This window comes from Nycticebus coucang, chromosome 12, assembly GCF_027406575.1.
Source record: "Nycticebus coucang isolate mNycCou1 chromosome 12, mNycCou1.pri, whole genome shotgun sequence".
Classification (NCBI taxonomy): Eukaryota; Metazoa; Chordata; class Mammalia; order Primates; family Lorisidae; genus Nycticebus; species Nycticebus coucang.
The window spans coordinates 12,259,802-12,376,876 of NC_069791.1; the positions used below are offsets into that span (position 1 = coordinate 12,259,802).

At 49.5% G+C, this 117,075-nt stretch overlaps 7 protein-coding genes and 4 long non-coding RNA genes across 18 annotated transcripts; 4 read left to right on the forward strand and 7 right to left on the reverse strand.

Annotated features, from left to right (window-relative positions):
- Positions 1 to 887: 887 nt before the first annotated feature.
- Positions 888 to 15,940, reverse strand: LOC128561549 (uncharacterized). The gene is made up of 3 exons (XR_008373286.1): positions 15,478 to 15,940; positions 2,234 to 2,288; positions 888 to 942 (listed from the first exon to the last, which is right to left on the reverse strand). It is a non-coding gene; the product is annotated as an uncharacterized LOC128561549 (long non-coding RNA).
- Positions 15,941 to 16,363: 423 nt separating this feature from the next.
- On the forward strand, positions 16,364 to 19,010 carry LOC128561546 (uncharacterized). The gene is made up of 3 exons (XR_008373282.1): positions 16,364 to 16,473; positions 16,507 to 17,459; positions 18,226 to 19,010. It is a non-coding gene; the product is annotated as an uncharacterized LOC128561546 (long non-coding RNA).
- Positions 19,011 to 40,424: 21,414 nt separating this feature from the next.
- On the reverse strand, positions 40,425 to 104,473 carry HOXC4 (homeobox C4). Of its 4 annotated transcripts, none has more exons than XM_053555903.1 (4): positions 104,391 to 104,473; positions 43,140 to 43,256; positions 42,066 to 42,510; positions 40,425 to 41,580 (listed from the first exon to the last, which is right to left on the reverse strand). In XM_053555903.1, the coding sequence occupies exons 3-4, from the start codon at positions 42,502 to 42,504 to the stop codon at positions 41,225 to 41,227; spliced, it is 795 nt and encodes a 264-aa protein (XP_053411878.1). In that variant the 5' UTR covers positions 42,505 to 42,510; positions 43,140 to 43,256; positions 104,391 to 104,473; the 3' UTR covers positions 40,425 to 41,224. The 4 variants fall into 4 exon arrangements, with proteins under 4 accessions (XP_053411878.1, XP_053411877.1, XP_053411876.1 ...); XM_053555902.1 differs by lacking the exon at positions 104,391 to 104,473 and adding an exon at positions 100,212 to 100,302; XM_053555901.1 differs by lacking the exon at positions 104,391 to 104,473 and adding an exon at positions 78,132 to 78,260.
- HOXC5 (homeobox C5) lies at positions 60,456 to 62,793 on the reverse strand. Its single transcript, XM_053555911.1, has 2 exons — positions 62,267 to 62,793; positions 60,456 to 61,554 (listed from the first exon to the last, which is right to left on the reverse strand). Exons 1-2 carry the CDS (start codon positions 62,718 to 62,720, stop codon positions 61,340 to 61,342), a joined length of 669 nt encoding a protein of 222 aa, XP_053411886.1. The 5' UTR covers positions 62,721 to 62,793; the 3' UTR covers positions 60,456 to 61,339.
- HOXC6 (homeobox C6) lies at positions 64,982 to 78,652 on the reverse strand. 4 transcript variants are annotated; one of them, XM_053555910.1, is made up of 4 exons: positions 78,604 to 78,652; positions 78,132 to 78,260; positions 66,838 to 67,183; positions 65,027 to 66,129 (listed from the first exon to the last, which is right to left on the reverse strand). In XM_053555910.1, the coding sequence occupies exons 3-4, from the start codon at positions 66,989 to 66,991 to the stop codon at positions 65,822 to 65,824; spliced, it is 462 nt and encodes a 153-aa protein (XP_053411885.1). In that variant the 5' UTR covers positions 66,992 to 67,183; positions 78,132 to 78,260; positions 78,604 to 78,652; the 3' UTR covers positions 65,027 to 65,821. The 4 variants fall into 4 exon arrangements, with proteins under 4 accessions (XP_053411882.1, XP_053411885.1, XP_053411883.1 ...); XM_053555908.1 differs by lacking the exon at positions 78,604 to 78,652 and having other exon boundaries at positions 78,132 to 78,269; XM_053555909.1 differs by lacking the exons at positions 78,132 to 78,260; positions 78,604 to 78,652 and adding an exon at positions 76,079 to 76,305.
- On the reverse strand, positions 82,689 to 86,560 carry HOXC8 (homeobox C8). The gene is made up of 2 exons (XM_053555906.1): positions 85,724 to 86,560; positions 82,689 to 84,368 (listed from the first exon to the last, which is right to left on the reverse strand). The coding sequence occupies exons 1-2, from the start codon at positions 86,157 to 86,159 to the stop codon at positions 84,076 to 84,078; spliced, it is 729 nt and encodes a 242-aa protein (XP_053411881.1). The 5' UTR covers positions 86,160 to 86,560; the 3' UTR covers positions 82,689 to 84,075.
- On the reverse strand, positions 92,361 to 95,182 carry HOXC9 (homeobox C9). The gene is made up of 2 exons (XM_053555905.1): positions 94,570 to 95,182; positions 92,361 to 92,907 (listed from the first exon to the last, which is right to left on the reverse strand). The coding sequence occupies exons 1-2, from the start codon at positions 95,105 to 95,107 to the stop codon at positions 92,663 to 92,665; spliced, it is 783 nt and encodes a 260-aa protein (XP_053411880.1). The 5' UTR covers positions 95,108 to 95,182; the 3' UTR covers positions 92,361 to 92,662.
- Positions 95,279 to 96,266, forward strand: LOC128561547 (uncharacterized). Of its 2 annotated transcripts, none has more exons than XR_008373283.1 (2): positions 95,279 to 95,587; positions 96,027 to 96,266. It is a non-coding gene; the product is annotated as an uncharacterized LOC128561547 (long non-coding RNA). The 2 variants fall into 2 exon arrangements; XR_008373284.1 differs by lacking the exon at positions 95,279 to 95,587 and adding an exon at positions 95,615 to 95,719.
- LOC128561540 (uncharacterized) lies at positions 97,468 to 101,327 on the forward strand. Its single transcript, XM_053555899.1, has 3 exons — positions 97,468 to 97,568; positions 98,837 to 98,949; positions 99,317 to 101,327. Exon 3 carries the CDS (start codon positions 100,330 to 100,332, stop codon positions 101,293 to 101,295), a length of 966 nt encoding a protein of 321 aa, XP_053411874.1. The 5' UTR covers positions 97,468 to 97,568; positions 98,837 to 98,949; positions 99,317 to 100,329; the 3' UTR covers positions 101,296 to 101,327.
- A 449-nt stretch (positions 104,474 to 104,922) lies between the features above and the next one.
- On the reverse strand, positions 104,923 to 110,019 carry HOXC10 (homeobox C10). The gene is made up of 2 exons (XM_053555898.1): positions 109,166 to 110,019; positions 104,923 to 106,023 (listed from the first exon to the last, which is right to left on the reverse strand). The coding sequence occupies exons 1-2, from the start codon at positions 109,902 to 109,904 to the stop codon at positions 105,746 to 105,748; spliced, it is 1,017 nt and encodes a 338-aa protein (XP_053411873.1). The 5' UTR covers positions 109,905 to 110,019; the 3' UTR covers positions 104,923 to 105,745.
- Positions 109,578 to 111,327, forward strand: LOC128561548 (uncharacterized). The gene is made up of 3 exons (XR_008373285.1): positions 109,578 to 109,700; positions 110,081 to 110,200; positions 111,018 to 111,327. It is a non-coding gene; the product is annotated as an uncharacterized LOC128561548 (long non-coding RNA).
- Positions 111,328 to 117,075: the final 5,748 nt, after the last annotated feature.

The window sequence follows — 117,075 nt, forward strand, 5'->3', positions numbered from 1 at the left end:
CAGGTCCATTTATTGAGCTTTGAAAGAGAAGATGTCCACAGGCTGGGCTGCTCCCCATAGCCTGTTGCCATATCAGCATTATAAATAATCCTGGCACTAAGTGCCCTGTTACACTGAGGGAAGTAGTTCTTACAGCATGAAACTTGAGAATATGGGTGGGGAGGAGGGATGGCTGGGGACAGGGGAGAGAGATGGGGCATGATCTCCCGGGGCTCCTCCAGTACGCCCCTAGGCTGGTGATAGATGAATTTCTGGAGTCTTGGATGGCATCTCAAGTGAAATGTTTATAGGAAATGAGTGTGATTTAAACGTCTTGGCTGCTAAACACCAGCCAAATGGGGAGGAGAGGGCGAGGCGAGGTGTGGAGGAATCAGAGGCCCAGAGGCCCCCTTGTTAAGTAGCTGTCTGAAGCTCTGCTCAAACACACACACCAGCTTTGGTCTTAACATGTTTTTAAGAGCTGGTTATGATTTCCTTGAGGGCAGCTCAGATTAAGAACTCGAGTGCAGTCCTCAGCTGAGTGCCTTCAATAACTGTCCATCACATCCTCTTTAGAGACAGCAGCCTCCTCCCCTTGGCTCAGGGAGCCTGGGACTGGGGAGCGCTGCCTGTCAACCTGTTCATAGACAGCATGGGCCTGTCTGCCCTTTGCACAGGGCGCTGCCCTGGATGTTAGGGCAGATCCTAGGGACAGGGATTGAGCCCCATCCTCAGAGAGCACTCAGCCTTCAAGGAAAGGGAACACACAACCTAGAAAAGGGGAGAGATAGTGAAGACAGTGAAAGTATGGAAGCCAAGGAAGAGGAAACTGCCACCAAATCCAGAATCCAGGCCTCTCGCCACATTCACTACTGTCACTCCAGCCCAAGCCACTCACCTCTCACCTGCTTTAGCGCAACCTTTCAAGAAGTCTCCCTGCATCTTCCTTTGCACCCCTGCAATCTATTGTCAACACAAAAGACAGGAGGACAGTTTAAAACCTGAAGTCCAATCATGTCTTCCCTCCTCCCCACTTCGCTCAGAGTAAACAGTGAGGTCTTAAGTCAGCCTACAAGGCCCTGTGTCATCTGGCCCCTCATTACCTCTCTGATTCCCCCCTCCCACTCTTCTTACTTACTCCCCGATAGCCACATTGGCTTCCAGATCTCACAGTCTTGCCAGACATGCTCCTGCCACAGGACCATTGTACCAGCTATTCTCTCTAAGAATACTGTGGCCAAGATATCTATAAGGCTTACCTCTGTCAGCTCTTAGTCTTTGTTGAAATACCATACTGTCAGTGAGACCTCCTTGAATCTCAGACTTCCCCTCCATCCTGATTCCTCTTTCCTTGATCTTTCTTTTCTGTAACAATTATCACTTTCTAATATACAATATTATTTACTTATTATGTAAATATGTTGTTGATCTGTTTTTACCTGTTAGAATGTGAACTCCAAATAGGCAGAGGTCTTTCTTTGTTTTGAGCGCCGTGTATTCCAAGAACTTGTGATAGAGCTCAGTAATGATTGCTTAGGCTGGGTGCAGTGGCTCATGCCTGTAATCCTAGTGCTCGGAGGCCAAGGTGGGGGATTGCTTGAGTTCAGGAGTTTAAGACTAGCCTGAACTAAAAATAGAAAATGAGTTGGGCATTGTGGCAGGCACCTGTAGTCCCAGCTTCTTGGACTGCCGAGGCAAGAGGATCACTTGAACCCAAGTGTTAAAGGTTGCTGTGAGCTAGGCTGACGCTATAGCACTCCACCCCAAGTGACAAGAAAAAAAGGAAGGCTTCCCAATGATGCAACAGGTGGTAGAGAAAAGGCATGGAGGCTTGTTCTCTGGAAAACGTGAGCAGGACTTAACTGGGTGTACACCTCAACTAGGCTAACATGGAGGGCCCAGTGGGTCTGCAAGGCTCAGAGGGCAGCAATGTGTGGGACTAGAGCCCCGGGAGGTGGGGCATTCCTGCCTCTGACTCCAGCCTCTCACCTAGTGTTTCTGCACCGTATCAGGGTGGGAAGGGGAAATTGAGGATCATTAGTTCTCAAAGGCCCCTCTAGTCCAAGGGCCAGAACATCTTTACTACCTCGTCTGAAAATATCAGTGCTCAACTGAGCTTTGTGGTGACTTTGGGGTACAAGTCAGGAGGAGCAGAAAATATCTTTGGAAGGTTACAGAAGACAGTAGTTACTGTAGTTATAATACCATGAGGACCCGTGTGGCCTGGGAGTCCTGAGGATGGGGGCAGACTTACTTGTCATTGAATAACTTTTGATGATTTTGAGTTTTGAGCCATGTACATGTATTTCCTATTAAAAAATAAAATAAAATAATTAAACTCACACAAAAGTAACAACAACAAAGATAGATCTAAGAAAGTAAGAACTTGATGCCTCCAATTGTTGCCCTGAGGATAATGACCTGGCCATTCTTACCCAAATATACCTTCTTCCTCATTTGTCATCTCCAGCTCTAAGAGCACAGAGAGGGCCATGGCCTGCCTAATGTCACACAGCATTTAAGACTAGCAAAGTTCTGGGGGTTAGGTATTCAGACTCTCAGTGATGGTTTTCTGTTCTGTTCATCAGAGGCCTGGTCCCCCGTTGGCCTCTCCATGTTATGAGCAGAACTGTGTATATGCTGCAAGTCAACCATCAATGAATTATTTTAAATCCTGCACCATCTTCAATAATATCTTTCTCAGGGAGCATCTCTTTACAGAGCTCTCCTCTGTCCACTGGTGTGATGTCTGATAGTTTATTCCCTCCCTTTCTGCCTCCTTCTTCTCTACCATCCTGTGCTACCGAAGTGGCACTCAGTTGAAACTTGGCTTTGCCCGTGATGAGACATGTGACCTTCAGCAAGTCTTTTAACCTTTCTGCACCTCTGTTTCTTCATCTATAATTGAGGATCCTGACCTTCCTCTTGTGGCTCTTCATTCATCCATTAGTATAACCAGCGTGCATCCTGTTCCTGGCACTGAACTGGGCACTGAGGATCACGTGACACAACGTATGTGAAGTTAGTCCAGAGACACTAGAGTTGTTGCCAGGGCCTCCTTCCCTGGGTGCCTTTCTAGGCTGGGTGCTCCAACTCCTTTATCTGGCATGCCCTGGAGGAAATGTCTCACAGTCTATGTCCGACCTGTCAACTTCTAACATTGCTCCTGAGGTGAAGCTGACACTGCTCTGGAGGAATTGGCAGGGGCTGCAGCCTATTTCCCAGGCTTTTTCATGGGTTAGATCCAGAGGCATCCCTGTGCCTGCAACAAGGAGGAAAGTGAAATTTGATTGTGGGTTTCAAGTTGGGGCTTCAGGAGTATTTGTCTCTCTTGCCCTCTGGGGGCCCAGACCTGGGAGTTGGGGCTAGAACAAGAGGATAGGAAATGAAATCTGTTCATGTCTAAGGTCCGCTTATCTCTCTCCTTTCCTGAGTTTCATGCCTCTTTGAAGATTGGTACAAAAGCTAAGATTCTTCCACATTTGCCTCCCATCATATGCAAACTGGGCTGTTGTAGAAAGAGGGCGCCTTCTTGAAATCAAACACCTCAGTGTAAACAGGAGCTTGTTTCAAATGGAGGAAAAAGACATTTCCAGAGTTTGTTTGTTTGTTTGTTTTTGCAGTTTTTGGCCGGGGCTGGGTTTGAACCCACCACCTCTGGCATATTGAGCCACAGGCGCTGCCCAGCTGAATGCTGTCCCCACTTCCTGCCTAATCACTGAGGGTTGGGTGTCCATCACCCGTAGGAGAGGTGGCTGTAGAAAAACATGCTGCTTCAGCACTGTCATGACATATGGCAGCAAGAGAAGATCAAACCTGATGTAAAGAGGCACTTCCTGGTCATCAGGAAATAGGTTTAAAGGGAGAGGACAGATGGAACTACTCAGACGTGGTCCTTCCTGAGAAATGAGGAAGGGTGAGGTGATCTGGGAGTTGCAGAGGATTCAGAGATTTCATGATGGAGCTGGCAGTGACTGGGGAGGTAGCCAGGGGGTTGTCAATTCACCCATGCCTAAAGCACAGACCCCAGGGACAGAGAGCAGATATAAGGAGCCCTAACGTGCCCAGCACAATGCCTCATCCATGGGCAGCTGGAGAATCTGAGGAAGCCAAGTCCTTGCCTAGAAGACGCACCAACGCTATTCTCAGGAGAGGGACAGCTGCTTTAAAGCTCCAGCAAAAAATGGTTCCAAACTGTGGTACCTGGAAATACTTCTTGATGTCCAACCTCAGTCCTCCTTACCATAGTTTGATCTCACTGCAACCTGTGGGATTTGTCCATCCCTAGGAAAAACTGAGCAGGAAATAAGGGGCTGGCTTTCAGGCTTTCCCTGTTGTCTGTGGGAGGGAGCACAAGCGGGCTGGCCAAACTCTGAAGTACCTGTCTCAGCTCCTAGGGAGCCCTGTGGGAAGCGGGGGAGGGAGGTTCTTCCACAGAAGTGCCTTGCTCAGTGAGGTCTAACAGATAGCAGAGGGCAAGGAGGGTTCGGTGGCCAGGAGAGGTAGGGTTCCGGGGACTGTGGCTGGGGGTGAGAGAGGAAAGAAAGCAGCCTCTGGAGGGCAGGAACTGATCCTGCATCATCTCAGCTGCCCCCAGCCCAGCACAGAGCAGATGCTGGAAACAGGTGAGTTGAAAGAATAAATAAGCTTCCGGCCAGGAGCTGGCCCACCTGCAGCTGGAATGATCTTTGGTGAGGGACTCCCCTCTCTGGACCTCTTTTCTTCTGTAAAATGAGGGGTTGCGGTGGATTATCTCTGAAGTTTCTTCCACCCCTGACAGCCTGTGGTTTCCTGTTTCCATGCTCTCCGTCTGTCCCTGTCGGATTCGCCTTCCCTCTACAATCCACATCTTCTCTTCTTCCCCTTTAAGTCCTCCTCTCCCACTTAACCCAATCTGTGAACTCCCTTTTCAGCCTCTCCCCTCCCCAGCGGATTTTCTCTTGCTTTCCCCTTACAGGCGTTTCTCTCCTGCTCTTGGTGACTCTTCTGGCCACTACCCTGGCGCCCTCTCTGCGCCTTCTGCCCTGTGCTCCCTGCCCCCATTCCAGTGCCCCTTTATCAACCTTAGACGCGGGGTCGGGTGGGGGTGAGTAGGAGTTGGACCGAGAGGAGGCGGCGTCCTTTCCCTTGCGGCTACAGGGGCCCCACCGCGTTGTCCCCGCCCCACGCGGAGCACCGCCAGCCGCCTCTGCCTCAGCGACCGGTGCCTCGCTGAGCCCTCGCCCCACGCTAATGCGATCTGGAGAGACCTGGGCGGGCGGCGGGCAGTCTGGTCCGAGCGTCCTGGGCGGCGCTGATGGATGGTCCCCTGACAGTAATCGCAGAATGAGGACGCGCTGGCGACGCTCTTGCCTGAGGCCCTGCTGTTTGGCAAGCCGGGGAGTCCCTCCCTCTGCAGCCCCCGCCTCCCAGGCACTCTCAACGCTCTGTTCTCAGAGCCTGCAGGTTAGAGCTGAGGTGGGGCTTTCCCCGTCTCTCTCTCTCTCCAAAGACACTGGTTTCTGTTTTGAAATCTTCCTTAGATCCACCATAGCGTATGTAAGTCTAAACAAGCTACTCATCTCCTCGTGCCTCAGTTTGTCGTTCTATATAATGGGAAACAATAGTCTTTTTAAACCTGCATGGGGAGTGTTGAGAGCACAGGACAAAATATTGACCACTCTCACTTGAGTAGAAATGGATTTTTACTTTGAGTTTACTGTGCTCAGAATAATCTGGGGTAACTGTATGAAGCTGAATAAGTTGAGTGACTGTTCACACACATAACACGTGTTTCTACTCATACACATGTGATAATGTTTTTAGGATAATAAATGCACTTGAAAATAAGGTTTGGCAATGTATCAGTACCGCTTAGATAGCTCTAAAGAGGAAAACATCAGCTCATGTATTTCTCCAGGGAAGCGACTGCCACCAGCAGGGCTCTTTCATCCAGTCTGGGATCCCCTGACATCCAGGGCCAGGCTGAGAGAGTCAGGGAAGATCTCCCATGGAGATATGTTTGTGGATAATTTCCCAGTGCCTTACGCATTTTCAGGTGACACAGACTTCTAAGGCTCCTTCATTCCTCCTCCAGGGGCTCCTCCTTGGCCATGGCCCTGTGGAGGGGCTGGGGACGAGGATCCAGAACTAATTATAATTCTCAGAGCACACCCAGACGCCTCCTCACTCCCTTTTAACCTTTCTCTCTCATCAGAAGCCAAATTGAGTTAGTCTTGAGTTTTGATTTAATTCCCGAAATGGAGTCATAATCTGCTTAGTGTCCTTTTCCCAAAGTCCTGGGTACTGAAGTGTGTATGTTGGAGGGGGAGTTATTGAGAGAGCAGCTCAGTGACCTCTGGAGAACCCTCAGACACGCTCATCTCTCAAATAACACCGAAAGAGCAGGAGACACAGAGGGCCTTGAGTTGTTGAGTGGTATAGTGATGAGGACAACTCACATTTATTGGTCAGTTACAGCACATGCCAGGATTGAGCTAGGGGATTGTACCTGTATTTCTCACTTAGTTCCCATAGCTAGCTACCTTTCAGGCAGATACCATTCATATTCCCAGTTTATAGATGAAGAAACTGAGGCTCAGAGTAGCATATACTGCATCTTATAGCTATTATGGATAGTCCTGAGGTCTGATAGTTCTCAACTCTTTGCTTTGCTAGTGCCAAAATAATACCATCAGAAGAAACTATATATATATATATTTCTTTTTTTTTTTTGAGACAGAGTCTCACTATGTCACCCTTGGTAGAGTACCGTGATGTCACAGCTTACAGCAACCTCAAACTCTTGGGCTTAAGCGATTCTGTTGCTTCAGCCTCCCAAATAGCTGGGACTACAGGCGCCTGCCATAACGCCCAGCTATTTTTTTGTTGTTGCAGTTGTCATTGTTTAGCAGGCCCTGGCCAGGATCGAACCTGCCAGCCTCAATGTATTTGGCCAGCACCCTAACCATTGAACTACAGGTGCCAAACCTTTTTTTTTTTTTTTGAGACACAGTCTCACTCTATCGCTCTCAGTAGAGTCCCGTGGCATCATAGCTCATAGCAACCTCAAACTCTTGTGATAAGTGATTCTCTTGCCTCAGCCTCCCAAGTAACTGGAACTACAGGCACCCTCCACAATGCCCTGATATTTTTAGAGATGGGGTCTCCCTCTTGCTCAGGCTGGTCTTGAATCCATGAACTCAGACAATCCACCTGCCTTTTCTTCCCAGAGTGCTAGGATTATAGGCACCAGCCACAGCGCCAAGCCAAGAAACCATACTTTGAGTACCCATACAACCGTTCTGGATTTCACTTTCAATACAGTATTCAGGCCGGCACCTGTGGCTCAAAGGAGTAGGGCGCCGGCCCCATATGCTGGAGGTGGCGGGTTCAAACCCAGCTCCAGCCAGAAACTGCAAAAAATATATATATATATATTCAATACAGTATTCAATAAGTTATATGAGATGTTCAACTCTTTATTATAAAATAAGCTTTGTGTTAGATGATTCTGCCCAACAGTGGGCTAATGTAAGTGTTCTAAGCACATTATAGCTTAGGCTAGATTAAGCTATAATGTTTGCTAGGTTAGGAGTATCAAATGCATTTCGACTTATAATACAATGTTTTAAACTTATAATGGGTTTATTGGGGCATAACCTCAATGTTAGTTGAGAAGCATCTATAATTAAATGGTAGACCCCAAATTTGAAACTACATAATCAGACTGCATAACCTGTGCTCTTAACCACTTGGCCGTGTGACTCTGGGCAAGATAGTTAATTTCTACCCTCATGAATAATAAAAAGGGAAAATACAAGTAAGATACTCCCTTCATAGAATTGCTATGTTGATTAAATGAGATAAAGCATTCACCCTACTCACAGTAAGCATTCAATTGTTTAGGTGCCCTAAACACTGGGGTGAGCTGGGCAAGGGAAGGAGTACATTGGAATGTAATAAAGTCACTACTAATTATAAATTATTACTGTTGATAATAGTTATCATGTATTAAGAGCACAGGCCATCCTACAAGGTACAAATTGCCACTCCTATTTTACAGATGAAGAAACTGAGTTTTAGATAAGTAAAATTTCTTAAAGCCATCTAGTTAATAAGTGGCAGAACTGAGCTGTATTCAAACATTGGGCCCTTGGACTCCAAAGCCTGCTGCTCCCAGTGCCCCCAGGGTCACTGAAGACTGGCCTCTCCTGGGGGAGTTTAGGACTGAGGCCAAAAAACCCAAGTCACACCCTTTACCACCTGTGACCTGATTTTCTCCAGGTGAGCAATGTTTTCTTCAAAGAACAGGAGCAGAGTAAATAAAAAACTAAGACAATTTCTCCCTCCCCAAAGCCAGTGAAGAACCTTACCCATCCCCCACCCTCCTCACTCCCCTCTTTCCTCTGTGCTCAAGTTTGTGGCCATTAAATAGAGGAGGAGAAAGTTTGAACAAGGCATGAAATATTTATCAGTTAATTACAATATGCAGATTCTGTTCCCAGGGGTGATTTATCTTTTTGGAAATATAGGAAAAGATCCTAGAAACTTGTATCCTAATTGCTTGGCCTATTATTATAGCAACCAGGTATAAACTCCATTTACTATGTAACTACAAATTTTCCCACTGGTTGGGTAGCTGCCTCTGCCTCCATCACTGGTGGTCTGGAGACCATATTCCTTTCTGATGAGAGAGGGACCTCTAAGAGGTCAGTTTGTCCATTCCCCTGTCTCCCCTCAAGGTAGCCCCTTTCTAGTCCTAATAGTTACAAGAAACAAAAAGATGAGAGTCTCTAAAATCCTGGGATCTCAAGAGAAGCTAATTCTAAGTGACACCCTCCCCTCACTGGAGCAGTGCCACTGGTGAGGCGTGTCCCATGCTAAGAAAAGGCTCTCGGCTCAGCATCTTTCCTCTTCCTGCTCTGGTGGAAGGAGCAGCCCTCCTCTTACTTTCTCAGGCCCACATCTCCACCTCTGGTTACACATTAGCATTACCTGGGGCGTTTTTTTTAAGAATCCAGATGCCCAGGTCCTACTCCAGGAAAACCAAATTAGAATATGAGGTGTCAGCAGTACCCACCGTGCTAGCAATTAAGAACGGGGATGTGGTGGACAAGTTTGTGGGCATCAAGGATGAGGACCAGCTGGAAGCCTTCCTGAAGAAGCTGATTGGCTGACAAGCAGGGAAGAGTCCTGACCGCCTGAGACCCCCATGGTCCCAGGGAGGGATCCCCATAGAACTCACAGTCCTCTGTGCTGGCCCTTTCTGCCACCTCCCTCTGTCTGGCCCCTGTGGCCCGTGCTTTGGAGACCAGCCTCCAAACCCAAGAGCCACTCGTGTTTTTGAGCCGGCTGACTGCCAGGGTGGCCGTCAGAGGAATGGTGCTGCTGCTGGCCTGGGGACAGCGCCTTCCCACCCACCTGCTCTTGTCTGCTTCCAGGGCTTGTTTCAGTTCTCCAGGATGCTTGGGGAGAGCCCAGGGCCAGCCCACAGCGTTCCTGGTCACGCAGCAACACCTTGGTCCCTCCTGATGTGAACATCTGCCTCCTAACGTCTTTCTTTCCTGCTGCAATTTTGTAAAAAGAAACCAGAACAAGTGAGAGTAATATATAATTCTCTCATTTTTTGTAGGTCTGTAATAAAGAACTTTATGTGATCCTTTCTACCTCCTGCTGTGAAGAACTGGCCTGGGCCCCCCAACCCCTCACTAAAATCCCGGTAGCTGCCCCCTACCCCCAAGAGCCACCTCCTCCTTTCCTCCCAGGCATGAGGGCAGAGGACAAGCATTGGGCTGGGAAAGCCCTGGAGATCCTTGATTATGGAAGGTTCAAGACACCACCTTCCCTCACATTAGCTGGCCCTTTGATCCTTGAAGCAGGAGGCTTAACTGTGAACAAATCAGATCAATAAAGTACAGGGGTTTCTACTGTTAAAAAAAAAAAAGAATCTCTAGAGCAGTGATTTTCAACTGGTGTGCCAAGAATATTTTTAAAGATCATTAATTAGGCCAGATGCAGTGGCTCACACCTGTAATCCTAGCACTCTGGGAAGCCAAGGCGGGTGGATTGCCTTGAGCTTACAGGTTTGAGACCAGCCTGAGCAAGAGTGAGACCCCCATCTCTAAAAATAGACAGGCGTTGTGGTGGGTGCCTGTAGTCCCAGCTGCTAGGGAAGCTGAGGCAAGAGAACTGCTTGAGCCCAAGAGGTTGAGGTTGCTGCGAGTTATGACGCCATGACACTCTACCAAGGGTGAAAAAGTGAGACTCGTCTCAAAAAAAAAAAATTAAATTATTTTTGAAAGAAGTTCAACCACAATAAGTATATTCTTAGTTTTACTCAATTTTTTGATCAACATAAGTGTGCTACGCAAGTTTTTTTTTTTTTTTTTTTTGTAGAGACAGAGTCTCACTTTATGGCCCTCGGTAGAGTGCTGTGGCCTCACACAGCTCACAGCAACCTCCAACTCCTGGGCTTAAGCGATTCTCTTGCCTCAGCCTCCCGAGTAGCTGGGACTACAGGCGCCCGCCACAACGCCCTGCTATTTTTTGGTTGCAGTTTGGCCGGGGCCGGGTTTGAACCCGCCACCCTCGGTATATGGGGCTGGCGCCTTACCGACTGAGCCACAGGCGCCACCCTGCTACGCAAGTTTTAAGTATAGGTTCAAGTGTGCTGTGAGATTTCAAAGGTTGAAAAACACTGCTCTAGAGGGAGGACCCAGACTTTAATATTTTTAAAAGCTTGCCAGGAGGTTCCAGTGTGGCCAAAATTGAGACCCTGTAGGGCTAATAGAAGAGTGTGGCCACCTGGTCAAAGGGTCCTGCTTATCTGTGAGACTATGTAATTTTTATTGTTCCCTCTCAGGTGCTGGAGGAGGCAATCCTTCACTTTCATTGGACTCCAGAGAACATTACTTTCAGGACAGGTGCAGTGGCTCAAGCCTGTAATCCCAGCACAGAGGCCAAGGCAGGTGGATGCTTTGAGCTCAGGAGATCAGCCTCAGCAAGAGCCAGACCCTGTCTTTACTAAAAATAGAAAAACTAGCTGGGCATCATGTTGGGCACCTGTAGTTCCAGCTACTCAGAAGGCCGATGCAAGAGGATCACTTGAACCTAGGAGTTTGAGGTTGATGTAAGCTAAGGTGATGCCATGGCACTCTACCCAGGGCAACAGAGATGATGTCTCAAAAACAAAAACACACAAACACAAAAAACAAACTCACTTTCTCTCTTCACAAGAAGCTTCTAATATCAATAACTAGTATTTACCAAGCCCCTGCTGAATGATTGGGTCTATCTGATTTAATCGGATCCACACAACTCTACAAGGTCAGTGGATATGTCTATTTTATGGATGGCCCAGAGAGGATAAGTAATTTGTTCAGGGCAGTAGCTAGCCTCAGCTCTGCAACTAGGATTCCTCCCACACTTGTTACCATTGGGCTACAATGCCTCTCAGGTTCTCAGGATCAGAAGGAAAGGGCTTCAGACTATTACCTGAAGGGCCTGGGGAACATCCTGTGAAGGGAAAGAGAAGAGAAGCAAGGAGAATATAGAATGGTAGATGAGGGCTACAAGTAGATGGGGTGTGGAGGAAGGAATGGGATGGGAGAGACTGAAGCAGGGGGTGAGTTGAGGTACCTAAAGGAAGGTGTGTGAATGGAATGGGACAGTGGCTGTGGGGAAAGCTGAGAGATGGGGCCCAGGAGTGGAACCTGGTAGTCAGAACATCTGGAACAGTGAGTAGTGCCCACTGTGGATGGGGTTGCTGGAGAGGGGAAGGGATCTTGTGTCAGAGGAGGGGTCTTTGTGAGGCATGCAGCAGTGAGAAATGCTCCACCATGAATACAAGGGCAAGAAGAAGAGAAAGGGCCAGCGGGGGCTGGGTGATGTTAGCTGCTGGGGTGATTAATAGGGGTGAACGGAGGGTGAAACGCAAACCCTTCGAAGGAAGATGGTAGAGAATGGTTGTCCAAGAACAACAGTGCACTGTTTCATCGAGGAAGCCAATGTACAGAGGAGGGGCTTGTGGGGAGGACGCCAGGCCCTGTTGCTCCTTCTCTTTTTTCCCAAGGTCTCTTTATTCATCATCAAACAGTAAATTAAATAGCCAGCTCCAGGGTACTCTCTAGATGGGCTTCTACCTGCTTCCTGGCTGAGGGAAGACCAAGAAATCCTGGGGTGGCTTGGGGAAAGAGCATGTGAGTTTGGGGAGGGAGGTTGAGATGACCACACAGACCACCCCACTGGTAAGATACAAAGTGGTGATGTGCAGGCCAGGCAACTGGCCTCACTCTGGACTAGACAGGTATTGAGAGATACACAGGGGTTGGGTCCCCAAATGTCCTTTGGTAGTATTCTTAAAGCAAAGGTTTTAGAGCAGCCTGGACCACAGGGAGGGAAGACGAACTCCTTTTCCATAAGAAAAGTTAGAGAGTTGGGGAGAATGAAGATAGAGGGCTTCCTACAGTTCTGGTTTCAGGGAGTTGACTTGGACTTGAAGAATGGAGATGAAACTTGCGGAAATAAGAGATTTACAACACCCCTACCTCATTTCCTTCTGTCTCTTTCTCCAGGTGCAGTGGCCCTGCCCTCAGCCTCCCTACCTGCATTTCTAGAGGGCAAGAAAAGAGGGAAAAGGAGATGAAAACAACTGTTTCAGTGCTGAGGGTAAGTTGCAGACAGGTGTTTAGAGGGAAATTATCTCATAGGAGAGGAGCAATTTTCTCCCTCTCTTGGTCTTTCATAGATGTGAAGCAACTGGCAGATCCCACTTTCCTACCCCCTAACATGTGAGGGCATGCTGTGTGTCTTGAGGCCTGTGCCTCCCAATGGGAGGCCATCTGGGGACAAGAGAGGGCAGAAAATGGGGCCAGGTGCATATTCAAGAGCCCTAGTATTTCTTTAGGGCAGGGAAGACAGAAGGCCCATTCCTGATCCCAGATTGCTTGGGAAGTGTTCCTGGGAATCCTGTCACCTCACCTTAATTCCTGTCTCCACACAGAGATTGGCTAAACCACTTCCTCTGCTAGAGTCTCACTCTCAAGCCTCATGCTCTCTCTCCATGAGCTCTCTCTCCAAAGCACTTTGAAATCTCAAGTTAGTGGGAAGTGGTTGTATTGCACAAATACTCTGAGATGCAACATGACTGGTAATGAGGCAATCATCCCACACATGGCCAAGTTCAAAGACTTCCTCTAAGAGGGGCCAGCCTCAGTTTGTTTTTTACCAAGGGCAGGGGCTGACAGAGGCTGCCTTCTACCTCACAGAGGAGGAGATAAATGGATCCACTGGAAAGCAATGGTCACAATCAACAGTCTTAATTATGAATTAATAATTCATAATTATTCCAGACTTGCAGATAAGCACAAACCTACTGAAATTATTTCCCAGGGAGCAACATAGTAAGAGATGGTTGGAAGGGACTTCAATACAGACATTACTCCAGAAGCCATGAAGTTCATTCTTATGTTTCCCAACCAGAACCTGGAAGAGATACATTAGACTCCTAGGCCGATTGCTCCTAATAGCTACCTCCTGCCACAAACATCTAAAACAGTGCCATATGCTCCTCTGTTTTTCTTGAGGCCTGAAGGCCATGTCTGCCAAAATGACCTCAGAACATGGACTCTGGATTCTCTATTCCCTACTGCCTATTCTGCGGGTTATATATGAAACCCTTGTAGGAGGGGATGGTGCTGGGTGTCTCAGGGGGAGGTGGTCATCTTCCTGGCTCTCCCCTCTCATGAGGATAGCCTAGGAGTCTTCATACTGTAATGAAATGCCTCTTCAGCTCTACTCAGAAGAGAAACAGGGAGCACTGGTTTTAGTGTGGATGCCTTGGTTCCTAGATCTGGATTTGAGGAGATGGCTCTGATCTTAAGAAGACATCTTATACATGGCATCCATAATGACATGGTTCTTAAATGCAGCTATGGAGCCATGCCCAACACCAGACCCAGCTCTCTGCTGCTCCCCTCCCTGATGCTCATAATCCCAAAATTCCACTCCAGGATATTTAAAAAATATCTTAAAGGAACTTCAAAGAGCCATGCAGACCCTCCTAGCTCCAAGTTATCTTCTCTCTCTCTCTCTTTCTCTCTCTGGTAATCTGAACATATGGAGAGATTCTTATTCTTCCAAATACTCAAGGCCTTAGACCACAAAGGGGCCTTATCTTCTGGCCATTAGGAGATCCTTGATCACAGTCTCTGCTGTGGCACTATCTTCTCCAAAATGTTAGAAGGACGAGGGACTAGCTCATGGACCAAGGGAATTTGGGATTAGAAACAGTTCAAATTCCAACTTTACAGCCTTCCTTCCCATCAGCCTTTTCACTTGCATCAGATAAAAATGTCAAGCTAAACCCACAGGACGAAGAAATTGGGAGACTAAGACCTAAAAATGCCCTTGTCCAATTCTGTGGGTATAAGAACACACTAGTAAAGTAGCCACCCCGGTAAGGTTGATGGTTGGCCAAGCAAACCTCTTGGTAGGCAACCACTGCCATGGGGCAACACTCCTCCCACCCTTCACCCAAGTTCTCTCCTTACTTGGCTCCCCTTGGGTCCCAAGAGGAGGGCCATTTAGGGGATGTAACACAAGTTATCCAGATAATTAACTGTGGAAGCACTTGAGGTGAGTTTTTTAAATGCTACCCTTTGGCCTCCAAATACTAGAGATCTTTAAATTCCTTCCCTAGCTTCCCCCTCTTTTTTACTCCCCTCTCTCAAACCATAGCTATAAAAAAAAATCCCCAATGTAGGGGGACAAACCTGCCTGACCTACCGTTTTGCCCCACCTGCAACCCCATCCCCTCCCCCCAAATTTTCTCTCTCTCTCCTGAGCCTCTGCTCTTCCCTCTTTAAAAAAAAAAAAAAAAAAAACGAAGAAGAAGGAATTTTCAATAGTCCCACTTGTCAAGCGAAGACCATCTTTTAACCTTCAACAGCAGCGAAAGCCGTGTGAACTCTCGGTGAACCAAGATTGAAGTCATAAATCACGCGTACAAAGGCGGCTGCGGAGGCTGGCGCGGGCTGCTGCACCTTTAACGCTTTCTGGGGCTGACAGGCGGCGGCCCAGCTAAAGTTCACAGCGCCCGGGGAGGGCACGCCCCCACCCTGCCCCTCCCCCAGCCCGGCCCTCGGCCCCCGGCCTGGCCCGCGGCTCACAGTCCTGGCTGCGCAGGGGAGGCCCCGGGCTGTTCCCGCAAAGGAAGGCGGGGGTATTTTCTCTCCCGCCAGCCCTCTCCATCCAGGCTGTTTATTCCCTTCCTTCTCCCACCCCCCTAGTCTGCTGGGTTTAAATAAGCAAGCAGTTCTACATGGGCACAATCATTTAGTTTGGTCTTTGCCGTTTTGCACAGGACCCCAAGAGACGGACCTTCCTCCCTCTAGAACTGGCATCTTTCATCTCTGCCTGTATAGACCCAATTATCCAGATCCTTGGGGCTGCAAGAGGGTCTGAGTCATTGGAACCAGGAGCACTTGGCTGAAAAGCAATATATTAGATTTTCTTTACCTTTCCTTTTTCTTTGCTTTCTCTTTCTCTTTTTTCTTTAAAAAAGAGGGCCGGAATTAGCCTTCTCAACTAGGGCGGAGTAGTTGGGGTGGGGAAAGGAACACTTTCTAACCATCACACAGTTTTCAGTCTCTGAGAGAGAGCTCCAGGCTTCCCAGGGCCGGGACTCCCTTCCAGTCCTCTGCCGCCGCCTCCTCTTCTTCCTCCTATCGCTTGCTTTTTTGTTTTTTTTTTTTTTTTTTGCCTCCCCCTACTGTCTTCTCTTCGGTTTAATTAAAGTTCAGCGACTCCACTTGCCTCTCCTCTCATTTCTCTCCGAAAGCGGAAACCGGACAGCATAGAGGCCATAGGCTGAGTCTCCCCAGCACAACTCCTGCATGCGGCTAGAGGGGCCTCCCTGCGCCCGCCTCCCTCTGTGGTCTGCAGCCTTCCGGACCTGGGTCTCCTGTCACCCCACCATCCCGCGGGTGTGCAGCGTTTGGCCTGGGGAGCCGAAAGGCTGGGGATGAATGAGAGTGTCCTCGTTTCCCCCCTCCCAGACCCTCGCTTGCTCCCTAAAGTTTGGACGGTGGGTACACCCTGACCCAGGCAACTTGCTCCCCTAAATCCGTGGCTGACTAATCTGATATGACAAAAGCCCATGATGAATTTGGTATATGTTAATTCACAATGCCCTTTCCTCCAGAATTTAACTATAAGTTAATACACACCGGAAACCACGCGCATACACGCTCGTTAATGGGCTTAGGTATTAGCGAGTCCTAACGATGCATACAAATGTGCTCTGCGCTCTGTAGGCCTCTCAAGATTTATGGGCCCGGAGCTCTCTGAAGCTGTAAACAAGGAGGAAAAAAAAGAGAGAAAGCGAGGGAGACTGGGGGAGAGACAGAGGCCTGACTTGCCCCTCCAGGTTGTGGGAGAGAAGGGATTCTTACACGTATTTTCCTTTCCTTGCAAGCTTGGTGGGTGTGGGTTTTGGCATCAGTCTGGGGGTGGGTTTTGTGCCTGAATGCTGGAGTGAGTGGGCAGTGTGTTGTTTGTGTGCCGGGGTAGGAGGACGCCTGCCTTCTTTGAATTGCTGTGCAGGGGCCTGAACATAGCAGGCATTTGTGGGCATATATGTGTGTGCACTGTGTTAGGGGTGTGTGTATGTGAGCACTTGCCTGAACATACATGTGACAGGCAGGGCTCCCTCTGGGCCAGGCTGCTGTGCCCTAAACCTGGTGAACAAATCTCTAACAACAATCATAATAACAACAAATAATAAATAATAATAAAAACAGTAGTTAACAGTCCCTCCCTAGTAGGATACCAATAAATGCAAGAGGAGATACTTTAAGGAGGGGACAGAGGAAGAAATCACTATCACAGCACTGGAGGGGAAGACAGGAAAGGAAGGAAGAAAGTTAGCTTCATATGCCTTTGAGAGGCTCAGGTTGGAAACCCTCTCCCCAAAGTCCTCAGGTCAGAGAAGAGAGAGCCAGGAGGCCACTCTTTTCCTGCTTGTTTTTCTCCAGCTTTTGCTTTGTTCCATCAGGGAAGGGACCCCACATAGGAGGTGGTCAGTGGCTTTGAGGACTGTCTGGGAGCCCCTGTTTTAAGGATAAGGCCAAGCATTCAGAGTCAGGCTGAGGGGCAGGATGAATGAGATGATGACCACAGCCCCATGCTCACCGGCCAGAGGGTTGGGGCGGCAGAGGTTCGGGAAGGTCCCAGCCTGAGCCCCGGCTGGGATGGAAGCAGAAAAACATTTGTGGCTACCCGGGAGTGGGGAGAGCCAGGCTGGGGCTCCAGTAGGCACAGAGAAAGTTGCCTTTCGAAGGTCTTAAAAAAGAAGAAGAAGAAAGAAAAGAAAGAAAGAAAGGATTGAGGCGCCTTGAATTTTTCTTCTCAAGCTTGGAGCCTAGCTGATTTCTGATTTTGGTAAAGGAAGCAAAGACCACAGTGCCCGGATCCTGCGACAGCCATCTCGATTTCTCCAGGTACAGTTTTCTAATCATTTTACCAATTTATTTATTTGGGGGAGGTGGGAGTCAGAGGTGTAGGGATACGCTGGACATTCGCTGGGGAGAAAGCTACTCCACAGTTTCGGGTCTAACGAAATCCCTCCTTTCAAAACAATTTTACACACACACCCCAAAAAATCAGAGGACTCTAAAAACACAAATTAGCCAACTTTTTTAGAAAAAGAAAATGACCATAACGAATGTGAGAACTTCTAAAAGATTTAAATCACAAATCTTTTCAGAGCTTTGGATTCTTTTTCAGTATCGGGTGACCCCATTTGGTCTGAAAAGGGACGGAGAAATACGCTATCCCCTCAAGTCACTTCTTTAAAGCTTAACACACACACTGGAAAGAGAGCCCTGGGCGTTCTCACATTTAAGAACAACACAGGGTGGAGGACACTGTGATAAAGCAATCGGACAAAATAGCCATAAAATACAACCCGTGAAGCGCTGAGCGCAGGGCTCGGGAGAGGGCCCAGGTCTGGCGTTCCCCGCGGCCGCAGCCGGCGAGGCAGCGGCCCGGGGCGGTGGGGCTCGGGCGGCCAGGTACGGCCTGGAGACTCTGCTCGGCCTGGGCCTCCGCAGCCCGCCGGCAGCTCGCTTTCTCCCCAGCTTCCTTTCGGGCTCTCCCGATCTCGATCCGGTGCGTGTTGGGGCTTCCCTGGTGAGAGGGTTCTGGGCCTGAGACGGAACACAAAGACTCAAGCCAGAATCTTGCTTTTTCATTTTTCTCCCTTAGGCCTCTCCACTTGCCAGAGCTCTCAGCAACCCGGAAACTGATGGAAGGGGCTTCTGGGCTGCGTTGGGAACGGACACTGCCCCCACCACCACTCCTACATGGTTTCTTTTCCAAAGTCCAGCGACCTCCAGCTCTCCTTGGGGAGGGGCAGAGGGGATAGCAGTACCCAGACACCTCAGCTTCTTGCTATATGTGACCTGACTGGGCTTGCTTCAGGAATATCTTACAAAGGAGAAGAAAGACCAGCTTGGAGCCGTGTTTACATCTAGTTCTACTGATCCATTCACATCTGGAGAGTTTATTTATAACTCTCTCTATAACTCTCTCTGTTTGGAGGCATTGGTGGCTCTATTGACAGACTGATGTCTAGAAAATATTGCTTTGTTTCTTACCATACCTAAATATGCTGTGGTTGTATTTGCAGATTTATGATTGAGGAAAATATAATTATTTCCATTGTATTTGTACATATACAATAGTTACAGGAGATTTATATATGGGAAAATAGATGACTCTGTTATAGCCATACAGCTTTATGGACATTTGATATTCTGACAGATTTATATCTCTGAATAGCTATATAGATAAATGTATATTGTTAGAATTATGTATCAGGAGATAGATACTTATTGATTGTGATATAGAGTAGTTAGAACATTCACTGAGAGCCATATATGGCTATGGAGATATTTCTATATTATTAGCACTATATATAAGCATATCTGTTTATAACTACATAGTTATAAAAATACACGTAAGTAATTATAGTCCTATATGTGCATGTTGCTATCTCTGTAGAGTTATAGACACTTTCGAATATAACTCTAAAGAGATATCTGTATGTATATAAGGTGTAATTATCTTGTGATGTGTGTGCATTGGGACTCAGGCCCATCTATCTCTGAACAGACATATTTATATGCAGTAGCTAGAAAAAACTTCTTCACGGAGATATCTGCAGAGACCAACCGAAAAGCTGTATCTGGCGATCTAGGAAATCGGCTAGCAGAGTTCTTTAATTCTGGAGGGATGAAGTTACAAAAATGTAACTAGAGCATAGGAAGCCTCCTCTGGAGGGGAGGCAAATGCAGGGTGATTGGTGCTCAAGGGGAACAGATAGACTTGTAAAGGGGTGAACACCTGGTGAGGGGCTAGCACAAATGGCTGTGAATGAGGGGCATACAGAACGGGGGACAGTGAACAGTCCTACCACTCCATCCTGGGACTCTCCACCCAGGGATCCGGCCTTTAGCTCAGCTTTTAGTGCACTGAAGGCTAGCAGCTGTCTCCCAGCTCCGAAATTTCTCGATCCTTTTTCTCTTGAACTCTCAGGTCTCAAAGAATGGGTTTCAGAGGTGAAGAGGTTTGGGGAGGGACAGAGCAGGGAGTCTAGGGTACACTTGTACTGTGACTGCCACTGCTTTCTGATAAGTGAGGTCATCCAGGAGAGTTAGGTAATCCTACCAAATAGGGTTTGCTTTCATCTGGGCCTCCTGCTTCAGGGGGAGGTATTGTTGGAATGTGAGCCCAGTGAACTGTAAGGTGAATTTATAAGTTTTGGGTCTGTCCTGATAGGGGTTTGGGGAGGCCATCTGCTCCTTCTCTGAAGCCTGGACTCAGTGGCTTAATTCTGTTCTGCTGGGCTGCTCATTCTTTGGTGCTCCCAAAATTGGGGTTCCCTCTCCTTGGGGTACAGAGACAGCCCTTTAGCTCCCTAACAGTGCTGCCCTGGACCTTTTCTTTCAGGAGCAGGGAACATGGACCTAACCATAAAACCTCATTTCTACTCACATCCACAGGGCTTTCCCGGTCAGCCCCCCTTTCGTGCATGGCTAAGGCTCCACAATACTTCTCCCACCACCAACCTTTCCAGGGAAAAATGACATCTTCCCCCCATCCCCTAGTTTATTATTATTATTTTTAACCAGAAAGTCACAGATATCTTTGCTAAATGGTTTGTGTGAAGGAGTTTTTCCAAACTCAGTCTCAGCAGCCAGCCTGGCCTCTTAAGATCTCTAGGATGCCAGGAAGGGAGTGGAGACTCTGGGCTAGGGTCAAATACCATGCCCACACTGCACACACCCATGCCCACAGCACTGGGAACTCTTCCAGGGCAGACTCTTGTCTGCTGCCTGGCCCAGAGCGGTTGCCCAATACATACTTGTTGAGTAAAGGGAATCACAGTCAGTCCAGAAACTCACCCTCACTCTATATACCTCTGTGGCCATCACAGCTTGCAGACACCTGGGGTACCAGGCTAGAGGCACCTAGCCAAGTGAAAGGGATAGTTTGGTGGCTTGCACCAGCTCAGACTCTGGCAGGGCCAGTGTGGGTACAGAGCAGCTTGAGTTGGCTTGGGGGTGGGGTCAAGGCTGATCCTTCCTCCCCAGTGCACCCCTGCCCCCACCCCCAGTCTCCTGGCTCCCATATATGTGTGAAAACTAAAAGGGCTTGGAGACCTAGGCTAGGAAGGAATTGCCTGTTGTCCTTCAGGGCCCTAAGAGGAACCAACCACTAGGTTCGTTAACAAATACACAAATAAAAATAAATCAGTACAAGACTGGCTGGAGACAACCTGGCTACAGGTCTCTCTCTGTACCTCAGTCCTGCTCCAGGGATACCAAACAGATCAGGCTTATTAGTTTTAAATTTTAATTTAGTAGTTAAAAAAATTAACTTTAAAAAACTCACAAATTTTACCATTCACTGATGCCCCTAATCAAATCCATCTCTCCCTCCCTTCCTTCCTTCCTTCCTATTGTTACCAATTACCCATCTTTGGTCTCTGTAAAAATAGTTTTTTCCCAGAGTTTGGGATCAGCCAGGCTGATCACTGTCAGATTTGTAGTTCTCCCATCTAGTGAGGATCCAGGTCTATAGGAAAGGGTCAGCCTTCCCCTCTCCCATCAAGGCTTAGAGGGAGGAGGATCCTCCTAAATTTGGTTCCTTTTTTACATAAGGATCCTTACTTCTCTGGCTGCTCTTTTTAGGGCAGAGACTGCCTGTGCAGGGTTTGGGGTTAACTTAAACCTGGAATCTCATTTTCTAGTCTCCTAGCCTTTGACAATTTCCTACCCAAATACCCAGCCTCCCCTCTCATCTCCACCAGTGCCTAAAACCTAAGTGGGTGATTGTTGCTTTTCCTAAAGAAACACTTGGAGGGAGAACTGAGGGTCCTGTATTTACATATGTTTGCCTAAGGAGAAGCCAGGGCAGGTGTCTGGGCTCAGGCCAGAAGGGGGGGTAGGTACAGTCACTGTAAACAGCAGCAGGGTTCAGATAACAATTGTCCTAGGCCCCAAGTCAGGAAACCAATAGACACTGGCCACTATTATTGAGCCCAGAGAGTTTTAGGTTCCTTTATCTGGGCTGAAATGACTCCTTGCTGTTTCTGGGTCCCAGACCCCTTTGAGTAGCTGAAAAAAGCAAGGGGTTCTCTCCCCAGCAAAATGCACAGGCACACACACATATACCACCACCACCCCCACAGTGTCCTCCATGGTTGTTGGAGTCCTAGCAGCTCATGATTTCTAGGCTAAGCACCCCTAATTTGTATATTTTCTCTTCCTTTCTGTGACAGATCCATCCCCACCAGTTGTCTGCCTTTGCATCTGCTCTCTTTGAGATCCCCCTGACTGGGAATCAGGAAGTTCTTCCCTAAGTATAACCCCTGACATTGTTGGCAAAGCCCCCTTCTTTCTTTTCTTTGCTGGAGCAGGAACTTGGCAGAGGCCTTGGGTGTTTATACTGAGCTCCTATTCAGCTCTCCTTCTGCAGAAACCAGGAGAGTGGCTGTTAACTGAAGCCTGGACTATACTGCCCAATTACTCAACTAATTCCTGCAGTGTGGGGTGCTGGGGGCATATTGGCAGCATTGGAAGTCTGGCTGTAAGGGGACCAATTCCCATCTCTAGTGGAAACTTGGATGCAAGGAACAAATTGCAATTGCTATAATAATAGTCATAATAATAACAATAATAATTTATTTAGCATATCATTAGATGTGTATTTACTGTCTTCCCTCTGCTTTTTTACTAGTGTCTCTTAAGGAATTCTCACAACACCCAGGGGAAACAATAATAACCTAATTACTACCCTTCAGCTCCTTCTCCTCCTCCCATCTACAAAGTCACCCTCTCAGAGATTGAACATTTACAGAACCCCTTCCTGTGTTTTATGCCGGCTTAGCACATCCTCTCCCATTCCCAATTCTCTTCTCCCATCCCCAGTTTTTCTTAACTTCCTATTAAGGAAGTTTCCCCATAATTCAGAAAAGGAAATGTTGGGGAGGGGAGTAGTTAAGGCCCGGAGAGTACACTTTAGTTGTGGTTGTTGTCGGGATTAATATAGTTACCCTGATACCATAGCAATATGGAGGCTAATGTAGGAGGCCCTTTAATAATCCCAGTCTTATCAAAATTCTTACTTCTTTGGCTGCTGTTTTTAGGGCAGTAACTGCTTGCACAGGGTTGGGGGCAGACTGGATTAGAGAGAGGACATGTGCTGCCATGGTGCCAAAACATCTGAATCAAGTGTAGGAGTATCGCTAGTCTTGCAAATGTGACATCTGCTTGGGTGGCCTTCAGGCTGTTCAGGTCAGACCTCAGAGATGCCAAGTCCCACGTATCTCCCTGGCCTTTTTCAGCAATGGAAAGAAAGGAAAAAAGGGAGGAAGGGAAGGAGAGAGGGAAGAAAGAAGGAAGGAATATATGTGTATGTGTGAATACACCCATGAATATATTTTTTCTTTTTCTTTTTTTTGGAGACAGAGTCTCACTTTGTCACCCTCGGTAGAGTGCCATGGCATCGCAGCTCACAACAACCTCAAACTCTTGGGCTCAAGCAATTCTCTTGCCTCAGCCTCCTGAGTAGCTAGGACTACAGGCGCCTGCCACAACGCGCGGCTATTTTTAGAGACAGGGTCTCACTCTTGCTCAGGCTGGTCTGGTACCCTTGATCTCAGGCAATCCACCCACCTTGGCCTCCCAGAGTGCTAGGATTACAGGCGTGAGCCACCTCGCCTGGTCTGACATATTTTTTTCTTAAGTGAATAACCATAACACTGGTTATACTTTTTAAAATATTCACTTCTTCTCTTTTCAAATTTGAATTTGTATCTCCCCAGAAATGATAATTAAAATACAAACTAGATTCTGGATGGACTATTGGACTAAAAGACCCTCTGGAGTCCCAGTAGTTTTTAAACACGCTCCTAAGTTACTCATTTCCTAGACCCCAACCCAGAGTGGAGAGCCGTGGCTGCTGTCATGATGGTCTTGGCCAAAGACAGAGCTGTTTGGCGTCAGTCACTGCCATCCTGGGTGTTGCCTTTCAGACTACTCAGACACTAGCATCAGCTCTCCACCTCTTTACCCAAGTGCAAAATTGCTCATGGGAGGAAAGAAGTCTGGACTGGAAGGTATAAGAGCCAGGGATAGTCAATATCAAAGTGAACCAGAAAAGTTAAAATTGAATCCACATCTTAGCTTCCTAAACCACAGGTGGCATAGCTGACATTGTTAGTGGGTCCCATGCCCGTTTGGTGTCTTTTTCTCTCTATATAGTCCTCATGACTCTCTGGTGCCCACAGGTTCCTCTGTACGCCTCTTGGTAGGAAGAGGCCTGTGCTCTGGTCCTTTAGTAACCACAGTCCTATCAAAACTTACTTTTTCTGAGTCCCAGCCCATTCTTCTCTCTGGGTAACAGCCAGATCGCTGGATTAGGAAACCTGCAACAATGTGTTGACATGCAAGTTCTCCCAGGCAACTTTGTGCTTTTTGGTGGATGTTTTCAGGAGTCATGGCCCAGATGAAGGGAAATAGCTATAATGATGGAATTTCATACTCTTATGGCAGGTGGCATGATGCAAATTGGGCAAGGGTGCTTTATGATTTTTCTTAAATCCTATCATGGAGATAGCCACCCATTCTGTCTGTGGGTAAGGCCAACTTTACCCCCAAGCTAAAGTTTCCAGGCTGCTTGGAGGAGTATAGAACTCTTTCTGCTTCTTTTTTTTTTTTTTTTTTTTTTGTTTTTTTTTGGCCGGGGCTGGGTTTAAACCCGCCACCTCCGGCATATGGGACCGGCGCCCTACCCCCTGAGCCACAGGCGCCGCCCTCTTTCTGCTTCTTTTATTGCCAGATCTTGAAAGGTAAAATTAAGTTGGAAAAAGATGAGATTCACACAGGTAAGAAGAAGATTATTCATGAACTTATCAGGGTCTGGGCTCCTCATCTGTTCTGACCATGGTGGTCATTCATTCCATGACTCAGTTCTAATTCATGAATAGTATCCTAAAGCCCCTTCAGTACTCATGACTATAATAGTTTTTATTTATAGAAGGTTACTGCATGCCAGATGTTTGTATTGAATTTGTTGAGGAAATGTAATCTCTCTTTTTTTTCTTTTTTCTTTTTCTTTCTTTTCTTTTTCACTCTGTCATCCAGGCTAAAGTGCAGTGCAGCCTCAAAGTCCCAGGTTCAAGCAATCTTCCCACCCTAGCCTCCTGAGTAGCTAGTACTACAGGTACATGCCACCATGCCCAATTAATAGTCTTTTTAGAGATGGAGTCTAGCTATGTTGCCTAGGCTGGTCTTGAATTCCTGGCCTCAAGTGATTGACCTGCCTAGGCCTCCCAGAGTTCTGAGATTATAGGCATGAGCTATGGCTGCCAGGATAGGAAATATAATCTCAGAAAAGTCAAGTTACCTGCCCAAAGTCATATAGCCAGGTTTGAACTCTGGCTGTGTGTTTTCTTATCCTCTAGGTTTTAACACTTTCAGATGATGCCTTATAGGACAAAAGAATTATAAAATCATAAAGATGAAGAGGATTTTTTCCCCCTCTAGTTTTATATCCTCTGGAGATACAGAGGGGGCTCCATGAGCCACTTCTGCAGTGGCTTCCAGAGTGGATGACCCAGGTGCATATACTTTATCAGAATTTTCATCTCCTTGAATTCACTTTTACTGGTGGCCCCTGTGATTTTTCAGCATGATGACTGTCCTCACCACTTAGAGTCCACTCCTTTCCCAAGATTAGAAATATACCCATAATTGCAGGCATCTGGTTTCTGGGGGAGCCCATGAGTTCCCACTTCCTTAGGCAGAGCCTAGCTTTCCTGCAGGGTCAGGTAATGCAAGACTGAGAAGTATCTAGAGATCAATCTTCAGAGCCCCTCATTTCCCTGAGCATCCCTCCTAAGCACTACTTTTCTGGTTCTATCCTTGTTTGATAAAATATCCCAGTGGTGCTTTTGTATTTTAAAGGATATGATCTGCAGAGGACTGTACTTAACACCATGAGCTCTAATGGTGGAACTTAAGGCATTTCAGTGTCAGGATAATTGGGGAGGGGGAAACAGAGCCTTCCCAGGAGGTTTAAACTGCATCACTGCATAAGGCTGATTCTGCATCTCATTATCCATCCATTAACATCAAATGAAAGCTACAAAATTGGATCCCTTTATTCTGATATTTGAAACTAAGCAGATAGTGGGCTGATTTCTCTGTTTTCAGCTGGCTACTGGCATCACGCAGACACCCTCTCCAACTTCCTGCCCATCTGCCTCTCATCCCTCAGGGGCAGGGTCCTTAAGGGAAACAGCTCCCCATGGTGTGTCTGCAGGGGCCCTGTGGAAAAGGTTGAGTTGTCAAATGAGGAGACACCACAGCTAACACCCCCATTCCCCCACCCCCCACCAACTCTGGAATGAAGATGGAGAGTTTTCTGTGCCTGGTTTGGTTCACAGAGACACATAGTCCATCATTTGATTTGCTACAAAGAGTATTTCTTCTCCCTGCCCCCCAGCATCCTCTAGTTTTTACTTAGAGTTTCAGAGCTAGGAGCATCTTAGTGATAACCTAATCAAACCACTTCATCGTGATGTGAGGGAAACTGAGGCTCAGACAGAGGCCAGAACCCAAGTGTTCTGTTCTCCAAGCCAGAACCCTTCCTAATGCCATGCTAAATATGACTTTCTTTGTGTTTCAGCTGGGTATTTTGGGCATCGCTCCCTTCAAACTCCAGAATCCAAGCTTGCTTTCCATGGCAGAGAACACAGGGATCAGCCATCATAATAAGATGGGCCCTCCTTACTAGTTGCGGCCACTTCTTGGCACATGCCTCATCGTACACTGTTTCCTATAATCCCAGGGGAGTTCATCTGTGATTTCTGTGAAATTAGAAGGCCTCTCCTTTTTCTCTATTTCCACACCACATTGCAAATCCACTCACCTCACTCAATCCATTTCCTAGAGTTGGCCAGGGCCTGGGCTGGAGATGGGCTAAAGATCTCAGGGCAGGAGACAGAGGGTTAGGGCCACTCTTTCACATCTAGCTTTTCCATTTCCAGCGATAGATGAGGAGAGAAAGAGACTGTCTTGAATAAAAAGTTTTCCTTAAGATTTGTCAAGTCTTCAAGTTTCAAGGACAAAACCTCTCTCATTGGACGGTGTTTATCTTACTATCCAACTCTGAGGACTGGAGGCAAAGGACAACAGTTGAATGCAGTATGAGGAATTCTGATTATACACAAGAACTTCTTGGCCATGAGAGCTGTCAGACACCTGTGTTCTCTGCACACATCAGGAAAATTCTTATCTCTCTGAGATGGTCAAGTTAACCTCACTGGGTTCATTCCATTCTAAAGATTCCAGTTGGAAACTTCTTTTGCTCCATGTTTGGTGATTAGACTAATCCTGGATTCTTTAGCCAGTGCTCACTCAGTTTCCCAATTGAGCCTTGGCTCCAGGAAACATTTTTCAATCTCATATTGGCTCTAAACAACATCTCCATCCCCACAAAACAAAACAAAATTCAACTGACTCCAAAATAAAATCTACCAAATTAATCTGATGTGGGCACAATGGTACAGGACTAAGGGCTCAGACCATGGCTGAGTTGTGTCTCTTCAAAAATTCATATGTTCAAGTCCTAACCTGGGTACCTCAGAATGTGACTGTGTTCGGAGGTAGGGCCTGTAAAGAGATAATTAAGGTAAAGATGATATGGGTAGTCCCTAATGCAATACAGCTGGTTTCCTTACAAGACGCGATTAGGACACAGGCAGGGAAGACCAAGCACAGACAGAGGGAGACAATGTCTACAAGCCAAGGGGAGAGCCTCAGACAGAACCGACACCTTGATCTTGGACTTCCAGCCTCCAGAACTGTGAGAAAATACATTTCTGTTGTTTAAGCCACCCGGGCTCTGGTATTTTGTTATGGCATCCCCCCAAAATTAATATAGTGTCTAAACATGTCTTAGCCATTAACTTGCTGGGTGACCTTGGACAAGTCATTTAAAACTGTCCAAGGCTCAGTTTCCACATGGACTCTAAGGTCCCTTCATTATTCCATACAAAGAGAAAGTACTAATTCACTATACAACTTTAACTTTTTGCCAGTGATATCAAAGTTCCAGATACACGTGCTTGTGCTATTATACACACAGCCCTGTGAATTGCTTTATCCTTCCAAGTGTAGTTATTTATCCCTTAACCTAAATGCCAGTGTAGATCCAGCTTTCAATGAAAACACATTTAGGTCCCATGACTGTCAGACCCTGTTGCTGCTGCTGCATCTCACAAAAATTGGTTGAAATGAGAACATTATAGTCAGTTGACTGGTTTTGCTGAACACAGTGCCAAATAGCCCCACTGTTTATCTCTATTTAATTGATGGATCTTGTTTTTAAATTGTCATATTCCATCCATCCTTTCTGACTCAGAATCACTTTGTGGCCATGCAAGTCCTAGTCAACAACCTGATCAAGCCAGTTCTGTCACCTCTCTTCTTTTAATTGATTGGTAAATATGCTCAGAAGAATCAACCCCAGACAACTGACACCGTCTCACTCAGGCCCAGAGAAAGCACCCTCGGGTCCTATATATAAGATTTCAATACACCCTTGTGGGTCAATCAATTCAATGAAAAATTAGTCCAACCTATAGCTATGGCACTGTGCAGACAAAGCAATGTTCTCGTCCATCTGCAGTGACTTGAAGTCTGTGGATGGCTAATGCCCTTCTCCCTTTATGCCAAGCTGACTTGTCAGAATGAAGCAATGTGTGTTCATGTAGATGCACGCACACGCACACGCACACAATGCACATGCACCAATTTTATTTCTGCCTTTTGGAGGATAAAGAAGACTGGAGGATAGAGAACCTGTGCTGACAGGGCCAGTGGGAAGACCTTGCGGTCACTAATCTCAGGTGCACATTTGCATGAATGTGACTCAGATTGTAGCTTTGGTCAACATTTAGCCTATGTGATGGTATGTGAGGGAAGGAGCCAGCCGGACTTAGAACGCAGCCGTATTAACTAGTCATGAATAAAAATGGCACAAGTGTATTTACATGCCTCTGGGCTTTTGTATTTGGTTCTAGGACTTACATGTTTGTACCCTTGCATATTATTCACATGTGTTTGAGTGTGTGAGTTTGTATCTCTGTTTTTCCACATATCTGAGTTTGCCAATACTCATATGTACATATATATTTGCATCTGACTATGAGAGTTTGCATGTGTTTGTTCATGACCAGTGTGTGGGCAGGTGGGTTTATTTGTGAATCTGGGCAATCTCCTTTTGGGTTTCTGTATGAGGATTCTATCACCTGTATCTTCATGTGTTTGGAAATCAGTAATTCCAAAGAGACTTCAGACATCTCTCAAATGCCCATCAAACCAAGAAAGAAATCTGATGTTGGAGAAAGGTTGGGCAGGCCCTCAGCTCAGATTCCATTTGATTCAGCTCCTATTTTCTTTTAATATGAGGTCTGCAGTATCTTTCAACAGCCCCTTCTGGCTGCCTCTACCACATCTAGACCTCCAGGGTCCCTTTTTAGCCCTTTTTTTAAATAGACCTAATCAGTAGAAAGGAAGAGCTGGGGATAGCCTGGGATTTAAAGATGGAAATAAAAAAGGAAACATCATTCTTTTTTCCCAGTCTCATTTTCTCTTATTGACATTCATCAGCCCTGAGTATGAGACACAGGGGAATCAGCTGCTCTATATTTCTTAGATCTTTTTTGCTCTTAAAAAATGAAAGAATCTTGCTAAACAATTTTAAATTGGTATTATAATCATATTGTGGTTATGTTGTAAAAATATCTTTAACTTTTAGAGATATTCAATGAATTGTTTACAGAAGAAATGATGTGATGTCTGAAATTTCCTTCACAATATAAGAGGTAGAGCTGGGTAGGAAAGAGATGAAACCACACTGTGGGGTTATCATTGTTGAAGTGAGGTGTTGGATATGTGAGTGTATTATTATATTATTCTCTCTATTTTGTATGAACTTTTTCATAAAAGTAAAGAATGACAAGACAAGGTGTGGTGTCTTGCCCCTGTAATCCCAGCTACTCTGAAGGCTGAGGCAGGAGGATCAATCCCTGTAGCCAGGAATCTGAGGCTAGCATGGGCAACATAGCAAGAACTTGTCTCTAAGAAAAAAAAAAAAAGACTGAAAGAAAGAAAAAGAAAAATGAAGAAGAAAAGAAAAAGATCACATTCACTTGTGCCATCTCCTACTATTTCCCCATCATACTCCGCATCCTGAGATGTAGCTGAAACTATCCTTATTTCCTCCCATTATGTGGATGAGGAAGTGGAGGATCTCTCTGGGTAAGTGATTTGCCTAAGGCAATTGGGAACAGACAGCTTGGCTAGAATACAGGCAGACTGACTTCCCACTGAGGGTTCTTCTCATTGAGTCCTGAATAAACATGAGCCTCACAGTGCCACAAAATATAGAATCTGTGAATAAATACCTATCAGATTAATGATAGAATTGAGATTCCAGTTGCTCATACATTTGCATGAGGCTTACTTCGACAGGTATGTGGATACCCAAGGGTTCCCCATTTGTATCTGCAGAGAGGCATAAAAGACCTTAGCTCATACAGCTGTGCTTTCCTTGGTTATACACTTATAGACCACTTACTTTTTTTTTTTTTTTGAGTCAGAGTCTCACTATGTCGCCCTGGGTAGAGTGTTGTGGCATCACAGCTCGCAGCAACCTCAAACTCTTGGGCTTAAGCGATTCTCTTGCCTCAGCCTCCCAAGTAGCCCTTTTTAATAGGCGCCCGCCATAACTCCTGGCTATTTTTCGGTTATAGTTGTCATTGTTGTTTGGCAGGCCCGGCTGGGTTCGAACCTGCCAGCTCTGGTGTATGTGGCTGGTGCCCTGCTGAGCTACAGGTGCCGAGCCTAGACCTACTTTGAAAAGGTATGTTAGACACGAGGCACAGGAAAAAGAAAAAGGGCGTCAGACTACTTCCCTCAGGTGTGCCTATTCTGTGCTCATGTGAGCTGCTGAGCTATCTACATGCCCTCGGTGAGAATGTGCCAACAGGGAACCTGGGAGGTAGAAGGCAGAAGGGCCTCTAACAATGATCTATCAAACCCAGAATTACAGACACATGAAGACTTTGGTGACGTCAGAGAAACATTGACAGGCTGATGCTTTGTACCAAGCAAAGCTGTAACTTTGCAGGCAGGAGTACAAGATGTTTTTTTCTCTCGTATAGATAAATACATTCAGTTATCTGAATTTATATGCAAACATCATGCATACTTTCAAAAATGGTTTGTGCCTGGCACACATCCCCCCTTCCACGTGCTTCTGACAGGGTCTAAGAGTCAGAGGACGTGAGTTCTAGTCTAGTATCCACCATCTACTGATTGCGTATCGTCAGCAAGTCACATCGCCCTTCTTTGGCTTAGTTTCCTCTTCTGAAAAACAAGATTTATATTAACAGCCAAGCCACCCACCTCAAACAATGCTGAACATGGGAAAGCTATTTTATCTATAAATTTTACTCTATACACTCACACTAAAAAATAATGATGAATGTACTTATGACACAATAGCATGTGTCTATCTATCTATCTATCTAACCTATCTATGTATGGGATAGAAAAATTGAGTAACTTGCCCAGGATAACACAATTCAAATACAGCATGGCATAGTGAAATGATAATGGGTTTTGAAGTCAGAAGTACCACTGAAGAATGAAAATGGTGTCCGATGTAATTATCATAATGTCTTCTGCTGATCATCGTAGGTGGTTGGATCAGTGGTTCTTCAAGTGTAGTCCAAGGTCTCAGAGACACTTTAAGGAGCTCTCCAGGTCCTCCTTGCCTTAGTTATCACATCTGCATGAGGCTGTCCTTTAATACGTCAGTCAAGACAATATATCAAAACAAACTGGATATAGAAACAGATATGAAAATCTGTCTTCTATTAAGCTATTAAAGAAATCTGCAAAACTGTAAAGCAATGACATTCTTCACACTAGATTGCTTTTGTTTTAGAAAATAAAGTTATTTTTCATAAAAAGTTATGTTAATATGTAATATTTATTATTATTCCTAAAGATTTAAAAATGGTTTGTTTTAATTTCTAGTAAGGTAAATATTGATAAAAATAACCCGTATAAACAAAAACTCTTGAAATTCTAGTAATTTTTCAATTGTAAAGGGATTCTGAAACCAGAAAGTTTGAGAACCCCTGGGTTAGAGTCTGGTGTTGTGAGGACGAGAACCTGCGAAGGTGAGACCAAGCCAGGTAGCAAACCCCAGGCTACTCTAGGTCCCACCTGTCCTCAGTCTGGTGCTGTCCCCACATTGTCACCAGTGCTCCTTGCCAAGCTCAGAGCATCCTAAGAGCCAGGGCCTATGTCCATCATGAACAAAGAATTCAGTGGTTCAGAGCATACACTCTGGAGTCAGGCAAATCCTACTGGAGTCTGGAATCTGCCAGTGGAATCCATCCTTAGCCTCTTGAGCCTCAGTCAGCTCTCCCTTGTGTCAAACCAGGATATAATAACTTCTTTACAGGGCTAGTAAAAAGCTTGAATGAGATATTAAATCTAGCCTGGTATATAGCAAGCACTTAAGAAAATGCCCATTATTGTTAATAATAATAGATTGTCCTCACTGAAAGTTTACTCTATGCCCAGCACTGATTTACATGCATTAATTATTGACTCCTCCAATACCACCATAAGGCAGTTAACAAGACTTGGAAATAGTTATTTTGCAGTTGCTGCTGCTATTATTGTGGCAGTTTCTTAGGCCCTGCCTGTGGACAGAATAGTATAAAGTGTTAAATAGATGTTCATGATTTTGCTTTAACTTTGAAACAGAAGATTGTTAAGTGAGGGACCTGATCTTCTGCAGAGATCTCCAACTCTAGCCTTGTTCCTCTTTAGCCACCCCAGGCCTAAGAAGCCAAGTCAAGGGATCAAGGGTGAGTCCTCGGATTACATGGTCTTCCACCAAGGAGCAAGCCTCTTAGAGGAGTTTGGAGGGAAGAAAGGATAGCAAAGACTCTGTCACCAGTGACATGAGTGCTAAGTCAAAGAAGCCACTTCATAGGTGTTCTGGTTGGGATGTTATTCTCTGTCACTTGTTGCCTCTAACGTAGACACACACATCGTCTTCACTAGTCATCTACCATGCTTACACAAACAGAAAAAATAAATGTGTTAAAGTCTTGAAATGCATGTGTCGTGTATGTTTTGAGGATATGCTTCTAGGTAAATGTTTGCAGAGTGAAAAGACTATGTGAAATTATAAAAGAGAGGGAAGAATTCACTCCACAGTCTTACCTCTTTTATCCTGACTAACCGGCAAAGATGCAACCACAAATACAGACTCCTACCTCTTATATTTTTCTTAGGTAAGGTTCCCTGAGACAACAAAACATCCTAGGCTGGTCCAGGTCTGCCCAACAGCCAGTTGGAGGAGAGGGTCTGGGAAGTGGTAGGTAGTTCAGTTGTCTCTCATCACCATGGAAACTCAAGTGATCAAGGGTGAGTCCTCAGACCACTTGGGAGCGTGATCTGGGGCTCCTGGCCAACTGGTGTTATTGCTATTCTAGGATACAGGAGAAGACAGCATCCCAGGCAGGGACTGGATCTCAGAGGCAGCTAAAGGGAAGAGAGTAAAGAGGGTGTGTTCTTTCTACCAGTTTTCAACTGTGGTCACTAGGACAAGGACCTTGGGATTATTCCAGTCTGGTGGCTTGAAGCTATAAATGAGGTTATTGCTAGAAACAAATCTACAAGAAGAGTTCTAAAGCTTTGGGCCTGAATTACCTGGATTCAGATCCAAATAGATTCATTGCAAGAGGAAAAGATAGGCTGTTATCCACCCTGATTAGGTTTATCACCTTCCTCACCTTTGGAGACCACATATTCCCTGAGTATGAGTGGAGGGAAGAATGATGTGAGGAAGTCATTTTGGGATGTTGGGATGTTGTTGTTGTTGTTGTTGTTGTTGTTTTTGGATGATGGAGAAAAGAGACTCTCCAACATACACAGTGTGGCCACTGCTTTGGTCTCCTTAGTTTAGGTTAAAGAATTCTGGGAGAGGTTGAAGGGGTCTTTCTTATTGCTCAGAAAATAACTTTGCAATCAAAAGAAGGGACAGGAGGGGGTGATAAAAGGAATGACCAGGTAAAGATGTTAGAAAAGGCCATCTCAGGCGGCACCTGTGGCTCAGTCCGTAAGGCGCCGGCCCCATATACCGAGGGTGGTGGGTTCAAACCCAGCCCCGGCCAAACTGCAACCAAAAAAATAGCCGGGCATTGTGGCGGGCGCCTGTAGTCCCAGCTACTTGGGAGGCTGAGGCAAGAGAATCGCCTAAGCCCAGGAGTTGGAGGTTGCTGTGAGCTGTGTGAGGCCACGGCACTCTACCGAGGGCCATAAAGTGAGACTTTGTCTCTACAAAAAAAAAAAGAAAAGGCCATCTCCTCTCTATGATCAGAATATGAAGATGTGTTCAAAATCTAGAGCCCAAAAAAGCCCAGAAGAGAACTGGAGCAGTTATCTAAATAATTCAGCAGCAAATCCTTCAACCTTGGATTCCTTGCTTTTACATGAATTTAATAGATAATTATCCCCATCAGAGAAAAAACTGGTCTCTGATGGCCAAGACTCAAATTGTACAATTCCAACTGGTAGAATGAAAAGAAAGTAACTGGAAGTCAGAAGAAGGGTCTCAAGGTTTGGCCTCAAAGGTATCTGGACGTTGGTATCAGAATAGGTCAGAGGCCAGAGGCCCTCCATTTGGAGGCTTTTTTTTTTTTTTTTTTTGACTGCTTAAGGTGGAGAGAGGGAGACAGAGAAGGGAAGGAGGATATGGGGGAGGGGCAGACAGGAACAGATGCTTTCAGATCTAAAGAAACAATTTGGGGGGGCCAAGATCAAACAGAGGAAGCAGAGGGGGAGGAGGGGGAAAATGAAAGAGAACAAAGGTATGGCGGAGATTGGAGACTCTTCAGTGGAGGAGAGATAAAGGGGAATCTGAGGGAGATGGCTGAGCCAACATCTGCCCCCTGGTTATAAAACCTTGTTCTATTTGCTGCTGGCCCAGGGGGCACTTTGGAGTGGTCATCTGCGCCCCTGTGGTGGCCAGGACTGAAGGCTCAGCCAGGAACTTTTGTACCTCTGCTGTCCCTCCCAGATTGCCACCTTTCACCTTTTGGTTCTTTCTCTCTGCTTTTACATTTGGAGGGAATTCTGAGGAGGGGCACTAGAGCTGGGGAACACCACAGAGGATGCCTGCAGGGCGAGAGAGGAAGAGGAGCAAGGATATGATGGAATGTGGAACACAGAAAGCAGAGAAATGTTAGGCATAGACTCCTCCCAAACAGCCAAGAAAAGACAGACAGAGCTGGAGGCAATCAAATTCCAAATTGGCCTAAAATTTTTGGAGCGACTGAGTCCCCTATGAGAGGTTTCCAGCTGAAAGACCCACATCTTCCTCTCACACCTTAGCCAGGTCTGGAAGGACAGGGATGAGGTGTGGGGCGGGGTGTGGAAAGAGTCTGCCAAAGGCCAAAGCAAGTGTACGTTAGGAATATTCCATATGTGCCTACGTCCCTCATTTTCTTCTCTCCCCAGACCCGCTGCCTTTTTGTTCTTCCAGATAGAACTCCAGCCCCACTCTGTAACCTTATTTTTCAAAATCTGTTCCAGCTGAGTGGAAAGATTCCACATGCACAAAGTTACAGACACAGTGCTCTCACCCAAAGAGGCAGAGTCACAGATAAGAGCCAGGCTATCATTGTGGTGAGGAGAGAACACACCAACGAGAAGGAATCAGTTTGGAGGACTTTTCCCAAGTGACGCCCCCTTCAATGGCACAACTCTGTCCCTGCTCATCTGATCTGAGAACATTGTCTGCCCTTTTATAAAAGCCCTAATACTAATCTGGCATCCAGAGACAAAGGCCAGGGGAAGGAAAAAAGGCAATCTTCCCACAATTGCAGGAGGAGGGGAGCATTTTCGGCCTGAAATTTCTCTGGTGGGGGGGACTGTTGGTTTGATGGCCTCAGCGCTGGGAGCCCCAGGTCAGGAGGCATTCTATTGATAACTAGATCTCCCCTCTCCATCCCCCAAAAATCCTGAGAGGGTCCCATTTCCCGCTCTCATAACTGTTGGAGAAAACTATTCTCTCCTTCATAAAGAAAATGACATTTTATTTGGTGGCGTCAGTGGTGGGGCGTTGTTGGAGGAGCAATTGAGAGTCCACTCAATTTTCCACAAAAAAAATGGAAGGTGAAATATGGTGAAGAAAGAGGAGGTCAAGATCTTACTAACAGGCAAGACCCCCGGGCCAAAAGGAGCTCACCAGGCAGGCAACCCTGTCAGCCCGCCACATAGCCAGCAGCCCGAGTTCCCATCTAGTCCTGCACACTATTGTCCGTGGTCCAAGCCTGGGGTTGTGACCCAGCTGAAGGCAACTCTGCGCCCAGAGCAATGCGGCATGGGAACCCCGAGGAGGAAGAGAGGGCTGCCGCCGGACCCTGGAGCCTCACCTTTGCCCAGGCTGGCCTCATTTTGTGATCATGGAGACCCTAACCCCTGTGAGAAGGGGAACCAAAACATCTCCCCACCCCATGAAGTGCCGTGTTCTGCCCCATTCTCTGGTTCCTGGCATTGTGGAGAGCCAGAGGCTCCGAGTGGAGCGGGAACTGAGGGTTTGTCTATTTGGCAAGGCCTCCTGCACACTCCAGTTTCAGACTTCCTCTGCCTGGAAATTCAAATTCTATGTACTTTCCTTCCCTAGCCTCTGATGCTGGGAAGAGAGGGAGTCAGACAGGAGGAGTGAGTAGAGGTGACATTTCTCTTGGTTTGACCCCCATCAGGGAAGGCAGGGCAGATTAGGGTATCTGGTAATTGTTGATGGGGATTGGAAATTTAAAACAATCCCTTCCCCATTATCAGGTTCTGTAGCCCAATTCACCCTCATACGTGCTCTGAGACCTTCCCGAGTCACTTTGTCTTCTCTTCTTCCTAATTTATCTGCTGGGCCTGGCAGGAATGGGCAGCAGGAAGATGGCCCTTTCCCCCGCTGGCATGGATGTGCTGCACCCGCCCTGTGTTGAAAGGAGCTAGAGAGCTGACACCAGAGAGAAGCCTTGAGGAGTGGAGGGAGAGCGAGGTCTGAGAAGGGGCTCCTGGCCTTGGTCGGCAGATGAGCAAATCTCAGGATTGGCTTTAGTTCCCGTTCCCCAAGTCCAAAAGGGATCAGAGCTCTTTGAGTTTCACAGGTTTTAACATATCGGAGGGATCCCTTCAGGTCTCAGGCTCAAAGAGCAAGAGCACCCTGCCATTTTTAATCCCCAAGAGGTAGCTAAAACTCGGTACTCAGAGCAGACACACTCACTGCAGGAGAAAAATAAAAATGGGGCTACTGATGCCGATGCAGAAAAAGCAAGCTGAGAGGGGTGACAAGTTCTAGCAAAAACATTGGTCAGAGGTAAAAACTTTTTTCCACCAAATTCCCCAAATGTTTTTTTTTGGGCCCCTGCCTATCCAGATAAATCAAGCTAACAGATTAGGAAGTTCATAAAATTGTATTCTTAGGTAATGACATCCAGAAAGGTAATAAATATTCTCTCTTCTCTGGTGGCCACTGGAGTTGGAGGAATCTTCCATCTCTTTTTCCCAGCCTGAGAGGGAGGGGTCTCTTGGAAGGGGTACATTTTAATTAGAATTAGCTCTCCAAAGGCAGGATGCCAGATAGAAGCTGTGGAAAACTGGAGAGAGGTAGCTTTGTGAGTGTGATATCATACTCCCCCAGGACTGGGCAAAAAAGCAGAGAAAAAGATGGTAGAACTGCCCCCCAGCACACTTCTCCCCATCACAGCATCTCCAGTTTAAGGACTCCTTTTGGAGTTAGTGTCCCCTAATCTTAGAAAAGCAGGGAAGGACTTCCTGGCTCCCAGCTCCCTGCAAACCTCTTTACTGTTTTGCCTTTCCTACCACTTCCCCCAATACACGCGCACACACACACACCCAGCAGTAAAAAGATGTCTCTGGATTTTAATCTGCCAAGTCCGTGCAGGAAGAAAACTGATGTACAGATTGCAAAGAAAACTTTGTGGGAAACTTCATACAAATAACAGCAAAAGGCTTTCAGAGAAATAAAATGCTCCAGTCCTTTCCCCCAGTCTCACTTTCTCAGGCTCTTTCTCTCTCCTTTTTGAGCCAAGTTTCTTTACTCCCCAGGTACTCTGACTCAAATCCAAGGAATTCTTTTCCCCAAGCAGAACCCCTCTGTTCACAATTGGATTTCCCGCCTTCTCTCCCCTAGACCAGGAGTCGAGGCAAAAATTGAGTGGCAAACCAACACAGAGTTTAAACTTTTGTGCTCCTCAACCCAGAGCACATCGAATGCTAACTACTTACATGTCAGGGGGATTTCTGGCTTGTAGGATCTCCGGATGCTTGGAGAGAAGGACCTTGGAAGATTGGTGTTGCCGTTTACTGGTCTTCTTTTTACTTAGCCATTGAAGAGAGAGTTACAATGCGCTAAAAGGCATTCATGCGCCTTGCCTCTCCCATTACTCTGGGCAAGAAATCCCCAGTCCTAAAAAAGCAGAGACATCCTATCTGGAGACCAGGGGCTGAGCAAGGGCTGGCTTGGGAGGGTCAGAAAGGGGGTGGGGGAGAGGTCAGAGGCGCTGCTGAACATAAAGGCAATGGGAGAGAAAATGCTGTGTCCTCCCCGTGAACCTGGGCTGCATCCACCCCTCAGCCTTTCCCCACTGCTCAACTCAACTTCAATAAAAGCAGGGCCCTCGGCTTCCCAGTGAGGCTGTGACAACATCAGACGGAGCATGGGGACCAAGACTACTGGAGCTTGGGGCCCTGATCACGTTGGCCCCCTACATTCCACCCCTGTGGAAGTGGTCTGATCCCATTCTGGATGGTTTGGGGAATGGGGTGAAAATGGAGCCCACTGGAGGGAAGATCAAAGCCAAAATCTTCAAAAACTCAAATGAAAGGGATTTTAGTTCTATTTCATTTGTCAAGAATTATGAATTTCTGAGGTTTCTTCTCCCTTTTCAGACCAAGGACAGAAAAAGACAATGACTATGTGTGTGAAAGAAGAGGAAGGAGAAACAGAAGCCCATAAAAAAGGGGAAATAAGTGTCCCAACCTGTTTATGCTGCATTTTCTGAGCTAAAGTGTGTCCTTTCAGCAAGTGCAGGGAGAAACGTAAGAAATAAAATGTAGTGATTTCCCCCTCCTCACTCTCATCTCCTCCACCTTAGGGAGGAGAGAGATAAACTCCCCAACAGCCAAATTAGCAAACTTAGGAAAGAACTATGGATCTTAATCCACCTCCTCCCTGCTTTCCATTTTAGCTTCCTTACAGGCTTGAAAAGACACCTATCACTCAGGACTTCTTCCCTTTTCCCAAGCACAGCTAGACACCCCTTTTCCTCCTCCAAAGGAGATTGCCTCAAGATGATAGGGGCTACAGTCAGATGTGGCCCCTAATTCACTTGATTACATAAAATAACTCCAGATAATTGTTGGCCTGCTTCCTCACACTGCAGCATGTTTGCTGTCTCCAGGGTACCATTGAGGGAAGAGAAAGTAGACCTAAAGGACTAAGAGAATGCCCCCAACACACAGACACGTGAGCGCATGCACCTACATGCACACAAATACACTCCACTTCAAGGACCAGCCAGCAAGTGGTTCAAGAGGAAATAAACGCAAAACACACCAAATAGATTTTTACAACTTGATTCTGTTGTTGTTGCCTTTCATTCCAGAATTTGGGGATAGAGGGAAAGGGTATTCCTGGCTCCTCTACATATCTCAGACCTTTTCTCCCTCTCTCTTCTTCCTATTGCTCTTTTTCCTAAAATATGGACAATTTAAGCTCACCAAACTGCCCTCCTCCTACCTTCTCCTGATAGACAAGTAAAAAACTGAGCAGGCCTTGCTTAGATCCTGGTCTTTAGAACCAGAATTATTTGGAAACCTTTGGCTTGAATTAATTCATCAGGTAATCCAGGTCAGTTTTTGTTTCTTTTCTTAGTTCTAAGGAAACAATTTAATTTAATTTATTTGCTTATTTTTTTATAGCCAGAGAGCCTTGTTCATCCTATCCCCATCCCTGCCATGACCTGGGAGGTTGTAGGAAGAGGTGGGTATTTCTTGCCTCTCTCCTGAGTCTCTTAACACCTCACAGGTCCATGATAAAAGTTAGGGAAAAAAGGTAAAAGTCTTTCATTATCTCTAGGCATCAGCCTTTGAGGCCTACCCATGCAAAGGGAACTCTCAGGCCTCTGGCCTCCACTTTACCTTTTTCTCCCCCAAGTCTAAACAAACAGAGAAACTATCCTGACAGGTCATTGATGCTTCAGAATCACCAGCTCAATATCTTCTTTTAAGGAGAATACCAATGTTGAGGAGATATCTTCCTCAATCTTTCATCCCAGCAGAGCCCTAAAAGATGAAAAGTTTCCTTCTTTCTGCTCTCAAAACTTGCCTTCTTGTCTACAAATTAGGCAGGCTTACTTAGCAGAGAGAAGGGAGAAGAGAGCAGAGAAAAACTGACCTTCAAAAGGCACTATGCTTAACTATAGAAAAGTGAGGACCCCCTAGTTCCATTCTAAGTGCCCTCCTGGGGAGTCTAGCCTCTTTATAGACTTTGAGGGAAGAGGACAGGAGAAATCAGCTATAATTGTCCACATCCCTTCTTCTGGAGATTTCTGACCCCAAACTCCTTGCTAGTTTCTTCTAAGGACTTGGAAAACCAGTTGAGAGCTAAGATTTGTGTGTTTGCTTAGAGTAAACTTAGGCGACTATAGAGAAGGTGGGATGTAACCAGGCCAGAGGAGGAGGGGGATAAAAAGAGACCATCAGACACTGACGTAAAACTAATTCACATCCACTGGTTTATTATTGATCACGGGGCATTTCACATCAACACTAAAATTCTTTATTGCAAGTTTTACAATAATCAAGTAAATTCGGTCCAAAAACACAATAACCACGATGGGGGTGGAGGGAGATTCTACCTATAGACTGCCTCTCTGAACTGAAAGTTCATTGAGATTTTCTTTTGGCTCCTCAAACTGAACAGCTCGGAGAGGCTCTCCAGATGCATTTAGCTTTGTCTGCTGTCCTTGCCCCCTCTCCTCCCACCCCCCCCAATAATACAAAAGAACTTCATAGCTTTGTTCTCCTTAAAATGACTTCCCCCTCACTAACCTCCCCTGGTGCATTTTCAATGCAAAAGGCCTAAGGAAAGAGAGGGGGGAGGAGGAGGAGAAGAGGATGAGAATTGGCTTAAAAAATCTCTTTCCTTTTTTCTTTTCCTCATTTCCCCTGAAATCCACTCAAACCAGACCACCGCACCTTGCAATATATAATTTTTGCAGCTTTTTTCTTAAAAAATAAATAACCCCCCCAAGTGGCCTTAAAAAAAAAAAACCCAGCAGGTACCCATGCTAAGACAACATCACATGCTTAAAAGGTTCCTTACAGTGGAAGGGAGAGAAGGGCAGGGGGCTTGTTTATCTGTTTTGTGTGTTTGGAACTGATGAGGGACAAGGTGGTAGGAAGAGAGAAAGAACCAAAATATATATATATATTAAATTCTATAAATAAGAGTCAATTTGTGTGTGAGGGAAGGTGGAGGCATGGGTGGGGGCAGGGGTGTGAGTTATGTTTTATAACCTGGTAATGTCCTCTGCCCGTGGCTGCTCCGGTGGCGTGGCGCTTTGGGAGTGGTCTTCAGAAGTGCCCGGGGTGGCTGCCGAGAGGGTGCTGGGCGCAGCGCCGGCCGGGGGCGCTGACCTGACTTTGGTGTTGGGGAGTCGGTGGTCCTTCTTCCATTTCATGCGACGGTTTTGGAACCAGATTTTGATCTGCCTCTCAGAGAGGCACAGCGAGTGGGCGATCTCGATTCTTCTCCTTCGGGTCAGGTAGCGGTTGTAATGAAACTCTTTCTCTAATTCCAGGACTTGCTGCCGGGTGTAGGCTGTCCTCGAGCGCTTAGGTTCCCCTCCGTTATAATTGGGGTTCACTGGGGGAGGGGGGAAGCAAATAGTGGGGTTCAGATGCAGCAGTCTCCCCGTCCCCCACCCTCACCCCATCCTCAGCTCTGAGGAAAAGGAGGAGGGAGTGATGGAAATAAAGTCATCAAGCTAAATTGGTTATAAAGAAGTTGAAGGAAGCTGGAGACTTTGTAGTGTAATAAGAGGGGAATCCTCATTGTAACGACACTGAATTATTTATGCGCCCTTAGAAAGCGAGCATAGTTTTCACACATACATAACAGATCGTAGCACATGGCTCGGACTGCCCAGAGTAGCTAAGCCATAAAATTTATGGGGGATGTAATTACCCATTCTCGCTCGTAAATCCAGTTCAATTGTGCTAACCCAGAGTCGCTCCTGGAGAGAGAGAGGGAAGGAGAGAAAGGAGGACGGGGGCCAGAGGGGGCCGAGGAGGGTGGGGAGCGCCGGGGAAGAAGGGAGGGAGGGGGGAGCAAAAAGCAAAGTTGCCTACCCGTGCTAACGTGAATTTTTTTCATCCATGGGTAGACTATGGGTTGCTTGCTGGCGGCGCTGGAGGGATGGTCGGGGGCTGGCTGGCTGCAGGCTGGCGGGGCTGGGGACGGGGAGGCGGAGGCGCCTGAGAGAGGCGCCGGCTCGCAGAGCGGCTGTGATTTCTCTGGGTGGTGGTGGCCCGCCTGGGCCGGACCGTGGCCTCGCGAATTGCCTGGCCCCTGGAGACTGGTGCAGCTATACTGGCGCTCAGGGTAGCTAGGGCGCGGAGGCAGTGGTGGGTACAGCTCCTGGTGGTGATGCTGGAATCCCGATTCCCTGGTCCGGCCGTAATATTCCGGACTGTGTTCAGGGATGTAGCTATTTTGCGAATATTCTTCGCATGGAGGAAATTTCGGATCGATGTAGTTAGAGTCCATCAAATACGAGCTCATGATCATTAATTTCTGGAGTGGAAAATAATTTTTCTCGCTTTGTCGTTTTTCTGCTCCATAAAGCCCTCCTACTAGCTAGCGACCCTGTAAAGTTACTTTCACCATGTGACTCCGCCGGCCAATCACACGGAGCAACCCAGTCCCCGGATAAGGAACCGAATCGCTTTATTCAAAATGTATCCAATTTTTTTGTGTGTGTGGTGGTGGTGCTGGGGGTGATGGTGTTGTGGTGTTAGCTGGCAGAGGCTGGGTTGCCCCCGTGCACATCTTGCCAGACTGACAACCCTCCCTGCAAAAGGGAGATGGGAAGCTCCCAGCTCCCCTCCAATGCTCAGGCTTTGGAGGTGCTGTCTTGAGGCTGTGATTCAGCCCCCGCCCAGGGTCACCCCTTGGGCCTCTACTAGGCCCCGTGAATCTCAGCTCCTGAGTTTTTCCAGAGGTCTCCATTCAGGTCGATTGTGTCTCAGTCTGTGTAGGTCACCAGGCAGCGCCCCTCTTTCGCAGGAAGAGGAAGTTGAATGAGGACTGGAGTGGAGGTTGGATGGGGAGGAGCCCAGGCTGAGCCCACGAGGCTGGAGAGCTTGGGGTGCCCCCCATCCAAGGATACCAGAGTCCAGCCCTCCTTCCCCATATACACTCACCCAACCCTCTGGCCGTGGGGCCGGCGAGGCAGGGTCCCAGCTGAACCAGGCAGGTAGAGGCAGCGGGATGCAAATGATTCTGACGTCATTTCTGGAGGTCTAGGGGTTGAGCCCCCGCTGAAGAGAGACAGGAAGTGGTTGGCAAAAGCAGAGTTTGGAAGCTTTGCCCTCCCCTACTACCCACTGATCTTCCCTGCCCCAGCCCCAGAGCAGAGGATCCCTTCTACTGCTGGCTCCTGTTTGCACTCCTCATTGTGCCTGGCCTGCTGTTTTCTGACAACTGTGTCCAAGACTCGCTCCTAAGGGATCTGGGCAAGAAGAGCTTTTTGCCAGGAGTCAGTGTTCTGTGATGGTACCCAGCCAAGGCCTTGAGAGTCCTTTCTCCACCCCTACAGAGAACAGACCTAAGCTAAGACCGAGGCCTATGTGGGTAGAGCCTGCTTGCTTGGAGCTAGGGACTGTATCCATGTAACACGTGTGTTTACATGTAAACACTTATTCCCAAGGGCCCCACTCCAGGCTGTCTTCCAGAAAGGGAGGGGTGAGCTCACCAAGCTGGGGAGGCAGAGCAGGCCTTGGGGGTCACCAGCCCATTCCCACCCCCTGGCATCTCTCTGCCACCCACCCACAAAAAATACTGATGGGGGTGGTGGCAGAGCCATCAAGAAGGGAGGGGGCAAGGAAGGGATGCTTTCCCACCCTCCACCCCCCACCCCCGCTGGAGGTGGCCCTGTCATGCCACCCCAATTAACTGATCGCTCATAACTCAGAACTGGGGGGGGTAGCAGAGGGGAGAGCCCAGGGAGGGAACCGGGTCCCCTTGTTCTACTTGATAACAATTATAGTTTAAAATCATAGCTTGCCAGGCTCAGCTATATTTTACTTGATAACAATAAAAGTGACACATAAAGTTAACTGTTTATGTTTTATTTATTAGACTAAATCTGCCAGCGGTGGTAGGAGCGCTTGCCTCGTCGCTACAGCTTTTATAGGGCTGTAAAACGTCATAAATCAGTCTCGAGGAATCGCCCGCACTCTTTGTGTCGGCGGCGGCGCGGGGCTGGCGGCCGCTGGCTGCCTGCTCCCTCCTTTCCACGAAAAGTCGTAATGTGATTTTTTTCCCTCTGATTTTATTATTATGATCGCCGCCGTGATTAGTCAATCTACCTTTAATTCGCCTCCCTACGCTGCCTCCTCCCAGCCTAGCCTGGTTGACACTTGAATAAGTACCTTTTAAAACGGCATAACAACTATTTGAGGGTTTAATTAGAACATCTGCAATTAAGAGAATGAGGAAGGGAAAAGGGGGAAAAATAAAGCCCTTGTGCGAGGAAGACTGAAGGCGAGAGATTCCCAATCCTTCTCTCCACCTTTGGGATGTGAGAGAGGGTCCCCACTTTCAAATTAGGGGTCGCCCTGAAGGGAAGGGATGATAGGGAAACTGGGCCACAGGCCTGCCCACAGAAGCGATTCTCTGCCTGAGCCCCGCCCCCTTCCTATTCTTTGGCCCCCACCCCCACCCCAGGCTTTCCTGGGCCAGTGCTTAGTCCTGCAGGAGCTGGTGCTTGGGGGGGCGGGGGTCCCCGATACCTCCTCTCCCAAGAGGACACTGCCCCTCCCCCACTGTCACCCGGCTGCTTGAAGGCATAGGGGTTCCTTGGAGGTTGACTATCTTTTATGGGAGATTCTCAAATTCCCAGAGTTGGTTGAGAATCCTTACCCACTGTCGGGACCCTCTATGTGTGAAACCAGCTGGTTTGATTGGAAGAGGAACTTGAGACCCTCAGTAAGGGGGCAAGCTGCTGCTTTTATGGTAGTGGTTTGGAGTTGTATGAGTGTTTTCTTTTTTATAATTACTAGTGGTGGGGGGTGGCTTAATTATAATTTGCTGGAAAAGGGCAAAGGGAAACCAATGCTGAATCTTGAAGTCTAAACGATAGCCCCAGACTGTCCCGTGGGATGGCTCTGGTAGGATAGTAGGAGGGTTGATGAACCTAAAGAAAGCCGTTGGCCCCATCCCCAGTTTCCCTGCTAGGCCTGCACCTGGATCTGGGCTGCCCCACCCCATCCTAGCTGTGAATAATCTCTAGCTCCACCTGGAAAGGTGAGTGTCAGCCCACTCCCCACCTCCCAGCCTTCACATTCACCTTCTACCAGCCCTGCTTATACCTCCATCCTGTTTTCTTCAGTCTTCTTCCCCCTGACTTGTTAGGGAGTCCTCCTTATCGCGCGCACACACACACACACCCAGGTTTCTGAGCTCCTGCAGGTGGGTTGAGGAGACACACTTTGAGCCAGTATGAGTGAGTAGACCACAGAGGGTTCAGATACCTCCAACTGAGTGTCAAATCTGTCTTTGGTTATTATGGTTAAATATATATGCATATGTATGATTAATATTTATTAATATATTAAATGCCTCCTTATGCAGCCATAAATATGTGATGTTCCCATTCCAGGTTTTATAGCTAATTGAACATGCGCATCCAGAAAGTGAAATCTCAGAGATTCCCCCAAATGCACCCACACTCATTAACACCATTTACCAAAAACAAAAACAACTCCCTTTGGGCTCCTATAGCTTAATAGCGAGGAAGTCGCCTATCACACGGTTAAAATACCATCCACACACACACAAACATTTTCTCCTGGATGTTATAACAAGCACAGAAATAAAATCCTTTCATCGAGGGGTTCTGCCCTTAGCAATGGTTTAATTGGGATGGGGAGAGGGGTGTTAGGCGGCTCTTGCTTGTGACAAATCCTTGCATCTCGTCCTGTCTTTTGTGCATTGCCCTCCTGCCTCCTGCCTTGCCAGCCCAAGGACCTCCATCTCTGTTCCATCCTCCACCTTTGCCCCAATTTTATTTTTCTTTTTTTCTGACTACCTTTTGCCAGCATCCAAATGATCTCTACACACCGTCCCCCACCCCATCTCCTTTCTAATCTCTATCTGGTTTCTCTTTTGGAAACATGTTTCAAAAGCGCTTCCCTTCTGACACCGCTGAAGAAAAATATGTGTCCATTGTGTGTGAGGCCTTATTGTGCCTGGATTACCATACTGACCGTTGGATAACCCATATTCCTCCCTCCCCAGTAACAAGCTGCTGGCTGAGAGAGTTCAGCGGCTCTGCAGATTCTGTGCTGCATTGAAATCTCACCTTTCCTTGAATTTTCTAAGGAGAAAAATAAATGGAGAACCAGTTCAGGATCCGGAGAGCAAAGGAAAGGAAAATGACTGTCATTCCCTTTCCTGCTCTTCCAAGTGCAGGGTTTTTCTGTGCATATGTTGCTGTTATTTTAGTATTAAAATTGCAACATGTCTCTTTTTCTCCAAATAAGTTGACTTTTAGATGGTTTCCAATCAGGCAGTTCACTTCGTTTTGATTTTCTCTTGGCAACTTGAAAATCCAAACTCAATCAAGACTCTTATCCCATTATTTTTCTTTTGTGTGTGTATATGTGTTTTTGTCTCTTTCTAATGCCAGCAGGCAGGGATAATGTATGCAAAAGAATATGCAAATGCTTAATTGATTTTTTTCTTAAATCTCTTGTCAGTAAAAGTAATGAATTAATCTAAAATGATTTTAATGACCCGATGTGTCACAAGAAAATACTCAACCCTTTTTTCCCTCCTGGAACTGCTTATAGTCTCAAGGAAAAAAAAAAGCAATCATAGAATGTTAATTTGCCCCCTTTAAAATATTAAAGATGAATTTCTCTTGTTTGTTCGGGGGGGGGCCATAAGCAAGGTACTCTCCTGGATTTCCCCCACCTTGCTTTGCCTTCTTTGGAATTCAATTTTCCTCAAATCTCGTTTAAAGTGGCTTTTTAAAAAGTGGCCGCATTTTAATATTGGTTAGACAGAGTGACCTGCATTTCACCTCGGGTGTTTGACTTGTTCCAATAGGTCACTGCCATGGGGTTATTGATGGGGAAACTCCATTGAAATTTGTCTCTTCGCAAATGGCCTTTAGATCTTCCAGCGAGTTCAATAACTAGTTATAATGTGGAAGGGGAAAAATGAAGGCCCTGGGCTAACGAATTTGATGTTTCATTTTTATGCTGGAGAAATTGTTAGTTAGAGGTTGGGTTCTCCACCCTCTTCCTTGCTCATCCTGGCTTCACTGACCCCAATTCCCATTCAAGGCTGCTGGATTATATCCCCTTTAAAACTTGGGTTAGGGTGTCCTTTTTCCCTTTGATGCAAGCTTTAATTCTTATTATGATTATTATTGTTGAAAATTCTGGTAAGTGGATTCAGGAAGCTTGAACTGCTGGAGGTTTGTAATCTGAACTTTCTCATTGGGGGGGTAAGTCTTTTACTTTTAAAGGAGACTAAAGGTGGATTATAAAGATCTAGAAATGAGGCTGGCTTCAGGTTAGTTTGTAGAGGGCTCCCTGGCCTGATACTCCGAGAATTAAGGAGTCCACTGGAAGCTAGAAACCCTTTTGGGAGTTGATAAGGGGATCTTGAGGTATCCTAATCTGGTCTTGGCCTCTGAGTTGCCAGAGACCTATGGGATTAGACACCCAAGGCCAAGGAAATGGCTAAGGATAGAAAGAGAATTCCATAGAGTAGGCAAGGGAAGCTTGGGTCCCTTCTAGGGTCAGAGTCAGAATTAATGGGGACTTAGTCGAGTAAGTGCTTGCAGAATTCTGCTCCTTCACAAGAAGGGTGCTCTGGGAAAGCTCAATGCCTAGAGACTGTGATTTTTAGTTAACTGGAGAGAGCAAAGGAAAATGATAGAGGGTGATAGAGATTTTATAAGGTTTTCTGGAGTTTTCAAGGAGTGGGAGAGGAAAGGGCAGAGGAAGAGAATGAAGGTCTTTATTTTATTCTCCCCAGTCAAGTTGGGGAAAACCTTAACTCTTCCAGTGAAGCCTCTCTGAGAAAGATCTTTGTGAGTGCTGACCCAGCCATACCAGATCATTGCCATCATTAACCTTACTAATAAGAACATCTTCCCCTCACAAAACATAGCTCCCTATGTGCCTTATTTTCTTTTCTCTAGGAACTGTTCCTTCTTTCATGCTCAAAGGGGTCCAGTTTGCTCAGCCCCAAGGTCCCCTTTGAAAAGACCACCCGATTCACACATCCCTTCCAAGCCTAGACCTATAGATCCGGAGTCATTCCAAAAACAAGCTCTGAATCCAGGGTTTGGGGAATCAAGGCCGCGGAAAACACGTAAGTGCCTGAAACTGAGGGTGCCACCTCCCGCCATCCCCTCAAACCTGGAGGCAGCATCTTGATGCCACCTTGGTTCTCAGAGAAACTTGCCTCGGCAAATTCGTGGCACCACTGGGTTCTGGGGAGCAGCCTTCCACTGCAACTGCGCCTCTCAGCCCCATTAAAATGAGGAAGCCAGAGAAGAGGCCATCAGCGGCTTCAGAATTCGGCTTGGAAGAGGGCAACCAGTCTGCGCTTCCCAGCCAAGCGGGGATCAACAGCGATCTGTTATTTAAACTTCCCCGCCGCCTTCCGCGGGCTCTAGTCGCGGTGGGCGAGCCACATCCCCAAGCCCTTGCCCGCCTCGGCCCGCACCTTGGCCACCTCCTCCGAATCCGGGACCTCGCCCCCTCCGTGTTTTAATTACGTGATTGATTTTCGCTTGGGCCGCCTCGGGACGCCTCTGCCTCCGACTGTTTAAATCTTTCGGCTCCCTTTTTGTATTTCTGAGTCCTCCCGACGGGCTGTAATTTAGAGACTGCCCCTCTGGCGGCTGGAGTGCACCGCGCGGCCTTGGTCCTGGTCCCCGCCTGCTGCCTCGCCCTACACTCCAACGAAATGGTCTTCCCACCAGGCTCGGAGGCGCGGCCAGGTCTGTAGCAGCCCCACGGCGCGGGACTCTCCTACTTGGTCCTGCCCATTCGCTTTTCTGAATTATTTTGTGCTCCATTATTCTCTGATAGAAAAACGTTCCCTGTTTGGGTTAGCCTGGCCTCGCTCAGCCGGCTCTCCGCGTTCCTCTGTTTTTCTCTGCATCCGAATGAGGTGTGCATCAGAAGGTCTGGATTGAGACGAGGAAGCAAGAAGCCTGGCTCCAGGCTTGCGGGGAGTTACAGCCCCTTCCCCCAAACACCTGGGCCCTGCGCTGGCTGGCGAGAGAGGGGGAAGCGCCAGGAGAAAGAAGCAAATTCGGCCACAACTCTACCCTACTAAGCATCACTGGGACCTCAGGGTTGGCGGTCCCGGCCACGGTCCCTACCCCGGGGTAGGCGGTTGAGTCTGATTTTCGCTCCACAGCCCCAGAGACATCCTCACCCTGGCAGCGCCAGAGGGCACAGGCAGTACCCTAAGGATGGCTGCCAGCACCAGGAACACGCTGGTCAGCCCTCTCCACCCGAGCGGTGGAAGGTGAGGGGAAGGAAGGGAACGAGGGGAGAAAGTTTATGAGAAGAGTAGGTTTAGAGTGCGGAGAACGGAGAAAGACAAGAAATAAGAAAAAGGAGCCCTTTCTCCCTTCTCCCACGGTAGCTGACCTCCTTCCCTTTACCTTTTTCCTCCCCAAACCGCTGGTTTTCTGCTTAATTTTCCTTTCTTTACAACAAATAAACACTGCTCTGCTTATTCTCCATGACCTGGTTATTCTTTAATCCTTTCTAAAGAGGCAGCAATGAGTTACCATTAGCAGTATTTTCTGATTATATATATATATATATATTTTTTTTTCTTTCAGGGAAAGGAAGGAATTGGGAAAGTCATTCTCACTGGGGAAGAAGTTCAGCGAAACTTGAGTTGGTCACAACCTTCTCGCTATCCCCCCGACCTACAGCACCCCAATTCTTGCTCCCCCCACTCCCTTCCCCCACAGCAATGTTGCTGGGTAAATAAGAGTCCGCCTGCTTGGCTATTAGGATTCTGGAGACGTTGGCATCTGTAGCAATCATTAGTCAAAGCCGTAGAAGCCAAAGGAGCCGTGGAGTTGGACAGGAAAAATCTTGGAAATGATATACAGGAGCCGCCAAGGCATCAATCCCAGCCGATAAGAGTGGGGCTGCTGGGAGCAAGGCAGCCACTTAATTGGGCCCTGGGCACCTAGAGCAACTGGAGAGGGGGAACCTAAGTGTTGTGCAGTGACCCTGGCATCATTTGGGCTCCCCACAAAAATAGCTGGGGACTTGAACCCCCTTTTCTCCACATTTCAAGGATCCAGTTGGGGATGCAGGGAGACCTACGAGCCTCTGTCAGCTTCTCACCCTGGGAGAGGAACTGGGCTGAAGGCCCCTCTCTTTTTTCTCTCTCCCTTCTCTTTAGTGGCTGCCTTGGGAGATACTACAGGTAGGGGAGCCTGGCCTGGGACCTCAATTCCTAAAGATAGCCTGGAGGGATACTTGTGATCCCCAGAGTGGGTTTTCAAGGGGCAGATAACTCAGTTGGCTAAAATTACTTGCTTTAATAACTGAAACATCGAAATGATATTTGTTCCCCACCCCCACTCCCTTGGTATCTATAGATCACAGAGACAGGCAGAGAGAGGGAGACAGAGAGATACAGCAAGTTTAAGTCCTTTTAGAGGGAGATCTATGCCCCTACACATAAATATATGCATTATGGAACATCTCTAAACATGTTTTCAAATATTTAAGCTTGTAGCAAAACTGTAGAGACTATAAGAATCTCCAGGTACGTAACTTCAATATGTAGCTATTTTATGGATTAGGATCCTTCAATAAATCTAAATAAAAATATCAAAATAGAGATTGAGCAACGCACACATAGTTCTTTCCAACCAAGAAAAAAAATCCCCAAATATTCACTTAGATATTTAAAGAGAGCCGTATAAATACATCCCAGCATACATATCCTACGACTATAGAAAGATTGGTAATGTGCACACAGGAATTCGACAGAAGACTGTTATGTTCACTATGAATCTATAAATCTAAAGATCTATAAATCTGCATTTAAATGTAGAGCAGAAAGTGGTGTAAAACATGCATCCTCATAGAGACATACAATGATCTATAAATACATTTTCACATATACAACTGTAAGAGTGTTCAACACTTTATAAAAAGTATTGCATAGAGTCCTGGGAATGGGAAGGATTCTCTAGTGCTTGTGAGTTTGGGGTGTTCTAGCCCAGACTTTTCTGGGAAATGGATGAGTGCGAACTAGACTATTTATAAGTACTAAGAGGTCCCAGGAAGTGATATAATCTGGCCTCATTTCCAACAGATAAGGGCATTTCACTAGCAGATGCCTAGGCCTGAAAGTGTTCTGTCCTGTCCTAGCCCGAACGAACTCAGGTTGAGGTAGAAGGCTCCTCATTTCTTTTTCCTTCAATGCTCAGGGGAGGGATCTATGGAGGGGGTGGGATCTTTAGGAGAGGAAGGACAATATCATTAGAAAATGGAGGCATTTATGTAAAATATTATTTTGTTTGGAGACAGTTAGGTAGACTGAGATGTGAGAAGGCTGCAGGGTTTCACTCACATACTCCCCTGCACCCACCTTAATTACTTAAAAATCACGGAGTGCAGAGTTTCCTCCATTCATAGCGTGCTAGATGGAGCCTCAGTATGCCCTACTCCCATCTCCTCTCTTTTCTGGCTTCCAAAAAATCTCTCTCCTACACACCTGAAGTCCTACCTTATCAAAAAGGGGTTTGGAGCTTAGGAAAGGGTGACAGAGACTCAGCCCCAGAAGAGAGGAGAGCCCTAGGAATCATGACATCCACAGCCAGGCTCAGAAACTGTTTGTCTTCAATGTTAGTTCCTTTGTGTCTGAGGGGTTGGGGGACCAGGGTTTGCATGGGCAAGAGGAAACAACAGATTGTTTAGGGAAAAAAACACTCAGGAGCAAAAACACTGACTACTCCCTTCCCCCTTTAAAACTGGAGGCAGAGAATTTAGGAGGATTTAGAAGACCTTCTATTTTTCTCCTTTACTGAGGAAGGGAGGAAAAGAGGGGGCCTTGGGTGGGCATGGGGAAGTGAAATCCAATCTAGCCAGCTAGCTTGGGGGGAGAGCAATTTACAAAGCAAAACCTCAGAGGCTACTTCCTGAGGAATCACCAGATCAAAACAGCCTCCTCTGGGCGTTTATGACCCATCTCTGCTCCCAACAGGAAAGCATCCTCAATAAAACCTCAGCCCAAGCTGCTATCCTCCACCCAGGGGAAGGGGAGAGACACAATGTAAAATGGGGGACTTGACCCTTACTCCTTTCACACACACACACACACACACACACACACACATTGGGTTTTCCAGACAACTTGTTTTCAAAACAAGTTGATATTTAATTTAAGGAAGTATTTACTAAACAAGATTTTTTTCCAGTATCTGAGCAAAGAAGCAGCCTTGTGGGGCTTGTGCTTTGAGCTTGGAACAGCAGGGAAGGGACACTGGATCAGATAAGGTTCTGGCCTCTTAGTTCCTCCCATCTTCCACCCCTCCACAGGACATTCATTAAAGGTCACCAAGAGCTGTTCTGCCACCATCCATGGAGGCTGACCTAGGGTTTGGGTTTTCCAGGGAGGCAGAAGGAAGGAAACTCAATGGTTGCACATGCTTGGAGGGGTGGATGTGGGATGGGGAGGGGAGGAAAAATGGTTTCCAAGTTTGGCTAATGTGAAGAATGGGTAGGAGGGAAAGAGTGGGAAGTTGGTTACAGGCTAGTTTATTATATCCACCCCAAGCTTCTGACCTCTGCCATGCTATTCTTGGGCACATAGTGTATTTCTGTGTGTTCAGATATTCTTGTGTTCAGGGCTAGGGGCTGGAGAAAATGAGAATCTTTAGAGGGCAGAAGAAAGCCTGTTCTACCTCTCTGAGACCTGCTGTGCAGTGCTGAAAAGAATCCCAGGTAACTCAGCTCACTCATTCCACTTAGCCCATATGAGGCTGCAGATCATGGGAGAACTTCTCTGTCCATGTTTGCAGGCATAGAGAAGCAGCCTCCTCCCTACAGCAGCTCCCAGCATGCCCCAGCCTTCTATTCAGTCTCTTGCCATAGCTTCTAAATGTGGTCATGGAAGGCTGAACAAGGTCCTGAAATCCAGCTTTCCCAAGTCCCACATTGCATGCACAGGCACACCTTGCTTCCTCCTAGATATCTCTGTTCTCAATTGCCCCTCAGTGAGCTTCAGGAATGGGAGAGAGAGATAAATCCAAGAGTTCTGCAGGGCTTAATGATAAAGAGATCTCTATCACCCCAATTCCTCAGTTCAGACCCTGCCTGGTGACTCCTTGGGCTCCTGGGACCCTATCAAACCAGCCAGAGGAGATATTATCTAAACAGACACACCACTATAGGGTTACAAGAACTCAATAAAAGGGGGCTGTGTGTGGGAAGGAATACAACTTTCTCGGCCCTCTAATGATCTACTGTTCTCCTCAAATGGACACCCTAACCTAAAAGCCCAGTCTTGTAAAATCTTCATTCCAGATTTTCCTTCTGCTTCACTTCAAAAAGATTCAAAGGCCCTCACCATATCAAGGAGGAGGCTCAGAGTGGTGGTATTTGTCTCTCCAGCAAAAAAACAGACAGAATTAAATCCCCAAACAAGGATGTTTCAGCATTTTCCTTCTCAAAAACTCAGCCCTAAGCAGATATAGACAGAGAAGGATAGTCAAAGAGACAGAGAAAGTTTACTTGGATATTAGAAGGGGTTGAGGCAGTCTGATAAAATCTCTTTTTCAAGTGCCTGCATGGACAGAGCCAATCTCCCCCCACCCCATCCCGTCTTTCTTTCCTTACCTTCATGGGATCTGATAACCCTAAGTCCACACTAATAGTTGGTTTTAGACAAGGCTACCACACCCATTTACTAGCCAGACAAGGCTACTTCCCATTCACTAGGGAAGAATGGGGGTGTGCTTTAACTCTAGCTCATAAAAGAGAGAAATAGAGCAGTGTGTTTGAAGGTAACTTGTGAAGTAGGGGCTCAGTGGTTTCGGAGAAGAGCTGCCCTATTTCTGGCTTTTCATCCTAATCCTTCCCACCTGGACTGTGACATTGTCCCCAACCAGTCCCACCCAGAAGACAAACAAGCAGGAGGGTATTGACAAATCCCAGCTCAAACTGGGCTACCCCTCCCACTCTTGCTCTGCTAATGCCCCTGAAGGAAGGCTTTGAGGTCCAGGTGGCACAGCCCATTAGAACTCCTGTCCCTTGGCTCAAACAAGGCAAGAGATCAAGAGAAGGGGAGGACAGGAGAACCTAACTAGAAAATTAATCCCAAAACAAAGCCCAGGAGTTACGGCTGGGGGAGACTGCCTGGTCTAGACTCACCAGTGGGGGCAGAGCCCGTGGCTCAAGGAGTAGGGCACCCCATATACTGGAGGTGGAGGGTTCAAACCCAGCCCCAGCCAAAAAAACTGCCAAAAAAAAAAAAATAGACTCACCAGTGGATAGGCTTAGGGCCTAGCCCAACTGTTCAGAAAACACAAGCATTTCTGTCATACATGCATACTCTGTGCCATTAGATGTCTTGTTCAGAAAGTGTCTCACTCATTGCTTGTTCTGACATAATTTATGTAAACACAAACACTGAAATCCATACCTTCAGTGGCTGTGTCCTTTGATAGTTACTGGCCATGGCATAGGATTATCACTTTTAGTCTATTATTACTATTATTATATCTTGTTAAAATAATAGAAGGGAAGGGGACTTAAATCTATCAACTATTTAATATGGAGGGTAAAGAAAGTCCTAATTCTCTGGGCTTACCCCTTTCTAGAACCCTTCACTTCACTGGCTCAAAATTATTTGACAAATTAGAAGTACTAAACACAACTTTCAAAAAAATCTTCACTTTTGCTCCTTTCCCCAATCATGCCTGAAGTAGTTTGATAAAGCTAATGGCTCCTGGAGCATTTCCAGAAGGATAAATCAAAAGGGCTCTTCTGTAATTTCCCCATCTGCCCCCAATAGGATCAGAAGAGAATGAAAACTTGTAAAAGGTAAGTACATAGGGGGTAATCACAGTGCGAATTTGAATTCAGGGCTAGAGTTCATATCCATATTTGCTCTATAACCTAATTTACAGTTCACATCTATAAAGCTCAGAGAATTTCACAGGGTTACGCTGGCAAACATGGAGATAATGCAGAGGATGCCTCCCACAACTTCAGTCCCCTGTGCAATTGAGATTGACTTCCAGATACAACTTTGATAGAAAGTGAGGATGCAAGCCAAAGACTTCTCAGAGCTAGTTCAGGGATACAGAAGATCAGAATATGCTCAGTACCACTCCTGCCCTCCAAATCTGAGAAGGGGCAGACCCAGGAGCTGGGGTTAGGGGTGGGAAGGGAGGGTGAGAAGAAGAGAAGTGGAAGGGAAGAGCTAGACAGAGATCCAAGTACTTTTTTGCTGATTGGTTGGTGGGGGACATGTGACCCTGCTTAGCACATTCCTGATTGGTTGTTTGACCTCTTCTGGGATTAAAGGCCTAGGAACAAGATGGAAAGCTTTCCTGGTTGGCTGGGGCACCTTGGCACCTGCCTGCCTGCCTATCCTCCCCCTCCAAGGAAGGCTGTGGGAAAACCAAGAATCTTAGGCCCCCGATTGACAAAACAGTAAAAAACTGAGCCAATTATGTGAGGAGAAGGAGGATCTATTATCACAGGAAGAGGAGGTGTTATTTAAAAGGAACTTTGGAGCCTAGAAAAAGGGGGCAAGGAAGTCAATGAAACCCCCAAGAGACATGTAAATCTGTAAAAACAGAAACACACTCACATGCTCCTCTACACAGAAAGAAGGGAATGGGACTGAGATTTGGCCTGGAGTCAGGGAGAATGATGGAGTCTTGCCTGGGTGTGGGACTTTGGCCCTGGCTAAATTCCTGGTTAAAGACCACTGGACTGGTTCCCTAAGGCTCTGGAAAAGCAGAAAGAAGGGGAAGAGTCAAGTAATAGAGGGAAACTCCCATCTTCCTGCTGCTTGGATTGGAGAATTTCCAGAAACCCTCAAAATCACAGCTTAATGGGAAGGGGAGAGTTAAGAAGGTTGGGTAATGAGGAAGCAGAACCTGAGAGTTAATTTTTGAACGGGCTATTGGAGAGAATTCTCAGGGATCTTAAGGCTTCCCAGGGAAATAAAGGTGTCAAGGAGGATGGTGGGAGAGGCTGAATCTTGGCATGAGACTGAGGCCCTGACAGATATCTTCAGGGGAGTCCTCTACCTGCCTGTCACAGCTCCTCACCAAGAGAAATGAGAGACCACTGGACTGAAAAAGGATGGGGCTCAGCTCTGACTTCCCACATCTTTGAGCATATGTCTGTCTCTGCTCTCCACCCTCAGAGTCTGCCTGAGTCTGCCTGGCTTTCCCTCCCCCGCTTGATTCTGATTTTTTCCTAAGTCTTTTGGGCAGCAAGGTTTATGTTAAACAGCCTTCCCTCCCCCTCCCCCAATGGCACCTCTCTACAAAGCCCATACCAGGATACCCTTGAGCCCCACTCCTCCCTTCACGAAGGTGCAGGCCTGGGTCTAGATTTCTCTGCTCCCTTTTCCTTCCCTGAAACCTGGACAAGTTGCCCCTACCATGGACCTGCCAGCCTTCGGTTTCCAAATGGAACCCCTCCCAATTCATGGCTGTCCAGTACAACAGCCTGAGTTCACATGTTGTCACTTGCCTGGCTTAGCTCCCGGTGGCGGTGATGCATGAGGAGGGGATACACACTCACAAGTGTGGAGGACAGTTGCCTCCCATGCCCAGCGCCTCTGCTACTCCTTCCTGGAGACTGAAGGGTTTCCCAGGCTGAGGACTGCCCCCAGGGCACAGTGCTCTTCTGGGGCCATGCTCTCTCCATCGCCTAGGAGTTACACTTTCCTGGGGTTGGGGGATTTGCCTCTGCTTTCCCACATATCCGATATACATTTGCACTCCACACATAGCAGGAATATCTAGGCCTCCCAGGGCCTTGTTTTACCTGAGGCGAGGGCTAGGGATGCCAGGATGACCTCAGCAGCTGGGGGTGGGGGTGGGGAGAGAAACGTGAAACTGAGCTGGCTCCAGAAAGACTATAACCCAGAGGGCCGAGTAGGCTGGGGTAGCTGCCTGCCCAGGCTTGGGGGTGGGGGCATGTGATACTTTTGGACTCCTGGGTTCAACTGACCACCTTTAAAATGCTTCTGCCAGTTCAGGCCTGTAGCACCCTGTGGGCTCTGAAGCCACAGAACCCTCCCTCCCTGCTTTTCTCCCCAGCTTCCCACTCTGCCTAGACTCTGGGCCACTGGCCAAGGAAAGGGCTGAAATCACCCCTCCCTGGAATGAGGGCCCCAGAGGCATCTTGCGCTTGTGTCTGGAGTTTACACACGCCTACGAAACACCAAACACCCGTGTCTCTGTTGACAGCTTTCTTCTAAGCTGAGAGAGGTCAGGAAGACCTGGCAAAACTCTAAAGAATCAAGGCCTCCCCATACCCCAGTTGACTTGCAGGCAGGGGGAACCAGTGTCCGGAAGGGAGAGCTGGCCCGGGGAGACAAGCTTTCCCATCTTCCTACTTCCCTGTAGCGGCTGCTTCTCTTCTCCCATCCCAGCATGGGGAGGCCTTTCCTCCTCCCCCTAATGCCTGGGAAGTGCCCTGTATCAAGTGGAGGAGGGATTAGGTAAATGGGAGAAAGATTCTGAAAAAGAGAAAGAGAGAGAATATTAACTTACAGCGTTCGCCTGGGATTCATTTTCGAAGATGTAACCTCTCTCACCATCGTCCCCAGCGCCGTAATCCCCTCTAACTGCCAGGCCCTCTGTCCCAGCATTAAACCTCACCAGCAGCTGCGTGGCTGGACAGTTAAGATTATATATGATGTAAATATATTGTGGGTTTGTCAGCTCTCCCTACACCATAAAACTTGGTTTAATGACATCACGTGGTCCCCCAAGAGCCACTCACGGGCTTGCCTCCCGGCCATTCACATAAATAACCTCCAAAAGTTTCAAACTCCTAAATTCGCATAGAAGCCATGTCTATTTCTCTGATGCTCAGTTACACTAAAAAAAGCCTCGTGCAGCTCCTATGCCCCACCCCCATACCCCCTTGCTGGGTGGGGAGGGAGAGAGGGTGGATCCTAATTTATTTATTTATTTATTTACTTACTTATTTCCATAAGGACCTGTGCCTTCGAGGTCGTGTTGATATTTTTTCCTCCTATTTTTTCCTTCTCTCTCCTATAATCGCTCAGAGTGGGCGGTGTCCCCCTCTTCCCACTCCCCCAGGAAGGTAAGTGACGCTTCTTCCCCTTCTTTTCCACTGCCAGGGTGGGTGGGTTCCAGGGCAAAGTGGAGAGGCAGGCTCCATGGTCTCTGCTTGTGACCCAGAAGCCCTCTCCACTAACTCCCCAAGAGCAATGTCAAACCCTGATACGTGGAGGTTGTTCTAGGAGTCTGGCTGGTGGGGCACTACCTCAGACCCCTGAAGCAGAGGCCTTTGCTCAGGGATAAAGCAAGGATCTGGGCCAGCCCCATTGCAGGAGAGTAGATCAGAGGACCCTGGCTTGTTTGCCGCTGCTGTCTGCCACCATAGGGACTGTGGCTGAGGCCTGGGGCCCCTGACCGACCTGCAGACTGTAACTGGAAGCGGGTGAGCAGGCAGGCACAGCTGCGTCTACTCAAGCCCTGGCCAAAAGGAGTCAGTTCTTCAACTCCTACAGGGAAGGAGAGGCCCCAAATCCTGCCTGGTGGAGGCAGTCAGTGCATGGCGGGGTGGTTGCAGCCTGCCTGGAAGCTCTGACCAACTTTGCCTTCATCCTCTGCAAAGCCAGGTTCGTTCTCCCCTGGGATGGTGTGTCAGTCCCCTGGGGAGGAAACACGGGGCCTTGGCAGCCTGGGAGTCTGGAATGGGTGAGTGCGGGCACCACAGACTCCTTCTTAGTTAACTGTTACCCATTGTAGACGCCAGTGCTTCTCCACGCTTCACTGCTCGCCCAATAGTTTTACTCAGCATGGAGAAAAAATTAAAATAACTCCCTGAAGAAAATTACACATTTTATTTCAGAGAGGGAGAGGGAGGAGGAGAGAGAGAGAGAAGGGGGGAAAGAGAAGGAGTGCTGGGCAAGGGCTGTATGCAAGTTGAGAAGACTAAGGCCACCCCAAACCTGGCCTGAGTGCAGTGGTGTAAAGGGGAAGGGTGGTAGTCATGGGCACAGTCCAATTAACATTTGTGGAGACCTCCTACATGCTAGGCATGAGGTGAGGAAGGCTCTTGGGTCTTTTAAAAAAATGACTGACAGGTAGCTTAGGCAGTGGGATGCATCGAAGTTAGTCTTTATAATAAATCCAAGGAGCATCAGCATTAATGATCATAAACATTCCCCTTGCCCCTCCTCAGAGACTCTCTGCTCCCCTTCCTTCTTGGCTGCTGGGGCAGCCCCTAACCTAGCTCCAGACCCACACCCCACCATTGTGGGAGGCCTGGGCTTGGTTCTAGGAAATCACCCTGTTGTGGGAGGCGGGAGAGGAAATGCAGTAAAGTTTTATGGACCCTTTCCACATTTGTTTCTCCTGTAAAGTACTTCCCCCACACATCCCAGAGGCCTGGAGTGGAGTGTGAGCCTCAGCCAGCCTCACACACCACCTGAATTATCTGCCTTTTCTCTCTCTCTTTAGCCCACCCTCCCCTCCACACAAAAATCCCAGAGACTGAGATAAATGATGGCAAACAGACTCCAGCACTGGTCCCTGCAGCCCCTTTCTCAGTTAATTGTCCTGAATAGCCCTAGGCCCTAGAAGGTGAGAGAAACAGTCTGAACATTTCCTGCCAGGCAGGTACAACCTGCAGATTGTCCTCCCTGCTCCCTCTTCCCCCATCATCTTAGAAAGCTGAAGTACACTTCCTCCAACTCTTCCAGTGTCCTTTTCCCAAGCAATACCAGCTCTCTCTGGGGATCCTTCTGGGACTAACTGGATCTCTAGAGTGAGGGCTTAGCCCTCCCTCCATGTGGAGGGAGACCCCTGAAGAACCACCTAGGCCCAGGAGAGACCTTTAAAGACCCAGAAGGGCCTGAGTTTGAGCACAACGGAGCCACTGGTCCCTGGACATTAGCTCTGGGCTGGAGTTGGGGAGAGGCTGTTGTCAGATTCACCCAGCCAAGGTAGGAATGGGGTGTAGAGGCCTGAATGCCTTCAGCAGCAACAGCACTGGGAAAGCCAGTACAGCAGTGTCCTCCTTTTCCCCCAGAGGCCCTTCTTGGAGTAAAGGATCAGGGAAGGAACTAAATTTCACTTCTCTCTCTACTTGCTTCCCCTAGAAGCTAACTTTTTTTTTTGCCTGAGGGGAGGCTTGAATATTGAGTCTCCCCTTATCCTCACAGGCCATTTAGATATTTTACCCAATACATGCCCCCAAACAGACAGGAGCCACTGTATCTTTAGTCCTGTTCTCTCTTTGTCTTTATTTGATATGACAAAATATAGTTTCAGGAAGGACCCAGAGTCAATAAATAGTTGGACAACAGCAACAGGGCAGGAGGGCACAGAAAGTCGTGGCAGGGACAAGGGACAGCAAGGAGCCTCTAGGACAACTTGCTGGGGTCCAGTGGCAGGAAACCCCAATACTTGAGCGAACTAGCAGACTGGGGCTGCGGGCCTGAGAGGGCATGCAGTGGGCAAGGGCTGGGGAGGTTCCCGGGTTTGGGGGGGCAGGAAGTTTGGAGAGTATAGAGAAACTGATGGGCCCTAGGCGGAGGAGATTCAGTCGTCTTCTTCTTTCATATGCAAATCGTTAATAAGTGAAGATCGAGATTAGTCGCTATAAGGAAGCACCCCGAAACAGGAGACGGACTCCACCAGCCGCAATCACTCTCTCCCCAGTCTGCCGCTGCTTGACCCGCCTAGCCAGAAACAAAGGAGAGGGCGAGGCTGGAGGGTCGGGGCCAGGGGTCTGTGGCGCCCTCCGGGGTTCAGCTTAACTGGGGCGGTCCAAGCTGAGGCTGGGAGCTGGAGAGGCGAACCAGGCCCAGGTTCGTTCAGCACCAGCCTGTATGCAGCAGCCCTAGGGGGAAGCCCTGTGCAGCTTGCCCTGGTCCCCGGGTTCTGAGCTGAGGGGAGACAGGGCAGAGCAGGCAGCCCCGCAGGAACCCTGGGTCGGTGGGGATTCGGAATGCCAAGGAGAAGGCTTTTGTCTGTGAGCCCGGGAGCGAGGGCTCCAGCACCTATCCTCCTCCCTAAAACACAGAGAGAGGAAACTCAAGAAGGAAAGGCGCTGGGACCAAAGCCCACTCGGGGTGCTGTCTGCCGGCCTCCCCGCGGCCTCTAAAGAGCCTCTTTGCTTTTCATTTTGGAATCCTTCTTCCACTTCATCCTGCGGTTCTGAAACCAGATCTTGATCTGTCTCTCATTGAGACACAAGTTGTTGGCGATCTCTATGCGCCTGCGGCGAGTGAGGTAGCGGTTAAAGTGAAATTCTTTCTCGAGTTCCAGAGTCTGGTAGCGCGTGTAACTGGTTCGGGACCGCTTGCCATCCGTTTCTGGAACATAAACCCCCCCCGCCCAAGCCAGGAAGGGGTGAATAGCGTGCAGTGCCCGGTGCCCGCCCCACCCCCCAGCCCCAGGCCCCCTCCCGCGGCCGGAGGGAGAGGAGGCAAGAGAAGCGAGACAGGCCGGGTGGGCCGCAGGCGGACCAGCCCAGCCCAGCCCAGCCCAGGGAGAGGCGTCTCCGCCCTGGCAGGAAACTTTCCACCGCAGGCTTCACTCAGCAACCGGAGGGGCTGAAGGGGGTGGGGGGAAGAGGGAGACCCAGGCTCGGACCGAACAATAAGCACCCTCGAGATCCGAGCACCGGGGACCCCTCTCCCACCCCTCCCGTGTCGCTGAAATCCTCCGGAGCGGCGAGCGACGGCCGAGCCGGCTCCGCAGGGGAGGGAGGGAGGGAGCCGCGGGGGGATCCCCGCTCTGGAGCCCCGCGCTCCTCACCCTACAGATCCCTCTATTTTTTTAACTCCCTCCCTCTCCCCCAAAAATTGAATATTGCCTTTTATACACGTTTTGTTCCTATGATCCAATTATGTCGTCGTAAATTTGGGCGCACACAGCCTCTAAGCCTTTTAGTGGACAGTTTTACGAGCCATTGATGCCTGGATCGTAAAATTTATGGCCGCAGGTTTTTTTTCTTTATTTGCCCCGCATGGCCTATAAAACCCAGGCGGACCCGAGCGCGCAAAATGAAGTCCTAAAGTTTACCGTGGCTCATGTGCAGTTTGGTCATCCACGGGTAAATCTGTGGCGGGGCCGGTGGCTGGCTCAGTCCGGCGGGCTGCCCTGTCTGCGCCTGCTCCTCTTTGATCTCCCCACTGCTCTTAGCTCGCTCCTCCAGCGCCGGGCGAGCCGCCTTCTGACTGTACATCCCGGGGTTCAGAGGAGCCGCTTCGTCTCTCCCCAGAGCGTGTCCCGGAGCAGCCGCGGCGCTGCAGGCAGGGCGGTCGGGGTGAGCCCGGGGGTTGGCAGCCATGTCTACCCCGTGGAGAGAGTTGGAAGGCGCAGGCGGTGGAAAAGTGATGCTTAAGTCCAATCCGCCGTAGCAGTACCTGGATGCCTGCACCTCTGAGGCCGATCCATAGTTCCCACAAGTTTGCATGTTATAGGCAGGGATATTGGGGCTCTGCTTATAGAATGAATTGGCTACGTAGGAGCTCATGGCGGGGAGGGCCCAAAAAAATTTCTGCACCCTTTTTGATTAAGGGTGATTTGTGACTCTTTGAAGTTGAGGGTTTTTTGTTCTCCAAAGTGCACAATTTATAGGTGGAGATATCTCTTTCTTTATCCTATGCGCTCTTCCCAAATAAGGGAGCCTTAAATAGAGTCACGTGACTCCAGCGGCCACTCATAAATTTGGCTTGATGACCTCCGGGAGGTTAGTGATGGAAGCCGGCGAAACGCATCTTGATATGTTGGCAAAGCCCAACTAAGGGGGAGAGAGAAAGAGAAGGAAGGGGGAGAAAAAAATGGTTCTTGGAATTGGGGGGTAGCCGGGACAACGAGACCACAGCGACACCTGGTGCCTACTTGGAGAAATTGCAACCTCGAGGTCCAACACGCCTTCAGGCGGCCGGATTTTCTTCCCTGTGGAGAAGCTGGTTGTTAACAGCAACAAACCCCTGAGCTAGCCTTTTAAATTCTATTTAAATTTGAGAAAAGATGAGGCTCCATTTAGGATGCACATTGTGTTGTTGTTGTTTTTGTAATGGATAATCCCATTCCCTCAATGTCAGTGGTCTTCTAATCTTCAAAAATGGCTGAGGAAAGGGATTTAGTTAAATTCTCCTGCCCAGGCTGGAGAACCAGAGAGGGTTATGTCAGGTGACCTAAACCAAAGATTGAGATCCCTTGCCTCAAAGGTTCCAAGACCCCGTGCTACTGCTGAGGGGGTGCCTGTTAGCATGGGAAAGTGGACTCAGCCTCTGGAGAAATGCCCAGGAGGAGAAGTCCCAGATGGGTGGAACTAGATAGGGGTTATGAGGCTGAGTGCTAGGCACTCTCTGGGCTGGGGCTGGAGGTAAGAAGCCAGGTGCAGTTGGGTAGATCTCACCATCCCAGCTACCCAGAGTGTCAACAGGCAATTTTCAAATGCATGCGTGTGTGTGTGTGTGTGTGTGTGTGTAAAGAAGCACACACAATGAGCTGGGGGATTGCTGCCCTGCATTCCTGCATTCTTGTGTGTAGTCCTCATGTGGTACCTATGCTAGATATTTTAGATAGAAAATACGTGTTAATTGACTGCATGGAGAAGGAAGATTCAAGCCTCCACAAATGTATGTGCAAGGCAGAGGAAAAGGCCTCTTTTTTGTCCATTGGGGAAAAGGTGTCTGGACCAGGCTGTCCAGGGACCTGAATCCAGGTCAACAGAAGAGTAATTTCTGAGCAATTTGGAGGCGTGGAGAGGACCTGGCTAGAGGGCAGGGAGGGCAGGCATTTGGGCAAGTTTCACGGGGTCTCCGCAGCCTTTATGCCCAGTCCCCTCCTCCTCTAGCCCCAGGTCTTATTCTTTACAGCCTGTTTCTACCCAGAAAATCTCCGCCCCTGCCAGAAGCCCCCCCCTTGCTGGAGGGGGGCTGGCGATGATCTGGAGGATCTGGAAAACTCTGGCAGATTTCCCCCCCACTCTGGGAGACCCTCACCACCACCTCTCCTCCTAGGCCCACTCAGGTTTCTCTGGCTGGGCTTGGGAAGAAATGGCCAGAGCTGATAAATGGTTAGGGTCTGGCTGCGCTCCTGGCCCGCAGGGTTTGAGGAAAGAAGAGTAAGGAACCAGATAAACTGGGGCTGCAATGAAGAAGGAATTTTGTCCCGGCTACGCCTGGAGTCCCAGAACAGGCTACAGCTCAGTTTCCAGGCTTTCTCTTTCGACATGTCCTTGAATCTTAGAATCGTACAATCCCTGCAGAAAGGCTCCAATCCCGTGTGGTCTTCTCTTTCCCCTGCGTTTTCAGCCTCCGCCGCCACGTTTCTCAGCAACCGGCCTGGCGCGGGCCTGGGGCTTGCTCACGCAGGGCCCCCGCCTCCAACTCCGGGGAGAGGGCGGAGGCGACTCTGGTGCCTGGATAGTGCTTCTTTTCTGCCCTTTTGGGGCTCTGGGTTCAGAAGCTGAGGGCCTCAAGGTACCACAGGCAGGAAGAAAGGCCTGCTCAGGGCTGGTACTCAATCCGACTATCCCCCCTCCCAATCCTATGCGGCGTCCTTTGCAGGGTGTGCTTTGCTCGGCTTAGGGAGCCCAGAGAGGCCTCCCAGCCCCCCAGCGCGATCGCAAGGAGAACCAGAAGGCCAGGGCTCCGCGCCTGGCTCCCGGGGAAGGCGAGTGCAGAGGGCTTGCAGGCGGCGGCTAGACGCGAGAGCGCTTGGAGCCTGCTCCAACTTTCACCCCAGGGCCAGCAAACGAGCGAATTAACAGAAATCTCAATATAAACTTTTAAAAATAATATCAGTTTTATTAAATATTCGAGGACGGATCCAGAGATCGGATTTATACAGGAGGGTAACACGAGGGGATTTATTTATTTATTTATTTATTTTCTCCTACTGGCTAAACAAACGTCATTCACTTTTTTTCTCTCTTTTTGTAATTTTCCCTCTTTTTTTTTTTCCTTTTTAAAATGGGATAGGAACACTGATGGGTGCTAAACATAAATATAAATACAGAAACCACGAATACAGCTAAAAATATTCACACAGAAACAGTCACAGTTTGTAAAATGCCATATTGACCCCCAGGATTCTTTAAATACAATTTGCCAGGGCTGGGCATTTGCTGGGGTAGAGGGGCCGGGAAGGGACTGTGGGGGAAGCCCTGGGGGTGAGTGGGGCCAAGGCTCACCCTCCTTGGGCCTTCTGCCCTCCCTGGCTGCCAGGCCGGTCCCTGAGGCCCCGGAGCAGAGGCCCCAGGGCCCTGGAGCCGGCTCTCTGCGCTGGGGCCGGGGCGGGGGCCTCCAGGGAGTTGGGGGAGCCACGTCCTCATTTGGAGGGAAATTTGTGGAGTTTGAGTTCTGGGATTGAGCCCCCAAGGCCTGGGCGGGGGAAGGGGCCTGCAGACTATCCCAGAAAGAGCTATGGAGGGAGCCTGGTGAAAGAGTTGTGCCGCGAGGGAGGGGGTCCAGAACTGACTTTCAGGTCCACACTTGACTCCCTAATTTTGTTTTAGGGAGTCAAAACATATCAATTGTGCCAGTGATAAATAGAGTGTGTGATTAGAGTAGAGTTTGGGGGGAGCGAGGGAGACGGGAGAGGTGGCAGGGACAGTCCTGGTCACTCTTTCTGCTTCTCGTCTTCTGTCTCTTCCCGCTTTTCCTCTTTTCCGCCCAGGCTGTCAGCATTGGCCCCTCCGCCGCCCCCCGAGAGCGTGGACGTGAGATTAGATTCTTTTTTCCACTTCATGCGGCGGTTTTGGAACCAGATTTTGATCTGTCGCTCGGTCAGGCAGAGCGCGTTGGCGATCTCGATGCGCCGGCGCCGCGTTAGGTAGCGGTTGAAGTGAAATTCCTTCTCCAGTTCCAGGGTCTGGTACCGGGAGTAGATCTGGCGGCCGCGCCTCCGGTCCGCTCCGTAGCCGACCCCTAGAGATCCGGGCACAAAACACACTAAAAACAATCAGCAAGACGTCCTCCGCAGATGATTTCGCCTAGCAAAGTCCTGACTCTCCCAACTTGGTCAGCAGCTCACAGCCCCCTCCGGGCTCCAGTCTTCTCCCTTTTGCCCTGCCCCACCCCCACTGGGGATACAGCCAGAACCCAACTTCATTCAGACCTCCCCTAGGGTGGGAGGTGTACGTCCCTAAGGAAAGGTGTTGGGGGGGGCGGGGCAAAAACCCAGCAGAAACCTGCAGGTCTAAAAGCTCATTTTTGAAAAATCCCAAAGCTGGGGACGAGGGCCCCATTTCTCAAGGACTGGGCTTCCCCCATCTCCCCAAGCACCCTAGCTCCTTGGAAACTTATCCACACTTCTCTGCCCTCCCGTCTCCTCCTCCCTTCTCCTCAGCCTGAATCGACTTTGGGGGGCTCCCTCCCCTCATCCCCTGCCCTGTTCCTGCCCCTTCAGCTCGCCTTGGAGCCCTCCAATCCGTCAGGGGCCAAGGGGGCCAGGCCCCTGTGTGCGAGCGGAAGGCGAGCTGACGGGGCAGAAGAGGGGGCCCTGTCTCGGCGAGGAGACGAGCGTGATTGTTTTTATGGGGCCATAAAAAACTCTCTCCGCCCGTTCTTCTAGGGAAGCCGGTCATAAAGCCAGTTCAGTTTATTTAATTTATATCTCGGAGCTGTAAAACTCACCACTGTGCGAATTCATTCGCTGCATCCAGGGGTAAATCTGGATACTGGCTTTCTGGTCCTGGGGCGCAGTCCTGCCCTGCTCAGAACTAAAATCCTGAGCGATTGAGGTCTGTGTGTTATGTCCTAAGGTGTTTTGTCTGCAGTTTGAGAGCATGTCTTTCTCCTGGTAAAAGGAATTAGATCCATAGTCATACGGCCCCCGGCTGGAACTGAACACGACATTCTCTTGTGGCGAATAAAAGGGAGTCGAGTAGATCCGGTTCTGGGCAACGGCTGCTCCATAGGTCGAGAAATGCCTCACTGGATCATAAGCGGTGGAATTGAGGGCGACGTTGGGGAGGACGTCCTGGCCCCCGGCGAGGTGGCAGGATAAGGAAGGGTTAGTGAAGTAGGAATTCATCCCTTTGCCTTTACCTGGTCGGGCTATGATTTCTTTAATATTTATTTCTGTCTCCAGTTTGTACTCGGAACTAGATGGTTATAGGGACGGCTCCAATCCAGGACAGACAAAATGACAAAGTCAGCTGACCCCCTTCCAGCCAATCGTAAGCCAGATGTCAAGAAGGGGGAAAAAAATCGCTTCTGCTTCTGTTGATTCCCTAGTTGAGACTAAGTGTGTGCTTTGAAAGTAAGACTTGGATTTCTTTAAAATATATATACATATGTATATATAAGAGAACTGGTCTGGGGGTGAAGGAGGGGTGCACATCCCAGAACAGGGCCTTGGGGCCCAGAGAAGGAGAGCTGCTCTCCCAGGAAATGTCTCAGCCCCAGCTAACTTTGCTGTACTGTGGCCAGAGCCAGGGCTGAAGAAATCCCTGCATTTTCAATCTGATTTCATCTTTTATATCTGCCCCCTTTCTAAAGTTAGGTTCATGTTTCTTCATGGGATGAGCTCCCTCCCAGCTCACCCAGGTCCCCAGAAACCTATAGGAAACCTTGATTTGACACTCCATGGAGAAAGTCCCTATCACTAAACTGGTATTTTCCCCAATAATTAAACAAATCAGAAGTAGAATGAAATTTCATAAAACATTGTGCCCAGAGGAAGGAGAATGTAGCTGAGAATCTTGGGTATAGGAGGGATGTGAGAGGCAACTATGTCTAAAGGGTCAAGGTTAAGAATTCGGGGTACAGTGGCAGAGCTGAAGTGGGCAAAGGAGCCATGCATTTGCTTTTTTGCCTCCTTGTCCCCTTCTGCCTCCTCCTCAAGAACCCCCTTTTGACACAACTCTTACAGCATTTTTGCCTAAAGGGGAAAATGCATAAAAATGCAGAGAATAAGAAGAAAAAGAAGTAAAAGGTCAGAAAGAGAGAGAAGGGAAGAAAAGGAAGAAGAAAGAAAACTGTGAGTCTTTCTGGGGACATCAACTCCTGTTTATGTTGGTGAGAATTTATGATTTGGAGCCAGCAAGGGCCGGTGGGGTAATTCACATTGGATCCAGCCAGAAAGAGAAGGGTGCTGGGGCTCTGATGGACAGTTAGCTTCTTGCAGGCTCAAGCCCTTGCATAGGTCAGAGCCCCCTGTCCCCTCCAGACTCAGGCCCCAACAGGGAAGGTGCCCCTGGATCTGAGCTCTGGGGCTTGGAGATTTCAGCAAAGGACTGCTCGGGAGCTCTCCCCAAGTACCAGTCGTCCCTAGTGGGGCCAGCCTCTCTGAAGCCTCTAACCCCATTTTTTTCCACCTTGAGGATGAGAAAAAGGAAGAAGCGGTTAGGAAAAGGCAGCTGAGTGCGAGACTTCTAGGGAGCCGCAGTGGGCAAAATGAAACAGCAGGAAAGTGTGCAGATGGTTTTTTTTCTCCTGATTATTCCAAACTTAATTCGATATCGTGACACAGGCTGAAAATGCTTTGAGTTGACAAAGAGGGGATGGTGGACAGTGGGCAGGGAGCAGTGAAAGCTCATATTTTCCTCTCACCACTTTGGGGGTGGGTGGGAAATGGCTATAACAAGAACCCGGATGTCGCCAGGATTTTATGATCTTTTCCTTCTGTGTAACAAAGCGGAGTAATCAATGGGTAGCAATAAAGCCATAAACGGGACTACGCTGGGAAAAAACTCGTTTATTCATCTTCTGTAACGTTAAGGTTTCCCTGGAGTGTCGCTAGGGGGGAAAAATAAAGTTTCGAACCCAAAAGCAGACAGTGTATGGAGACAACATGTTAGTTAATACATGAACCTTGTTAGGAGTTGAAGAGTCTTTTCTGCCAGACAATTTGTGCTGGCTTTTAAAAATACAGCCCCAATCCTTCAGAAAGGAGGAAAAATTATTGGTATTTGGAAGGGTAGGGAAAAGACCCTATAATTGTAAAGCTTCCCCCTCTTGAACCACACTTTCTTCTCTCCTAAGAGATGAAGGACAAAGGGAAGAGGAGGACTTTTAAATTAAGAAATAAATTTGGAGATGAGTTATCTTATTTTGGGGTTACATGGCAGGTATAGAAACAGAGACACCAACATGAGTTGCTTTTCACTTTAGAATCCAGCTGTTTTTGGGTTCATGGCATGCCTGGGCAGAGGTTTCCAACTGCTGGCTTGTGCTTCAGGCCCCCTGGAGGGCAAGAGGTTGGTGGGGAGAGAGTACTAGCCAGGAGTTCCCTGGGGGCTGAGCTAGGGAACTTGTGTTCCCTGGACACAAGTAGCTTCTTTCAAAGTTCCCAGCCTCCTTTCTGCCCTGAGGGTAGTGGTGTAACAAGTAGAAGAGGCCATAAGAGAGAGTAATCCCCCCCCATTTCAGAGGGAGATTGCTAGAAGGATAAATCATGTCAGTGATATTTCCTTCAAGATATTAAATTGTTGCAATGTACAACAAATTGAATGATGGAAGATAGGATGTCTTAATGAGGTTTCGCTTTCAATGAGTGTTGATTTTCTGTGTATTTTAAAATCTCTTTTATGTGAGTGGGGGAGAGAAGAAAGAAGAGGCTTTGGGGGAAGCATGAGTTACAGACCCCCAGCAAGGATGCCTGGGTTTCCTTGAGTCCCCCCTCACCAAGTCTGGAGAGGAAAGGGGCCCCAAATTAAGGAGATTCTTTTTCTGAGGCTAAAGGCGGTGGGCTTAGGGGGGTGGGCGACCTAAGGAGCAGAATGTAAGTCTCAGGCCCGGAAAGTTAAGTGTTTTATTACGTCTCTAAACAGAGGGCAGAGACTGAAAGGTCTCGCCGATTTATAATGAACAGAAACCAGCTGCTGGGTGGAAAAGGCAGAAATCCTGGAAGGGGGAGAGAATGGGAAACAGAAATACAAATAAATTCCCTCACTGCTTAAAGACTTCCAGCAAAATTAATTTCCAACACACACTCCTCCATCACCTTCCGTTCCTGAGGAAAGAAGCCTCCTTCTTTCAGTTAGATGTTTAATTATGCAGCTGAAATTTTGCTGGAAGGATTCGATCCAAGGGGGGAGAGTAGGTCAGATGAGCCCAATCTTCCTCCATTGGATTATATTTTCCTTTTCCCGTTTCATGTTAATTTTGTTTTTTTGGCAAAAAAAGGACTATAGGGGGACTGGGACTTGGATTTTTCCAAATATATTTATATTTTCCTGTTAAATTTGTCTGAAAACAATTATGGAAACTCATCAGCAGAAGCAAGAACAGATGTTTTATTAAAACTGCAGTTGAGCTCTGTAAATATGCACAAGTCTTGGGAAGGAGGGGAGAGAACTTATTCTTTATTTCTATAAAACGACCCTAGAGAATTTAGAAAACACCCCCATCAGGCCCACAGATCTCTATAGCTGCTGCCCTGGCCCCCGGCCCCCTGGCCTCTGCAATCAGGCATTTGGAGGAGGCTTGGTGTCAAGAGCAGATTTTCTTTAATTTTGGAGCTTTTGTAAGTAGATTTGAAATCAGATTTCAAAAAACACCAAAAAGGAATAAAGGGGGAAGGTTACCACTTGCTGTTCCAGTTCCCCCCAATCCAAAACATATGATTTCAGAGCATGCTAATTATAGGAGAGAAATTTACTACCTGTGCCTTGGATCCCTGAGTGGGGTGCGGTAACTGGCCTGGAGTCCCCAAAGCTAAAGGCTGCATTGGAGGCTGGGCACTTGGGGGTGTCCCAGGGTGAGTTAAACAGTTAACACCAGCCTTCTCTGCTCCAGGCCAGGGAAAGGCTGGGGGCCCCGTGAGGCACTGAACTGAAGAGAGGGCAGGTCACACTAGACCCCAGGCCCTGAAGAGGTTTGTGAGCAGGCCTTACCTTGCTGGCCTTCACTTTCCATTCTGCTCTTGGAAATATATTAATGTGGGGGGGGGGTGTAGGGATATTTGAAGTCAGTTGGAGATCTGGCATTTTATTTGGAGACAATCTTTTCCAGAGGTCCTGCTCAGTTGTATTCTGCCGGTCTCCTATCTTTCCCCAGATCCTGCAAACTCTGCGCAGATGTTTGTGACTCACGCACCCTTGCACACAAACACACACTCCATTCCTGGCTGCCATGCCGCCAACTACAGCTCGGCGCCTCCGGAGGCTGCTCAGGGACCCGAACACTGGAGCTGCAGGACTCAGCGCTCAGCGCTCGGCCTGGGCGCTTAGCTGCCTGGAAGACACTGCAGCTGCCCGACCTTGTCCCCTCACCCCGAATTCTCACTTCCCAGAGCAGGAGAAGAGGTTGCCCCGCCAGCCCCTTTTGTGCCACTGGGCGAGGGCTAAAATCCCTCTTACAGAGAAAGCCGAATTTCAATAATTGCTCAGTCACCTCACAATCGCACTATTTGGTTAAGGCTTTGCTGTTCTAGAGCGACTGCTCAGTTAGCCCGACTGACTTATGATTAGATTTTTTAATTTAAAAATTATAAAATAAATCCTTCAATTTTTTTTGTGGAGCTCCTTTGATCTCCGTGGAACTCCTAGTAAAAAAGATTGCAAAGACAGCTTTCTCCAGTCTGCCAGAGAACCTGAGCCTAGGGAACTGGGTCTGCTTTGGGAACCAAAGCAAGGCTCACCTAAGAGGCTCCCAGTTTCTCATAGATAGGGTGGGGGAAGTTGTCTGAGCACCCTGTCCCCCCTACATATACAAACTGCATTCCAAAAAGAAAAATGCCTCCTCCTTTCACAGTTCAGACATGGAGAAAAGTGAAATTTGACACACCCAACCCGGAAATGGATCCCATTTTGGGGTGCTGATATTCTGAGGACAAGGCCCACGCTAGCCAGCTGAACAGATTGGGGATCAGCAGGAAGGGGGGAAGGGGTAAGAAGCCAGATGGGGCTTGTCAAGCTGCTAAGAACTGCCACAGACACCTCAGTGGCCTGCGTTAGTGACTTCTCTTTTAAGCTAAGGAGAGGTTGAGAGGCTGCGGGAGCTGCTTTTGCTTTATTGCAATCAAACAGAAAAGAAAGGTATATAGAGAGGCTCTGCTAACTAATGTCAGATTTCCTTTCCTCCCTTTCTCTTTACAGATTTCTGCATGACCTTTACTTACTGGCACTCCACTTACTGCTGCCACCATCAGCAGATACAAACTCTCACATAGGCATTTGTTTGGCTTCTCGATTACTTCTCTGGCTTAAGGTAAGAAAGTAAAATAGGTCCCAAGCATCTCTGTCCCATCATACTCTGAGCCCCCTTACAGCTCCATCTAGAAAAAAATCATTTTTGGTCTTTTGGGGCCTGGCCCCCAAGCCTCCTGCTATCCTAGCAGCTGACTATCAGCTGAGGAGGGGGTTTGGGGGAGAGCCTGGGGATACCCGCATTTCATCCCTACTGGGATTGGGAAGGGGACATTTCAGGGAGGAAGCAAAGCAAGTGGCCCTGCTTTGTCCCAGGAGAAAAAATTAAAATTCAAAATATTTTTAGACCCCAGGATAGGGCCTCAAAAGGGTGTCAGATGAGGAAAAAGTGGCAATAACCAAATGTGGTGGGGATAGCAAAATGTGCTGCTTTGACTCGGGCTGAAAGAGCCCTAACTGCTGGCTTCTCTTATATCCTTCGACATCAAGAAATGCTTGGACCCATTCTGAAGGTTTATGAGAACTCTAAAATTAAAGAACTCCGTATTTATGACATCACAGTGAATTGTCATACAATTTATATACAGCAGGAATTTTGTGCGTAGGTATCTGGCCATCCCTCATTCTTTTTTCCTTTCCCCTTTCTTCTTCCCCTGGTTTAACTTCTCCTGCTTGAAAATAAAATGTTATTATGTTCTGGAACAATAAGCCAACAATAAAACATGGTTTTCATTTTCCTATAAATAATTTTATCCTTTATTGTTTGCAGATCTGAAAGAACCATTTAATTTGTAGTGGCAAAAAGAGGGGGAGAGATGGGGAGGGGGAAATTAATTTCAGAAATGAGAATATTACTTACTTCAATGATACTCTTTTAGATTTGATAGCCAGGAGCAAAATTAAAGGCTTTAACAGTGGCCTCTCTGACTCTATACCTGGTGAGATTGGCGATTTATAGGACCTTTGGCAAAGGAGTAGTTTAATTTTATAGATTTGCTTAAATTCACTGCTATTTGGGGGCACTGAGGGAAGGATGGGGGAGAGCAACATGTTTTCTCTAGCTTTATGAATTGGCCAACATGACCCTCAACAGCCAGTGTCTCATGGAAACTCCTGCAAAAAGGAGTAGGAAAGTGAGGTGACGGGGTTGTGGTCAACTTTCTCAATGAGTGTGCCCCCCTTAACCAAGCGGTTACCAGGGGGAAGGAAGAAAAGCTGGAAGCAAGAGGAGGGCTGCTTGTGTCTCCACCACAGGGACACCGGAGGTTTATGGTGTCTCCATAATTCCCCTGACCCTATAAACAGCTGCCCTATTTTAAGCCAATTCTGCTTCTTCCTCTCGGAAAAGGAGAATGAAGGAGCCGGTTAGGTGGGAGGGGGCTGCTGGAAAGGGGAGGGAGTTGGGGGTATCGCTGCACTTTGTTCTCCTGGGTGAGTTTGCTGGTTTGGCGGGTTTCTGACGCAGGGTGGCAGCAGACAAAACAAGTAAACAACTCACAGACACAATAAACAGGAGCGGCGCGGCATCGTGGCAGAGGCTGTGGGCTGGGTGAGAGGCACAGTCCTGGGGTAATATCACCCCAGCACCTCAGGTGGCCAAGGCCCAGAAAGCCTGAGGCGGACCTCGGTGAAGGGCAGAAGGAAGGTGGAAGAAATCTGCGCACCTTTCAGCGCAGCATGTCTGGACAAGAGAGTCCTGGGAGGAACCTGATTGTCTAGGGAGCAGTGGAAAACCCCTCCAGCTTCTTTTTTGTCCTTTCTTTTACTGGGTTTTTCATTGACATTTGTATCCCACCCCCCTTCCTCTGTCTTTTCGTGGCTCTGGAAGGGAGAAAGGCTAGGAAAGGAGGCCCATTAATTCCCAGCCTCAGCGGCCCATACTCTGTGCTCCAGGCCCCTAGGCCAGGGTCACACCTTCCTCTCTGGCATCACCCAGACAAACCTTCTCCCCACCAGCCTTCTCTTGGCTCAGGTAGTGGAGAGGATTAAAATGCAGTTCCACCAGTAACCTGATCTTGGTATGTGGGGGACAGAATAATAGAGCACTTCTAATCTGCCCCCACAGATGTAGGCAAATCTGAGGCGGGTGAGCGGGCAGGGCAAGCAGGAGTAGAGACCACACATCAAATCCTTCTAGCTTGTGTTCTCCACCAGCCTCTCCAAGCATCGTGGCCAACAGCCACCCAGACCACTGCCCAGAGAGGCCACTTTATTAACCTCTCCAATCCCTTCATTCCCCCAGTGAGGCTTCTAGCTATTCAGAACTTCTTGCAAGCCCTCTACATACAGGAACAACTGTATCCCACAGAATTCACTTTCAATACAACTGGGTTCACCTTGTAAAATAGTCATTAAGATGGAAAAGTTTGTGCGGAGGTATGAGGGGAAAGCAGAAGGGATTTTAGCATTTCCCCAGCCAGCTACTTGGACAGCAAAGGCAATAAGGTCTGAGAAGGCCTTTGTGGCATCCATGGGTTACTAGAACCCAAATACTCCAATTCCAGTACCCACATATTTCCAGAATAGCATGCACAGAGGGCCTGGTGTGCCCGGTGCACCCAGTGCCTCTCTGGGCCCACTCTCATCTAGTAAAGACTAACAAAATTTTGCATGCACATGAAACGGTGTTTGAGTGAATATAGGCATGGTAATATACAACTAAACACCAAAGAAATATGAGTCTGTATATATTCATTCACAAGTCTGAGTTGGTACATTTAAGCCTGTACATAATAAATATATAACGAACGCTTCCAAGTCTGGTTTCAGAACACAACAGCCAGCCCAACAAGGTCACTTTATCCAAACAAGGTCGCATTCTCTATGGAGATCACAACTGTCAGACCAGAGAGAGAAAGGGTTTTGCTCTATTTCTCCTTAGCTAGGAACCGGCCATGAAATATAGTGGATGGCAGAGCTGACAAAGCCCCCCTTAAGGGGAAGGCCTGAGGGTGCCCAAACAGTGGGCTCTGAGGGGAATACTGGGGCCCTGAGCACCAAGAAATGCTGCCAGACCCTGACCCACAGATTGAGTGTCCCTGTCCAGCCTCAGCCCTGGGAGTGCAGAGTTTTTAAGCCAGATTCTATTTTCAGCCACATTAGCTATTATTAGATAATCACTGAAGAGCTCTCCTGCAGAAAGAACCGTGCCTGCAGGGAATTTGGCCTGCAAGGAGGCTGAGGGTTGCCACTCTTAATGCTTCTGTTTGAACACTAGAAAGGGAGAGAAAGAAGGAAAAGAAAAGCGAAAGTAAGAAGCAGAGGGCTGGCGATAAGGTCTGCTAAGGTCTGGTTTATTCCCTGGGCAGACTGGAATACCAGGGACAGTTAGGCACTGCTGCTGTTTTCTCTGCTTACCTCTATCTCAGGAGGCCCAGTCTAGGGGTGAAGGGCATAGTATAAGGTGGGGGCCTGCAAAACTCTAGCCAGGAAGGAACAAAAAATCGATAAAAATATTATAGATACTTCAGGATAGTGTTGTGAAGCGGTCAGCCTCAAGCTCTAGCACCCCGAAATCTCCCTGTCAGCACACCCAATTAGATTCCTGTAGGCCTAGAGAAATACCCCAGCCTTGCCCAGGCCCACCCCTCTGATGGGAGGGGACCCCTCTAATATTCCAGGTGAATCTCCACTGGCCTGAATGGCTTTCTCCGGAAAAGATTTTCTTTATTTCGGGGCGAACAAGGGTGACTTATGCTCCCCACCCCACCTCCAGCCAAAGTGTCCATCCAAAGAGGAGGGGGGCTGACAAAATACAGGCAAAAGAGAAATAGAGGCCTCACCGGTTGGCGGTTCCCATATTACACCAGGAAAAAGGCTCCCATTTTCGGGCCTCTCGGGCCCCTCCACTGTCCCACCGTACTCCCCTTGCCCTTTTCAGGTCCCACAGACTCCAGGTCCTGGTTGCCGCTGCCCGGATAACTGGGGCGTCCGCCTGTGAGCCCGGCCGGAGCTGCGGAAGAGCGCGCGGCAGCCGGCGCAGGCGGCGGGCTGGGCCCATTTGGGGAGAGCCAAGCGTTTTTCTCGATCGTAAACAAGGAACGCGAAATTAGCCCCTCGGCAGACGCCTCTGCCCGCACACTTGTCCTATGGGGGGGAGGGGGAGAGAAAATGCCATTTCTTCCCCCGGGAGAATACCTCACAGGCCTTTATGTCCGCTGCTAAAGGGGAATTTTGGGGGGGCAGGAGAAGAAGAGAAGGGGATTGTGGGGGGAGGGAAGAGAAGATTCACCGTCAGCTCGGGCCCATGGGGTTTGATTTGAATACAGTCGAACTGTACTTTTAAGAATTTGATAAAAAAGAGTTTTCTCCCTCCCTTCAAACTCCCCCCACCACACACAGGCGACCAGTCAGGGTTTAAACAGGAAACCGTGGAGCGACCCCTCCCCCAACTGGAGCTTGGCTCAGAATCCCAGTCGCGCCTCAGGGAGAGGATGGGGGTGGGGGGTGGGTCTTGGCTTGCATTGAAGGTGAGTCTGGCCCAGACGCTCGGAACTCCCCAGCAATATGCGCCACCCCCCAGCTGTGGGGTGTGTTTGCCTGAGTGTATAAGCATTTGAGTGTGTATCGCCCTTTATGAAGCTCGCACATATAGGTGCCGCCTAGGACCCAGGCCGGGGAACAGGGCGGGGTCATATATCAAACTGCAGCACATTCAGGGCCACGTACATTTGGAAGAAATTAAGCCACTGTGTTATGAAACCATATGTGTCAGGTTAAGACTATACAACACACCATTAGCACCAATTATTAGGAAGATCCCGAGCCCCCAGGACCCTCCCGGCCGCTCCATTCTGAAGCCCCTATAGTCCTCACTGCCTTCATTGCACCCAGAAGGCCCAGGCATCCAGGCCTGGGCATGTCCCCGCCCATCCTAGGGCCTCCTTCATTCCCACCTCCGCCCCAGACAAGTCAGTTCCTAGCCTAGAGCAACCATGCGAGGCGGATGAAGCAGCCCGGTGGCATCCCGGGTGGGATGGCCGCGGTTGGTGGTGAGGGGCGCTGGACCAGGGCAGGGAAACCGTATAGGCCTTTCGTCTCTGAGCACAAGATGGCTTTTGAGTACCGCATCCCCCACCCCCACCCTCCATCCAATGCAGGGCACCTCCCACCCTTCTATCGGCTGGGGTGGAGGCGGGAGCAGGGGGTGGGCAGACGCTCTCCCCTCCTATAACGCGCACCAGCTACCAGCCTCCCTCCTAATTGCCAATTAACAGGACCAGCAGCTAGCCTAGCTACGCTAGCTTCCTGCTCAGCGGCCCGGCCCTGGGCCCACACTGCGCATGTGTGAGCTCTGGCCGTCGCTCTCTCCGGGAGGGAGGGGGCTGCCAGAAAGGGAGGGGGCGCTGGAAAGTTTGTTTGGGGGTTGGGGGCTGACTTTCGCTCAGGGAGCAATGGGTACAGCCTACAGGTTCTGTCTCCTGCCCTGGACTTTGAGCTTCCAGTGCTCCTCTGTCCCAGTCTCATTAGCCAAGAAGCCAAAGATCTATAATAAATGGGTACCAACACAGTGGGCATCCGACAGAGTGCCGGCGCCCTAGACCGCAGGCTTGCGCCACTCAGGCATACTCCCCTTACCCCCCAGCTCCCAAACTCCGCGCACATTGACATCAGGACAACACACTCATACTCGCTCAGTTACCAGTTACCAGTATTACGATTTAACCCCCACTTCTCCCTCCTTCCCTTTTCCTCCCCATAATTACCCACGCGCCCACCCTCTCGCCAGCCCCCTCTCCTCTCTAACCGAGACAAGACGCTGCTGTCCTTATCTTGAAACCGCCACCCAGCTACGGACCATTAGTTACATATTTGAACCAATAAGGAAACACTTACCGGGCGCTGCTTGTCCCTCTCCCTCTCTGCCTCTCTCTCTGCCTCTCTCTCTCCCACTCTCTGTCTTTCTCGTCTTCCCTCATTCTGCGCCGCTGCCGAGCCTGTCTCAGCTCCACACACACATATATTCTTTATATGAATTCAAAAATAAAAAAGAATAATCCTAATCATAAAAAAAAACAAATAAAATTAAGGAGAGTTGCAAAAGGGCAGGAGGGAGAGCCAAGGAGAGGGAGGGGCGGAGGCATCTGCAGCTCCCTATCTCAACTCCTGCTCCCGCATTCCTCCTGCCCCTTGGGGGCCAGAGGGTCGGGAAGGGAGAGAGAGAGAGAGAGACACCCTAAATTCCTGCCTCTCCCCTCCCATCCCCACTCTCCCCAGATGCCCCCAGCTTCAGCAACTCCACCTGGGATGAAAAAAATTAAATGAGGGGAAAATAATTATTAATCAGATTAATAAAAAATATATATACTGGTAATGAAGGGAGTGCCCAGCGCAGGTTTCCCTGGCAATGGTTAGGCTCTTACAGGGAGGACTGTTCTGCGGAGCGCTCCGAACGGACAAACCACAATAAAAAGTTCACGTTCATGGATGGAATCCACATGACTTCTTGTGGCCAATCCAACTTGTGAGTCGATCGTAAACTTTTATTACTCAGCTGTAAATTTTCTGCAAACAACCGGGAATGCGATGCATTTGTGTAGCGTGTGCAAATGGGCGCCGCGGTCGCCATGTTTACCCAATTCTCTCAGAGAGGGAGCATCCCCTGACCCCCACCCCACCCCACCCCCACCCACCTCCCAATCCCCACGGACTCGGCTGCTCCAGGCGAGCAAGGAAAGAGCAGAGGATGGGCGAGGGGAGGAAAGAACGAAGGGTTCAGGCGACTGCCTCTCCTTACTGTGCCGAATTTTAAATATTTTCCTTAACAAATGGGGGTATTAAGGTTGGATCTAGGGTAATTAAAGCTTTGCAAAGGTTTGTGACCTTGGGAGCAGTGATAGCTGTCGAGTTGAGGAGGAGTGAAAAAGAGATGTCCTTCCTATCCATACTTTTTTTTTCCCTAGGAGAGAACAATATACTCTGTATGGGGTGTGCCCCCCAAAACACCCACTCCACCCCAGACAAGAGCAGGAGTCATAGGCTGCTGGCAACCTCTTAACCAAGCCTGACCTGAAGGTGGTCTGAAGAGCCTAAAGGGACAGACTGGAGGAGCAATCTGGCCGTGACAGTAGGAGGGATGAGAAATTGAGGCAGCCTCCAGGACCTTCAAAGCGACCCTCATCCCAGGGTCGGGTGGAATGACATTTCCCTCCAAGACTATCCCAAGCACCAGGTCTCCTCATTTCTTAGATTCAAATGGTGTCTTACTGGAAATCGTTTCAGAATTAAATATAAAATTAAGGCCTGAGATCTTGGGTCCTACTTTTTCTTTGGAGTGCAAAACAGTTTGAAGTCTTTTTAATCTTGTCAGGTTGCCCACACCCCACCTGTCCTATTCAGAAAAATTTCCTTGTTTAGTGGGTGTCAGAATAACTGAGACTGGCTACCAAGGCCCTGAAAATAGAATCTTTTACTGTCCTGAATTCTACCTTCTGCTCTACAATTTGGAGCACCCTGTTTCTCCAGACTCCAAATTGGCGATGTAGGGAGCCCAAAATAAATTGCCCTAGAGAGATTATTTGAGAGGGTGAAAAGCAGGGGTTTGGGGAGTGCTGCAGCCTAGTGACTCTCCCCACTGGCTAGAGATTTGAAGGCCAGAGATCTCCCCTTGGTCCTGCATGGAGCTGGCATGGGAACCTCTATAGCTTGGGTGCCCTCCCGCCAAACCATAGGGGATCCCTCATCCACTCCTCAAACTTCCTCCACTGTAGGCAAAGCAGTTCCCTCAGCCGGATGCAGGGACCTTGTTTCTTTTACAAACCCACCCATAAATTTTATAACAGGTAGTTAAAAATTACGAGGAGGAAGAACTGGCCCAGCTTTTCACAATGGGCAGCGGGGAGAATGGGACTGCGCTGCGGGCAGCTCACCGGAAATTTTACTTCTAGTCTGTGGCACAACCTGTTCTGAGTTCTCTCTAATTGGGGCGGGAGCAGTCCCCAGGACATCTCATTTGGGGAAGACGAGGCTTGGGAGACCAGCCCATTCTGCCATTCAAGGGCCCCCAAAGGAGCCCTTCGGAGGTGGAGGGGAGCTCACAACATCTCTAACCCTTCCCCTTCCCAGATCTCTTACAGGCCTGCACCTCCTTTAGCCTCTGTAATAACGGAGTGGGGAGGAAGAGAAAAAGTTGAGAATTAAAAAAAAAAAAAAAGAATCCAGAGAAACGAATTGGCCCCCCAACTTAATAGCTGCATTATCCCGTCTCTATGGCTGAGATTAGAATAATAAATTCAAGGCGCAATGAGCGAGATGCTTCAACTCAGCATTTAGAAAGATACTATTTTTCACAAATCACAAATAGCTTTCGGAAGCCACTTTGATTGGCTAATAAAAAAGTAAAGAATGGAAGAAAGTCCTATCTGCTGCAGCCGAATGGCCCCCATTCTGGTAATGGGACGGAGGGAGCATTTGGGAAGACGCATTTCTAAAGAGAGAGCATCCTGCTCGTAATTATGTTCCCCCATAAAATGGGTTTTTACCTCCTTTTCTTTCCGAACGAGAAAACAGAGGCGGTGGGCAGGAGGGGTGGAGGAGTGGGTACTGCTTGAAGGGGAGGCTGGGGCTCCTTTGGTCTGGCCCTAGGGATGCCTGGCATCTCTAGTGAAGCCGGGCGCCAGCCGCACCCCGCCCTCTGCTGCGCCAGGCTTGGGGCCACGGACATTGCTGAGCAGCGGGTCCAGGGATGAATGGGACATTTGGTGTGGGATAAAAGCAATGAAGACCCCTTCCGAGCTACTTAATAGTGGGTTCGTCCCGCTCGGCCACGAAGCCAGATATTTTTATTAATAGCAATAATAATTCCATGTTTAAAATGAAACGGCTCTCGGCTGTCCCTGGGAGTATGAAGGGCACGCCCGTGGGAAGGCCCGAGAGAGGTCTTAGCGAAATGCAGTCTTTTCAGGCCTCGCTAGCGAATAGCCAGTGTCTCCCACAGCAAATGAGGTTACCTGCCTGACGCTACAGCTTGCAGCAGGGACCCCAAGTTAGATTCTCCCCGCTCCTGCTCAAAGCTGTCTCCAGCTGCCCCGAAGCCGGCTTCCAATCCTCAGCCTTTCTCGGACTGCAGGAGTCCCTTATAAACGAAGCCTGACCCAGTCCTGTATTTAGGACCACTTTGCCTGGGAGCCAGGGCCCCGGACCCCAGTGAAATTATAATACATAAAAACAAGAGTTGGCCTGGGCTAGGTCTGGAAAAATCATTGACGAGCAGAGAGAGAAAGAGAAATCTCACCTCAATAATATTTGTCTTCAGTCTTTGGGGGTCTGGTTTTTAAGACCAGAAGAGCCCCTTCCCTCCCCTTTCCCCTCTCCTGGCTGAGTCAGAAGACTTGTATCTCTGGAATTTGGGATTATTTGACCAGAATCTTATTGGCATAAACAGATTTTAGTCTAGGACTCTGCGGAGAGAAGTAAGAGAGCCCTTTGCCCCTGGGTCCCTGAGCCTTCTACTCTTTATTTCGGGGAATGAAAATTCCAATGGAAACTCTCTTTAGGTGTTGTGGCTGAGGTGAGGGACTGTCCACTCAGGAGACCCATCCCCCAGGGCCAATGGCCACATTATGGGGGCCAGGGCAAGCTGCCCAATTGCCAAGGTGAAGCCTGGATCTTGCTTGAAATAGCTAGAACAGAGTCTGGAGTGGACATAAATTGGGGGGCTGAGTGACTGTGAAATCTCTGTGCCAATGACCAAATTTGTATTTCAGGATGTGGACTCAGGCTGATTGTTGTACCAACTCAGTCACTTTCCCCATCTCTTTTCCTCTCCTTCAGGCTTAAGTTTCCTCGTCCTCCATACTTAGGGATCCCCCACCTTTAGGGATCTTCCAGATAAGCCCTGCAGACAGGTCAGCTGCCTTGAGCCTCATACTCCCCCAACCCTGTTCACTATTCTGGTGCCAAGGGCCAAGGGTTGTCCACAGGGGGCATGTGCAGATCAGGAAAAAACCCACTGCTCCATCCTAAGCCCCAGGCCCTGGAAGAAAAAGGGCATAGTTTAGGGAGGGCCCTGGGGCAGATTTTCTTTGTCTGGGCCCAGCCTAGAGCTGAGGAGGATGGATGAGTAAGGAGATCTTTCTTCCTATTGGGGTGCTGGCATCTAGAAACACACTGGAGGCAAGATTCCCCTAAGAGCATACTAATATACCCCTTCCTCTCCCAACCAATGGACTGTTTGTCTCAACCTCCCACCCCTTTCACCTGCCCTCCCAGCCCTGCTGCCCTCTCAACTCCCAGGCTCCTCTCCATGTGAGTTCCCCCACCCTAGAGCCAGGTCAGTGGAGCAGACAGACCTTTTCCAGATTGTTGGGAAAGGGGGATAGAAGGAAACAGTAGAGAACGGTGGAGAGCTGTGGAGAAAAAGCAAGTCATTCCAGCTTCGAATATTTTTCTCCTTTTTTTTTTTTATTATGACTCACGTATACAATACAAAGTACTTAGACCAGGAACAGGGCTGTCGGGACACAAAATCTACATTCATAGCTGGACATAAAGACAAATGACCAAAAATTATTATTATAGATATATTTTAACGTTTTTTTCTTTCGAGCACGTTGCATAAACAGAGAATTCAAGACAGAGTTAACTATACATTCAGTGCAATTTAGTTCTACTCTACTGGGGTTAGAAGCACAATAAAAGAGCACAGGACCGGTAGGCTAGGCAGTCTCAGTTGTTGGGTTTTTCTTAGTGAAATAAGCAGCAACAAACAACAACAAAACCGCATTACAAATACTCTCAAAGCAGGATTTATTTCTATAGGTAGTGATAAAATACGTTGGAGGTTTCTTTCTTTCTTTTTTTCATTTTTATTTTTTCTCTTTTTTTTCTTCTATAGTAGGATTTTTAAAAATTTCTCTTTTTTTTTTCAAGATTATTGCAGGTTCCCTTTAGGTAGTATGTTAAAGATTTATTATCAGTATTATTATTATTTTCATGATTATGATGATTTCTGAGCACTACTGCTAATGCAGCTCAGAGGAAGCTGGGCCCAACAGAAGAGAAATCAAACCACAAATGAGAGGAAGGCATGGGCCCGAGTGACCATGGGATGGCTAGGTAGGATTTTAGAGGGGACTGCAGGCTTCCATCTACCCCCATGGAAAGAGGGGAGGGGAGAGACCCACATGTCCTTCAGATTTCCTTCAGGTTCCTAGAGAAAGTCATGGGGGGGGGCGGGGTTCTAAGCAGAGAGCTCCAGGGCATGGGAGGGGATATTTCTTGCTATCTTTTCCATATTTCTTTAAAATGTTTTCTTTCTTTTCCTTCCTTTCATTTTTTTCTTGCCTTTCCTTTTTAAAAAAGTAGATCTAGTACACTAATCCTAGCTTAAAAAAAAAGCCACAAGTCCTTTTCCACATTTTGAGGGGGCTCCCCTCTAAAATAAATACCAGAGTTGCAGGGAGGTGGGAGGGTGGCAAGGGGCAGAGGGTGGGAGCAAGAAGGCCTGGTCTCAGACCTTAAAATCCAGGAAGGACTCAGAAGGGTGGGGGTAGGGAGAAGTGTGTGTGTTGGGGAAAGTAGTGAGACAGTCCAAATTTTTGCTATGTCTCGACCTCCCCCCCTCCAGCCCCCAAACAAATAAAGAGTGGGGGAAGTCCAAAGGTAATAAAACCAGAGCTGCAAGTATCTGACAGGTAGTTAGAGTTGTGAGTGTCATTCTATTCTCTATAAAAGCAAATGACAGTCGTAAACTTCTCAATTTATCTGCTACCATAAAACGAAACTTCAAGGGAGTTGCTAAAAGGGGGGGAATCTCTCTCTCTCTCTTTTTTTTTTTTGCTTAGTCCTTGTTTTCTTCCTTTTCCTCCTCTTCTTTCTCCTCTTCCTCATTTCCTTCTTCCTCCACCTTCTCCTCATCTCGGGCTCCCGGCAATTTATCCTTGTTGTTCTCCTTTTTCCACTTCATCCTTCGGTTCTGGAACCAGATCTTCACTTGTCTCTCGGTCAGTCCCAGAGCATGAGAGACTTCAATCCGGCGCTTCCGTGTCAAATAAGGATTAAAGAGAAACTCCTTTTCTAGTTCCAAGGTCTGATACCGGCTGTAAGTTTGCCGTCCGCTGCGACGCCCCGGAGCTGGACAGAACAGAACCCCAGTCTGGTTATGTTTGGGTGGGGGGGCTTGGTTTTCCAACCTGCCACTCTTCCTCCCTTAAAATCCCTCCTCTGATATCCCCAGATCTCCTCCCTTCTGTGGAAAAGGCAAGAACAGAAGGCAGGCAAGTGTTGCAAAGTTTGGGGGATTGTTTTGGTTTGGTTTCACCTTGGGGGGTGGGATGGGGTGGGGGCAGGGACTGGGATCTTCTTGAAAAATGGGGGTTTGAAAGGGCCAGGGGAGCCCTGCAGAGTCCCCCCAGGCCTGTAATCCTAGGAAACTGGCCCCTGCAGCTTTGTTTACAAGTGCAGAGTGGTATTTAGTGAGCAGAGCTGGGGATAGTCTCTTTCCAAAAGGAAAAAGAGCTAAGGGTGAAAAAGGGCTCTGCCCACTGCCCCCTCCTTGCCTCTCTCTACCTAATGCTTTTCCAATAAGAAAAAAAAAATTGATCTACTGGAATCTATCACTGCTCTGCCTGATTGCTAACTGGAGACCAGCAAATAAATCACTGGCCATCCCCGCCGGAACTTGTCGCTTTATCGCTTCCCCCTGTACTTCGAAATTGGGCTGCCGTGAGGGGCCACCCCTGGAGGGACTCATGACCTGAGCTGATTTGCAGGTTTCAGAGAGACCCCACAAGCTCTTAATTAGAGGGAGCCTGGTTAGGGTCCTCTGGAACTCAGAGACCCCTAATCTCTATAACCCCTCTCCTTTTGAGCAATTCGTTTTTGTTTTTTTTTTTTTTTTTTTTAATTTTTCTTGTTCTTAGGCTTCCTGTCTTCCCTGCAACTAAGGGAAGTATAGAAAAGTTGGGGTATTGGCCCTCAGGCTAGTTCTCTGAGAGGAGGCAGTGGGTACCCTAGAGAGCCAGAGAGTCTATCCTTGGAGTCTCACCACTCTCTGGCTAGGGGAAAGAAACAGAGGTCTCCTCTGACCCCACTACAGCCTGGCCACTGTCCTGAACTCCAGGCTGTCTGGCTTTGGAGAAACTGGTTTGCTCCAAAGGCTGATAACGTCAGTGTACCATTCCCAGCCACCTCCCCAACTTTGACTTTAGAGATGGGGAAACAGATGGAGAAAACGATTTTTAACCCTTTACACCCACACACCACCTTTCTTCCACCTTCACCCCAACCCCCCCATGTCCCAGGCACCCCCCTACACCCCATCCTTAGCGAAGCCTTCCCACCTCTAGAAACCGACCCAGGCACGGGGGGTGGGGAGGGTGAGACCCCAAAGCCAGGAGGGAAAGCGAGGGCAGACAAAAAGGAGGCAAGGGAGGGGGGAAGACCCCGGAGCGCGGGAGACCAAGGGGGAAAGAGAAAAGGCTTCTCACCGTGGGGTCTCATCCATGGAAACATGAGGCTGGGAGACGAGTTTTGATTTAAGTGGCCTTGTCCTTCGCTACTGTTAGTGTTGGCGGAGGATTTACATTCGGGATATTGCACCACGCTCGCCTCTTGCTGAGCCCCATAAAGGGACTGTCTGGGGAGCGCCTCGTAGCCATAGAATTTGGAGGCGTCTCCGTGGCAGCTAAGCGAGCATGGGTTCTGCTGGTAGCCTGAGTTGGAGATGCCGGAGGTGCCGTGGTGGAAGAAGTCTTGGACGTGGTGCGAAGCGTGCTGGAAGCCGGGCGCCGAGCCGCCGGGCCCGTACACCAGCGCATGGCTCCTGCCCACGCTCTGAGGGAACCGGCAGTCGTAATAGGCCGGTTCCAGAGACTCGCCGCCTTTGTATTTGGAGAACAGGGGGTTGACGAAGTAGGAGCTCATGCTGGGTACATGAAACCCGCGGCCCCCTCCCCTCTGGCTCGCTACTCCCCCGCCCGGTACCCCCGAAACTCCCCTCCCCCCGGGACCGAACCCCAGGCCGGCTGGCTCCCCGGGACTGGGCTGGGCTGGGCTGGTGGGCTGGGGGCTGGGCAGCTTGGGGGCGCCCGGCACTGAGCTCGGCGGGCTCAGCGGAGCTCCGGGTCTGGGGCGCGGGCGGCGGCGGCGGGCGGCGAGCGGGCGGCGGCGGCGGCGGCTCTCTTCACTGTCGGTAGGTAGAGCTCGCGCTCTCTCACTTAGCTCTTTCCTTTAACAGCCCAGGCGAATTCCTCAGACTCCCGGCGGTGGCGGCGCTTACACGCGATTCGCGTTCATCAATCCACGACATGAAGACAGGCGAGAGAGAGGAGAGAGAGAGAGAGAGAGAGAGATGGCGGGGCTTGAGGGGTACAGGGCTGGGGGGGACCTGGAGGAAGGGGAGGAGAGGAGGGGGGAGGGATGGGGGTGTGGTATGTGTAGGGGGGTGGTGAGCCAGCCCCAGCTAACGGCTGGGGCCAGCTTTTTCAAGGTAGGAATTCAGATTTGAAGGTGCCTCCCCCCACTTTCTCTTTTCCTTCCTCTGAGAGAGAGAAAGAGGGAGAGAGAGAGACCTCAGCCAGCAGGTCAACTCAGGTTACCTCAACAGGTATAAGACCCCCAGGGGATTGAATGCCTGTAAACCAGAGCGGGCCCCTAACCCAAAAGATGGGCTCCCCAGGGGTCCTTAAGTGTGGGGACTTTGAGGAAGAACAATCACACCATATTGCCCAGATACTTCAGGCATCAGACCCTTGTTACCCTGGCCCCTCCCAGGGTCTGAAGCTGTCTTGGCTTCTTCCTTAGATCCTTAAGAATCTCTTGCTTGTTATGGGTAAAAGAGAAGACCAGAGGGCACTTCATATACCCAGTCAGAGCCACACTGTCCCTTCAAGACACCAGCCCCTATCAGGAGCAGGAAATACAGGCAAAATCTTGCCTGGGGGCTCTAAGCACAAAGATGCTTATGGGGACCATGAAGGAAAGGGCCACTTGTATGTCCCTGGCTTGTGCCTGGGCTGATCCAGGGTGTCTCCTCTTAGGAGACTACTTGCATCTGAGTTGGAGGAAACTGGAGCAGACCTCTTCCTTGTCCACACATACTCCACCCCACCCTTTAGAAAATGCCAGCTTAGCCTGGTGGGGCTCCCTGGCTTCCCTGCATTGCCTTCTTCCCCAGGCCAGGGTGCAGATGGGAACTGTCACTTTCTCTTGGGGTATTCCTCATCCCCAACACTGAACAAATTCAAGTTATTTCTAATGGATTAAAGAACCTCAGTCCATCAACACCTTTCCTTGGCCATAAGTGTGTGCAGTTATGTGGGCTTAACATAGACAGAAAGGAAAAGGGAGAAAATGAGAGAGCGATGTATATGTGTGCAGTGTGCATACAAATGAAAAAGATGAACATAATGTTTCCAGTCCTCCCACCCTACAATGTGTGAGGTTGTTACACACAGGGAAATCCTGGCACACCCTCGAGATACCCACATGCTGTATGTACTACCTTCTCACCCTGAGGCCTGTCAAGTGCATGCTAACTGTAAACTAGCATACACATGCATGGAAGCATCCCTGACACCTCAGAGATGCTGTACACAAACGTGCACACTCAGGCACACATGCACAGATGCATGAGAAACGTAGATACGTCTTTAGGCTTTTGCATCATGAAAATATTTACTATTTATTTTTCTTCTTCATCCTGGGGCTTCCAGGCTGGATGAGGAAGGAGGTGGTTAGTCAACTAGATCTTTTCCTTCCCTATCTGGATCCCAGCTCTGAGGATGGAGGAAGGAATAGTGGTGCAGAGCAGGGTGGTTTAGAAAGAATGAGCACTCCATTATCTAAATAATTGCTGGAAAAATGACCACTCCCTGACAAATTCCCAAAGGAGAGTCACTAGTACAGGCAGCATGAGACCCTTCCAAGATCCCCTGCTTTCGGGAATCGCACCTCCACCTGACTTAGGGATTGCCCAAACTCTTTAAACACCCAGAACTCTGGCTCTGGAGCAGCAGCAGGAAAGGGTCAGAGGAGGGCTATATCAGGGCTGTAGGGTTCCCTAGGGCTGGGAATAGGGTGTGTGTGACCACAGGGTGTCTCTGCTACCAGAGCCCAGCTCCAGCCATGGCTCCAGCCCTGACACTTCTGAGCCTGCTCTTCGGGTGCAGAGATGAACAGGGTGGACTCTGGGCTCCCAGCATCTGGATCACTGGGGACTGTCATAAATACTTTCTCTTCCTCGCCTGGAAAGAGGAGGCCCAGAGGGCTGTATCCGCTCTGGGGCCTGCGCCTTATCTTTTAGGGGGTGGGGTGGGGGGATATTTCGACATTTTATGGTCTAGCGAAAACCCTGCCACAGAGCTATTCTTCGGGGCCTTTGTGTCTTGGAATGCAACTGTCCCGAGTGTGCCGCCACCGCCGCTTGCCCGAAGAACCCACTAGTCCCGCAACCCCTGGCTGGACTGGACTCGGTTTCCTCTTTGCGGGAATCTCTTGCCTTTCTTTCATTTGGATTTTTTTTTCTTTTACACGTATCTGGTTTATTTTGTTCCCTGAACATGGAAATAAAGGAACCGCAAGCAGCCATCCTCGCTGAGGCCGTCTCTGTCCCTCTCCCGAAGCCTGCACCGCCCTATAGGTACCACGGATTTATGTTCGTTTGTCCGGGTCATTCTGCCTTTTTGTGTTAATTACACGCGCTGCCTGCTTCGCACTTATCTCCTCCGCAAAGCGATTATTTTTGATGCCCGCCCTCCTGCACCTTGCAAGCCCGCTGCCAGAGCGAAGACCCATCTCCCGCTGCCACTCGCGAATTATTTACACCTCGCAGGTGAGAGGATTGATTTGCTCAGAGCCAGTGGGGCCGGGCGGGCCGAGGTGAGGGGCCTTCTCGCCTCGGCTCGCGGCCGGGCCTCAAATGTCAGTGTGGCCAGGCCGGCCCAGGCACCGCCGCCTCTAACATTGAGCAACAGCGCCACCTCGCGTCCACTTGCTCCAATGCAGTCAGCCGGGAAAAAGCCAACAGGGGTCCCAAGCTTGGCTCAAAGATGGGACCGTGGGAAGAAAGAACCTCTAAATGGGTGCAAGGAAAGGGATCCCCGGAAAGAGGGTTGCCCTAGGGCCTTTTTTCTTTTGTCTTCTAAGTTCTTGAAATAAACCTGTGCAAGATTCCACCCTGTTTTCTCCTGTTGTTACCCTCCCTTCTCCATGTAAGAGACATTATGCAAAGGATCTGCCACATCTCCCCCAATTCAGACTCATTTCTGGGCTTGGAACACCTCCGCGCACGCGGAAGCTCGCTCCGAAGCTCCCACGTCCTCCTGTCCGCGGCGCACACCCTAGAGTCTTCGTTCCTCTTACCCTGATGCTGACCCGGTACCGCCTATTCCGCCGCCGCCTGCAGGACTTTGGGGAGGGACTCTGACTTCTCCAGGCTGTTTACCCCCCTGGTTTGTAATCCAGTCCGCTCTCGCGTGTTCTCTCCACCTCTCCCTCCCAGCCAGTGAGGTCCTGTTCTCCGTGGGCCATAGACAAAACATTCCTATAATCCGATTTCAAAGGAAAGAGTGTCCACCTTATTTAAACCATAAAACAATTAAGCCCAGACGTCTAGCCAGCTCCGCGCTGCTGTTTTGTTCGGCCCCATTCAGAACCCAGAGCAGGGAGACAAACAGCGCCATAAAAGTGGCATTTCGGGGCTGCGGAAATGTACCTATCCTCTGCCTTCCCAAGTGGAACAACCTTTAGGGTTTTGTGATTTTGACAAAGGAGCAGAGGAGAGGTGGAAGGGAAAGAGTAGGGGAGGAGGGCATTTGTTAGCCCCTCTCTGCCCCCAGCTTTCATTTCTTTCCCCAGATGTGTGTCCTGTTGCTGTTTTAATTCATAAGTGATAACGAATAAAAATCAAATCCAATCCTGACGTACAGGCTGGAAACTGGGCTGATACTGAACAGTGGGGCCAGGCTGGGTGGGCCTGCTCTGGTCGGGGGTCCTTCAAGCCCCTGAGGCCCTTCTTCCTGCCCACTGCTCTGCTCCAGAGGGCTACAGGAAGCAGGCTGGGCTGACGGACACAGAGAGGAGGCGACAGAGCCTTGGAGCAGGGGCGGGGTGGAAGCCTGGAAACACCAGGCTTGGGCTGAGAGAGAAGCCTGTATCTCTAGCAGTCCAGACCTGGGGAGAGAGGAGTGTCTTGGCCTCCATGATTGGGCGCAGAACTGGGCCGGGGTTACAGAACAGCAAAATAGCCAGAGGGAGGAGTGAAAAAAGTGAGGAAAGAGAAAAAATTATGGGCAAAGCACCTTTCAAAAGGAAGAAAACAAAGCTTCTGGTATTGGAGAGAAATCTCCTAAGCTAGAAAGAGGAGCAGAAGCGTGGTGCTTCAGCCACTTCCAAGTCCCTTGTTGCGACCTGATTGGTCCTCCATATTATCTAAACAAATTTTTCACTTCTTCCCACCTTCCTCCAGCCCCCCCCAAATTGGAGCATTTAATGGAAGGAGAGGGCAGGAAATTCAAATGATGAGGAAGGGGCTGTTCTCTACAAATGCTCACCATACTGTAAGGGGATGCTGTGGGGGAAGCAGCGCATGGGTTGGGGCCCCCACTTATTTTCTTTTACAGAGGTATCCCCAAGTATTCAGAGCAACACCCTGCACCCTCAGCAGAATGGGCAGCTTGAGATATTAAAGGGCTATATTTCAAGCAGTCTGATTTTAATAGTTTCCAGATTGGGGGATTTCCGAGAAAGGGGGCGCTGAGCAGAGGCATACCCAGCTTGTGTCTGCTTCTGATTAGCAGATGAAAACTGCTGGTTTTAGGACAGTACTCTGGGGTGCAGTGCAGCCGACCAGCCCCACCAGGCTGTTACACACATATCCTCACACCTTTGTGCTTGGGGTCCCACAGCCACCAGGGAGCACCCCACTCCTGGCCAATCCCTGCCCAGCTTCCTTGGGTACCAGTTGGCTGGACCATACCCCAGAAATGCTAGACCTGCTCAGTATGATCCTGGTCACCCCCAAACCAACTTTCAAACCAAACACCAGAGCGGGGTGGTGAGACAAAGATTTGGAAGAGGAGGAGAAAGGAGCTGAGACTGCACCGAGAAGTAGAAATTAAATCTAATTCTGATTGTATTGGCTTTGCCATCTTTTTCCTTCCATCCTTCTTTTGAAATTTTCTTTCTTTCCTCTCTACTTCCATCCCTTCTCTTCCCTTGTTCTACATTTTCCTTCTTTTTCTCTCAGTGCAGTCCTCAGTGCCTGCCCTGCTCCCTGAGGCCTGCCAGATCTTTCTCTAGCTGCACCCAGGCCCCTCCCAGCCTTCTTTCTCAGCCATCCCTGGAAGCACCAAAGCACCAGTGCAGTCAGGCAAGAATCCAGCCCGGGCCCTCACCCAGCACCCAACTTTCATCCTCACCTATCTCTTCCCTCCAATCTCATGTACTCATAAATTATTACAATTAATTACAGCCAGGGGAAACCATTCATGCCATGCCTCCCCCCACACTCCATCTAGCCACCAGGAAACTTGTAGGCAGCCAGCCGGGGCAGGCACAAGCTGGGCCTGGGCCTCAGTAGCCTCCACCCCGCCCCTGGAGCCCCCACCCCTACCCCCGCCCTGCCTAGAGAGAAGCGGCAGGCATTTGCCCTTCTGAGGTAGAGGGAGCCCCTTCTCTGGCTCTAGCCTCCCCTAGAAGATCCGAGCACTTGCCTCCTCCACGACAGCGGCCTGGGAACCACAAGAAGGTGAAATAACGAGAACTGGATACAGTTAGGTTTCTGGTTTTTTAAGTGACTTCGATATATTAACACAGAGCTGTTCTAACATAACAAACAGAAGCACATTACAGGACGGACGCTGGGGGTGAGAGGAAACACTGCTATGTACAGCTCAAAGCGCCGGCCTGCACCGCCCGACCCAGCCCTCGGCAAGTCCCCAGCCCTCGTCACTCAGCTCCTGGGCTGGGAATTATTATTGTGTATGTATGTGTCTTTTTTGTACAAAATCTGCATGTACAGCGCCCCAGGCCCAGGGAGGGATGGACTGGACCAAATATGATACAGGGAAAAAATAGAAATATAGCAATTCAAGTACTGGCTTCTCTGAAGAAAGGAGAAAAAAATCACGTCTGTGTGTGTCATTTATTTCGGTTGCGCTGGGGGAAGAGAACGAAGTTTTTCTCCCCACCTCCTCCTCGATGGGTAGAACTAACTCTAAAACACCAATATTTCAACACTGAACCCTCCCAAATCGCAAGAGTTTTCCTTTTCCCCTTCCTTTTTTTTTTTCTTTTTAAGCTGATTGGCTTTTCTCTATCTTGCTCTTTCATTTTCTTTCTCGTGCTCTCTCCCGCCTGGGTTGGGGTATTTTTGTGGGGTTTTTGTTTTTCCCTTGGCTGTGCTGAGGCAGCAGGCTGGGCAGGGTTTAGGATTGCTCCTTGTCGGTTTTCTCTTTATTCATCTTTTTCATCTTCATCCTTCGGTTCTGAAACCAGATTTTGACCTGCCGCTCGGTGAGATTGAGAACCCGGGCCACCTCATACCGACGGTCCCTGGTTAAATACATATTGAAGAGAAACTCCTTCTCCAGTTCCAGCGTCTGGTACTTGGTATAGGGGCAGCGCTTCTTCCTTGTGGAGCGGGCGTGGATCCAGTTGGCCACGGGGTTGCCTGGAGGGCCAAACACAGGCAGGGGTCAGTGGATCCTCTTTCCAACTCAGAACCTCTGCCACTCCACCCCCAGGCTCAGCCAGGATCCCCAAATCCAATATTTGAACCTGAATTTGGACACGTTTTGCTTTAGGAATTTTCCCCTTCTTCATTTTGCATTCTGTCCCTCCCCATCTCCCCTCTTTTCAGGTTCTAGCACCTACAACTATAGGAAATCCAAAGCTATCAAAGCTCCTACAGTCTGGTCCTCAGCTTCAAGAGTAGTAATTCGAGATATCCTCATAAAAAGTCCAAATTCCCAACCATTTCATAGGCCCATAAACGCTTCTCTCTTGTTTTTTATTTTTATAGCAAGGTCTCCCTCCTCCTCTGCTCCCTCCCATCCTCCCAGCCCACGACCAAGTCCTAAAATATTAGCAGTTCTGCTTCTTGACCCTGAGAGTCCCCAAACCCCTCACCACCTTCACTAGTGGCCCGTCTCCCTTGCTGAGAGTTCAACCCTGCTAAGGCGAATTCTCAGGGTGATGCTGGGACAGGAAAAGTCTTTTTCATCTCCCCAGAAAGCTGCTGGCCTTGGGGACAGACTCCCCTACATCTTAGTTTCTCTGTTTGGCCTCCAGTGTCCCCCTCCTGCCAGCCCCAGGACAGGCTCTGCAGGAGCCAAGCCTCCAATTTCAGGTTTATGGGAGTAGCTGAGGGCAGGGAGGGAAGCCTTCAGAGGGGTATAATTAGGCCCTGGCCCCTTATGAGGCTGGAGGTAAAGATTTCCTGCAGTCCCCTCCTGGGACTCCCCAAGACACTTCCTCACACCCAGGGGGGGTGCTGCACCCCCTCCCCTGCTGTTTCTCCTTCTCCCCCCTTTTTCTGGCTCTGTAGCTCCCACCTGCCCCCACCCCAGTCCTTCTTTGCAATACTCAGAAGGCTCCTGTCTTCCTGACTGAAGTGTGTGTGGGGGTAGAATTCTCCAATCTGGGGAGATACCCACTCCTCACCCATGATCTTCATTCTTAATTCTCCCCCACCCTCTCAGAACAGGGTTTTCAAGTTTGGTGAGACTCAGACCCCACTTTTGTCCCCTCTTCTCTCTGGAAGTCCTGATCTCTCCAAGCTCCTAGGGTTTAAAAATCCCCCAGATCCTCACCCAGTGCTTCTGGGGGAGAGGTCCATGAACCCACTGTTTTATGATTCTCTAGTGGGGTGAGGACTCCGTGCTGATTGGGAGGCAGCAGGGATAATTTCTCTCCCCAGAGTATTTCCTCTCTGTCCAGTGTTCTCCTCATCTCTCCCTCACCCCATCACAAACCATAAAGCGAACCTTGCCCCTCTGCCCCATCCCTTGGCTCTGTCTGCATTTCTTAGAAAGTGGAGACTGAGCCAAAAAGCCTGGGCTGAGAGGAGGGCAGGGGTCTCTCATCAAAGCCAGCTCCTGGGAGAGGAGCACCCCTCGACCCTCTCCCAACCTGTCTCCCTGAGCCCCCACTTCAGACCTTCTGTCCCTGAAAGCTCCCCAAGGTAATTCGCTTTTATTGAGTCCTCACCCCCTCGCCCTCGCCCCTCTCCCGCGCTCCCTGCGCTCTTCAGAGGGGCTGTAATCCGGCTCCCCCCGCCCATCCTCCCCTCCCCTCCCGCGCTGGTTGTAAAGGAAAATTGCTCCCAACTTACTGGGGTCCAGGTCGGCCTTCTCCTCTTTGTGCTTGCTGCCCGCGAGTGCGTCCGCCTCGGGCGAGGGCAGTGTCTGCGGGGCGCGGTCGCGCAGCTCCCCGGGCGAGCCGTACATGTAGTCCGGGTAGCTGCGGCCGTCGCCCGGGCCGCAGTCAGCGCGGCGCCCGGGGTAGGCGTCCGGCTTGAGGGCGTAGTGACGGCCCCCGGCCGGGAAGCTGGGGAAGGAGACGGCGCCGGACAGCGGCTCGAGCCAAGTCCGCATGTAGCGCGTGTCGGCGCCGAGGTGGGGCTGGGGGCCGTACGGGTGATATACCACGGACGACTGTGAGGGCACGGGCGCCCACGACGTGCTGAACACTGCCGGCTTGGGCGCGAAGCTACAGGACGGAAAATCGCTACAGTCCGGCACCAAACCGCTGGGTCTGGCGGCGGCGGGGTGAGCCCCCGTGGCCGGAAACCTGGACGCTAGGAGGTCTTCATTGTCGTGAGAGATGAGCGAGTCCACGTAATAGTTACTGATGGGCCCCGTCGCCGACATCGTAACAGGGTTTTACATACATAAGATTATTGTATGAACTGTATATGTACTTTTTATCTGCTCACAGAACAATCAAGGCAGGTAATTATTTTTCCAGCCTTTTCCCCGCAGCTCATTGGTTCCCCAGCCCCCACGTGATCGTATTTACCCAAAAATACGGCGCGGATCAATGCGCAGGGGCTTTTTTTCCTTGCCTTTTTTTTTTTTTCTCTCCCACCCCCTTCTCTCTGCTGATCCCCGCGACCTGCGTTTTCCTGGGGGTCCAGAACTCTGGACCCAAGGCACCAGCCAGCCACTCAGGAGGGCTCCTCTCTCATTAGAGAACCCCTTATGCCCACGTCCACTCATAAGCAGATGGCCTCCCCCCAACCAGGAGGATTCTTAATGGGGTGAAAATGCCAGTCCCCGAAGCCAGGGTTCCTGGACCCCCAGGGCCGAGCTGGGCGTGGGAGCCCCTCAGGGGTGGGGAGGCCGGCCGAGGTAGGTGGAGGAACTATTTCTTGACGTAATCCGTCTCTGTCGGCCCTGACGCTCCCGCAGTCTCTGCGCGAGCCGAGATCAGCGGTTGTCAGTTCGGAACGTGGCTTTTAAAAATGCGTTTTTAAATAGTGTGTATGTATGTATTTCTTTCAGAAGCAGCAGCAGAGAGGGAGGGAGGGTGGGAGGGGACTGGGGAAGCTAGGATGGAGGGAGGAAAGGAGGGAAAGGGGAGCGTCCTTCTGCCCACTGGCCAACTCAGCCCCTAAATCTGGGGTAGGGGAAGCCTGGGGAAGGTGCTCTGCTGGTGGGAGGGGTAGAACCTCGGGATCTCATACACCTTTATCATCAGCCTCAGAAGTATTCTCTTTGCTTTGGCACAGATATACAAGTTCCTTTATTTTAAATTTATTGTCTATATCTATTTATCTTTCTTTGCCAGCTTGAAGAAGTGGAGGAGAGATCTACACAACGTTAGTGGGGCATCTCCATTCCACCTTCCTGCTCTTCCTCCTTTGCCCCCAACTCCATCTCTGCGACACCCTTTCCCCCCCCAAAAGAAGTCACTCCCAGGCTCTAGCTACAGAGAGCCAGGGTGAGAGCGGGCAAGGCGAGAGAGCGACCTCGGTCGTGGGCAAGTAGCTTGTTTTTACGTCCTTCAATAAAATTTTTATGAGGATCATTTGATTGTTCATAAATGTGTCTTTCATTAAATAAAATTGTAGGCTGTTTTTGGAACGGGAAAAAAGCAACAGAGGAATGGGAGAACGCAGTTTCTTTGGGGGATTCGGGAATTCCAGAGGGGGCAGTGTGATTGTAGGGGAATATCTGACAACTTGGATTCCTCCCTCCAATAAGTTGGTTGCTACCCTCCTCTTTGAATTGGGGTTTCTTGCCCAGTCCTCTGCTTTCCATCAGACTGTCCTAAGGTGGCATAGTAAAGGGGGGCTTTAGGCAAACAGGAGTTTTTCAGTGTGGGTGCAAAAGATGGGGCAGGAAGGTTGGCTGGGGGGAAGAGAGAGGCAGGTGATGTCCCCCAGAGACCTGGTGCACCTGGGCAGGGTAGAGTGAGTTTGAAGGAGGGGTGCAATTTCAGGGTCAGAGGGAAGTGTCCCAGTCTGTGCCAGGGGAAATAGGCAGGCACTGAGGCTGGGATGCAGGTTCTGTAGGCAGCAGGGTAAGAGGCTTCCCAGACCCAGCCACGCCTGCCCTTCTCCTCTCCTGTCCCCAGGAGAGGACCAAATGCCAGGGGTGGGGGCAGGTGGGGGGGGCCTGGTTTTCTCTGAATCTCCGTGGATCTTTCTACTCTAGGATGGAGAAGGGCTAGAAAGAGTGTACCTAGTATGTGTGTTGGGGGGAGGAAAGTGGTGGGGGGAGAATACAGCTTTGGCCGGCAGCTCGGATCCCAGCTCCACAGGCCCCCTCCGCAGTCCCTGCTCCTCCCCCTCTCCCGTTCTTTCCTTTTCGGTCTAACAGGGCTAGGATTTAGACGCATGGAGGGGGGGGGATGAGGAAAGTGGTTGGGGACAGATGACCTGGGGGGGCCCAACCTTGTCCCCCTGGACTCCAATTGTCTTCCTCTCCCTCGGGTTAGACTAAACTGGGAAACCCAAATTACAAGAAGAAACAGAATATCTCTTTGGCCTTGATGGAGTCAGGTTAGCTGTCAATCAAAAAATCTCCCTCACTAGGTCAAGGAAAAGACTGGAGGTTCTAGTCCCCCTGCGGAGGCTTTCTCCAAATCCCCAGCGCAGCTAGCACCTCCCCCAGCCGCTGGCGGCTGGAGACCTGGCTGGCTCTTGGGCGGCTGCTAGCAGCGATGAGCAGAGACATTTAGCCTTCAGCGGGGCCCGGGGCCAGACTGCGACCAAGAGGACATCAAGGGACAGAGCCTGAGAGAGACTGAGCCTTAGACAGCCTGAAACAGCTGAACTGAAACATGGAGCCAGGCCTGAGAAAGGAAAGAAGGAAAAGGAGAATTAGGGTAAAAAGAAAAAAAGGGAGAGAATTAAAGAAAAGAAACACAAGAAGAGAGGAGAGCAGGGAAAAGAAGAGAGCCAGGAGGAGAAAGGGTGGCGATAAGCAGCCAGGACAGGGCAGGGCGAGAGCTGGCGGAGCAGCCGTGGCATTGTGCAGCCCGCTTGCTTGCTGGTCCTTTGCCGCGGGACCCGCTCCGGGCGCGGCGGCCACTTCTGTCTGGACACAAAGGAGGAAGAGGCCTCCTCTCCTGCCCCTCCTGGGAGACCTGCTCTCGTGGGTACACAAGGCCTCCAGGATATAGATTCTCATGTTGGTCCAGGCAGCCGCCAAGACGGCTGGGGGCTGAGCTACGCTCTAGCGAGGAGTGAAGAAACAGAAGAGGAAAGGTTTCACGCCTGCTCTTCCTTTGAGTCTTCTGCAGGCGACAGGGCCCTGCTGCCTCAACCTCAGCTTCCCTAGAGGAAAGAGTCCCTAAAGATCCTCTCCTATGGGCCTCCGCTATTTCTCTCAAATTGATATTGTAGCTGTAAACAGACGCCCCCTTCTCTCCTACCCCCTTTGAACACTGCCTTCTTTTCAACTTTTGAGCTGCCTGTGCACCCTGCCTGCCCACCCAGCCAAGGCAGCAGCAGCGGGGTAGTCAGTATTACCAGCCAGGATGCCTGCTGCAGTCAAATCCCCCAAGAAACCAAGGGGGAGATTGTCGCCTTTCTTTCCTTTCGGGAGCATGGACTCCGAACCCTCCCCACTCAGCCACAGGCCTGGCTATGGATCAGGAGACAGGCCTCGCCCACAGCCCCCTCCCAGCCAATGCCTCATTTTCCCTGTGCCTTGCGGAGAGAGGCAGCCTTAGGGAGTGGGGCTAGAACAGGCTAAGAGTCCCAGAGTCAACTAGGCCGAGGTCCTGCAGGTTCCACAACAGCATGTGGGTTGTAGCCCCCCATTCTGCATATTTGGAGGTGGAGTGGCAGGTCTGGGCTCTGCAGCAGACCTCAGGCTTCCCTCAAATCCAGGTTTGGGGGCACAAAGGACATGGGGGGGGGCCAAGAAGGAGGGTCTCATCTTCCTGGGGCTTAGTTACTCCTGAATTTCCTGCCATACTCTACAACTCTCCCTCACCTACACCACTCCCTTCAATTTTCCTCTGCACCCGCTGGGGCAGACTGAGGAACTCGAGGCTGCTGGGAGCCCCTGTTGGGAAGGAGGGAAACCCCAGCTTTTGCTAGCTTCTCTGAGATCCCTCTGGTTCTTAGAGTTTTCTCCATCTCTAAGGGCACAGGAGAGCCCCCTAAGGGGGAGAGGCACTCTAACTCCATCACCTCAAACCTGGGCAGCTGCGACCACAACCAAGCTAAGCACCGTGGGATGGACATTCAGAAAGACAGGTTAGAGTCCTCCCCTCCCCCTACCCCAGCCTTCCTTTTAGTGATTTAAATTCCCTGCGGTTCAATCCACACCGTCAAGTTCGGATTAAATTTAAAACAGGCCTTTCCCCACGCCCCAGTGGGCCATCCTGGCCTCCTCGGGCAGGGAGTCGGCTCCCGGCTCCTGAGCACCCGCCCTGCGCAGAGGAGGCCGTGCTCCATTTGCTTTCATTTTCCTTCTCCCCCTGAAATGGGCTAATTTCACCTCTCCGCTGCCCTCTCCCCCTCCTCGTCCCCTCCCCTGTTTCCCTCTACTTTCCCCCTTCTCTCTCCTGTTCCCTCTTTGTTGGGAAAACACACCCACACCCACACACACAACTCTTCCTAGCTAAGGCCTGCATTGGAAGCAGAAACTGAGTTCTCCTGGCCTGCAGCGAGGAGCCCAGCGTCCTGCCCCCACCCCAGGTGGGTATCTGGGATCCCTTCACACCAGGAGTCAGGCCCCCAAGCCCAGCAGGAGTGAAACCCCTCCGGCTGATGAACGTGGCCCTTTCAACGCCATGGCCTGCGGGGCCTGCCTTCTCGCCTGCGCCCCCCGCCTTGCCGGTCCGCAGCAAACGGGGCTATTTCCGGCTCCCCCAACACAGTCTGGTTTTGCAGCCTGGGAGTGGCTGGAGGGGGAGCCGCCCCAGAGCTAGGGCTGCGCTCTGCCCGGAGCCCCAGTGGCCCTGAGTGTGTTGTTACCTGATCTTTTGTGTGATGTATGTGTGGCAAGGAAATTTGCAGTGACTTTGGAGCCCAGACTGAGGAAGCGGAGGTGGCGAAAAGAGAGACAATACCAGCCCGAAGTACAATTAAGGGGCCAGAGCCGCTCGTCTCTCCCCCGCCCTCCCTGCCCGACTGCGAGCTGTCTGGCCTCAAACCTCAGGGCGACACGCGAACCTGCAGCCGGAAACTCAGCCCGGGGCGGAGGTAGCCAGAGGACTCCCCATTCAGAAAACAGGAGAAAAGCTCTCTTCCACCTCAGGGGCGCCATAACTAGCCCCGCTGGTTTGTGGAGAATCCAATGAATGAAAGTGCACATTCCGACGAATTTTCCCGATCCCCCCCCCCCGCTTTTGGAAGGAAAGTACAGGGCTTCGAGCATCTCAGACACACAAGCAAACCGCCATCTCCTGAGGCAGACAGACTCACAACATGAGTGTGAGCTTGAAATCGTACACAGGTTCAACATTCCCCGAGGAGGCCGCTTTGCCAGGCCTGGCGGGCGCCGATCTCCCTACCTTCTCTCCCTCCAGGGCCTCAGGCAGAGAGACCCAGAAGACTCGGTCCCTCTAGCTCGATCCAATCCCGCCTCGGAAGCGCCTTCGTTACCTGCTTCTGGACTCCCCATGGCTACAGATGCAGGGCAGCCGCCTCCCGCCTGGGGAGGGAAGCCCTGGCCACCACAGCCGCTGCTGCCCGCCCTCCTTCCCTCCCTCCCTCTTTCTCACCCTCCCTCCCTTTCTCCCTCCCTCGCGCTGCCGCTCTCGGGGCCCTCCCGCGGGCAACCTGCTCTGGACCAAATCCAGGTATCTCCGAAAGAGAAAAAAGAAAGGACTTCTTATGTGGAAAAGAAAGAAAGAAAGACCCTTAAGTGCATGTATTTTTCACGCTCTGACTGCGGGTTGGTCTCAGTTCAGACGTCCGGGACACCGCCCGCAGCCGCAGAGGTGTGCGGGGCCTGCTGCCTCGCCCGCGCTGACCGCCGCGCCTCGTGCTCTGAGCGCTCCACACTCTGGGCCGCCGCCCCCCGGCAGCCCAAACACCCAACAGACCTCAAGGTCCTTCCTACAGACTCAACATCCGGTTGCCTGCCTTGCCACTGGCCCCAGCCCGGGAGCCCACTCCGCTCTGTCTGCGGCCAAAGTCCACACAAATCCACCTTGTAGGTGCTCTTCCGCCCTGCCCGGACACCCCTCCTGGCCAGGCCGCCCTCCAGGCCACACTTGGGCTGCGGCCCTGCCTGCACCGGACTTCAAACCTCGTCCCCTTCACTACCGGTACAGAGCCCTGCGCCCTGGCCTTCCCTTCCACAGACCCCAGTTCCCGCGGCCGCCACCACTTCACCTGTTCTTGAGAAGGGCTGCATCTCCGAGGCGACACAAGGCAGTGGGCCTGGGCGAGGTCCCAGGGAGGCCACAGACAAGCGGCCCTGCTGAGCCCCAGCCCCTGCAGCCGGCGAGATATCTCCAAGACCAAGGTTCTCTTTGGCGAGCTCTTGCCTTTTCCTCCTTCTCCCGCAAGTCTCAAACACTCACACGCCGAGAGTTCAGCTCTATAAATCCTGCTCCTCTTTCCCATATCATAATTAAAAAAAACCAGTAGGGGAGGTTTTAACTTTTATTGCGATTTCTGGAGTTGGGCTGTGGAGCATATATTAAGTTTACGCTTACGCGCTCTCGGCGGGGAGGGTCCTTTAAGAAATAAAAATCCATCTTAATATCCGCAGACGAGAGAGATAATTTTTTCCCTCCTCTTCACGCTGTTCCTTCTGAAGACTCCCTTGCAGCGAAGCGAATAAATAATTACCATTGCCTTAGCCATGATCCACGGCCTCAGGGCCCTGGGGTGGACTCTAACCACCAGACTGGCCCTCACCTTGGCCCTATGAGACCTTATTACATTTCTTGGGATTTGGGGAAGAAGATACCCCAACCCCTGGCTCTGTGACCACCCATAAACCATCAGCTCTGAAACTGGAAATGGGGACAGAGGGACCCAAGGCATAGAAGTCATTCATTGGTGAATTTCGGACCATCAGGGACACTATTTCTAAGCCAAGTGCTCTTGAGCACCCTGCCCGTCTGGAGCTCCCTCCACCCCAACTGGCTATGTGCCTGGGGGCAGCCTGAAGACTCAGAGACTGCTGGGAGATCCCAATCCAGGGGAGCCCCTTGCCTGCTTCCCAACCAGCTGGTCTGCCTCTCTGGAAACCTCCCCATTTCCCTGAGAGCCATAGAGAGATTTGAGTACTTTCCTCCAAGGGAAGAATTTTTTTTTTTTCTCCCACAAAGGGATAGGAAACAGAAAGACTGATAATTCAACTGGGGAAATGAAAGGCTCTATTCCCATTTTCTCCTCCAGCTTTTTTAGGGGTCAAAAGAAATCTCTTTGTGTAAAAGAGAGATTTAAAAATGAGTATGCTTATGAATATATACAGGATACTTGAGGGAGTCTAGAGGAGACAGGGAGGTAGAAACAGAGACCTACAGTCATACGAGGTTGCATACTTCCCCCTCCAGCTGATGACTGCAATAATATAGAACTCCATGTATATATTACGTTACAGGGACATGATTTTGTTCCTTGTTTGGAAGTTCGTAATAATTCCAAAGTAAGAGAGCCAAGAACCTGACCTTCTTGTGGCATCTCTGAGAATAGGGGTGTATCTCCTAGGTCTCTCTGACCCCTCCCCCATTTTTTTTCCAGGCAAAGAAACCTCTTTTGAGAACCTTCTTTCTAGAAACCCCCGGCCAGAATCTAAGAACCCGAGGGGGAAAGGAGTGAAGGAAGCTTTGCAAAGTTTCATATTGCTCAGATTTCCTTTTACCCCATTATCCTCCCCTCCTCCCACTGACATCAGCCAACAGCCTTTCCAACAACATGGTAACAGTGGGCACAGGCAGCCTCTGTTCATCCAGATATTTCCACACACAGCAAAAAGACAGGCAGCTGCCTGACAGCCAAAGACACACAGACCAAGGCCTATAAACCACAGACAGCTAAACAGAGACCAGAGTCAGATTTTTGTCCTAATGTTTCCCAGTAGGGTGTGTGTGTGTGTGTGTGTATGGGGATGGTTCTACTTGGACTTGATGGCTTTCCTCTAATGTACTAACACCCCAAATATGCCTTTACCCTAGAGATGGAGCTATGAAAATGGAAGGGAAGGTGGCTGGGCTGACACTCAGAGTTGCCCAACACTTGGGACCTCCAGACACCCCTCTTTTCTAAGAAAGCTCCAACCCTAGCCAACTGGAGGCATATTCTTTGCTTGGAGGTGGCAGATGAGGGAAGCTAAACATTCCAGAGACTTCCTTCTCTTTCTGTGCTCCACTCTCTCCTAATGATTCTGCCCCACCCTGCTGCCCAACTGAGCTGGCCAGCCAGGCCACCTCTTAATCAAACTCCTGAATTTCCTTGGAATTGGCTGGACCGTCTTTGTCTGTGTCCATCAGCTGGGCCCAGGAGACAATAGCTGCAGGAAAAACTCCTCTCCCCCAGTCACAGTGATTGGGACGGGCTGAAGAGGGAGATCGCATAAAGCAGGGTTCTCCAGACTTGTCCCACAGCCACACTCACAGCTTGCCCTCCTTGGTCTGCACCCACTTAGCCTTATCTAGGAGGGGGCTGTGGGGCAGTCCCACTGGGGAGGGAAGAAGCAGGAGAGGTGGGTTGGGGCTCTCGACGAAAACCGACTGATGTAACTCAGGCAGTTTCTTGTTGCCGAGTTCAAAACTCAATCCCAACAACATGAAACTACCTAAGCCACAGATCAGCTGAGCGAGCAGGGCGGGAGATTCAGCTTTGCATCTATCCGGAGGAGAAGGGAAGGGGGTTGGGGAAGGAAGAAATTCAGCCCCGTCCCCCTTTCCGCCCCCACAACCTCCCTAAGGACTAAAGCGTAGACTTTGGGTGGCTGGGTGGGTAGGGGGTCTGACTGCCTTCATCAGTTTCTGGTCTAAGCAAATCGCTCAGGGAAGATCTGGTGAAATGGGACCGCTAGCCGCCAAATCCCCGCCCCACCCCCAGCACCGCAGTGGAGCTATTCCCCTGCATCTGGCCCTGGCCCTGGGGGAAGCTGGATCTTCCTTCCGCTCTTGAGCTAGGTGCCCTGTCTTATCCATCTGGCTTTCGTGGGCTCTCCTCCTAGACGCCCTCTGATCCTCAGCTTGGTTTAGGCTTCCCAGTGAATATGGATGGCCGAACCACAGTCTTGTGCTCTGGAGCTACTTCCAATCAGGCCACTTGCCTGGCAAAGCCCCACAGCCAGAGTGTGGGGAACAAGAGCCTGGACAAGGCTCATGCCCAAACCAGCAAAAAGCAAGAAAACGTAAGCTTTGAGCTCTCCAACCCTCTCTACTCCCCTCCCCCCTCAAACAGACGACCAGATTGAGCAACACCTAAACCAAGTGTCTACCTTGAGGGGACCCTAAGTGCCCCAAAAGGTAAAGAAGCCAAAACCACCAATTTACTCCTTTAACCACAGAACCCACGGCAATGGGCCGGGGAAGGGAGGAGAGGGAGCTCATGGTTGCTGCCCTCCGCTGCCAGTGGCCACAGGCAAGCCTGGGCTCTCAGCAAGCATAGGTGCCCGAAACACCTTCTTCCAGGCTCTGCCCGGTGCACGCCGGGCACCTGGGGACGCCGTTAGTCCCCACTCTGCCGCCAAGAGAAGAACAAGAAACCGCTTCTCTTACCTTGTCGCTGCCTCCTCCTGCTGCTGCTGGCGCTTCTGTTAGCTGCTGTTGAGGTAGGGGGCTAAGCTCCTCATGCCCCTCTGGCGGTTAAGTTTATTCCTTTCCTTGGATAGGTGGGGGGGTTCTTGGGGTGCCCCCAGCAGCAGTGGGGTGCGCCCAGCCCAGCACCCCAGGCAATCAGATCCGTCTGCTCCTCAAGATTGCAGTTTGCTCTCTGCCTCTTTCCCTCCTCCAGTCACCTTTAAATGCATCTTTTACTGCAGCACCACATTATATTTGCAGATCATAAAATCCACCTCTCGCGCGCACCAAGACCGTCCTGACATTACTGTTTTATGACCTTGACTTATTGTGGTCACCTGGATAATATTTAAATCAACGTTATGGTCTCTCACTTACATTAAACCCGCCACGAGACATTCTAGAAAGGCTCTAGGAGATGAGTCAAACACAAAACACACACATCCACACACTCTGCCTCTTTAGGGGAGGGAGGTGTTGCTAAAAAACACTAAAAACAGAAAACCACCCATTTGAAGATTACGATTCTGGAAATTTATTAGGATTTTTTTCTCCATTAAGGAAGCTACATGCAAAAGATACAACATACAGAATATCTTTAAATAACACAACTCCCAGACAGAGACAGGGCAATATTGGGGAGCATTCTTTGCTTTGCTATGTTCTATTTTTAATTTTTTTTGTTCCTCTGGATGGAATTTCTGAGATGTTAGTGGGTGGGGGGTATAGGGGTGCTGGGAGGGGGTGGGAGAAAAGCAGAAAGCAGTACAAATACGAGACTTCAAGCAGATTCTCAGAGTGACTGGGAGGTAAAGACACCGAGAGGGTTTGGTGGAGGCGCTGGGTGCTACGACAAACACACAAACACTAGCCGAACTTTCCAAAACGTCTATTATTCTAAGGAGGAAATGCAGCAAGGAAGGAGTGATTCTGACTGTGCTCTGCGAGATTACAGACCCTCTCTGGTTGAATTTTTCTTTTTTCCCCTTATAAGCGGGTGGATTCGATCTTAACTTTGCATGGAGAACACAGAATACTATGGGTGAGTGCGTGGGTGAGTGAGAGGTTGACACACACACCAGCCACACTCTCACCCCATATATGAGGGCACACATCACACCCCACACCCTACCACCCCATTTCTCATGCTTTAGGTGGAAGCATCTTCGCAGCACAAACCATAGGTCCCTTGGAAGGAAGAGTCTGAGGTCTTTGCCTTTTTTGCAGGCGCGTTGCATTTATACTCAGGGAGGGAAAAAAAAATATCACCAGGCACAAAGGGAGGAGGGGCGGGGAAAGGAAGGAGGAGGGAGGGAGGAGGGGAGGCCGCACACTCAGGTGAAATTAAAATTGGAGGTCAGTTCCCGGATCCGATTCTCTCGGTTCATTTTCTTGAGTTTCATTCTGCGATTTTGAAACCAGATTTTGACTTGTCTGTCTGTAAGGTTAATGGTCTTGCTAATCTCCAGGCGGCGCTCTCGCGTCAAATACATATTGAACAGAAATTCTTTCTCCAATTCCAGCGTCTGGTGTTTAGTATAGGGGCACCTCTTCTTCCTTCCGCTCTTTGCTGTCAGCCAATTTCCTGTGGTGTTTTCTGCCTTTATCTCCTCTGTTAAAAATAACATTATTTACATAAGTATCCCTCAAAGAACAAAAATCCTCTCAGCCTGCAGCCTTTGCCAGCCTGCTGTGGGGTGGCTGAGGGAGCACAGGGGAGAGGCTCTTGCCCCATGGGCCTGGCTGGCGGGGTCCTCTTGAACTCAGGGTTCTTAGAATTTTTTAGGGTTTAAACTTTTAGGAGAGAAAGGGAGGAGGTTCTTGCCTCCAAGCCTTTATAAAATTTAAACACCCAAGTCCACCTTAACTTGTAACAGATCCTGAGCACTCTTGCTTTCCCCTATCTTGCTTACCCCAGAGTGTGCCCTAAAGCTTGCCAGGCCCTCCTTTTATTCTGTTCTGTTCAAGCTCTGGAAAAATCCAACAAAATGGAAAAGCATTTACCAGGCCCCAAACCAGAGTACAGAGTCCACCTGCAGCCCAGAGTTATTCCCAGAGAGCTTTGACCCTTTTCAACTCAGTGGAGGGACTGTATCCCAGCCTCTGTGGCCAGAGGCCATTGCAGTTGTCTCTACACCCAGCTCTTTACTCCCACCTGAGTTGCCACAGAGAGACTCTGCCATATGAGATCTCCCTGGTTTCCATCTCTTCTTCTCCTGGCCATTTCCCCTGGGTATGTTAGCTGAGGCAGGGGAACTTGTGAGAGCAGCAGAGGTCAGGGGCAACAGCTCTGGGGAATGCTGAGGGGTCTCAGACAACTTCCCTGGCCAGAGAACCTAGGTCAAGGGAAAGAGATATCCTGAAGAAACGCAGCTGCTTAGAAATCTCCTGCCCATTGTGCATATGTAGATGTGTATACCTGCAAGTACCTGTGTTTACCTGCAGAGCTGCACACACCTATATACATAAGTACCCATACACATAGATATACATACTTATATAAGGAAAACTATAGTCTAGTGTGTATTTCCCATTATCTTAATTGATAGCTTCTCTCTTTGGCACACATTCTTGCTGAAATGGACCAGCCTTGCTCCTCAAGCAGCAGAACAGAACTTGGCCATCTTTTTAGGGGAAAACATAGTGTCCAAAGTCCTGAGGGGGTACCCAGAAAAGGACTTTGCTGATGGTTCTGAGCTCTCTTTCTCCTTTCTATGTCAAATGAAGCTACCAAGTTCCTGATCTTATCTTGATGAGGGTGAGGTGAAGTGAGGGCCCTAAGTTAGGAATCAGGAAACACCAAAAAAAAAAAAAAAAAAAAAAAGAAAAGAAAAAAGCCAACTTAGGCTAGAGTCTAAAAAATCTGAATGTCTTTACTTATTTTCATGCTTCTGCACCTACAGCATCCTGCCAAATTGTTTACAGGCTCTCCACATCTAATTCTGCCTTGCTTATTTTCTTATGGGGGTTGTTGGGTTTGTGGGGGGACAACAGAAATAATAAATAGGGAAGTTTAGCAGAAAGCTCTTTTGCCTCTGGTAGAGACACCAAAATGAGGGGGGATAAGAAGGGCACAGGAGGCAGGGGTAAGATGGGGGATTAATTGAAATGGAGGGCTCAGGTTGTGGAGACAGCAGAGGAGAAAGGGCAGCCTACTAGAATGGGTGTAGGTAAAGAGGGGAACTTGTTAACCTTGACTTTGCTTTTGGTGGGGCTAGAACTTAGCTTTTCCTACCCTAAATCTGCACCCCAACCAAACTCAGTATCCGTAAGGAGGGTAAAAAATAACCCTTCACACTGCACATGTGCCACAGGGAAGGCTTAATGGGTGTGGGCACCTTACTCTCCCCCTCATTCTCAGGAATACTCAGTGTTCATCTGGTCAGTAACTTTACCGGCTGATTCACCAAGGCCACTTTTGGAGAGCAGATCCAAGAGGATGAGGCTCTGCCCTTGCCCGCCAAAAGATTGCCTGTGCATGTGTGAGCGGGCATGTGTGAGTGTGCAAGGAGCATGCAAGATGGGTGTGTGTGTGACACAGGTCGCCGTCAGGCATGCGTGTGCGTCGCATCCATATACAAAGCACCAGAAGATCCAGGCCACCCCAGCCTGCTCCGCTCTCAGTATTTCATCTGCCTCTTCACCCAGTGAGTCCCTCTTGCATTCTGTGGCCAGTAGCCGGTGTCACGGGGAACAGGTTTATTCCTCCCGGTTGGGCCTTTTCCTGTGCTTTTTGCTCCAACTTTTCAGGAAAAGTCGTTCCCCTCTGCCTCACTCCCCTGTTCCAGTTTCTTCCACATTCTTTCCCCAGGTGTCAGAGAAAGGTCTTAAAGGCCTCCAATCTCTACAGCAGAAATGAATCTTGAACCCTGAGCTTGAACTCTAGCTAGGCTTTCTCTCTCCGATCCAAATCACAATGAAATCCAACCAAAGCCACACTCCCTTTCTGGAGAAAACCTCCTGCCACGCACACAGAAATTTCCCAACCAGTCATTTGTGAGCTGCTTTTGGAAACCAATAAAAAAGTGTAATTTAACTAGAAAAAAAGGGGGAAAAATGCAAAAGAGGAAACAAAAACAACATTCCAAATGCCCTGTTCCAACGCCATCCCCAAGCCAGGCATCTGGAGGAGGGAGGGACGTGGCGGGCAGCCCTTCACCTCCACGTCTTCCGGCCACAGCCCCGCTGCTCCAAACAGAAGGAGCCCTAGCTGAGCCCCAAACCAAAGAAGCCCAAACTGCACGCACAAATCAGACCCACAAACAACAAATCGCGTTTCGCAGGAAACAATTTTCAACCAGGAAAAGGCAGTAAAGAGAAATCGCCCATCTCCCAAGCCTTCCCTAGTCCCTGGCCCAAGATCGCCATTTTAAGCTTTTTTCACTCCTCTGACCTGGGGTGGGGGAGTTGGGAGAGACACCAGACCCCAAGAACACCAGCATTCAGAAAATAAACCAAAGCCAGCACTCGCCCTTGATCACCAGTCCTGGGCAGCACACAGCGTCTGCAGGATGCCCGCGGTGCGCACTGCCTCCGCCTTAGCACCCACGGCCAGGCGGGCCAGGCACCTCCAAGTATCGGCTTACCTTCCTCTAAATGACCTGCCAGTGGCCTGGAGCTCAGCAAACACTAGTCACAAGCCAGGTCGCGTTCCCCGGGCCTCCTTGGGCCAATCCTCTGCCTGCCCCCAACCCTGGTCACCAAGACCAAGTGCCCAGGCGTCCCAGCCGGCCAAGCGGCCCAGGCGGCCTTACCTTTCGCTTCGTTATCCGAGGTGTCCGGGCTGGAGTCGGCGGTCTTGGCCCGCTCCTTTTCGCTCTCGGAGGGGCTACCTTTTGGCCCCACCAGGCTCTGCTCCGTCTTAATCTCATTGGGACTGGGGGTCTGGCTGTCGGACTTGGGGGTCTCAGGGAAACTCACTTTACCCCCGAGCTGAGACGATTCCAGATGTTCGGCGCGAGGGTTGAGACTGGCCCGCTGTTCAAAAGGGGCTTCGAAGTCGTTGGCCCCGGCACAGTGGGGCGTCTTGTCCAGCGCGGAGTAGCTGGGGCTGGCGCGATAGTAGCTGGGCACTGGCACCTCGTGCTCCCCGAGGCAGGACTCCGGCAGGGGGTGGGAGTACAGAGCTGCCTCGGGGCCACTTTTTGCCCGCTTCTCTGCGCTGTACATGCAGCAGACATTCTCCTCCTTGACACTAGGTGGGTAGGAGCAGGAGGACAGCGGCCTGCCAACAGGTTGTTCCAGGCGATAGGCGGCTTTGGGGTCGCCCCAGGAGTCCAGCTGCGAGAGGTAGGACGGATAGGTGTTGAGGGCGAGGTTGGGGCTGCCGCCCTCGTCCCTCTTGGAAAGCGAGGGGGCGAGCCCGCAGCCCCTCATCACCCCGCAGTTGAAGTCACTCCCAGATTGCATATACATGCCTGCGCTCCGGCTATAGCGCTCTCCTCCGCCCGGCTCCGCGTACGAGTTCGGAGTTACATTGCGAGGGCATGTCATTTTCAGAGAGAGGGGTTTTTAAGGAGCAATACTACAGCGGAGGAGCTGACATCTTTTTTTTCCCCCCATCCGGGAGGGGGGGCGCGGTTAGAGGGGAGGGAGGAAAAAGAAGGGGAGGGGGCAAATATCAGCTCCATAATTATCCGCGCATTCGGTCCTCACCATGTGACGACTAGACCAATGGGATTTGAAAATGGCCTTGATGATTCAGACGGCCGTGACGTCAGCGGGGTCAAGTTGTCGGCAGGCGGAGCGCGCATCGTGGAGTAACAGCGCCACCTAGCAGCTGCCTCGGGGTAGGGGCACTGGAGCCCTTCCCTGCGAACAAAGGAAGCGCCCCCCGGGGCAGCAGGGGTGGTAGGGGGGTGGAAGGAGATTGGGGGGGGGGGTTCTGGAGAGAGTGGGGTTTGTTTACGCGGGAACCAGTCTGTGACTCCTGGGGACAGGGGGTGGAGGGGGGTGAAATGCAGGAGAGAGGGAGAGAGAAAGGCAACCCAAGGCTCAAAACAGTCAAATTCAAATTAAAAGGTCAAGACACGATTCAGGTACTTCTTCCCCTCTCTTCATCTCCCCCTTCCTTCTCTTGGGCCCCTGTGCTAGCTTCTTCCCATGAGTGGGAGCGGGGTGAGGGTTTTTTATTTTATTGAGGTAGGGGAGGTCTTATAGAGAAAAGGGGGGAAAGTTAAGGAATCTCAAACAGGATTAAAGTTTCTGCTCCCCTGCCTCCACATTCCTCAGGCTTGGTCCTTGAGGCTGGGGGCTTGGGGACCGCGGGTCTAGGAGGTTGGTTGAGTTGCAGATTCCCTAAGGGAGTTGGCGGGGGAGTCTCCAGTCTTTGGGATGGGCCAGGAGGGGATCACAGTCACTTCTGGGCTGATCAGGAAAGAAGGTTCGGAGTGGATGTAGGATAGGGTAAGGAGGAGGAAACCGGCGATCAGAGGCACCGGCTCTCTAACCCGGGAGCTAGCGGCCTGGCCCAGGCGAGTGGCTGACTCCCACCGCCCATCACCATCTCAGTGACCGGAGGGCTTTGGCCTTGGAACCGGTTCGGCTGCTTTGCTCTAGGCCCTGGCGGCCCTCGCTTTCTGCTTGACCTTGCCCCCACTAAAACAGGGAAGATTCCCGGAGAGAAAGAGGAAACCCGCCGAACTTGGCTAGTTTGGAGGAGTCACGTATCACACGGGAGACCAGGACGCAAGACGTAACAAAATCCGACCCAGAGAAGTGTTCTTTACAGAGCGAATGGGCTAGGAGCATTTTTGAAAGAAGAAAGACCAGTCTGTTTTTGTTGTTTTTTAATAAAGAGAAGAAATCAAGGGAAATGTATGTTCGTAATAGTTCTTTCCGTTTCTCCATCGCCTTTCTTCCAAAGCGAACTAAACTCTCCACCCCTTCCTCAGGAAACGGAATCCGGAGAAAAACTTGTCTTTCCGGTCGCCCCGCATTTTTTCCTGGACAGAGCCTTCGGTTTCGAGTTTCTGAGGGGCTACAGGCTGGAGGGGAGAGGACTAAGCCGGAGCGCCCGGGCGAGGAGAAGTGAGGAGGCTAGACGGCTTCTAAGAAGGCCCAAGCCGGCACCGGTAGAAGACGGCGGAAAGAAATCCTCTGAGTTCCCCCATCCATCCAAGGGTGGAGAGAGAGGGCTCAGGGGTCTCTGAAGTCCAGAAAACTTGAAGAAAATGTGACTGGAAGAGTATGTGACTTGCTTGCAGGACGGGCCAGGGGTGATTTGAAATGGTTTTGTGTTTTCATTTGCAGGGGTCGCGGTGGCCTCAGCATGGGGGTTGTCCAGGACAAGGTTAGGCTGTTTAGGCCCCAGAGGAGACTTGGGACAGCCTGGGCAGCAGTCAATCCAGGGAGCCATTTGTCCCACCGCCCATCCCGCGGGAAACAGCAGAGACTTTATGGCCACTCTGTTTGTATTATCTGCATAAGTCTTTCCCCACCAGTTTGATCGAAACAGTTCCCTTTTACGAGGACCCAACGAAAATTTCCCGTCATATTTATCAGCTGGGGATAAAAATTTAGTATGGGAGCTGATATTTCCTCATTTATGGGACGATGAAATTAAAGACCAAAGCAATTGAGAATTATATGGCTTTGGGGGGTTCCCTCCCCCACTCTTTCACATCTCCTTTATTTTTCTGCCTGGTGTGCCTGTCCATGGAGTTTAGCGTCCCATTCTCATGCCATTGCTCCCCTACCCCCTGTTTTGGAGACTGGTGGGCCCTTTCCCCCACAGCCAGGTACCCCTCGGCCATCTCAGCTTTTCCTGTTTTTTTCTCTAGGTGTTAGTGGCTTGGGGCTAGGATGGCAGTACTGGAGACCGTGCCCGGGCCAGGCTGGCGTTCATGAGAGATTTGAAGGGAAGAAACTCGAAGAGGACAGGTTTGAGCTCAGCTTGGGAGAGTGTTGGGTCAGTCGGCAGAGGATAGTGGAGGGGATAAATTTCATTCAAACAAGCCTCAAGGCAGAACCTAGGGAACCAGCAGAAAAGGAGTAGAATCACTGGGCTTCAGACCCCCTAGCAGCCTGGCCCCCATCCCAAGCCCACCTCTCACCTCAGATGTGGGAGGGGATGGAGTTGCTTCAGAATCCCTGCCATTATTAATGGAAATAATGCCCCTGGGAGAAGAAGCCTCCTCCCGCCTAGACTCTCTCCTCTTCACAAGAAGGAATAGTGTTTAAAGTTGAAATAATTAGAAGTATGATAAACATGGCCCATTAATGAAAAAAGAAATCAAATTCATCAGCCTAAGTGAGACCCCCGGTGGGACAAATGTTTGCCTCTAATTATGCAAGATAAACGAAAACGCTGCACTGTTAAAGCAGAGCCGCTTGGACGCAGACTTGAATAATTTGTTGGGTTTTTGCAGACTTTGGGATTCTGCCTCAGTGGAGGTAAAAGGAAGGAAAAAGTGAGCGTGAGGACTGGACTGGGAAAGCATTTGTGCGGGTCTGGGTCCCAGCCCTGCCCCCTTGGGCTCAGTCTTTCCGGAGGCCACGAGCAAAGGCCCTTTCAGTCCTATTGTCCAGGCCTGGCGTTCAAAGGCACACAGGCTGCCACTGCCACCCCGCCTGCCGCCGCCGCTGCCCTACCAGGCACCCATCGCCCTGCCTCACAGGGCCAAGACCCTCCAGACTGTGCCCTTGGCCACTGGATTGGGATCCAGGGGAAACTTGTGTAGCTAGATTCATCCCCATATGGACTCTTATTAATCCATTTCTCCAACTTTCTGGAGTACCGAGAGACCTGCTACCTACCCTAACTCTGGGGCTTCCCCTTCTTACCTCAACTGTGGAAATGAAAATCCAGAGTCTGCAGGACAGAAAGGGGCTCAAGCGGTAAATATGTTTTGATAAATCCCACCCACCCTCAGAGCACTTCCCCAGGTACCCAGACCCTGGAAGGGCAGCGGGGCCTCCTTCCGCCTGTGGGGCTGTGAGCAAAGGAGAGGAGGAGGGTTCAGGAACTCCGTGAATACTCCAGGAGGATCCAGCGGGTTCTGCAGGGCAGGCCAAGGGCTGGGGCGCCAGGGGCCCCCATGTGAGAGTAGAAGAAGGAAAATGTAACACTCAAGAAACAGAAAGGCTGCTTTCCTGGCTGTAGCCCTCAAAGCACCCCAGAAGCATCCTGATTTTGCCAGCGAAAATTATCAGAGTTTCCCCAAGAGGTTAAGAAAGTCATCTGGGAAATTCTGAAATGAGGGGAAAAGGACGAGTGGCTCTCCCTTTGGGATAAAATAATAAAATAAGATAAAATAAAAATAGAATGTGTGCATTGAAATCTCTTCAAGCAAAATGGAAAACAAAATCACACTAGTAATTGCACGTTTTTTTCTTCTTGTTTTGGAGGCCAAGACAAATCCTGTTCCCAAAACTTGAAGGAAAGATTTGCTTTTCTTCTTTACTAGTTTTATTCAAGGCTCTGTCCTAGCTGATTGGAAGCAGAGAAATCCCAGACAAAATGTGGAATGTTCAGAGACCCAGAACAAAAAATGGTTTTCAATTTTGAACAGGTAGGAGCGAGAGGTAGAAGGCTGAGGGCGCTTCCTGGTCTAATCTGGATATCGCAACTACCCGGGCATCCTGGCCAGGAGAATGTACACACTTGTACCCAGATGCTGTGGAGTTTAGCATCTATACACGTGTCTGACTTGCACTTAATTGTGTGTACACAGCCACAAATACTCACTTTTACCCAAAGGGCTCCCTGAGATCCCTGAATCCTGAAGTCTGATAAGCTGCGCCAGCCTGACTGCTTCCTGGCCTTGCCGAAGAAGCCATTCCGTTATTTAACTTTGTCTCCTGAATCGAAACCAGACCGCAGACACCTGGAGAGAAGCTTTGGGAGGAAGGGACAGATGAGAGGATGTCTTGGGGGGAAGGCCTTGCTTCCCACTTTAATGGTTTGCTTCTAAGTTGCCCAAGTAGGTCAGGTTTCCAGACAGAGTCGGGCTGTGGTTGTGCTGATTGCTTGGAGAAAAACTCCCAAGAGTCTCCGTAACTGGTAAAATTCCTTTTCAAAGGTCTTTGTTTGTCTTTCTTTCCTTCCTTTCTTCTTGTTTCATCCTCCTCCTTTCTGCTTATTTGCTTCTTTCTCTATTTTTTCTTTCGTTCTTCCTTTTTTGCCCTGCAATTCATTATTCTTTCTTTTCCGTATCCTTTCTCATTATTTCTTAATTCATTGTCTTTCTTATTTCCCCATTTCTTTTCCTTCTTTCTTTCTCTATAACCAAGTTTATTATTTGCTTTCTTCTGTTCAAATCTTTCCGTCCCCTTGACTTTCTTTCCTAGCCTTCCCTATTTTTCTCCGTTGTGCTGGGCTTAGTGAGGGGGAATGGAGAGGCTCAGTCGAATGCCTCACCAGCCCGGCTGCTAAGGCTTGGAGTTGACCTTCTCCCGCCTTCAGTTTTAGGTAGGCTCTTCACAAGGCGAAGTGTAGGGCTGCCAGTGGCCAGCCGTCAGGCCTCAGCCGTCGCCATTAGAAGGAAGAAAAATCATCCCTATTAATGCTAATAGCTCCGTGAAGTGCCAGGCTCCAGGGGTCATGTCCCTTCACTTTCATGCCCCCCCAAAAGCCTTGTCTACCCGGCCTACCTCCGGCAAAGTTGCCCCATCTTTGTCCTGACCTCCAGATCTACACATTAAAATGACCCAGAGTTAAGCCAAATTGGTGCTCCCAAGGCTGGAGTAAGGGGAAATGAAGAAGTCAGGATCCGTCAGTCCCAGGTGGGGGGCAGATCCAAGGGGTCATTCCTGGGCTTGGCAGCTCAAGGCCACTGTCCCCACGTGAGCTCCTTTGTTCTCTGGGCTCCTGGGCTGCAGTCCTGCTGGCCCTCTGTCTCCTTTGGTTCTGCAACCACTTGCAACCTCTGGGCAGGAGTTTCTTGGCATTTCAACTCTTTCTTCATACCCATTGTTGACTTCACAGGCAGTGGGTGGGTGTGCAGAGATCCTCCCAAATAGGTAGTCTGAGTCAAGGTTATGGGTCTCAGCTTTGTTGGGGGTTTGGAGGAGGAGTATGCAGTGCTGTGGCTGTGTGTGTGTGTTTCTGTGTGTTTGTATGGGTATGTGGGGAGAGAGAGAGACTGTGCTTACACGAAACCAAGTGTGATGGGGAAAGGTCTCGTCATGCGGACATTGTCTAAACTTTGGAGGTCTGTAAAAGTGTGTCTCCACACCAGAGGACTCTGTGGGAGGCAGGGAGCCTCTGTTGGCTGACAGCCCCCAATCTGGGTCCAAGGTAGGCTTCAGGAACGGTAGACCCAGATCATTAAGCCTTTTTGCCTTAGGCAGAAAGAGGCGGCTCCAAACACTCTCCCCCCACCTCAGCATCCTCCGCATCCCAGAGCCCCTCTCTCTACTCCCCTCCCAAAGATCTGAGATTTCATCCATTGGCAAGACCAAAACTTTAAGTTTTTTTTTTTAAGGGAGGGGAAATCTTGTAAAAATTTTATGCCAAGTGAAGTTATAAAAACTTCCCGGGGCGTTGCCTTTTCCAAAGGTTTATATGAATAATAAAGAGCGTAGTCGCGTGCACAAGGTTCTGGCGGGGCTCTGAGTAGGGAGGGTTAGCAAACAGCATTATCCAGCCCTGGGGCACCAGAAAATCCCAGTGGCTGCCCCCTTCAGAGAATATTGGCCCAGAAACAATTGCCCTACCGATTGCTGAGAGGGGCGGAGAGAAGGAAGGGGTGGTGCCCTTGACTCCCTTGAAGTTCAAAGTTCTTCTTTGCCCTGGTGAGAAAACCACTCTGCCTTCAGCTCACTCAAGAAATTAGCCCAAAGTAGTTTCTGTCCCGCTGATTGAGAAGTGGCTCCAAGTGTCCCCCAACTTTGTTTACCATTCAGATACCAGGTCTGTGCCTTCTCTGCTTCCCTCAAAACAAGGCTCCCCAACTTCCCCATCTGGGACACCTAGAACCTGTGGTCTATCTCTCAGATGTTTTTGTTGGAGGGGGGTTGAGCCTTCTCCCAAGGGCCCTTGCATCACCATTTCCCAGCAACCTGAGATTCTGAGTAAAGAAGAAATCCCAAGGCTGTCCCCTCAACCCATTTCTCCTTTCAAGTGCCCCTGATTTTCCCTGTATCCCCCAAAGCCCATAATGGGAGGGGGAAGGGCCCAGAGTGCTCTCTCAGCCCACACCACTTAATACCCTTGTAAACTCCCACGTGCACTATAAACTTGGATTTTTACAACCAACATTCCTCCTTAGCTCTGGAAACTTTGAACTCGGCCTCGGGTTTATTTACTGGGGTGGGGTGGGGAGTTGGGGAGCTGGGAACTGAGAAAGACTGGAAGAAAAGAGGAAAAATGTGGGGCAAGGGGGTGATGAGGTGGGGGTCTGGGGTGTGTTAGAAGAACCAAGACCCTCCACTGCTGGTTTGTTTACTATTTAGGGCGGAAGCGTTTTCTAATACAGGCCAGACTGGGTCGTTAAGGGCGAAATGAAACTGGGTTTAGAGGCCCGAGGTGGGGGGGGCACTTTATGGCTGCGTCTAGACGAGGATCTTTTGTTCCTGGGCAGTGCTATGGCTGGAGGGGATTACCCCAAGAGGTTCAGCCCGGAGTGTCCCTGACCTGCAAGGGGGGGCTGACATCCTGGGCCTCTAAAGGTGGGTTTATTTGGGGGTGAGCAGAGATCCCATTTTTTTCTCTCTTTAGAGG

Bases quoted from the DNA above. Each gene is read 5' to 3' on its own strand.
- HOXC4 (XM_053555903.1), bottom strand. From the start codon at position 42,504: ATGATCATGAGCTCGTATTTGATGGACTCTAACTACATCGATCCGAAA. The intron at 41,581-42,065 runs GTAGGCAACTTT...CCCCTCCCCCAG, and splicing joins AAAAATTCACGTTAGCACGG to TGAACCCCAATTATAACGGA.
- HOXC5 (XM_053555911.1), bottom strand. From the start codon at position 62,720: ATGAGCTCCTACGTAGCCAATTCATTCTATAAGCAGAGCCCCAATATC. The intron at 61,555-62,266 runs GTAAACTTTAGG...TTTATGTTCCAG, and splicing joins CAAACTGCACATGAGCCACG to AAACGGATGGCAAGCGGTCC.
- HOXC6 (XM_053555907.1), bottom strand. From the start codon at position 67,237: ATGAATTCCTACTTCACTAACCCTTCCTTATCCTGCCACCTCGCCGGG. The intron at 66,130-66,837 runs GTGAGTTTTACA...CCGGATCTCTAG, and splicing joins GCGAATGAATTCGCACAGTG to GGGTCGGCTACGGAGCGGAC.
- HOXC8 (XM_053555906.1), bottom strand. From the start codon at position 86,159: ATGAGCTCCTACTTCGTCAACCCCCTGTTCTCCAAATACAAAGGCGGC. The intron at 84,369-85,723 runs GTGAGAAGCCTT...TGTTCTGTCCAG, and splicing joins TCCATGGATGAGACCCCACG to CTCCGGGGCGTCGCAGCGGA.
- HOXC9 (XM_053555905.1), bottom strand. From the start codon at position 95,107: ATGTCGGCGACGGGGCCCATCAGTAACTATTACGTGGACTCGCTCATC. The intron at 92,908-94,569 runs GTAAGTTGGGAG...TTGGCCCTCCAG, and splicing joins GAAGGCCGACCTGGACCCCA to GCAACCCCGTGGCCAACTGG.
- LOC128561540 (XM_053555899.1), top strand. From the start codon at position 100,330: ATGCAGGGCAGCCGCCTCCCGCCTGGGGAGGGAAGCCCTGGCCACCAC.
- HOXC10 (XM_053555898.1), bottom strand. From the start codon at position 109,904: ATGACATGCCCTCGCAATGTAACTCCGAACTCGTACGCGGAGCCGGGC. The intron at 106,024-109,165 runs GTAAGGCCGCCT...TATTTTTAACAG, and splicing joins CTCGGATAACGAAGCGAAAG to AGGAGATAAAGGCAGAAAAC.